General features: G+C 46.8%; 5 protein-coding genes and 2 long non-coding RNA genes across 10 annotated transcripts; 4 read left to right on the top strand and 3 right to left on the bottom strand.

The window, feature by feature from the left end:
* Positions 1-2,540: 2,540 nt before the first annotated feature.
* Positions 2,541-30,028, bottom strand: TMEM86A (transmembrane protein 86A). The gene is made up of 3 exons (XM_068148288.1): positions 29,956-30,028; positions 13,917-14,181; positions 2,541-9,284 (listed from the first exon to the last, which is right to left on the bottom strand). Exons 1-3 carry the CDS (start codon positions 29,974-29,976, stop codon positions 8,857-8,859), a joined length of 714 nt encoding a protein of 237 aa, XP_068004389.1. The 5' UTR covers positions 29,977-30,028; the 3' UTR covers positions 2,541-8,856.
* On the top strand, positions 8,810-15,136 carry LOC137446033 (uncharacterized). Its single transcript, XR_010988556.1, has 3 exons — positions 8,810-9,135; positions 10,830-10,920; positions 13,629-15,136. It is a non-coding gene; the product is annotated as an uncharacterized lncRNA (long non-coding RNA).
* Positions 30,029-63,888: 33,860 nt separating the features above from the next.
* On the top strand, positions 63,889-81,147 carry SPTY2D1 (SPT2 chromatin protein domain containing 1). Its single transcript, XM_068148285.1, has 6 exons — positions 63,889-64,030; positions 71,557-71,671; positions 72,843-74,408; positions 75,754-75,913; positions 76,534-76,611; positions 77,795-81,147. Exons 1-6 carry the CDS (start codon positions 63,971-63,973, stop codon positions 77,889-77,891), a joined length of 2,076 nt encoding a protein of 691 aa, XP_068004386.1. The 5' UTR covers positions 63,889-63,970; the 3' UTR covers positions 77,892-81,147.
* On the bottom strand, positions 81,020-86,116 carry LOC137446034 (uncharacterized). 2 transcript variants are annotated; one of them, XR_010988557.1, is made up of 2 exons: positions 86,060-86,116; positions 81,020-81,576 (listed from the first exon to the last, which is right to left on the bottom strand). It is a non-coding gene; the product is annotated as an uncharacterized lncRNA (long non-coding RNA). The 2 variants fall into 2 exon arrangements; XR_010988558.1 differs by having other exon boundaries at positions 81,020-82,232; positions 86,060-86,115.
* A 59-nt stretch (positions 86,117-86,175) lies between these two features.
* UEVLD (UEV and lactate/malate dehyrogenase domains) lies at positions 86,176-99,125 on the top strand. Of its 2 annotated transcripts, XM_068148286.1 has the most exons (12): positions 86,176-86,233; positions 88,140-88,224; positions 88,866-88,928; positions 89,657-89,820; positions 90,841-90,976; positions 92,354-92,478; positions 92,952-93,057; positions 93,870-94,040; positions 94,964-95,137; positions 95,729-95,813; positions 96,434-96,557; positions 97,160-99,125. In XM_068148286.1, the coding sequence occupies exons 1-12, from the start codon at positions 86,192-86,194 to the stop codon at positions 97,322-97,324; spliced, it is 1,440 nt and encodes a 479-aa protein (XP_068004387.1). In that variant the 5' UTR covers positions 86,176-86,191; the 3' UTR covers positions 97,325-99,125. The 2 variants fall into 2 exon arrangements, with proteins under 2 accessions (XP_068004387.1, XP_068004388.1); XM_068148287.1 differs by lacking the exons at positions 95,729-95,813; positions 96,434-96,557; positions 97,160-99,125 and adding an exon at positions 94,174-94,257 and having other exon boundaries at positions 94,964-95,050.
* Positions 99,126-99,377: 252 nt separating this feature from the next.
* TSG101 (tumor susceptibility 101) lies at positions 99,378-115,369 on the top strand. 2 transcript variants are annotated; one of them, XM_068148283.1, is made up of 10 exons: positions 99,378-99,519; positions 104,055-104,139; positions 105,950-106,015; positions 106,638-106,801; positions 107,255-107,381; positions 108,398-108,464; positions 111,120-111,214; positions 112,849-113,051; positions 113,702-113,941; positions 115,035-115,369. In XM_068148283.1, the coding sequence occupies exons 1-10, from the start codon at positions 99,478-99,480 to the stop codon at positions 115,122-115,124; spliced, it is 1,179 nt and encodes a 392-aa protein (XP_068004384.1). In that variant the 5' UTR covers positions 99,378-99,477; the 3' UTR covers positions 115,125-115,369. The 2 variants fall into 2 exon arrangements, with proteins under 2 accessions (XP_068004384.1, XP_068004385.1); XM_068148284.1 differs by having other exon boundaries at positions 99,380-99,519; positions 111,123-111,214.
* A 2,092-nt stretch (positions 115,370-117,461) lies between these two features.
* LOC137446028 (L-lactate dehydrogenase A chain) lies at positions 117,462-124,691 on the bottom strand. Its single transcript, XM_068148282.1, has 8 exons — positions 124,590-124,691; positions 122,772-122,907; positions 121,557-121,674; positions 120,670-120,843; positions 120,042-120,215; positions 118,963-119,080; positions 118,430-118,553; positions 117,462-118,246 (listed from the first exon to the last, which is right to left on the bottom strand). Exons 2-8 carry the CDS (start codon positions 122,895-122,897, stop codon positions 118,082-118,084), a joined length of 999 nt encoding a protein of 332 aa, XP_068004383.1. The 5' UTR covers positions 122,898-122,907; positions 124,590-124,691; the 3' UTR covers positions 117,462-118,081.
* Between the last annotated feature and the right edge of the window lie 518 nt (positions 124,692-125,209).

The raw sequence follows: 125,209 nt of genomic DNA, 5'->3' as shown, positions 1-125,209 counted from the left end.
AGCAGCCTGTTTACAAGCACAGCTGGCTGAGGAATAAGGCTTGCAAAAGCACTGTGTGGGTGAGATGCTAATTTATATTGAGATTCCTTTATAGGAACCTACTTCTGAGGCCTCCAAGGGCTCCTCCTTACCTTGGCCTGGAGAGTCTCTCTGCTTCTCAGGCTATGTGCAGCTAAGCAAGGTTGGGACCACCAGGAGTCAGAACTCCTTTAGGGCTCATGCTTCCCTTTGGCCTGCCCTCCTGTGGCCACCATGGCCTGCGGGGCAATCTCTGCTCTTGGAGCATCTCGTGTCCCTCTTTCTTCACTGACCTCACATACTCTCACTCCTCTCTCTGGCTGCAACTACAGTTACACAGATGTTTCTCTGCCTTAAGTTACTGTGGAGGCACTAGGCTGTTGCTGATGGACCTTAACCAGCAGCAGGTACATTTTGGCGCTGGCTGGCACTGACTCTTTCAGAAACAGGGGAAGCTTTTAGCAGCTTCTCACAGAAGCCCCCCCTGTAGCACCCCAGCTACCAAAACCTTGCCATACAAACCCAGTACATCTATGCTCTTCTGTCTCTCCTCTGTAAAGACTCTTCCTTGCTTTCTTCTACTTAGCCATGTTATCAGATTTAGTCTTTTTCTTGATATTTGCCAAAACAAACAGGGCATTGCTCCACCTCTGATAGGCAGCAGCAGCTCCTTCCTTAGGCTGGGAGGTGTCAGGCTGCAGAGAACATAGAGCCTGTTAAGACTCAAAGTGAATTCTTTGGAACAGCACTGAAGAAGGGGAAATGAGAATGAAAATGACAACTCCCTAAACCTGAACTTTTCACTTCTTATGAACACTGTGACCAGACAACCTTTTCCTTTATACAGTGGAAAGCTTTATGAAGCTTTTTAGCCAGAACTTTGTGAGACTTGCACCCAAACACAGGGCTGGTTGCAGTAACCAACATTTGGTCCTCTTTTGGTTTGGTTTGTGTTTTTCTTCAGAAAAAGGTGCTAAAAGCCTCGGGGACACAGTGACAGAAAGCTTGCAGAAGTCAAAACACAAATGTAACCAGTGGAAGTAGCTCTGCCTGGTCTGGCACACAGAGCAGCATTGCTGTGGTTGTGTGGCTCAAAATGCCACTTCCCTTGGCTCTGTAATGGTCAGTTAAACCAGGTGGTAGAGTGGGGCTTCTGCTTGGCAGGGATGCTTCTGATGTCTCTGGCTTCCTTCCCTCTAAGTGGTTTCAGACAGCAGGGTGCATGATAAAGATAGTATTTCTAATACCACCTGACAAAGTATCTTAATGGTAGTAAATGAAGCCAAAGAGTGCAGTTCCCTGAGTTTGCTCCTGCACTGGTCAATGAGAATCTTGCTTCTGAGGTCAAGAGGAGACTCAGGTGCTGTCTCCATGTCCCCAGATAGCCCAGCAGCACCTCCATGATGGTCTGGGCAGGAGATGGTGTATAAACACAGTCATAAACATGAAACACATCCGCGCAGTACCAAGAAAGCAAGTACAGTCTGTAGCTTTGCAGGGGGGGAGTCACTTCATGAAAGAACTGGGCCCCAGAGGGTAAAAGTTGAGAGCCAGGAGGGTCCAGGAATTTCAGTGCTGGTGGCCAAGACTACATAGGGAATTACAGAATCTCTGAAGCACTGAAGGATCAGCAGATTGACAGATAAATACACATATTGGCACTGGCTCCTTTAATGTAGAGTGAAGCCTTGCGGGAGCTGGTATGGAACGAAAGCACAGCAGGGGCCAGCCACAGACAGTCTGAGAATATTTTGTCACCTTTGTTCCATCTGGAGCTAGGTAGGTGTGAGGAAACAGGATGCTCCTCCCAGCAGGCCTCTAAGTTTTTGAAAGGAATTGGGAAAGACAAAATTAAAGAGGAAAAAAGCAGGAGTTTGTTCCTGTTGTTAACCCCTTTGGACTTATTTGAAAGGAATAACTAGCTGGTACTAATTCACCAGGGGTACAGCAGGAACTGCTTCAGCAGGGGAGTTTGAGGAGGTCTCTGTCAAGCTGGTGAGCAGCTCCATTTAATAAACTGGGAGCAGTTACACACTCCCACTTTCCATGCTATAAATCCTTGAAACCTGTTCTGCTGGTGACAGATGGCCCAGTTCAGGATTAATGAAACCAAATATCTGTCCCATGGCATCAAACAGCTGAAGAAACTGGCATCAGATCCTCAACCACAGAAAATTGTCCATGCTATCTTACTTTTTCCTCCTGGAAATGTTGCTGGGGTGGATGTGAAGGGAGACTTGGCCCTTTGTCTGGGATTTCTGGGCAGCAAGCAGCCTTCCTAGAGCTGGGGTGCTTGGGTCTGTGTTTCAGGGTTCCCCAGACAGGAACGGTGTAGCTGGCTGGGACAACATCAGTCAGATTCATTAGGGCGCTGGGTAGCTGCAGGGCAGAGCCACACCCAACTGGTGGACATAAAAGTGGCACACAACTGCCTGTTAGGTTCAGCTGGCTACACACTCCCTGCTGAAGCTGTCACAGAAAATGAGCAAGGAGACAGCATCTCTGCACAGTGAAAACACCTGGTAAATTAATATTTTTAATTGCTGTTACACACTGAAGAAATGAGAAAAAAAAATACATTCCAAACAAAGAATTAAAACAGTAAAATCAGCATAACCATGTTAAGGAAGGGTCCCAGCTCAAGTGGCCCTACTGCACGTGGTGACCTTTACAATCACAGTAAAGGAAGTAAGTGCTTGAGACTTTCAGCCATGGCAAAATGCTTGACCCCCCAGAGGGGAGAGCAGCTGCCTCAGTCACACCTTTCAGTGCACTCTCACTGGAATGGGTGGGAGAGGGGCTGGAGCGAGAGGCTTGCAGGGGTACAAGACAATGGAGATTAGTGTTCAGTACAGAGCAGTCAGGCTGCAGGCTCAGCCAGGCAGCACCACTGCTTTCCCAGTGGCATTTGCTTCTTCCTCCCTTGGTTCTGTTTGGTTTGTAGGATTTTGAGTTTTATTTAACCAAGTGTCAGGTCCTGCTGGCCTGACCCTGCCAGCACCATAGACTTGGAGCAAGCCTCCCCAGGTGAATAGAAGCAAGGCCTGGTCCAGCAGGAGCCTGCACAAGCAAGGTCAAGATCAGTGTGTTTGTCCTGATTCAGCACCATCGCCCAGTGGGCTGGCTTTGGCTTCTTGCTTGTTACCTGTCAGGAAAATGTTTCTCCCATTGCCTGATGCTTTCTCAGTCTTCTAACTGAGCTGAACTGGTCCAGATGTGTTCTCACTGTTGCTTGCCCCCTGCTTCCCTCTTGTATGAAACCAGCCTCACGCTTCAGCCTCACTGGTGAGCCGTCACACCCCTCCAGCAGAGCTCAGCCTGCAGCAGCAGCATAGTGTCACCACAGAAACAATACAAGCCACGGAAGTTTGGGCATTCCTGCCACCTTTTCTTCATTTGTAGTTTATCTACAGTTGTATATTTTTATCCTTTACAGTAAGAGCAAAAATAAAATAACATTAAGAACATTTCCTCCCAACTTAAAGAAAACCAAAACCCAACAAAGATTTTAAAGAAACCATAAAAATTTGCATTGTGTTTGCTTCTGAGTTCATATTAAGATAATAGTTTACTGCAGCTGCTTCAAAATTCTGGTCCATTTCACACGTGCACAGCTCCTGTTCCTCGGCGTGCAGTTCCTCCCCTGGTGTTTGAACAGCAGTTTGTGCTACCAGAACTAAGTAGTTGCTACCTGTGGTCCAGCTTTCAAATCGGTGAACAGTGGCATTTTGATCCTAGTTGGGAAGGTGGTGATGGTTTAGAGCTGTATGTCTAGATCAGCTTTTGTCCTGGGCCCTAGGACTGGTGATACAAGCACTTCCTTCGCTACAGAACCTGCTCTTTCTGTGATTCAGCTGAAAAGGAGTAATTCAAGGAGGATTGTGCTGGCCTTATTGATTCCATCCAGGCCTTCCCTCCCTGCTTATTTTAAAGATAGTAAAAATGACAGAAACTAAACATCCCTTTTGCAAGTTGTCCCATAAAACCCAGCCAACCTTCTGCAGAATGGAGGTTGAGCAGAATGACTTCATTTTCTGTCCCACTCTTTTCAACAGCCCCAGCAGACTGTGATGAGAGCACTGTGTTTTGGCTGGAATAGATTTACTCTGGCTACCAGGCAGTGATAAGACCAGACTGCAAAATGTGGATGCCAGGTTCATGTCTAAGGATTTGGTTAAGGATTCTAGAAGAGCTAAAAACCCTTTTCAAAACTGAAATTAGAGTTCAGATTTTTAAGCTAAACTCTCCTCAGAGTTCAAAGTGCAGCTGAGCCCACCCTGTTAACCAGTATGAATAGATAGTTTGCTTTTGCTTTCCATCTGGTACAAAATGAGAAGGCAGTCACACATTCCATGCTTTAAGGGAAGTCCTGCAGATCCCTAAAAGCATTTTGAACACTAAGGTAGGTTAATACTTGGGATTTATATAGCACTGTACATCTTTCAAGTGCCCTATGAGCACTAATCCTCACAGCATCCATGTCAGGTCAGTAAGTGCTAATATCCCCATCTGAGAAATGGGGTGAGGGCCTGGTCTCCTGCTGTTGTAACTTGGCTTAGCATTGGCCCTACCATAGCTGTGCCTTTTTCCACCTGATGAGCACCTGGCCCCAGAAAATTTGATTTACTCAAGGCCACAAAAGGAGCAAGCAGGGATGAAAGTCAGAAGTACCCAGGAGGACTTCTGTCATGAGAATTTAGCAACTCCCCATCCTTTTCCAAGAATAGTTCTGATGCCTCTGCTTGAAAGAGCCCCTGCCTACATCCACAAACCGAGCAAAGAGGCAGCTGCCACTCAGCTTTACAGTTGCTGTTTGCTTTGATCTGCTCATTCCAGAACAGCTTCCAAAATGACCACGCTAGCAAGCTGGAAACACCCAGGTCTGAGTGTCAAACTATGGGACTGGAAAGTTTGGAAAAGCCACTAAAAATCCTGCAGAGTTTGCCCTGGGAATTGTCTATCCTTGTGTAAAAATCTAGCGGTTCTCTTCACTGGTTACAGCATGAAACCTTCAGCAATCCACTTAAAAGCCATTAGAGTAATTCTTAAACCAATTAGTCTTACAGTTGCCTCCTTATGGACAGGTATTAAGCACAAATACAATTTTCCTGGTAGAGTAGGAGTAAAGCTGTTAAAATCCTCTGGCTTTGTTGTTCTCAACTTGCCATTTCCACAGCAGCTTCACCCTGCTGACACTGGTGTGACTGGCACAGCTCAGAAGCATTACTAGCACTTAAAACCCGTTGCAATTAGTATTGCTTCTTTGATTTGATTGGAAGTTGTGTGTGAGGAGGATCAATCTACAGAAAGAGATGCAAGGCTGATATAAATGTGCTTCATCTTTTAGATGTCCAAATAAGGAGCCAAAGGATCTCCAAAAGGGTGGCAGCTACAGAAAGGAGAGAAAGCAAAAGCGATCAGACCAGAGGTGTTTGAATAGAGCAATGTGACACGAAACCCTCTCTACTTGCAAGTAAAGGAGCTGGTGCTGGGGGGACCAGGCACTAGATGCTTCATTCTCTCTGTAACATCTTTGGGCCAAAGACTGGGTGCTTCTCAGAGACTGTACCCCTGAAAAGGGGAAGAATGGATGAAACCTCACTGTTTTACAGTGCAAAGAGACAACAGGAAGGTCCTCAAGGGCACGTTTGCTCCCTCTCAAAGTGAAGACTGACCTTGCTGGGGATGAGTGAACAGATTTAATCCCCATAAAAGGTATTTAACAGACTGTCAGCAACTGCTTAGTGTTTCTCAGGGTTTATGAGACTCAGACTTGTGTCAAATCAGTGTCCACAGCATCTGGTCTCTTCCCAGCAGGAGCGAGCCTCTGGGAAAATGGTCTCATTGGAGTAGTATGGATTAAAAGGACAAATACAGAGCAGGAGAGAGATTCTGAAGATTGAGAGCCTTCACTGGCAAACCTCTGAGGCAGCCAGGAATCTCCCTGACTTCATATGCTGAGAAGGCTGAAGCCATTGTAGCATTGGGAGGGAGGCAGCAGCGTGTCCCAGGATGTGTCCCAGCAGCACGCTCCAGGTGAAGGGACAAGAGCCTGCTTGGGCTGCAGACGCTTCTGCTGTCTCAGCTACCCACAGACATCTGCTGCCAGAAACTGCATCTCTATGGAGACAAAAGGGCAGACCTCCTAACAACACTTTGAGGATACTTTCCTCCAAGTAGCCCGTGGTTGGTGGTGGAGCAGGGTAACAAAGCAAGCCAAGATGGAAAAGTATGCAGAAAAGCAACTCAGGCATCTTGAGCAAACTGGAGACTACTCTTTCCAAGAGAGGAAGAAAGAGAGAACAAAAATTCTGACTTGTGAAGAGAGCTGGATTTATCACACACACAGCCCTCAAAGCAAAGGGAACCCCAGGGTGTAGGGGACTCTGCCTGCTAAGGACTGAGTGCTGGACTGTCCCATGACAAGGTACTGTAAATCAGAATGAAATGGCTCCTTCCTCACCCACTGGGGGGACAGTGGGGTTCACCCCAAATGCTTAGATTTCCTCTTGGCTGGGTAAATCTGTTGCAGGGAGAGACTTGCAGTCAAGCTGAGTAACAGCATGTGACATCCATGAAGAGCAGGGTTCAAGCTGTGGCCAGGAGATAAGCAATGCTGATGAATGAAGATGTTTTGTGGCTCTAAATCCCCTTAGCAGTTTACTCCAGGCAGGACCCAGTGCACCAGTGAAGGAATCCTGACAATATTACACAACAGCATTAGAAAGAAGAGATTACATGGGGCTGTGCTATTTACAATGCTTTCCCTCTCAGTACTGCAGCTGACCTCTCTGATCTCAGTCTGAGAAGCAGCAGATGACTCCAGGGGTCAGGATGGCTAACCCAGGTGTTTGTAATACTGGCTGCATTTGCACTAATGCAGGAGTTATGGGGATTTGATGTCTGTTCCCCACCCATTCCCAGCATGCAAGGGGGAGGAGCAGGAGCCCCCTCAGCTCCAAGGGAAAAGCTAACAGAGTGAGTGAGCAGGGTTTCCTCAGCTGCCCCTGACCCTGCTGCACTCCTCACAAAGAGATCCTGCTTTGCCAGCTGTGCCAGGGACTTGGTGCCAGGCTTTCACCTACAGCAATCTGGGCACACTACCTATGGAGAGTGTGGTGACTTTTAGCCCACAAGGCTGGTCTGGAGGACTGTCCTTCCTGATCCCTCTGCCCATGTGAGTGTGCAAAGGGCTGTTGGGGTGCATATGGATTTGAGCTGTAGATTTGCTCTGGTTGACTGCAAGGCTGAAGACATGCAAGAACCCTCAGTGAGCTTCCTTTGTGCACCTGAGTGTCTTAAAAACAAGCCATTGGGAAAGCCCCTGGGGGAGCATCTTGATTCATGGGGAGCAGCCCTAGGAGGAACAGAAGGGAAAAGCAGATTCAAGATAGTTCCAAACAGAAACAGAGATTGCTGTTAGATAGAAACAAGAAGGGGAAACATACAGCCAGTCACAAATGAGCATGGATTCAAAATTAGGGCAACCTCTGCTTAGATCTTTCTTAAGAGAGTCTGAAGTTGGAAGTAATCTTGCTTCAGCAGATGGGCAGAGAAACCAAAGGCAGAATACGATCAGAACTAACCAGGCTTTCCTAGCCCTGACGCGCGTTCTCACTGCGTCCACCTCAGCCTGAGAAGGAAGCAGCAGGCACTTAGGGTGCACAGGACAGTGCTTTTCAGGGAGCTCTGCTGAAAAGGGCTTTTCCAAAAAGAAGTGGTGCAGAGCCCATCATTTGCCACCAGATGGGAAAAAAAGAATGACCTACATCCAAAATCAGGGCCTTGAGCACAGGAGATGCTCACACAAAGATTCGAGAGAGACACTGCAAGCAGCAGCATCCCACAGCTTGAAGAGTGTATGGAACATTATTTGTTAGGATACCAGAGGAGAAAAGCTTTAAGGTCAGGCTCCTGCCTGCCATGCTAAGGACAATCAGGACATGCATTTGGGAGAGACAGATTCCTGAGTCCTGCTGTAAAAATCAAGGTTCTTCATGTGCCCCTTACATCCCAGCTCTCACTGGTGGCTGCAGACACCTTGTACCTCTCAGTGCACATGGTGGAGGAGAACACACTGCCCTGGCTACCTAGATACCTAAAATCCCACCAGACTCCACCACACATGGAAGCCCTGCACCTACAGACCTGCCCTGGAGCAGCATTCAGCCTCGATCAAAGCACGCAGCACTGCATGTCAGCACACCTCTTGCCCTGTGCTCTCTGCTCGGTGTTTTACTTTCATCCTGCTTCTGCTGGGGCCGCCCCACATGCTGCTGTTGACTCCAAAGCCTATCATCTGGACATGCTGGGTTTGCTCTACCTCCAGATTTCTTTCAGCAGAGGCAAGAGCTCCAGTTTGGGTACTGAGTTTGTAATGCAAAAAAAAAAGAGAGACAAACGTTGGTGAAATTGATTTTTACCAATGACTTCAGCAGAGATCTGTGCCTGCCTGCCTACTATTGAAAACAAGTCCTCTAGCACAGTGCATGGACAACCTCCTTTCTGTCAGCTCTTCTCTTCCTAGACATTCAGCATCAGTTTTGAGACTAACAAGTAAAATGCAGTAGTACAGCACTTCCAAGGAGGAAAAGTCGAATGAGTAACTACTGCAGGGACAGCCTAAGCTTCCTGATGTGGACTCCACACTGAAGTAAGCTGTATTCAGAGAAAGCCACTGGGGGGAGGGGAAAAAAAAAAGCCCCAAAGGTAATGCTTCAAAGAAGCAAAATCAACATCACCAATGTGCCTAGAGAAATGGAGATCTCTCTCAGGGGTGAATGCAGCTACAGCACCTGAGATATAACCCACATTGTTCACAGACTATTGGCACTCCACCTAGCTTCTCTTTCTGAAGTCCTCTTCATCTCTGCTCTCTACAGCTGACAGTGCAATAAGCATCTGGGCTGCATAGTAAGTAGCCATGATGATGAAGCGTGAGTAGGGCACAGGAAAGCAGAACTTGTTGAGTGCAATGGTCAGATCCGACACCATGAACAGCATCGCACCGATGCAGGCCGAGAGCTTGGTCCATGTCCAGAGGTCGTTGCACAGCTGCATGCCAGCAACTGCTCGCCAGCCCATGAAGCCAATCAAGGCGATGTAGACAGCTACCAGGTAGGTGAATGGGCCTGAGAGGTAGGAGTACAGGAAGGCATAACAGGAGCTGCACACAAGGCCCATCAACAAGCCGGCTTTGAGGTCCAAAGGCTTCATGCCGAAGGCTGAGGAGTACAGGATGTGTGTGATGGCGAACATCAGCAGACCTGCAAAGAGGCAGTGACAGAGCAAGTGACCTCCAATCAGTGACTGGCAGCTGGTAGCAGGAGAAAACATGTGGGGTTTAAATATGCTGCAAACAAACACAAGCTTAGATGTCCTTGCACATCCTTACCTGCCCTGAAGTGTTGCAACCCTTATCACTTTCAGTGGGAACCACACTGAACATTTGGGATTGTTTTAATGTAAACATCTGTGCATAGCAGCTCAGCCTTAGCACCATGCTCCCAGCCTAAGAAAAAGCCCCAGCACACCTACAGCTGCAGCCAAGGACAGCCCTGGTGTGATGTAAGCCTTCCTCCTGAGAGACCAGGTGAACTAAGCTGCTGCAGAAGGAACAAAGCTTGGTTTTCAGGTGGTTCCAGTCCCCTGCTTTGGAGAGAAGGATGGGGGCAACATCATCCCCTCTAACTATCCAAAGGGATTTGCTCATAGGAAGAGGAAGGCTGAAATCAGAGCAGTGCAGGAACAAATTGGGAAAAAAGCCACCAGTCCCTCCAAACCCAGACACAAAGCCTGACCGTATTTAGCCACAAACCCAAAGGCACTCAGGGACTAAATCTGGCCTCTACTCCATCTCTGCCCATAGCTAGGAGAAACCCAAGCTGGGAAGAAGCAGCTGGCATATTTCAGGGACTACACCAATGTGATCTGCCAACAATTTATGGCTATTTCCAAGATTCAGATGAACCTTAGCTGGAATCAATCAGGGAAAACAAAATGCTGGCTTGCCTTTGAAGCAAAACCCCTGAGAAATGCCAGATGGGGGTGGTGGAAGGTACTGCCCACATGTTACTCACTTGCCACAAAACATTGTCATCATGTCAGCTGTAGATAATGGGCCCCAAACTGAGTCCAGCTCCTCTGGCCCTCTGGTTCCTACACCCCACACGGTGCAGCTCCAGGCTATCCCACTTTAGCCTGGCAGGGTTATAGGAGTAGCTGGAAGTTCTCACACAGCTCTAAAGCATGAAAGGAGAAAAAGGACCTGGCAGCTGAGTCCTCCAGCAGGACACCTCTTTACACTTAAAGCATGATCTGTGGTGTAAAGGGCAGTCAGTAATACCTGCTGCTGGCAGGCATTTCTTCATCCCAAAACACTTGCGTTGAGGCAGCTCAAAGGAGGGGAAGTGTCTCCCCACTGTTGGGCAGGACCAGACAGGACATCCACTGAAAGCTCTGCTGTGGCAGGATGAGAGCAGCAGGGAGGGGGCTGGTGGGGACCTGGTCTGCAAGGTGAGACTAGTTAAAATGGACAGCCTGAAGGGGGAGGAAGAGAAATGCAAAGGAGAGCAAGGAGAAGATGATGTTTCACAGAGCTACTGCATACACATCATGGGTGCAGCACTGAGGAAACGAGGAGGGATTTAGGACAAGAGCTGTTTATGGTGTTGCAGTGTGGGAAAGGGCAGAGCCCTGGGGGCAGTAAGAAGCAGGTTACTTCACCCTAGCAGTGAAGAGTGCTTTGTCCCTCAGTGTCATTACAAGGAGAGTTCTGGGATGGGGAACTGAAGAATGTGTCTCCCATGCAGGCAGCTGGCAACAAGGAGGAAGAAGAAAAGAGGACAGGATGTGGTAGCCAAGCAGAAGGCCAGAAAGGCAGGAGCAGTTTTGTGATATGTGGTGAGTTGGGAGTCAGCTCCCAGGTTTGCTCATTAAACAGCCACAAATGAAGCCAGGAACTGGGAAGACCTGTGACAGCTGCACAGGGAGGGGAATTACAGAATCATAGATGAATTTCTCTTGCATTTCTCAACCTTTGGCATGGTCCTCACAACCACATAAGGTAGATCAGCCCTTCTCCTCTCTGTCTGCTTCCTTCCCCTGTGTTTCCTTTCCCCACTCTGCCCCTAGAGTTCCTCCTCAGGCCTTTTTGTTAGTCCTTGTCTTCTTCACCCAATGTATAAATTGTTTCTAAGTGCCCACTATCAATGGAGATGGACATTAACACAGTGAGAGACAAAACCCAGTGTGTCATTAGTTGACTGAAACAGCAAAAATGATTATAAAGTTCAGTGTGCCAGGAGCAGGTTCCCAGGCTCTCACTTCCCTGTAGTGAACAACTGCCCTTTTATAAACTCATTGTTTCAAAAGCTATTCAAACCAGTTCAGTTCCCAACCCTTTTCTTCAGCCCAAAAGCTGTAGAAATTGAACAAAAAGTACATTTTTATGTAGGATTTCCTCTTATTCTCCTACATTTTCAAATTCCTGTGAACAATGATGTCAAAAGGTTGAACGTTGTCAGCTGTCCACAACAGCAGCCTGCTGTTTTAAACAGGAGAAACCATGCTTGGCAGGAGAGGTGAGGGATAAAGCAGGGTGGTGTGCTTTATCTGCTAGCTGCTGAAACACAAACCTTAGCCCTTCACTGCAGAAGATGGCAGCTCAGATTAGCATGGACTGAGGCAGGCAGGAGACAGCCAGGATGAAGGCTGAGACTTTCCAAATGCTCCAAGAGTGCTTTTGCTCTCCTTAAGAATTAAAGTATGTCTAAACACAAAGCAACACCTTAGTTGCAAGACTGGGGTTGAAAAACCCAATTTATTTGCAGATTAGAACAAATTAACCAGATACTGAGTTGCTGGGACTGGTTGACCTCCTGTAGCACTAAACTGGAGAGGGAACTCAGAGATATCCCAGCTACATGGGAATGGAGAGGCTCAGAACAGTCCATGTACAAAAACGGCCACGGTAAGGATCAGGCCTTGAAAGTTTTCCAAGCCACAGCTCAGGGAACAACTGCAGGAGGCAAAACAGGAGCACAGGCAGTCAGGCTGAGGGGACCTGCACCAGCCAGACACCTCTGTTAAGAGGAAGGCCACCAGTGAGAATGACAACAGTCAGCACAGAGAGGTTGGCACCTCAGGATAAGCCTGGAGCTCCTCAGGATAAGCCTGGAGCTCCTCAGGACAGACTGAAGGAGTTGGGGCTGTTCAGTCTGCAGAAGAGAAGGCTCCCAGGTGACCTCATTGTGGCCTTCCAGTATCTGAAGGGGGCCTACAGGAAGGCTGGGGAAGGACTGCTCAGGATCTCAGGTAGTGATAGGACTAGGGGGAATGGAATGAAGCTGGAGGTGGGGAGATTCAGGCTGGATGTGAGGAGGAGGTTCTTCACCATGAGAGTGGTGAAACCCTGGAATGGGTTGTCCAGGGAGGTGGTCGAGGCCCTGTCCCTGGAGGTGTTTAAGCCCAGGCTGGATGAGGCTCTGGCCAGGCTGATCTAGTGTGGGGTGTCCCTGCCCATGGCAGGGGGGTTGGAACTAGATGATCCTTGTGGTCCCTTCCAACCCTGAATGATACTATGATAAGCCTGGAGCTCCTCAGGATAAGCCTGGAGCTCCTCAGCACCACGTCCAAGCTTCATCCAGATAGCTCCAGTGCTCAGGGGCTAATCTAAACCCCATCAAAAATCAGTAAAATATTTCACATGAGCCTTTAGTGAGATTGGGATGAGCTCTTGGGAAGCAGGATTAAAAACACATTCTGAGCACTTGGCCTTTTCTGTCTGGCATTGCACACACTTCCCTCTCATAAAGACTGAGCTTGTGGCAATCCCAGAATAAAACTAAACACTGACTTCATGAGAGGGGGAGAAAACAAGCCTTTGACTTTCAGAGCTGCCAACAGCACAAGTCAGAAAAGTTCCCTCATCACATTTTCCAGTGGGACAGTCACAGCAGCCAGTTAATGGTGGGTGTTACATGAGCTCCTGTGCTGGCTAAATTGACTTCAGAACCCCCACCAGTCAGTTCAGTGAAGTTTAGAACTGCTGCTGATTTCTTGTGACAGTCCAAGGCCAGGGAGTTGCAGGTTCAGCATGGCTTCAAATGATTAAATCATCATGTTCTGGTTTGCAACTAGTAACATAGAACAAGCTGGTTTGGCTCAGAGAGACGGAGAGGACAGGCCGTTGTGGTGAGGTTTGTCTTTGAATCCCCAGCATTTATAGAATTACAGAATCATTAAGCTTGAAAAAGACCTTTAAGATCAAGTCCAACCATAACCCAACTACCATGACCACATTAACAGGTCTGGCAAACAAGACACCTCTTGTACAACAAGCTGCATGATTCATCCTGATGAACCTGCAAGTAGGACAAGATTTCTGCTGCTTTGGTTTCTAACATCCACTTAAACACTTCCTCCAGGCTATAGGCTTGTTTTATCAAAACAAGACCCCTTCTCCACTGAGGACCTTTGCACCATGTGTCCTATTTATGATCCTTGTAGCAAGGGGCTGACAGATCTCCCTGCAGAGAGACAGGAGGTAGGTACTTCTGTAGCTTCATGGGAGCTGCCAAGTGCCATGAGCATTTCCTTCTCTTCCCCAGGAATTGTGGCCATGCTTCTTTCCCAGCTCCAGCCAACTAAGGTGCTGTGAGCATGTGCCAGGGAACCAAACCTGCCCCAGCTACCTCTCTAACCTGAAGAGAAAGACTCATCCATGGTGTGACTCCTCTAGCCATGGTGGATTTTAATCAAAGGATGAGCGCTTCCCACTGCCTGCGGCTTAAGCTGTACATGAATAAACAAAGCATGTGGCCCAGTAACTCATTACTAAATAAAGAGGGTAACAGCTGGCCTCTGTGGTATCCCTTTAGGACTGACACCACACTCACCATGAATGAAGTAGCCCTGCTCCTGCCAGATGAGAAAGGCATCTCCCACTGCGGAGAATATGAGTCCTGCTAGGATGCGGCTGGCGCTCCGGTGCGACACGAGGAAGTTAATTCCATGAGCCAGAAGGAAAACCCACAGGCAGAAGATGGGCAGACATTTGATGAGGGCACTGAACCAGGAGGGGCTGGAAGTTGGCAACCAGAGGACAAAATAGACACAAGTGGCTTTAAAGAAGGGCACTAGCTTGGGGCCTTCACTCTTCACCTGAAAGAAACAAACATTGCAAACAGATAAATTGACAGGGTCATGAGGAGCATCTATGGAACAAACTGCCTGAGGAGCTGTCTGCTTCCTGGGAAGCCTGCTCTTGCAGGTATGCTGCCAGCTAGCAGCATTTCTACCCTAGGAAAGGCTCACTGAACTTGACCACCATCCCCAGCTTAGACCTCTGTGATCTCTGCTGAAAACACTTCTTGACTGACAGGATGGGGTTTGTGTGGTGGAGATGCAGGAAGCTGTGGATACCTTTGCTCTTTATTCTGCTGAAAACACCTAGGCCATCACTCAAACTCCTCTGGTGGGCCTTGCCATCTCTCTTGTGTTTGGACTGACCCCTTCTGTATACCCTCCTGTCCTGTAGCTGTGAAAAGACTGCACTCCTCAGGAAGCCAATAAAAGTGCAGATCTTCCCTCACATTTGGTGAATCCTCTTGCTTAGACAGTTGCTATCTTCTCTCCTTCCCTATGGCCTCATGCCTGCAGGTTGCTGTTGGCATCAGCACGTGACTTCAAACCCCATCAGCCTCCCAGGGGAGTATATCACCTCCTCAGCTGACTAATAACAATATCCATCAGGTGTTGGTTTGCTCTAGCAATACACTAATAACATACTGCCCATACTGCAGGATGCCTTTTGACTCAGGGCTCTGCTGTGTAAATCCGGACACAGAAATGCAGCCTGACCACATGGCTGCTCGTAACAAAACCACAGCAGAGGCAGGGACCAGAGTGACAAACTCCACAAGTTTGGCCTGCTACCATATACCTAGCTGAGACCACTCTGGGCAGTGGTAAGATGCCTATGGTGTCCACCTGCCTCCCTCTGATACTTCTGCATTTTAGTGCAGGTGGGGAAAACCCTGCAGGAAAAACAAAGCTGTGGTTTTATTTTCTCCTGGAGTGCAAAACAAGACAGGAATAGACTGGGATTGCCTCAGATGCCTGCCTGAGCTGTGCCCTGGGGTCTTTCAGGAGGCCTATTTCCTCCTCCAGAAAAGGTAGTGTGACCTCCAGAACTCCCCTGCGAGTAAAGGTTGCTTCAATCTTCTCATTTCATTGGTCAATTAAGGTTTACTTGCTTAGCATCACAACAGCTTCCCACTATTCACAGCCAAAGCACACAGAGGCCTCATGCACTGGAGGAGGACATGGTGCAGAATTTAGAGGCAATGGCGCTGGGTTCACACGGTGAAGTCCATCATATCCAAACACCTGTGTGTCACACTCTGGGATGCTCATGCAAGGGGCCCATGCTCCAAAAACTTGCAAAAGAAGCAATGGTCTTTTTATTCCAAGTCACTTGGCCCCCTTTCTGCTTCCTGCATCCTGGGATATTGCTGTGACACAAACCCAGCTTCCACCTCCCTTTGATGCAGTGTGCCTTGGTGCAGATACTAAAGTAGCTGAAGACTGCACATTGAATATATCCCTGCTTACAGCATGCAGCTACGAAAGCCTAAACTCATCAAAATTTGGAAGCTGTTACAGACACAAGAGAGGAGAGCTGGAGAAGCTGGAAGACAGGGGCAGAGAGAGTGGAGGACACCTTTCCATGCAGTACCTGAAAAGGGAATGCACTCTCTGAAGAAACAAGACCGTAAATAAAGGGCATGCCAAGCAGACAGTGCTTTCAGAATTGTTCTCACATCTGATGGAATTTTCCCCAGCACACCAGCAGTTTCTTAGCAGGAAGGTATCTCATTATTCCTATATACATTATTCATAGGCTATTGCCAACACAATTTTTAACCACTCCATTAAACAAGCAGGCTACACAATTCCCTCACAAAGGGACAGCAGCAAGCCCTTAACTTGCTTGTATTACACGGGGAGCCTGCCGTGAGTCCTCTGCTTAGCTTGTCTAAATGAATCACCATTTACCACTTCTTCTCTGCATTCCTTGGGAGAATTCTGGCAACAAATAACAAATGAACTTGACATAAAAGTCATCAAAGCCTCACAGCACAGGGGGTGCCTGGGAACTATCAAATATCATACGGGAAAGAGTGGAGCCAAGCTTCCTCCTTCAGAGCCAGCACCTTGCCCTTCTGAAGTGATGCATCAGGCTTAGGCTATCCAAAGCCTGTGCCCAGCTCCAGCTCTGCCTCCTCCCTTTCTGACTCTTTTTCATTAAGAATGTAGTTGATCACATTCATCCTCTCTAGTTGCAGGCAACAGATGACAGCCCTTCTGGCAGGCTTTCCTCCTCTCCCCCACCATGCCATAATGAGCCCAAGAGCTTCTGCAAGGAAAACTAACAACCTCCAGAGCTACACAGTGTGAAAGCATTTTCAGCATCAGTAGTGCTCTAGGTCCCTCTAACAGTCCCAGAATAAGGCAGGTGGTTTTGTACCTCTGAAGACAAAAGTTTATGCTGCATGATATAGTTGAAGCTCAGCCTTGTCTGCAACACATCCCAAAGGCACCGGGAGAAGCATGCAGGAGAGTATTTGGGTTAATAAACACAGGAAGTTTTATTTAATACCTCATATTAAAAGGCAAACACCTGCTAGCAGCAGTCACCATTACAATCACAGCTTGCCCTCCCCTGTGTGCATGCATGATGAGACAGGTTTTAATTACACTTGTCATTTTCCCCAGGAGCCTGGCCTTACTGACTATAAGATATGCACTTGTGCTGAAAGATTACAGTTGCTTGCTAACCTTAAAATTACCATCTCCTACTATTTGAATATGAATTTTCCAAGCCCAGCCAGCATTATCTGAAAAGAATGGTCTGTAGTATTTCCATTCTAATAACAATTAAGGAATTTTTCAAGCATAAGGAGTTTCCAGTCTCAGTTACTCGCTCATAACCTTGGAATTTACAGTGTTACAGAGTCCTTGCATAAGAATAACCTCAAAGATCCACTCATTAATGCTTTACTCCTTGACACTTTTTTCTACAAGTACTCATCAAATGAGCTGTTTCCCAACCTGCCCTGGCCATTACTGAATGATCAGCTGCAGCTCAGTGGAGCCCTTGTGCTGACTCCGACCCAAATGATGGCCCCACGAGGGACTCCACTTACCCAGACAGAGGTGCCTGTGCAGCTGAGTGCTGGCCAGCCCATCCTGCTGGGATGGTGTGGCACTGGAAATACTCAGGAGAAGTCTCCCAAGAAAAACTGAGGAAACCAGAGGATGAAGCTGGAGGATTTCTTTCTGTTTGGGATACGTGGCCAAGGCCTGGGAAAAGGTGATGGGGCAACTTGCCACCTGGAGGACAAGTTAAGGCTGGCATAGGGAAACCATGTACCAGTGAGTGGAGGCTGGCTTGAGAAAAGCCAAGCACATCATTCATGACTGGACTTGCCTCTACCTCAGGGAAGGGAACATTATTTCTTGGCTGCATCAAAACACCCATCTCCTTTTGCAGCTCTGTCTCAAGACAGAATGTGAGATGGGGCTGTGCCACTAAGGCAGGTGACAAGCTCCTTTCTGCTAATCCATGTGATTTTCATGGCTTTAAGATGGGTTTTGCCATCTTGTTACAAATTCCATCACATTTTTCTTCCTACTCCTTTTCTTCTCCAGCTGCTTATTTCCTCTGGGCTGAAATGCAGCACAAAACCATCCTGACTGCAATGGCAAGTATTCCCAAGGTCTGACTTTCTAAACTGAGCATAATTTAAGGCATTTTCTCAACTGCTAGGACTACATTACTAAGTCTTTAGAAATCAGTTTACATGGTTGTAAAGCCACTACCTCTGTGGAATTCCAGTGAAAGTATCAGCTGTGAAATTATCTGTATCCAACCAAATCAAACTCTCCAAGATTTAGGCAGACTAGGAGGAAGTTCTGTCTTGGTTCTCACCAAGAGGTTTGAGACCAAATGATCTTCAGAGTTTCCTTCCAACCTCAACCATTCTGTGATCTTCAGACAGAAACCGGTACTGGCACATGCAGCTCTCCGGAGGCTCAGGGCTTGCATATCCACCTCCCTGCTAGGGATTCAAAGGTTTACAGTATCCCTGCTTGTTTTGTCTGTTCCCATTCTGCTCCAGTCTGAAATACTCCTCATTGCTGTTGTTCAGCAGGACAGATGATGCTATTACGTAAGTATTCCAATCATGCTGTGATGTGGTATTGGTGTAAGACATCATAAGAGGTTAGGCTAGCTGATGAAGAAACAGAGTTATAGAAGAAATGGCAGACCTGAAGAAGCAACCATGGGTAAGAAGGACTGACAGAAGTTCCCAATGTGCAAAACACAAGATGTAGCACACAAGGATGACCAAACCCTTCAGACACTAGCTTCTAAGCTATATCTGCAAATTAATTACTGGTGGCTTGCCAAGAGCCTAGGGGTCCCTGCTGGATGATCTCTTCTTGCACTTCCCTGCTATGCAGCACTGGGAGATGCTCAGGATTCACATCTGTGTAAACCAATATTCACTACAGGGTATGACCTGAGAACATCTGTGCTGCTCCTCTGCACCACAGTCAGCCTGCACTGACTGCTGCAGGCACGTAACAGAGCCAAAACACGCACAGCTAGCTCCTCTACCCCAGAATGAGCTGCATCCACAGGGGCATGGCTGTTTGTAAGTCAGTGCTCTGGCTCTCCTCAACATTTTGGAGTCAGTTGTCTTTAACTACATGGCAACTGGGATGAAGAAATTCCAGCTATCACAGGGAGGGAGACATCTTGAACCTGAGGTATCGAAGAATGTCGGAAGCTGATTGCTTTGAAGTGCTAAAGCTGGGCAAAGTTCGCTGCTCCCAGGAAGGAACACGGAGTACCAAAGCTCATTGGGCTCTAGAATGCTGCTTTCCAGGAAAAGTGCTTTAAATATAATGCCCCAGCTACTCCACTGAGCAACACTTGAGCATCATTGTGGGCACAGGCCAAAAAAAGAGGCTGGGCTGTTGTCCTCCACCCACTCCTCCCAGCAGCCTTGGCTGGCCAAGTACCATTTTGTGTATCCTGGGTTTTGGCACCCTGCACCCTGCCTTGCTTCGGCCTTGCACTGCCAACAGCTCTTACCCCAAGTTGTGCACCAATAAATATTTATGTGGCTTTGTTGCCAGGTATTATGCTGCCACTGCAATCCCCTGGCTTGTATTTCTCATTCCCCAGAATATGTGGCTCTTTGCAAGGCACTCTGGGTCCCCTGCACAGTCTGAGGCACAGAGGGAGAGCTACTTCAGCCTAGGGATGGAAAGCAGTTAGGACATTGCAAGTATGTGCCCCAGGCTCTCCTCTATAGAACTATGAGGAACCAACAGAATTCCCCATCAGGCAGAGCCCACAGAAAACCCATCTTTGTGCTTAGCAAAATGAGTGGGGCGGAACCCACTGCCTTTTGTCAAGGAAGGCACTGGTGGCCAAGCTGTTCCTGAGGTAAATTGTGAGAAAAGGTGCTTGGGTATGGAGGGTGATGAAGAGTTACTGAACCAGCCAATCAACCTGTCTGAAATACTGGGTTGGTGCAATGTATTTGTGCAATAAATCAGAAGGTTTGTGTGAGAGATGCAATGGGTCAGGCATCCAAGGCAGAGGGCTCCTGAGTAGACTCCACTTGCTGCAGGAAATTCAAGGTGACAGACAAACCCTCCTCCCCTCAAGCAGAGGCAAGTTCATAGAGGTTCCATCTACAGCAGACTTGTAAAATAATCATCCAGAAGGTGGTACATGATTTGCCTTTGGGAAAAGGTGTCTGCTGATCATCCTCTGTCTCCATCATGCAAGGAGTTTTGCCAAGCCTTGTAGTGCTTTACCGGAGCTACTGGCACTGGCCAGCACAACTCAGGGCCTCCAGTCCTCCTCCAAGGGTAATGCAGTGAAACTTGGCTCATGCTTGGCTGCCCAGCCAGACCCATTCACAAGTGGTCAGAAAATCATGGCTTTACCTGTCAGGAGAGCCTCCCATCATTCAGTGCAAGCCAGAACTAACAGGGCCGGGCCTGAACACTTCCCACCTGAACAAGGACCAACCTCCCAGCTCAGACATATGTGGCAAGAGCAGTGAGGTCCAAGGCAGCTCTTCTGCCCTCAGGGTCTCTTCAGCTCCTCCTGCAAATCAGTTCTGGTTTGTTGGCTTCTTTCATCTTACCCTCTACCCCAGCAGCCTGGATATGCTCTTCCTTCCCCCAGTTAGAGAAAATAAGCTCCAGCCACACTTCCCAGCTTTGTTCCACAATGGGCTGACAGAGGCTTGGGAGCTAGAAATACTCCATTTCTTTTCCTTAAAGCCAAGCTCTGGCTATTTGCCAGAAAAATACAATTTAAATGTTGGCACAGGCCCTCACAGGCCACACAGTGGTGAACTCAGCTGTACTGCTGCCCAAGTTCTTGGCATGAGAAAAGTCACCCTTTGGTAGAGGCACAGGAGAGCAGGCAGTGGGTGAGGATTAATCAGATTGGCACCTGGCAAGGGCCTCTGTGCAGGGCTGGGCTGCTCCACACACAGCTGCAAGCAGAAAAAAAAGAGAGAGAACCACAACAAAAATGTTCATTTTCAAGCCAAAGTCCTGCCCAGCTTGCAGTCACATCAACATTCAACCTAACCTACAGATTAACCCGGGGGGGTGAACACCTCTCAGCACCTTCTCAGCGACTTGCACCCAGATGCAGGAAGAAGGGAGGAAATTGGGAGCAGCGGTTTCCCCGCAGCCGCCCGGCAGCAGGGCACCGGCAGCAGGGCACCGGCCGCCCGCCCCAGCCTCTCCCAGGGGAAAGCGCAGCTCCGGTCCCTGCAGCACGCCCGGGCACAGCGGGGCACGGCGTGGCCACCCAGCCGAGCGGCGGCAGGCGAGGAGAGTCGAGAACAGGCGCTCGGTGCCAAGCCAGCTGGGCAGCGCGGGAGCCAGGCTCAGCAGACTGCAGGCGCGGCTCTTGCAGAGGTCTCTTGGCTGACGTTTGCTCTCCGAGTGTGATGTCTCCACCAGTCTGCTGTCTGTCCCCAGCCACAGAGGCGCTGCTCAAGAGAAGGCTGTGCTACATGATGCTTTGCCTTGGCCATGCTGTGATCTTCCACCTAACCTCTGTCCTCTGCTGTATGGGAGTCAGCTTCTGAAGGGGATTGTCTAGGATAGGTTTCAGGAGCAAACTGCACTGAACACACGAGGTACAAAGGATACTTAAATAAATGGCTCAGGAAGGTAAAAGACAGAAACATTAGACAAGCTTTGGGGCCTTCTCCAGAGGACACCGGAATACCTGCAAGTGGGAATCCCTGTGCAGTGGTCAGGGAGGGAGATAACAGCAAAGGGGGCCGGCAGCCTTCACTTCATCCCCTTTCAAGTTAAGGCAGGAGAACCACTGCTACTCACACAGCAAAGCCTATGGCATACAAATACAACAGCAGTCCTCTTGTCTTCAGGTGCTTAATGAAGCAATTAAAAAGCACTGGGTGCTGAGCAGTCACGCTGACTGCACTCATGGGGCTGCTGACAAGGCCAATTTGGCTGAGCAGCCAATGTGACCTGAGAGCTCTTGGACATTGCAACTCTCTGCTGCTATACTCACAAGCGAACAAAACAAATTATCTGCAAACACCTGGGATGTCTAACAGCAGAGGAAACTAGGAAACTGGAGCCCCACCTTCAAAACATTCCTGGCAGAAGGCCTTACAAATGTGAGGGAACAGTCCCATAACAGCCTGCAGCAGAGGCAGGTGGCTCTGGACCAAGGAGATAATTACCACCACATCAGGGTGGTAATGCCTGCTGCATGAGAAGCCCACTCCTGCCTCTTGTCTTTTAAACCATAACACTGCCCCAAGCTGTTCTGAGACACCAGACCACAATGTTCCCTCCAGCAATTCATAGAGTCACAGCATCCATGAAGGTATCTCCTGTTCTGGATAGAAGAAGAAATCATGCTAGCTTAGGTAATATGTGGTCAACAAGCTGTGGACACTTGCCTCTGGACTTTCCTCCATATGCAGGACCTGCTGCTCTCAAGACAAAGTGAGATACTGCTACACCAGCTAAAACCTTACAAAGTCACGGGGGCATCTCCCCTTGGCTTTCTGGGACTGCAGGGAAACCTTCAGGGTGGTGAAACCTTTCTTCAGCAGATGTTAGCTCATAAAATCAAATTACAGATGAACACATTTCACCCTGAACTGGACTCAGCTTTTGCTAGGTCTTGTTTTGTTTGGGTTTGCTCTTTTTCATTACCAAGCATCATCTGTCCTGCCTACTGGACCAGCACAGGACCACAAGCAGGGCTGCCTTAAAAACCTTTTCTTAACCTGCAGCAGTAATGACTGACACCACATGGGTAGCAATCCTATAGCTGTCTGCAGTTGCCTTCTGAGTACACTTAGCAATGCACCATTGCCAATGACCAACAATGTTAAACCAGTCAAGAACTCAAATGTCTGCAAGGCTGTAGGAGCTGCCACAGACTAATGCTTTCAGGGTAGACCACTGGCTCCCAGAAATGAAAGCAAAAAAATAGCATTTGCCTGACAGCATCTTGTGTCAGCAAAGATTGCTTTTCCCTCCTGGGATTCCAGCTCTTCCTTTGTGTGTGGCAGAAAGCAAGCCTCTCTGAACATTTCCTTTGCTGTAAACACTCACAGGAGAACCCCTTGCAGATGTTTTAAAACCTCAACCACAATGGATCTGTCTTTTCATTTTGCTTACCAGGCAGGCACCCTGAGAGCAGAGAGCAAGATCGGGGGGGGGCTGTGTCCCCTCATGCTGCCCAGGACCTCGGGAGGATGTTGTAAAGCCACAGGGAGCTTCAGGAGCCAGCCAGCAGCACCCTGAAGTGTACAGTCAGTGGCTGTCCCAGGCAATTGCTCTCAGCATGAGAAAGGACACTTATTTGTCTTGTCACACTAAAATCCAGATAAAAAAATTCCTACTTATGGGAAAGTCTCCACAACTCATCTTAGGGATGGTTTCCAGGCTGCAAACACACATTCTCAAGAGACATGTTATTTATGTCACATTCTTCTGTGAAAGAGAATGCAGATTTCTGTTACCTAGGAAAAAGAAGTGATAAGTTTTGTTGCTCTAAGCATTTCCTTCAATGGCCTGGACAAGCCCAAGGTGCTGGCTGTGGGGCACAAGGCCACAGCAGAAAGCAGCACCCTCTTGCAGGCCCATGGCTGCAGACAAGGGCAACAGGCTGACATCTGCCCCACAAGCTGTGTGGCAAGGCTGGGGCCTCTCTCCAGTCTGAGATGGGTGCAGACCCTAAACAAAATGCTTCAAGGAGAACTGTTACCTCTTGTCAGTCTCTAGGGTAACAGCAGTGAGGGATCTATCCACACACAGACTGTCCTTAGGGCTGAAATCCACCTTTTGCCTTCACTCTCCCGTCTTCAGCCTTATTTGCACCCCACAACATTTACGTACTTGGTGGAGTCCCCCAGCTGCCCATCGTGAGGCTGCACTGAGAGGATGTGTAGAACAGGCACTTGGCAAAGCTCTACCCTGCCACGTGCTGCTTTCCCAGAAAGGATTGGTATTTGGGAGGGAAGGGAAGCCCTTCCATCCAGAAACAACCCCAGCATAAGAGACCTCATTGTACACAAAGATATGCCAAGGATGCAACTGCCTCCAGCGCCCAAAAAGCACTTCTGCCGCTCACCTTTCTGGCTTACACAAGAGATCCGTGCATGCCTGGCAGGTGAGGCTTTTGCAATAGCAACAGGAAAGCAGAACTGGGACAGGAAGGGAAGGCAGATGCCAGGGGCTGGGAAAGTTTGCAGTTCTACAAGAAGACAACTGGCTTCTTGTCTTCAAAGCTGGTGAGAGATAAAAATTGAAACCTCACCACTGAAACTTGACAAAAGTCCATAGGCCAGTTCAGTAACATGGCTTGCCTCATCTCCCCTCACTCTTGGACAGCAAATGTTTTGCAGTAGTCTGCATGAATTAGGCTTGGGGATAAACTAGGCTGCTGGTAGAAACAAGGCATTTCCGTAAGCTCATAGGCAGGTGAATCAAAACAACCACCATCCTCATTAATAGGTAATTTGCAGCTCCCAGATCAGACTGCCACATGAAGTTAACACAAGAGGGGACAAGCGATGGCTTTTAAAGGTCCTTCCAACCCAAAACACTGCATGAATCTACGGCAAGTTATGCTTACCCAGAGAGACACTGCTTGTGCAAGTCTGGGTCAGAGATTGCAGTGTGAGCCCCAGGGCTGTCTGTGGGTGTCTGAAATCCTTCCCATCCCAGCATGCTTGAAGTCTTACAGGAAAGGTCTCACCCAGCCTATCTACTGCCTTTGAGCTCTGGTGGCATGTCATCTCCTAGACACAGTTTTCTGCTCCAGGTCACCTGGATACTTGTTCACGTTCACCATTCCCTGGAGGGAAGCTCTAGATTGAGATACTTGTCAGATAGGAACCTGTCATTAGCTTAAATGCTGTTTAGATTAGGGCAGTATGAGAAATGGATATAAGAAGGGCACAAGTGGGCTACTGGCAGCAACGCCCATCACCTTGGGCATGCTGCAGTTAAGCAGAACCTGTATCTGTGTTGTAATGACAATCTATTGAGCATTGTGTGACATGAAAGGCAGAAGAAAAGTTAAGTGCTAACATAATACCGCTTAGGCCTCGGGGAGGGAAAGGAGTTATATAACCAATAATCTTTTTGCTGTTCAAGAGTTTCCACACACCAGCAGATGACAAGTTCCAGATGCCATCTTTTTCTGAGCCTAATTTCACTGGAGTTATTATTTCCTCACTCTTACGCAGTTACCCACGGAGAAAGATAACTTTGGCTCTGCTGTCACGCTGGGTATTTTGGACAGCGATACTCGAAAAGAGGATGGAATAAATGCTTCTCTGTCCACACAGGGGAATTATGTGAAAGTAGAGGCTTCTGAACTGACCCATAATCTCAGTGTACAAAGCACACTTTGAACAGCAGACATGGGTGACTCCAGTGATAGACTTGAGTTAATGAAGCCTTTAATCTGCAGCACTGATCAGCACAAACTGCTCAACGCAGCCACACTGGGAGCGGGAAGCGCACGAGAGAAGCCGGCACTGCCCAGCCTCCAATTGCAGTTACCCATATCAGAGCCCACCCTCTCGTAGCAACAGCCACAGCAAAGAATTCAATGTCAGAGCAAGAATGTGCAAGTTCAGTCTGAAAAAATAACTTGACACTTGTAACACTATTCCTGGGCTCTGTCTGGCATAAATCAGCACAGCCTTTTCCTCAGTAGAACCAAAGCTTTTAGGCTTCTCCCAGAAAGTATGACAGACAAAAATGTTACTAAGCTCCTGCTAAGCTGACCTAGGTGAGGATTCCCTCTCTTACTTCATTGAGAGCAGAGGTTTAGAAATGCTTTCTGTAATTCATTCAGATTGGATTGGGTTTTTTTACACAAGTGCTGTATTTCCATAACAGTCTGTGTGCTATATAAATGTGGCTGTTTACAAGCCTCCTGCATAATAAAACCTCAATTTATGAGGTACATAAGTAATGAGGAAAAATGAGAAAGAACAGCAATTTTGCATGTGAACAAAGAGAAGAAGTAAAATTAACCATTCTGACTTCAATGGTTACTAACCCTTCATTCATTAATGCAGAAATAATACATCCTCTATTTAAGAAGCCAAGGCTGAAATAGTTCCAAGAGTGCTCTGGCTTTCTTGTTTTCAGCAGCAGTTTGAGGATTATGGACTAAAACTATGCTTAGACCCCCCACTGCTGCAGCTGCCCACAGTACAGAGTCTCTAAGCAACATTATTTACATCAGGTCTCTGTATTCATCTGAATCAGTATGGTTTGGCCCCTCTCCAGCTCAAATGATACCCACCCAATTCTTCAGCCCAATTTAGTATTTGCTGCAGGTGAATAACTTTTCAGATTGTACCTTTCAGAACTTTTGGCCAGGCCTTGTCAGTGACCTTCATATTCCCCCCACAGTGCTATCCTGCTTCTGTCCAAGAGGTTGTGAAGAGTTGTTCCCAGCAGCTTGCTGGCTGCTTCCAACCTAGGGAACTACGCTGAGAGCTCAACTTGCTTGGTCCAGTGAAAACAAATACTCTTCCCCAACCCAGCTACCTGTTTAAAAATGCAAATCAGAGGGCAAAGGGAAAGGGATGAGGAATGTTAAGATACAGATTCTGGGCAAAACTCTGTCCCAAACAGGGAGTTTCACCTCCCTCCCACACACAGGACTGTGCTAGGCCAGGTAAAAGCCAGGTGCAGAGGGAATGTGGTAGGGATGAGGACCCATAGTTCATCTTGCTCAAAAAAAGACACCCTGATATCATTTTAAGTGTCCCCCAAAAGACATCTATTCTCAGCCAGTTAGTGTCTTCCCATTTCACATGCCCTGTCTTCCTCAAGGTGCTGTGAAGCCCTCACTTTAGGGGAAAGAATAGAGTCCCTTCAAGCACAGAGCATTATGTAAATGCCAGAATGTTTGTGTATCTCCAGGCTCACCTCCTGCACATGTAGCCCCTGCAATCACGCTGCCTGCTGGGCAGGAAGATCCTTAGGGCAAGGGCTAATTCCCACAGGCTCATGCTAAAAACTGCTTAACCAACAGCAGGGGAAATAAAAACCAGGGCAGAAATCATTAAGGAGGCAGTCTCAGAGAGGTCTTTTATTAAGCTCACACCAGTGATGACTGAACAAGAAGGGAATTACACCTCACGTAGCCACAAAGGAAACACACCATTTATCAACACTGCTCTGCAACCACAGGCTCTCAGCCCATGCTGCTTTATGCAGGGAAAAGGAAAAAAGGCATCTCTTCATTGGAGCAGTATCAGAAACACTAATTTTTAAGTGGGGTGCTCCTGCTTGCCTAGCAGAGCTAGCAGCGACAGCTTCCCACCAAGGTGACTTCCCAACAGAGTGAGCATTGCTCACCAGCTGGAACAGAGCTGGCAGACAAATGCATCTTCTCTATCACAGCCCAGTGCCATGCCATGCAAGTCTAGACTCTGGTATCAGCAAGACCCTAGAGCTTTATTCCAGCTGAGAACCTGGCACAACATGTTAAAAGGTATTTTGGCCCCAGCCTTGTTTATTTGTAGGGTATGCTCCTCCCTCAGCACATCTGAGCTGTGCAGCAGCAAGCAGAACAGCTTGGCTCTGCACACTGCTGTGGTATCTCCTTGCACACTGGGCAGCCATGCCAACCCCCAGGCCATGATGCACACCTGGCAGCCAGCACAAACGAGCAGTCCTAGCTGCATCTCTCTGTATCTTCCTCCCTGTGGTCCCTGCCTCCTTGACTGCTTTCTTCCATTTGTCAGTTTACAGCAGGCCTACAGCTCAGGGTTTCTGACTCATGTTACAAGAGTGTCCTAAAGAAGATGGGGAGAGATGCAGGACAGCAGGTTGTGTGTGAGCAGCCAGGGCCATCTGCTGCAGTTATGTAGAGGCCATCGCTGTCAGAACAGGAAGCAAAATCCAGCATCCTCCTCACTGAGGCTGAGCTGCAGTGTACCGGGAGGGACATACTCTGTGGACAAATCAATTCCTCTGGCTAATTTGATTGTGCCTTCGGTGCTGCCCCTCCCAGACCATGTCCTCATCATGTGCCACAGCAGCAACAGCCATGTTGGCTCCAACTCCTGGTCAGTGTGACACCAAGGTAAGTCCAGGCCCCAAGGGTGGACAGGCCAACTGCCCACTGCTGTTCCCTTCAGCAGGTGACTTGCTGGAGGGAGCCAGCTGACTCGATAACCATACTGCCTCTCACCCTCTGCACAGCTCCAGCCAGCAGCTGTGCCAGGGCTGCACCGTGCTCCGGGCAGTGCCTGCTGACACTTCAGCCTGCCCTCCATGGGCCACAGCATGGTTGACACCAGAGCAGCATGGTATGCTCCTTGGGAAGAACAGCAAGGTGAAATCCTACTCAAGGCCATGTGCAAAGAACTGCTCCTTAGATAGCTCGCAGCTCTTTTTTCTGAGCTCTTCAGAGGATCAGACACCTTCCCCTCCCACCTCTAGAGCCATGGTAAACAGCTGCAGCTCCTATGGCAGTTCCTGTCTCGCTGTCCCTCCAGATGTCCACAGTTTGACACCTGTATTAGTTGTCTTCAGTGGAAGAGTCAGTCTGCCAGGGACGAAGCCAGAGCAGAAGGGTCAAAAGGGCACAGTAAGAAAGCCTGAGGTTTTTTTTATCTTCTGTCCCAAGTTACCTTCCCAAAGTGCAATTACTGGTGAAGGTAAAGCCTTCCACTTGGAACTATGAACACCCTTCCCTATACACACGTCTGTTCGTTGCCTCCCCTCAAAGCTCATTCAGGCATACTCTGCACAACCACCCTGATTCACCAGCCTCACCACCAAACACTGCCACCTTTGGATTCTGAAACCAATCCTGACAAGCTTCAAGCCATTCCAGTATTGTCCCAGCATAAGATTTCTCTTCCCAGGGTACACGTGCTTGATTCACTGTAAGCAAAGGCATTGCTTAAGGGTGAATTCAGCTTATGGCACAGAAGCACAAAGTCTGTAGTTATTTTTGAAGAGAAAAAAAAACGGTTTGGCACCACACTGCTATAATTTACAAGCTACTTCCCTCTGTCTCTTGAGATAAAAGTCAGCCCCAGGCAGCTGATGAACTTACCAGGTACACGTTAATAACTGGGAGAAAATGCATCTGAAGCAGCAGACAATGTGAGCTGCTGCATGGAACTGGCAAAGCCATTTACAAGTGGTGAGCTAAGCAGGGGGAAAGGCCGGGATTTCTACCTGCGAGGCACAGCGCAGCAGAACGCCCATCCACTGAGACATTTCAGAACGGGATGATAACGGAGCTGCAGCAATTTGCCTCAGCACGGCAGCGAAGCCCGGACAACTTTCCCACCACCAGGTCGCAGCTGTTGCAACGCTCAGCAGCCTGCTGGTGTGCTCGGACAAACCCTGGCTTTCCAGAACGAGGAGCACACAAAGCCGCCTGTCCCACAGCGCTGCTTCTCCGCTGAGCTGGCTGGGAGCGCTTTGTCCTCTTTCAGCACTGAATCACCTCCCCTACCCCTCCACCTGCAGGGCCAGGACCTGGTACGGCCAGCCTAAGCCACTCCAGTTACCAGCTGTGCTCCATCAGTCCAGATGTGCTGCTACGTCACCTACGGACAGGCCAGCAGACGGTCGCTACGTTATCGCTGGTTATGGTAACTGGGCATCCTGACTGCCCCACGACACAGGCAAGTGACAGCATCCCCGTCTAGCGGCATTAGGTACTGGAAGCGCCAGAAGCTCAGGGGCGACGAAGCCTCGGTGGGAGGTCGTGCAGCCTACGGAAAGGTCTGCTGGGCGCGCTGGCCCTGGCCCAAGCGGTCACCTGGCCAGCAAAGCCACCTCCGGCTGCTGATGCCAGGGCAGCAAGATGCTCCGGGCGCTGCCGCGGCGTCAGCCCCGGCCATAGGACTCGGAGACGCTCCGGCAGATGCGGTCAGTGCCCCGCAGATGTGCCGCAGATGTTATTAAGCACAGAGATGGCAGCGGCGGAGAGCCGCGCGGGAGCCGCACCGCTGGAGCAACAGCTGCCGGGGGGGGGGGGGGGGGCTCCGGCGCGGGAGGCGCCAGGCGCGCGGCGGGGTTCCGCCAACGGCCGCTGCCTCGCGCCCTGGGGGCGCGCGGGGAGAGGCGGGAGCGGAGCGGAGCTGGGCACGGAGCGGAGCTGGGCACGGAGCGGAGCTGGGCACGGAGCGGAGCTGGGCACCCACCGCGCTCGGGCACCGGGTAGGGGGCACCGGGTAGGGAGCACCGGCTGGGAAGGAAGGGAGGGAGGGGAGGTACCGCTCGGGGAGGGGGCGCGGGTCTCGGTCCCTCCCTGCCCACCGCGCGGCCCGCACTCACCACAGTGACAGGGGACACCATGTCGGCGGCGGGACGCGACCTGCTCCGGCGGCTACCTGACCGCTGCCCTCCCTGCCTGCCGGGCCGCTTTTTTAGGCAGCGGTGACGTCACCGGAGAGGGGTCCCCGCGGCGAATGCGCTGCGGGGAGAGGCAGGGGGGCGGCCCCGGCCCCGCCCCGGGGCGGGCAGCGCTGTGCGCAGTTCGGCCGGCCCCGGCCGCGACGGCGTCAGCGGAGTCGTCTGGCCCCGCGCCCGCCAGGCAGCCGGCAGCGGCCGGGTCCTGTGCCGCCTTCTCTCCCCGTGCCGCTGTTTCTCGGAGGCGGCCGCAGCGGGGACGCGGCCTGCGCGCTCCTTGCGCGGGGTCGCGCCGATCCTTGCGAGCGCGGTCCTGGGCCCTCCCGCCAGCGGCCTCCTCACGCCCTGTGCCGAGGCAGGGCGCGCTGCCCTCCGCGCTGCAGCCCCAGCCAGGGCTCTCTGCTCTGGCCGCTCTCTCGGAGGCTGGAGGGACAGGCTCCCCGGGCCGGGCAGGCCGTCGCCCTGGCATCGCCCTGGGCTGCGGTGCCGGCGGTACCAGGCACGGGTAGCACACACACCACCCGCAGCGCTCCCGCGGCACTTCGGCACCTGCCTGGGCCCTTCTCCCCAGCCTCCCTGCGGCTTCCTCTCCATGCTCCTCTTCCTTGCCATAAAATGCTGGTTCTTGCACCTTTCCACCCTGTCTGATCTACCTTGACTCCTGGCCATCCTCTGTTTCCCCTTTTTTCCCTTTCCAGGGGCTTATCCCTCTAGCAACTGCTGCTGTAACTCCCCCTCACTGCCATCTATCTCAAGCCAGGCAGGTGCCCTGCAGCCCTTCTCCTTGCAGAGCTAGCCATGTTTTCCTGTCCCTGCTCCTGTGCCCCCCAGGAGCGTGTCCCTCCCACCTCACCTCCCCGTCCCCAGCCTCCTGCCAAGGTCATCCAGAGGCTGTACAAATGTTAGTGCTGGCACGGACGCGGGGCAAGGAACGTGTTCTGTGGGATACCAGAGACGGGACGCAGCAGCTCGGGCTCATTAAGGTGACCGTGGGACTACGTTCAGTCTGCTTGCACTTGAGGATTAATACTGAAGGATGCAGGAAGCTCCTATGCATGTAACACGAGCCTCTTCAAAAGTTTCACTTCATAGCAAAACCAGTACTTAAACAGTAGGTGATTAAGTAACCTGCTATTTACAGCCTGAGCAAAAGGCATGCTATTTATCACACCAAGAGGAATGGTGGGTTTTTTTACTTTATACAATGCAATACTTCTGCAGTCTTTGTGCAATAGATTGGTACCCTGTTTCTGAGGATAAAATGTATCTCAGCAGCCCTGAGATCCCACACAGGCAACCCCATTTATATCATCAGAGATGTGTGTGTAAATAGGGGGCAGCTCCTGGCCCATCAGCATCCGATGGGACTGAGATGGATGCTGCACTCTTTGTGTCATTTTCCATTCTGAAGGGGATTTCTGCATGAATGTAAGGAGCTGCAAATCTGCACTATCAGATCAGAGAGGCGTTGCAGCGCAATCTGTGGCAAGTAAGCCTCAATCAGGTCAAAGCAAACTGTTCTCTGTACAGCAAAAGCCCATGTGGCCACTGCCAGGGGCCTGAGTGCTGTTCTTAATGTTTTCAGTTAGAATACTTCACAGGGCAGTAACATTCTCATGAAGGAAGAAGAGAAGGACAAGCTTTCCCCTTTTCACAGTATCACAGTATCACTAAGGTTGGAAGAGACCTCAAAGATCATCGAGTCCAACCTGTCACCACAGACCTCATGACTAGACCATGGCACCAAGTGCCACGTCCAATCCCCTCTTGAACACCTCCAGTGATGGTGACTCCACCACCTCCCTGGGCAGCACATTCCAGTGACTAACGCCTCTCTCGGTGAAGAACTTTCTCCTCACCTCGAGTCTAAACCTCCCCTGGCGCAGCTCGAGACTGTGTCCCCTTGTTCTGAAGGGCAGCCAGGTGAACAAGACTGGGAAGAAACTTCACAGCTTTTCCCAAGCTGCAGATTTTTCCTGCTGCAATCGAGGAGGACCATCCCTAGCAGAACTAGCCCAAGGAAACAGAGGTATTTAGATGTCCCAGGATGCAGTTAATTTGATAGCGTAGAGGATTTCCAGAAGGACTTTCAGGACTTCAGTTCCTAATTACTTTTGAAAATCCTTCTGGGAGTTTGATTATGTCTTGGCATTTAAATACCTTAAAAAAAAGCCCTGAAGTAAAATCTCCTTGGTCCCTAGCCAAACTCCTTGCTTTCCTTGGCCTTTACGTAAGTGATGAGCCAGGCAGCGCAGTAGTTAGGGGCACATCTGCATTTGGGTATTGTTTCTGCTGCTCCAAAAGTGGAGATGATATTGGAGTGGATGCAGCTTTGCCTCCATTCTCTTTTTTTCTAGTGCAGTGTCTGTCTTCACTGTTTACCAGCTGAAGCTTGGCCTGGTCTCACAATCGAGGGATTTCTCTGTCACTGGGCTGTCTACGACTACCTGAAGGGGGGTCGTAGCCAGGAGGGAGTTGGTCTCTTCTCTCAAGCAACCAGCAGTAGAACAAGAGGACACAGTCTCAAGCTGCGCCAGGGGAAGTTTAGGCTGGAGGTGAGGAGAAAGTTCTTCACTGAGAGAGTGGTTGGCCATTGGAATGTGCTGCCCAGGGAGGTGGTGGAGTCACGATCCCTGGAGGCGTTCAAGAGGGGACTGGACGTGGCACTTGGTGCCATGGTCTAGTCATGAGGTCTGTGGTGACAGGTTGGGCTTGATGATCTTTGAAGTCTCTTCCAACCTTGGTGATTCTGTGATACTGATACAAGCATTCAAAGTCCTTTAACGCTTCAGGGTGAATTTTCATGCTCAAAGAAACCTCTCAGAAGTGAAGGGGGATCTGTGTGCACCTCCTGCCTTTCCCATCTGAAAGAGGCACTGGGGAGCTCAATCTCATTAGTTTTGCTTGAGAGGGGGTTGACCTTTTGTGATTGCCAGGCGGTTTGTTCCACAAGCCTTTAGAAACAGAGATTCTGAAGCCCTAACAGCAGATATGCTATTTCAGTGGATTAAAGAGATGCTCCTGTGACAAAGGGTTTACAACTTGAATAGGAGGTGACAATTTTTTGTTGTTATTTAATAGCAGATTAATTTCACCTGGGGCACAAGATTATTCATGGGATGATGTCCATTTTGCCACAATCACAGTAAGTGCTACATCCACAATAAGCAATCCCCTGTAAGTGAGAGACACCCTGCAGTATAAATGAGGGATGTGGGGAGAACAGAAACAGTTTACATAACAGAAATATTTTACATTGAATCTAAGCTAGGGCCAGAATTTGGATAGAGCAGAAATCTTGTACATTTTCCCTAAATGCAAGCTCTGATAGAACAGGGCCTGGCACAAATCCATTCCCCACTGTAGAAACAAGCAACAGATGAAGCAAACAGAAGGAACAGAGGATCGATGGCTTTGTAACAGGGTCAGATCTGTCTTGCTCTGGGCACACCATGAGTTTGGTGGGGTTCCCTTGCTGGTGGTGCTGTAGTCTCCTCTCCTGACCAGTACCATAGTATCATAGTATCACAGTATCAGTCAGGGTTGGAAGGGACCACAAGGATCATCTAGTTCCAACCCCCCTGCCATGGGCAGGGACACCCCACACTAGATCAGGCTGCCCAGAGCCTCATCCAGCCTGGGCTTAAACACCTCCAGGGACGGGACCTCAACCACCTCCCTGGACAACCCATTCCAAGGCTTCACCACTCTCATGGGGAAGAACTTCCTCCTCACATCTAGCCTGAATCTCCCCACCTCCAGCTTCATCCCATTCCCCCTAGTCCTATCACTACCTGAGATCCTGAGCAGTCCCTCCCCAGCCTTCCTGTAGGCCCCCTTCAGATACTGGAAGGCCACAATGAGGTCACCTCGGAGCCTTCTCTTCTGCAGACTGAACAGCCCCAACTCCTTCAGTCTGTCCTCACAGCAGAGCAGCTCCAGCCCTCTGATCATCCTCGTGGCCCTTCTCTGACACCTTCCAGCACCTCCACATCCCTCTTGGAATAGGGGCTCCAGAACTGGAGGCAGTACTCCAGGTGGGGTCTCCCCAGAGCTGAGCAGAGGGGGAGGATCACCTCCCTTGCCCTGCTGGCCACACTTCTCCTGATGCAGCCCAGGATCTGATTGGCTTTGCGGGCTGCAAGTGCACACTGAGAGCTCCTGTTGAGCTTCTTATCCACCAGCACCCCCAAGGCTCTCTCCTCAGGACTGCTTTCCAGCCAGTCACTGCCCAGCCTGGATTTCTGCCTGGGATTGCACAAGTACAGGCAAGAAAGATCTCCTGTGGCTCATCACAACATCTTGTTCTCTATCAAATGCAGGGATTTAACAAAAAATAGACTATATTTCTAATTTGGGGGGTGTGAGGTATTTTTAGCTCCCTATCAGTAGGCAAACAGAGAGCAGTAATTACAAGAGCATAAATTCATGGGGGTTGGGTGCAGCAAAACAGAGCATCAAGTACTTCTGTGCATGTTTGTGTTTGTAAGTGCTTCTGCTGGGCCCTGTTTCTGGTGTTTGGAGGGAAGAAACAGCAAGCGAGAGAAGCTCTATCTTCAGCCAGGCTGCTACAGAGCCATTCATCTTCTGGAGGACGCTGGCTTGTTCACTCTGCCGCACTTAACCCTGTGGCTCTGTGTGTGTGCAGTAGCTCTGTGGCTCGTGCTGGTGTAGTATTTCTTTTTTAAATGAACCACTTTACATTTCAATAATAGCTTGACCTTGTAACTTCCCCTCTCTGTATTTTTTCCCCACTGGTTTATTCTCCTGTAGGAGAAATGTCAGTCCGTGGGCTCCACCAGTCCCTCCCTTCCCAAAGCCCGGTGCTGGTGAGAGGCCTTGAGCACAGCCCTGTGAGGAGAGGCTGAGGAAGCTGGGATTGTTTAGCCTGGAGAAGAGGAGGCTCAGGGGTGACCTCATTGCTCTCTACAACTACCTTAAAGGTGGTTGTAGCCAGGAAAGGGTTGGTCTCTTCACCCAGGCAACCAGCACCAAAACAAGGGGACACAGTCTCAAGCTGTGCCAGGGGAAGTTTAGGCTTGAGGTGAAGAGAAAGTTCTTCACAGAGTCATTGGTCATTGGAATGTGCTGCCCAGGGAGGTGGTGGAGTCACCATCCCTGGAGGTGTTCAAGAGGGGATTGGATATGGCACTTGGTGCCATGGTCTAGTCATGAGGTCTGTGGTGACAGGTTGGACTCGATGATCTTTGAGGTCTCTTCCAACCTTAGTGATACTGTGAGACTGTGATACGTGAGGAGCACTCAGAACTCTACCGTGTTAAACAGTTCAACCACATCCAGAAAAGGCAGGCTTCTCCCAAACCTGATTGCCTTTGCAGTGCAAGGGTGTGTGGATATTGACATGACTTGGAATATATGGGTGTTTATAGGAAAATCTTGGGACAACCATCAAGCTCTGCTTTTTCAGCTCTTCCTTACAGGAGCTTATGCTCCTGAGTCATCTCCTTGCTTGCTGTCCCAAGCACAATGCACCCAGATCCTGGGACAGCAGTGTTCCTGTCCTCTGCAGGACACATCCAGAGTGCCTTTCTGTGTGGCCATGTCCAGCTCTCTTTAGGCCTGTCTGTGGTTGGCACACTGGGCATCTAACTAGTTCCTGACACTTTTCGTGGCAAGCACTCCGGTGTTTCCCCCTGCACGTGAGGACATGCTGCTCTGTTTACTTTCTGTACAGATTGATTTCCTGATGCCTAGAGAAACTCAAAGAGTGCTTTGGCTTCCTGCATGATTGCAATTCCTATAATGATAATAAAGTATTAAATGTAGACTGCAGGATTGACATCTCAGTGAAATAAAGGGGAGGACACTGCAAACTCACCCCTCCGGAGAGCACTTTTCCAGGCTATTTACTGAGCCAGAAAGGCAACTCATCATCTGGTTAGAGGCTTTGAATTTAGAAGTTTTCTTCCCAGGCATCAAATCAATTTGCTGTTTGGGATTAATAAATGCTGCATGTGTGCATGTCTGTGCATGTGCAGGGAAGGGTTACTGTGTGTAGAGCTGAGCAGGATCCAGAGGGCAGGTCCTCTGTGGGACTTCACTTCTTTGTGATTGGTTCCTAACAAGGCACTAAAGCAAACAGAATGGAATGGAATGGAATGGAATGGAATAGAATAGAATAGACCAGGTTGGAAGAGACCTTCAAGATCATCACGTCCAACACCTCAACCAATCCAACCCACCTAAACAACTAACCCATGGCACCAAGCACCCCATCAAGTCTCCTCCTGAACACCTCCAATGATGGTGACTGCACCACCTCCCCAGGCAGCCCATTCCAATGGGCAATCACTCTCTCTGTGTAGAACTTCTTCCTAACATCCAGCCTAAACCTCCCCTGGCGCAGCCTGAGACTGTGTCCTCTTGTTCTGGTGCTGGCTGCCTGGGAGAAGAGACCATCATCCGCCTGTCTACAACTTCCCTTCAGGTAGTTGTAGAGAGTAATAAGGTCACCCCTGAGCCTCCTCTTCTCCAGGCTAAGCAGCCCCAGCTCCCTCAGCCTCACCACATAGGGCTTGTGTTCCAAACCCCTCACCAACTTTGTTGCCCTTCTCTGGACTCATTCCAGCAAGTCAACCTCCTTCCTAAACTGAGGGTCCCAGAGTTGGACATAGGTTAAAATGCTGGAAAAGTATTAACAGGGAAGGAACAAATACTTTCCTTTTTCTGAAATTCTCTGCCCCACAGTATGGAAGCAAATCACAAAATCTAAAATGTTTGCAGCTTATAGAAAGCTCCTACAGTGAGCAGGGGGCATCTTCAACTAGCTCAGGTGACTCTAAGCCCTGTCCATCTTGCCTTTGAACACTTCTGATCATGGGACAACCACAGCTTCTCCAGACAACCTGTTTGTAACCACCTGCATCATTAAAAAGTGTCTTCCATATAGCCAGTCTAAGTCCTTCCTCTTCAGCTTAAAACAAACTCTTTAACCTCACTTTTCAGCCCAACATACCTGTAGAAGACCTTCTTAGTCTTCTTTGCATCCCTTGCCCCATTCATCTCCAGCTGAGCCTTAGCTTTGCTCATTCCATCCCTGTACATCCAGGCGGCATCTTTTATTCTCCCCAGGATACATGTCACAGGTCCCATTGCCTGTGCATTGACTTCCTAAACTTCAGTTTGACCTAGAGCTCCTTACTCTGCTGTGCTGGTCCCCTGCCTTCCTTTCCTGCTTCCACATGGAAATCAACAGGTCTTGTGCTCTAAGATGAATCTTCTTAAAGAGCTGCCAGCTCTGTTCAGCTCTGTCATCCCTGAGGGCTGTTCCTTACAGATCCCATTCACTAATGCAGTTTGTTCTCCTAAAACTCAGGGTCCTGTCTCTGCTCTTCATTAGCCCATATCCCTCCAGACTCTGAATTCCACCAGGGCACGACCACTGCAGCCTAGGCTGCAGCCAGCCTTGTCCTCTCTGATTAGCTCATCTGTGTTGGTAAGCAGCAGGTCTCGTAATGCTTCTCTTCTGGTTGGATTGTCCGTCACCTGCATTGCGAAATCATTCTCCACACACTCCAAGAGTCTTCTGGATTGCTTACAGCTTGCTGTGCTGCTTTTCCAGGAGGTATCAGTGGGGTTGGAGTGTCCCAGCAGGATCAGAGCACGCAAGCACAATCAACAGGTTCCCCTCGCTCAGGTGGCCTGCAGTGAACACCAACCACAACGTTTCCTTTGTTGGCTTGGCCCTCATTAATTACTCACAAACTCTCAACCTGTTCACCACTGCTTTTCAAAGACAGTTCTGTGCAGGGGCTCCCCTGCCCCTCTGTCCTTACCTGTCCCTTCTGAACACTTGGCTGCAGAGCTCCAGTTGTGTGATTGATGCCACCACATTTCAGTGATAACAGCCAGATTGTAGCTGCACACTGGCTTCAAACTCCTCCCATTTGACACCCAGCAGTTCTGATGCAGTTCCAATTTCTGTTCTTCACGTGGCTGCCCCAGTTCCCAAGTTAGAAACCCACCAAGAAGAGCTCTCATTTATCCAAGTGATCAATTCACTAGTCATTTAATTATATATTTCTCTACAACCAGGAGGTGTAAATAGCTGGGGTGTTGCAACATGCATGAAGAGAGGTGAAGCATCAGCAATGATTTGTAGGGACAGAACATGACACAATGAAATAGTTAGATTACAAAAGAGAAGTTAAGTAGAGGAAATGCTTTGTCTATTTTCATGAAAGCAATCTAGCTGAGTTGTTTGTCATTGGAATGGGCTGCCCAGGGAGGTGGTGGAGTCACCGTCCCTGGAGGTGTTCAGGAGGGGATTGGATGTGGCACTTGGTGCCATGGTCTAGTCATGGGGTCTGTGTTGATAGGTTGGACTCGATGATCCTCGAGGTCTCTTCCAACCTTAGTGATACTGTGAGACTGTGATACTGTGAGCACCTGGCAGAAGAATTGCACTCATGATGAGTGATAACTTTTAAAGAGGAGAGTATCCCAGCCCTCCCCTTGGTGACTGGTTGATGAGACCAACTTTAAGCGGCATTTCAGGTTTTGGTGGGCTTGAGCCCATCATGAATGCATGGCAGCACACAGGATGAGGGCCAGGCAGAAGCTAGGAGGGCAGCAAGGAGCTAGCCTGGGAAAGGTGACTGGTGGTCAGTAGAGCTGTAGTCAGCTGGTGGTGTTTGTCTGAAGTTTTCAGGCATTACCAGTGGCTTGCAGTGGATGATCTCAGTACCTGTTTTCCACAGAGCATTTCCAGAAGTTCTGCTCTGGTCTGTGACACTCTCCAGTGGCCCACCCTATATTGCAGCATCCAAAGTCACTGACCACCTCAAAGCCTTGTCTGTGGGCAGTCTGACTTACTGCAAAAGCAGCCTGAGTCACTCACGAGTTCAGATGAAGTTTTTTTACCACTATGTTTATTTAAAGCCAGTCACTGTTACACTTCCCAGAGGACAGCACTGCCAGCACTGTCAGCAAGCAATACATTGATTTTAAATCAGCAAGACTGCCATTGATCTTAGCAGCTATTTATTGCACATGTTCCCAGCAGCCACTTTCTAATGGAATTTTAGCAATTCAGTAGGGTCACTTGAAGGTCTCGAGGAAGCGAGGGAGAATGTTGTCTCTTGCAGGAAGTACCTCCCTAAGACAATGCCTTCACTCACCAGCATCAGACAGGGCTGCACTCCTTCAGTTTTGGTGGATCCTAATGATGAATTTTCAAGACATACATAGATCTTGCTTTACTCAGCATGTCCTGGCAGTATGCACACAGCTTCACCTCCATCTTATTAACTCCCTGAGCTGCTGGTTGCTGGAGGCTGGGAATATACCAAGCAAATATATCCAACCTCTTCTGGAACTCTGCAGTAGTTAGCTGCTGTCAGCCTTAGGACCAACCCTTGGCTTGGTGCAGTACAACCAGCACCAGAACAAGATGACACAGTCTCAAGCTGCACCAGAGGAGGTTTAAGCTGAATGTTAGGAAGAAGTTCTTCACAGAAGGAGAGATTGGCCACTGGAATGTGCTGCCCAGGGAGGTGGTGGAGTCACCATCACTGGAGGTGTTTAGGAAGAGCTTGGATGAGGCACTTGGTGCCATGGTTTAGTTGATTAGATGGTGTTGGGTGATAGGTTGGACTCAATGATCTCAAAGGTCTTTTCCAACCTGGATTCTCCTCTCCTCTCCTCTCCTCTCCTCTCCTCTCCTCTCCTCTCCTCTCCTCTCCTCTCCTCTCCTCTCCTCTCCTCTCCTCTCCTCTCCTCTCCTCTCCTCTCCTCTCCTCTCCTCTCCTCTCCTCTCCTCTCCTCTCCTCTCCTCTCCTCTCCTCTCCTCTCCTCTCCTCGAGTCTCCTCGAGTCTCCTCTCCTCTCCTCGAGTCTCCTCGAGTCTCCTCTCCTCTCCTCGAGTCTCCTCTCCTCTCCTCGAGTCTCCTCTCCCCTCCCCTCCCCTCCCCTCTCCTCTCCTCTTCTCTCTTCTCTTCATTCCATTCCATTCCATTCCATTCCATTCCATTCCATTCCATTCCATTCCATTCCATTCCATTCCATTCCATCTACCCTTACACTAGAAACAGTGTTATAGGAACTGCTCTAGATCTGCCTCTCTGCTTTCCTTCCTTCAGAGCATGCCTTTTCTCAGTTGAGTTAAAATCTTGCACCAGAAGAGGACACTTTTTGGTTTGGTTGGTTATGCCATTTCCAATGGTTTACCAGGAAGCAACATGACAAAAACTCCATTTGTTAGCAGTCTGACTGTTTTCTTGCTCGTGGTCTCAGCCCCAAAAGCATCGCATGGATATGTGGGCAAAAAACAGGAGCAGGAAGGGAATCAGGATTGTAGAACAGCTAAGAAAAATGTTGGTTTATCATAAAACTGAGAGAGGCAGAGCTTGGTTTGGGGCTGAAGGAGGTGGCTGGTGGCTTGCCTTAGGAGCCAGAAGAGCTTTGGCCAGCTCCATGGCGCAGCTCCTTTCTGTTTGGAAATCACTGCATGCACAGCAGTACCTGCTGGGGCCCTTGCGTCCTGTGCCCCCGGGCAGGCGTCCTTGTCCCCGGCTGGCTGGCTGGGGCTGCTGAAAAGCACTATTCACCCTGAATGTCACCACAGGCAACAGAGACCCTCATTGATGTCCACGGCCTCATGTAGTCCTGAGGAAAGGCATAAGTGCCAGCCCTACTGAAAGAGTTCCTGAGATCAGTACAAAGAGCACCACTGCTCTTTTCTCCACCTCTCCCACAAGCGTAGTTCACATTACCTAACAGCTACCAGCAGCACAAGCACGGGGCAGGTACCTGTAATTTTAGCTGAGGCTCGACTTGTAAGAGTGCTGGGGTTGTGTTTCTCTGCATACTACAGAGTGCAACCCGACCCAGCAGGTAAGGAGGGATGAGGGCAGTGTGAATGAGCGGCGGCACCCCTCGCTTGCAAACCTCCGCCGCCTGGCACCGAGCCGGACCTGGCGGCCGCTCTGAGCCCCCCTGGCACGCTGCTGCTGCTGTGTTACAGCAAGGACCAGGAGAATGACATGACTGTGTGAGGCTTCTCTGGTCCTTCTGGGATGTCCTAGATATGCAGATGGGTGGAGGTGCCCAGTATGACAGGTAACAGGAGGGAAGGTGGGAGGCAGCGTGCTTGGTAAATAAGAACTAAATGGGAGCTGCCTGGGCTTTCAGCTGGGCTTCTCCTCTGCTGACTGGCCAGGGGAGCATGAGCACCTTGCCTGTTTTACACACCACTCTGCAGCAGGAGATAATGGTTGGAGGCTATCTGCAAATCTGGCCTTTCTCTTTGTGGCAAAGTAAGCTTGGATACAGCTAAGCCCAGCCACACCGTATTTGGGGACACGACATTTTACCTGCCATTAAGCAAAGCTGAAGTGCTCTGGGGCAGCACAGCCCACAGGCAGCTGACAGCCTGGCTGGTGGGCAGGGACACGTTTGAAGCAGAGCCCCACTGTGACGGCAGCAGGGGCTGCGGGCAGGCTGCTCTGGAGCTGGCCACACTGCTGATATTTCTGGCTAGTACTCAGCCAGGGCTTTTTGGACCTTCACAATGGTGCCACAGTTCCCCATCACTATGGAAACTGGTTCCTGAAAAGGCAGCATTTCCAAAAAGTGAATTGAAGCTGAAATTTGTACTTTGCCTTCATCCCTGGCTCTGGAGTTCCCCTGGGAACAGAGAAGGCTCCTGGAGGCTGGCTTGCCTCCTCAAAACCTAAACTCAGGTTCCCCTTCCTGAGAGAGCCACAGCTGAATCAGCACCCAATTTTTCCACAGATAATGGACAGAAACCATGAGAGCTGTTAAGTCAGCAGTGGAGACCCCCAAAATAGCTTGAGAGGAACAAAACCCAGTGTGAAAGTAGCACTGTGGTCTGTCCCTCCTGCTGGTATGTGGCCCGCTGGGGACAGCCCCAGGGTATGCAATAAAACTGTGTGCAGCTCAGGTTAATCTGTGCTGTGAAGCAGCTTCAGCAGACATTTCTTCAGGTGGCTTTGTTCTCTACAGTCTTGTCCAAGCTTAGATATGGGAGAATCAGCTACTATGCAGTTCTTGAAGGAGCAGGGTAACAGTATGGGGGGGCTTTCCCCCCTGAGTGTGCTCATCATACCTGACTGCCAGGCTGTTCACAGTCAAATTCAAACCCAGAAGAGATGAAGAGAGCCAAAAGAGTTTTTCTTTCCATGTGTGGGCTATAAAAAGGTCCTTCCTGAAAATGGTTTTGTCTTGGAGCCTACAGTTCAGACTCAGTTGTGTTCATTACACTCTGGATAGGTCATGCTTGGCTGCAGTGAGCCAGTCATAAGAAAGAAACCTAAAGCTGGCATTTTAGGCCTCTCACTCACTGCAAAAATGACACAAGGGACCTCCATGTGAATGCTGATCCCAGACAAGACATGGAGGCACAGCCCTCACTTTAATGGTCAGTATTTATGCAGTAGAGAATCACACCTGGCTCTTGACACTATCACTGCCACCTGGGAACAGCAAAGCACTTGCAACCTGTGTTTTCAGCCCCAGAGACATCCCTGGAACCTAAAAACCCTTTGCAGAGGCTCAGTGAGGACAGGCACTTCCTTCCCTGCCATCCTTGCTCCTTTTTTTGATCTCATCATTGTGCTCATGGAAGTCTCTGTGGGGCTCTGCTGAATTAAAAAGGGGAAACTGAGGGCTGGAGAAGTCCAGGAGAGGGTCAATGAGCAGCCTGAGGAGGAGAAGGGAGGGAGGTTTTTGAGCAAACTTCAGCACTAAAGGAAATCCTCACTTAACTGCCTGTCTGGGATGAGTTCAGGGTGCCCTAGGTAGAAGATACCCCACTTGCCTTACAGACACCTCATTAGCACATGCCAGGGTTCAGGATGTGAATCAGTGTGATTAGTTTCCTTATATAATTGGCAGAAGGAAGCACAATCTCCCCCAGGGAAGATTCAGAAAGCCAAATAATTATAAAGAGCTGGAAAGACAAGACACTGTTTCCTTCTCTCCCTGACATTTCAGAACCCAAACCCCACTCCCTCATCACATCCTGCAACAATACATTCATGTTTAGGAGAAAGAAAGGGAGGAACAGAGAAGTTACAGCCCCATGCAGTACAGATGCAGCCAAGGCATTGGAAGAAAGCAGCTGGGCTTGCTTTTTCAAGCATTAATGCTGCTCTGTTATCATGTGGCCACGCTGATTGCTTTGACCTCTCCAGCCTTTCCACCACTCCTTCCCACTTGCTGTGTCAGGATCTTGCCATGAAGCCCACGGCTCTGTGAAGAACCTGAGAGAAGCCTGGGGAGCTCCGTGAGTGATCCATGTGGGAGGGTGCTGCTGCAGCGAGGCACCTGCTCACCTGGAGAGTTTTGGTGGAGACCTGGCTCTGCAGCACAGGGGCAATTCCCAGCCCAAACCTCAGAGGCCACCCTTTGTCCAAGGCCAACACACCGCCTACAGGGCAGGTGGGAACCCGTATGATGTGATTGGGGCTGGCAGAGAAGACAGAGTCAGTGTTGGAAGGGGCTTTCTGAGTCTCAGGTACCCCCAGGAACCCTTGGACCAAAGGGGTGAGCCAGCCCATGTAAGGAGCCTTTGCAGGCACCTTCTGCTCACATTTATTTTTGGTGTGTTTTGCTTTCTTTCCCTTAGGGTTTTCTCTTTCCCTGGGCATGCTGTCAGGCCCTGGGCTCCCTTCCAGCAGTGCAGTTCAGCATTGCTGGTCACGCCGTGGCCCAGCCTGGGAACTTCTGCTCCCAGCGTGGTTGCTCTGGTCTCCTCCAGCCAGAACTGGAGCAGAGCATGGTGGCAGTTTCAACAGGCAAGTGCAGACAGACATGGAGCCATGCAGCCATCTGGAGAGCAGCTTGGGCTAGCTACCAGCATTGCCCTCTTACCTGGAGTAGCACTTTTTTGTCTGTGCTGCAGCACACAAACCCAGGAGCAGCTCCTTTCTCAGTCACACTGCCCCTGTGCTTCACCTGACTTAAGCTGCTAAACCAGAGGGCATAGCCTTGAATTTGGGCCAGCATTTCATTACCATAAAGATCTGAGATGGCATCCTCAGAGACAATGAGTTTCCCCTGCCACTCTTAGTGGGTTTTTAACATCTCAGTTGGTCTGCCAAGCCATTGGACTTCGAAGTACTTCAGTGTTTGTGGTTCTGAGAGGGGCACAGAAAGGAGAAATGCTGCAAATAAAGGGCATGAGTCTTCTCAGGGGAAGGGGAGGTGCTGGTGCCAGTCCTTTCCACCTGGTGCACCAAGGCTTTACCACAGCTGCCAAGAGCAGAGAGTGAAAGTAAGAGGACATTTTGGGTTAAGCAGCAGTGTGGTAGCACCAGGCTGGCACAAGGCTGCTGGCTGCCTCCTGACCCACCTCATGCTCCCTGGGCATCAGCAAGCTCATGCATGCCCCTGTTAAAGCTCTGTCCCAGGAACAGGGGGATCTGAGGTAATCCAGTCTTTAGTTTTCATTCTTGCAAGTATGGAATATTTTAAGCTCATTTGGGACTTCTTTTATTTCCAGCTCCTCCAGAGGTGTACCTCAAAAGTGTCCAACCCTCAGGCATTTGCCTGTGGGTCAGACACAGAGGGACATTAGAAATCCGATCAGAAATAGGCAGCGCTGGTGTTAGCTGATGCCTTTGGAAAACAACCTGAGGCCCTGACAGACATAAAGACCTGCTTAGCAGTGGTTCCATTCTTGAGGTGGCTGGCTGATTGCCTGAGAAGAAGGCAGCTTTTTGACAAGCACTTTTTATTTTGTCAAAGAATACAGCAGTTGTACCTTGCTCACTGGGCCGCAGCCAACCTCTCTGATGTCACTTGACCTTTTGTTTGTCCTGTGTGTCACCTTCTGCCAGACTGAGATGGTTAAACTATTAATTTGTCTTTAGGCTATTGCAGATTTCTAGCTACAGAGAAATTGTTTCACAGAGGAAGATCCAGATGGTGCCTACAAATCCCTGCTCCTGTTACTAACCAGCTGTAGGAGGCAAGTCATTTGAAAATGCAGTTGAGAGCTGGGCAGCCTTTAGGGGCTGAAGTCTAAGACAGTTGTTCAGAAAGCACATTAGCCTGCACTCCAAAGTCACTCTTATTGATCAGGTAAATAATGTGCCCTTGCAGCTATCATCCTCTGTAGTCCTGCTAAGCACAGAGCTAAGCTGCCTTTCTCCTAATCTTTCTTCCATAGGGCAGAAAGAAATGCAAATAGAAGATAATGAAGCTTAGCATGCCCTCCAGGAGGAGTCCAAAGTGCTCCTTTGCACCATTAACAGCATCGTCCTATCAGATAAAGAGTTTTGATTTTTTCCTGTTTGGCACAGAGGAAGCTCTGTTTGTCACCAGAGTTCTTGTAGCCTCTAAGACAGGGTCAGCAAGTGGCCAAAGCATAATGGGCAATTAATCCAGCAGAAATAACTGCATCTGGACTTAGATCAAGAGGTGAATTACAAATGTTTGAGAAGCTTAAGGAAGAGATTTGAAACTTATCTTCAGTGCTAAAATTGGGTTTTAGCATTCTTTTACAGCTTTGGTAGTTCTTAATACTCCTGGATTCAAACAGGAAAGATGGAGAGGGAATCTTTGTCAGGGAATGTGGTGATAGGACAAAGGGCAACAGTCTCAAACTGAAAGAGGGTAGATTTAGGTTGGATACTAGGCAGAAATTCTTTACTGTGAGGGTGGTGAGACACCGGAACAGATTGCCCAAGAAGTTGTGGGTGCCCCATCCCTGGAGGTGTTCAAGGCTGGGTGAGGCCTTGAGCAAGCTGGTCTAGTGGAAGGTGTTCCTGCTAATGGCAGGGGTGTTGGAACTAGATGGTCTTGAAGGGCCTTCAAACCCAAATCATTCTATGAGTCTATGACTCTAAGGATGGTTAACATTCATTTGGTTTCCTGTGGTGGGAACAGTCAGAAGACAACTGTGTAGTTACGCTGTGGAGTAAATGTGCTGAGATCAGCATGTCTGTCCAGACCTGCTGACTTGACAGTCCACTGTTAGTGCCTGCTTTTCATCTCATGATAACTCATGTGTGTTCATGCTGCTCCTGTGAAAGACTACAGCTCTTTTAGCAGTTAAGGCTAACTTTGTATTTACATGAGAGCATGGTATAGCTGCCAGCAGGGGTGGTGGTGTGTTCTGCTCTGAGTAATTAATGGGAACAAGGATGTACTTCACCTTGAGCAGGAATTTGTGTGGTTTTACTGCACTCCCTCATGCATGGCTGCTTTCTAGCAGGGCAATATAAACTGGGCATCAAAAGTCCCTTCAGCTCAAGCCTCTCCTCTAAGTCTGGATATGGCAGCACATCTGATAAGGCTGAAAAGTGGAATGGCAAAAGGCTTAGGAAACTTTGAGCCCTGTGAGACACTTGCACATGATCTCTGTGAAGAGTCTCCTTATGAGGGAAACACTGGAAAGACTTACTCATTGCTGTCAGTGGGAGAGTCCATAAGTGCTGCTGTGCAAGCTAAGAGCACTGGGGTTGACAGAACAACCCAAGGGTCAGCCCTCCCTTTTGGATTAGTGTTTTGCCTCCTCTAACGTTATCAGCCAAGAGAGTGATTAGAGGGTATTGCACTTGTGCAGGTACATGTGCTGTTGCACCTCAGCAGAATGGGAGGCACAGCTGGGAGTGGGGATGGGGACAGACACTACACTTGCACTTCCATGACCTGAAGTCTCAGTTCTGCCACAAACTGCCTCTTTGTCTCTCTGTGTCTGTCTCTTGCAGGGTGCATGAGTGAGGCACACAGCACCCTGTGCTGTGGTTGGCATTTCTAAGTACTGTGCTAATAAATGTGGCACAGGCTTTTCCTCCCCAGTGCTGTGCCTGCCAGAGTTTGCATTTCTCCATCAATACCATTGGTCTGATGGAGCTAGCTGAAATAACAGCAAAAGCACAGGGTAAAACAGGTGGTCTTCATTTCAACTCCTTGACTTGTGCCTATTAAAGCATTTACAGGAAGCCTGCTCTGCAGCCTGTTCAAGCTAATGAAAGTCTATGCATCCACCTCATGGGCTTCTGACAGAGCCCAGTGAGACTAATTACAGAAGCTATTTGCAGGAAAGAAACAGTAAAAAGAAAAGCCTAGTTCTGGAGGATGCAAAAGAGAGTAGCAGCAGCAAAGCTTAATCACTCTGAACTGCTTAAAGGAGTTTTTAAGTTAAACAATCAAAAGGGTTGATTAATTATTGTGACTATGATGCCAGGAAAATGAGTGTGTGTGTGTGTGTGTTAAAATTATTAGGTTAGATTAGGTGTCTATACACTGACTTTTGAATAGCTGTAGATAACTGCCTTCATAGCAATGAACTGACCAACCTGTTGATAAGAATAAGGCTGTAAGCAAAGATGTAAAGATGGGATAGCCTTGCTAAGATACAGACTACTGGTGCTGATGTGGCTGCTCTGGTCTAAGGCAGTGGATTCAGAAGATACAATATTGGGCAGCAATATCAGCAATAATTTCCTTCGCTGCTCCTGGGCTGCTGCATTTCCTCCTTGCTCCTTCCTGCCCTTGTGCCAGTACAGAGCTTGGTACAGACTTTCCATGAGTCACAAAGGGAAAGCAAGCATCCTTCCAAACAAGCATGCAAGAAAACATATTTTGCTGGGTTATTTTTTAACCACATCTCCCCCACCCTGATCTGGCTTTTGAGCTCTGGCATTGACATCAGCACCAAGAGAACCCTAGGTGAGGAGAGGCAGGATTCACAGATTGCCTTGGGTTGGAAGGGACCCTCAAGGAACATCTTGTCCAACTCCTCTGCAGTGGGCAGGGACACCTCCAACTGGAACAGGCTGCCAAGGGCCATATCGAGTCTGATCTTGAATGTCTCCCTGGATGGAGACTCAACTACATCCCTGGGCAACGTGTTCCGGAGTGGCTGGGACAGGCAGGGGGCAGGGGCTGGTGGGGCAGCAAGGAGAGCTGTCACCTGATCTGAAGGTTCTTGGGTTTCCATTTGTTTGTTTGTTTCAAATGGTCAGTGGTCAAATGCAGTCCAATGGTGTCTTTGTGGTAACCACTTGCTTACAAAATTGTTTAACCTTAGAGGAATGGATGGAGTGTTGATTACTCATTCACTGAAGTTCAGCAGTCTGAATACAAACTCTCCTGTACTCCCATTCCTGGCATGTCACCATTCCCATTAGGAGAGTGCTTAAGATTTAAAGAATCTCCCATTCAGCTCCATGTATGAGAAAATGCATTCACTGGGGACAATAATGCAATTGTGCCTCCCCTCTGAGATGGCAAAGGAGGGTGGTTGGGGCCCTTTGGAGAAACAGTCAAGGAAAAGCAAAGGCAGTCAGACAGACTGGCTGTGAGAAAACCTAAAATCAAAGAGCAGACACGTGGAAAAGCCCCTCTGCCTTCACAGCCAGCAAAGAACAAAGCTAAGAGCAACCTGCTGAGAGGAGACACCACCTTGCTCCACCAGCTAGGGAATTCTTTGGATTTGGGTTGACTGTCAGACTGGCCAAGGAAGCTGCCCATAGTATCATAGTATCATAGTATCAGTCAGGGCTGGAAGGGACCACAAGGATCATCCAGTTCCAACCCCCCTGCCATGGGCAGGGACACCCCACACTAGATCAGCCTGGCCAGAGCCTCATCCAGCCTGGGCTTAAACACCTCCAGGGACAGAGCCTCAACCACCTCCCTGGACAACCCATTCCAGGGCTTCACCACTCTCATGGTGAAGAACTTCCTCCTCACATCCAGCCTGAATCTCCCTGCCTCCAGCTTCATTCCATTCCCCCTAGTCCTATCAGTACCTGAGATCCTGAGCAGTCCCTCCCCAGCCTTCCTGGAGCCCCCTTCAGATACTGGAAGGCCACAATGAGGTCACCTGGGAGCCTTCTCTTCTGCAGACTGAACAGCCCCAACTCCTTCAGTCTGTCCTCGTAGGAGAGGTGCTCCAGCCCTCTGCTCATCCTCCTGGCCCTTCTCTGGACACTTTCCAGCACCTCCACATCCCTCTTGCAATAGGGGCTCCAGAACTGGAGGCAGTACTCCAGGTGGGGTCTCACCAGGGCTGAGCAGAGGGGGAGGATCACCTCCCTTGCCCTGCTGGCCACACTTCTCCTGATGCAGCCCAGGATCTGATTGGCTTTGTGGGCTGCAAGTGCACACTGAGAGCTCATGTTGAGCTTTTTGTCCATCAGCACCCCCAAGTCTCTCTCCTCAGGGCTGCTTTCCAGCCAGTCACTGCCCAGCCTGGATTTGTGCCTGGGATTGCCTCGACCCAGCTGCAGGACCCTGCACTTGCTCTTATTGAACTTCATGAGGTTGGCTTGTGCCCACCTCTCCAGCCTGTCAAGGTCCCTCTGGATGGCCTCCCTTCCCTCCAGCGTGTCTGCTGCACCACACAGCTTGGTGTCATCAGCAAACTTGCTGATGAGCAGACTGATGCTGCTCTGACTGCCACCACTGCAAATCAGGAGCAGCTCATTTCAGCACAGGTACACTGAAGTGACAAAAGGCTCATGCCCACAAGAATGGCTGCAAAGCCTGGCAGCCAGCTCTTGCACTTTGCAATAGCCACAACAGTTTGGTGGCACTGACCTAAAAAAAAAGCCCCAAACAACTCCCAGCACCAATTATTCCCAGCAGAGATGCTGGGACATTTACTGCACAGCCCAAAGAGCAGCAGCAGAGGAGGTTTATGTTTAACCAAAGAGAACAAAAAGACATTTTTACAGTTGTTTATGTTTATTTGTTCTATAAATATTGAGGCAGCATTCCTTTTGGGCCAGTCTGGGGATCCAATTAATTTGTTTTTCAGTTTCATTTTTGCAACTATCAGTTCAGAGGTGACTTAGGGTTGCAACCACAGCTGCTGAAAATAGACTCCAGTAGTGTAATGCATGCACCAGCGTTGAAGGAGCACATCTCCCTGTAGCTCAGCTTTTCTGAGGTCCTTGCACTCAGGCTGATCTCTGTGTGTGGAGGTTTGTAAAGGTGCTGTGGTTGTGAATTGCCATGTGCAGAGTAGCATGGGGAAGGAGGCAAGATGAAAGCAGCATGTCCAACAGGCATCCGGAGCTGCTGGACAGACACACGGCTGAGCACTGCCCAGTCCCATAGGGATGGGTGGGGAAATGTTTTCCCTTGGGAAAGCTGGAATTTCAGCCTTTCCAGTGTTGCATGGCATTGATTTCAACTGCAAACAGTTGTTAAAACAGGGGCCTGTGAAATCAAGGCAGGAAAGAAAGAAAAGGATGTGACAGGAATCCTAAGGAGGTGATTTTGACTGATTTTTCCTGCAAAGTCACAAGCCTAGAATTTAATCTTACACAGGGAAGTAACAATTCTCCCCTTCCCAAGAGTGGACAGTGGCCACTTGCATCCTTAAACTTTTCAGAACCTCAGGTATAAAACAGTTCTGAAGATGTGCTGTTAACTCAGTTAACCTAAGCTCTTGGACCTGAGGCTGTTACACAGGGTTTGGGCTTTGCTGAGCCAGGGGAGCTCCAAGTGAGGTTTGCAATGGACACTGAGCTGAGAGCAGTGCATCAGAGGCTTGGGAACAGCTCAGCAAGCAGACTGGGACCATTCCAGCTCGGTTGGCAGTGGTAGAGCCAATGCTTTGCTCACTTCCCTGCTGCTGTCCTCTGGGTAACTGAGCTAAAGAGGTGGCCTGGCTGGGGCAGGAGAGCAACCATGAAGCCAAGCTGTTGGTCCAGGAGGGACAGGACAGCAACAAGAGGTGGGAATAAGGCTGGGGGAAGTAAAGGGAAGACTAAAACAGTGGGGGTGGAGGTGTTTAATCTTGTATATGTCAAACTAGACACAGAAGAGGCCAAAGTGGGGGCAAAATAATGAGCTGTGCTGCCTCAGAAATTCCCTTATGGTATTGCAAATACAAGCAGGTTCACAGCTGCAAGCAAAGGCCTAGGTGACATTATCCCACCCAGTGACACAATTTGTGGCATTCTGCTTGGCCTGTTCTCTTTCTCAGACCAGGAAAAGAAGAGGCTTTTGTAGGAAAAGCATACAGGGTTCGGATTTGTGCAAGGAAAGGCAACATTTATAGGCAGGATGCCAGGCAGTAGGGTAGGGATGCAATGGAGAACCCTACAATTGATGGCCTTCCCTCAGTCTTTTCAAGTGGTGCCTACCTGAAGTTACTTGTCCAAGTAACTACAGCAGTATAAACAGCAGCAGTGCAGAAGGTAGCCTGTGTTTCTCTGCTCTCAAACAGTCCTCATCTTCCTCATCACTAGAGGAGTGGCAGAGATTTCTTGGCTGATGGAGCAGAGCAACAGGACAGCACTGTCTGACAGCCCAACAGCATGGCAGGACAAATATCACAAGAAGAGCCAGGCTGTGCAACTCAAGAAGTAAGCAGAGCAGTGTCTCATGGCAGGGCTTTTGGGTTTTAGCTGCCTGTATTTAGGGCCTTTAATTTAGTGCTTTTGGCACAAGTTTGGCTGAAGTCCTCTCATCAGCCCCTCTTTCCTGGCACTTTCCTCATCTCTTTCTTCATCCCAACTCCATCCCTGGCTCTGCCAGCACTCCAGTGATCCCACAGGATCTCATAGCAGCTGCTGATAGGTGGATGGAAATCCCTCACACATGGGGAGGATGTTGCCTTACCTAGATGGGACATATCTGACCTAATATCCCATTGCTCTTAGACAGCCCTTTGTCACCATCTGTGTCACCTAAGCCATTCCTGCCATATCACTTCCTGCACACAGGGGTATTTGTGTGAGCTGTGTTTGTAAGCCCACATTGTGTGATGTGTTTGTGCTCTGGATTAGCTTGATGGGACTGCACTATAACCTGCAAGACAGTTTCCCAGCTGGTAAATCATGTTTAAACAGTGAAAAAAAGCAAATACACTTTCTTATGGCCCCAGTCTATTTTACATCTGGTTGCTTAGCATTGTCCCTATCTCGTGTCCACTTTGCAGTGCTTCAGCAAGATTGCCAAACAAACTGCCCCAAAAATCAATTTCACAGAGATCAGGGGAAAAAAAACAACCCCAAACAAATGAGATGTAACAGCCCCTGATGGGACACAGAGACTTGTCAAGCTCCTCAGAGCCATCAGTTGTGCTCATTGAATGTCACAGTTGTGAATTTGCCCCAGCCATTTATCAGCAAAGGCTTAAAGGTGGCCCAGCTCAGCTGAAAGAGATTTGCTCCCCTGGATTTCAGATAAATAGGTAAACAAGATGAGATGTCAGTAGCAATTCCACACCCCAGTTTTATCTCCAGAACCAGCTTTCTGTGGCACAAGGCAGGTTGTAAACTTTCCCTTTTAGTCCAAATAGAGAGAAGTCTTTTCCCTAAGTATTTACAGGCACTCCTCAAGGAGAAGCTCCCAAGCCATACACAATGGAATTTACAGGCCAGAAAAACTGGCACCAAGTTTTTATGTGATGATGTTCATGCACACAGCAATGTAAGCATTTCCATGGGTACATTTGCCTTTTACCCTACACTGCACAAGTGAGAGGGGGCTTCTACGTGGGGGTTGGTGAGGGGGTTTTAATTGGAAGAGTCAAGAAGGAGCCAAGTTTCTGTAAACACTCAGACTTGGCAGGAAAGATGCTGCCCTCAGTGGGTTTTGTTTGCATTAGTGTCACAGCAGCTGATGTATTATATGACAGCTGCCAGAGGTGAGATAAAACTGAAGACAGCCAGAGTGAGGTAAAGAAAATGGAATACTTCTAGAGAAAAAGAAGCAGCAGTGCAGGAGCAGGGCATAGCCAGCACCAGAGAGCTCACTCTGCTCTGCACATCAGGAGGTTCTCACCACTTTGGGTTCAAAAAGCATAAATTGGAAGATCCAATGGCTTGCTCTTTTGTGTGGACTTTGGGGGAAATTGGGATGAAAGCAGACATCAGGAAGATCTTCTTTTTCCCACCTGACAGAGGCCTGGACGACAACAGGGTTTAAAGCACTCAGTTAACTACAGAAGTCAGTGAGATCTCCCACTGACAGAGCAGTTACCCAATGTGGTCTAGGTTGTGAAACAGACACTTGGCTAAGAGCTTAGGATTTGACCTTTAATTTTCACTGTGTGACTGTATAAACAAACCATCACAATTTGCACTGCGCTCCTCACACAAAGCACACGCACACAGGCCCTGGAGGTAAGGAGCAGGCAGAGGCTGTTCTCCTAACACCCAAGCCTGCTGATTTCTCAGAGGGCACGAGACCTCCTTACCTTGCTACACAGCTGGACAGCTGCCCAGCTTTACAGCCAGCACCCTGAGCACTCTGCAAGTCCCTCCACAGGACAGCCTGCACCTGGGACCTTCATGAATATCTGGGCTCTTGGAAAAATGGTCAAGAGTGGAGTGTTCTCCTGCTCAAGAAAGGGACACCACTGCTTCTGGAGTGCAGTGTTACTGCTGCATAACGTAGGAGTCACCATCAGTGCTCTGAGTAGTGCTGGCTGCTTACATCAAGTTTCAAAACATGCAAACAAATCTGTGGCCTTTGCTCCCAGCAGAAGTGTTGTGTGGATCCAAATGGACACCAGAGGACTGGTTGGCAGGAGAGGACCTGCACAGCAGCTGAACCATGTGCTGCTGAACAAGTAGATGAAGAAGCTTCTTAGTTTATGTCAGACATTTCATTTCTCTAGCATTAGGCCCAACAGGAATCAGTAGCCTCCTTCCCCTGCTCACACACAGCAGCACCTTCAGGAAGTGGCATTTATTAACCAAATGCTGGGTAGCATTTGCAATGTAGATGAGACAGTTGTTATTCCTCAGAAAGAAGGGTATCAATTCTCCACCTCTAGCATGCTAATTCTCAGGAAAGAGTTAACATTTTAACTGCAGCCTCAAAACCTGCAGCTGTTTGTACACTGTGGTTGGGTCAGCAGTTTGCCTGATAAAGGAGCCCTGACCTCCCCACCTGGAGAGAAAAGTCCAAAGTTATCTTCAGAAGCTTTCAGGGTTGTTTACCATGAAAGCAGAAATGCAGAAACCCAGGTATGGAGGCAGCCTGGGAAGAGAGGCCCAAAAATGTGTAGCATAGTAAAGGACTCCAGCTCCCAAGAAGTGAGGACAAGTCTCAATTCATAACTTGCAGTGCCTCTCAACCAACCAACCAAAGAATGTCTCCTTTGAGTGACATGAACTGAATCTTGCCGAATCTGGGATTCAGTGCCATAGCTGCACTGCTTCCTGCGATCCCTCTGATGCTGGAGAGAATGACTTGCCTATTATCTTTACTGTTAAAGCCTGGATTTCCTGTGCAGGGGAAGTCCTCATGTGAAAAAGCAGAGAAAATGCTTTCAAGAAGGGGGAGAATGTGCCTAGATTGCGAAGCAGCTGATCTTAAGGCAGCGAGACCCTTAGGGAACCCTGGGCCACAATAGTTGACATTTGAGGCAGGAAATGATGGTTTATTTAACTAACTGAACTGAAAACTGCCAGGGAATTTATACAAAGGAAGCAGAATTAGTAAGAGCAGCATTTAGCAAAGACAGGCATGAAGACTAAAACTCCTGTGATCGTGGGAAATACTGAGGGACATCTGACATCTGCAAGTGGAAGTGGCCTCTGCTTTCTGATTCATCTAAAAGACAGACCCAGGTGGGCAAGGGATGCCCAGAGGGTGTTCCTGCTTGCTCATCAACACAGCTCCTTGCCGTGTCTGACGCTTCTCTGTAGTCTCCCTTCCAGCCACAGACCTCCTTGAAGATTCTGAGATACCACAGCACAGTTCTGCAGCTAGGCTATTCTGCTTCTAATATGCTTGGGTTTTCCAATGCTTCAGTAAAAATACCTGGGAAGACATTTGCTGGTTAAAAGAAGGACCTTTCTGTTCAAATAATGATACTTTTTCAGAAGCCTTCACTCCTCTTAGCTGCATGCAGTAAGCATTGGGACTTCTCACATTCATACCCAGGAGTCTGACTTTGCTAGGGGGTCTGGCTACAGACACCAAGCTGAGGGGAGAAAAACCTCTCTAAGTCAGACAACTTTAGTAACAGCAAAGGAAGTGAAGAGAATGGTACAGCAGAAAAGCATTCATTATTCATCAATTGAAACCTAGGGAGGGGGGAAATTGCTGAGCAATTTTTGTGTTTCACAAACCAAATCTGACTTTGTCAGAGCCTGCCTGGTCTCAAGGAGGAGATCCTTGATAGATCAAGTGCCTGATCTATGATCTCCTCCATCTTTGCCCAGCAGGGACATTCCCCATGGCCCAGGCTTCCCTCCTCCATTGTCACTGCCTCTCCTCCTTCCAGCCCTGCTGAGGGGCAAGGAGTCACTGTTTTGGGACTGGAATCCATTGTCCCAGCTCCACTGGAGCCCACCTAAGAGGGAAAATGGCAGGTAGCCATCCTTCTGCAGAGCAGTGACCTTAACCTTCTTCTCCAGCACACTGGGAGAGCAGAGTTCAATGAACAACAGTCTGGCTGCAGTGCTGAAAGTAGTGGCCTTAGGGGAACTAACTTGTTGTTGTTGTTAGGTTTGCTTCCAGCTGAATGGTTCCTGGTTGGCTTCATTGTGCAATTGTACAGATCCTGATGCCAGCACAAATAAGGGGTGATGGAAAAGCCAGCAATGCAGGCAGAGCAGAGGTTTCTTCTCTCAGCGGCTGTGCTGGCTTAGACCATCCACAAATGTTTGTGGGAAGCCTGCTCCAAGAAAAGCATGATGTAACCCTGCTGAATGTAAAACCCTGGCAGATGATCATTCAGCCTCTCCTGCAATTCTGTGCAGATCCTAGCACGGGCTCACTCCTCCCCGTGCTGCACTCTGCTCAATTTCTGTGTGCTGCAGGCTGGTAAATATTCACACAACGCTATCTGAAGGAGAGTGCTTCAAAGGGGAATGAGCCTCTGACACCAAATCATCTCCTGCTGAGCACCACCAAATCATCACAACCTCGGGCAATCGATCAGCTCATTTTGTGTTATTTATGTTGCCCTTAAAGGCTGCATTTCAAAACCTGAAATGTAGGCATTGGAAAAGCTGACAACAATTCATTCTGCTCAAGCTGTTTAATAACAATGCACAGCCCTTGTCTGAAAATCTTACACTGAAGAGAGGGAACTTAACCAACTTCCAGACTAACTTCCTCCTGAGGTATGGCAACCAAAGCAGTCTTCAAAGTATTTACAATCTGATTTAAGCTTAAGTCAAGGAAATAAGTGTTAAAACTCAGACTCCTGCTTGACACCCTATTTGTAGTTCATCCAGTGGTAATGAGCCAGATTCTTGCCTGGGATAAATGGGCATAAATCCACTTGAGCCATGCAGGAATGTTGATTTATGCTTGCTGCAAATCTGACCTTTACTGCGGTGTTTCACGGTGAGCTCCAATCCGCTTTGTGCTGCTCGTTTATTGGAATGGAATTAGGTGTGCCCAAGGTATGCTCTGACAAAATGGATTGCTTTTCCTTTAAATTTTTGCACCAGGGGTAAAACTGGTGGCCTGCTTCAGTGGGCAACTCTTCATAAGGTGGCTTTGTGGGAGGGGAGTCGGGAGTGATTGCATCGTTCCTGGCAATGACCCACGCGGTTCTTCTCTCAAAGTTCATGGAATCACAGAATTGTTTGTGTTGGAAAGGACCTTTAGGTCATCTGGCCCAGCCCCCCTGCAGTCATCAGGGACATCCTTAACTAGATCAGGTTGTTCAGAGCCCCATCAAGCCTGACCTTGAATGTCTCCAGGGATGGGGCTTACACCACCTCCCTGGGCAACCTATCCCAGTCTCCCACCACCCTCAGAGTAAAGAACTTCCTCCTAATGTCCAGCCTGAATCTCCCCTGCCCTAGTTTAAAACCATTGCCCCTTGTCCTGTCACCACCTGCCCTTGTAAACAGTCCCTCTCCAGCCTTCCTGTAGACACACCTTCAGGTACTGGAAGGCTGCTACAGTCCACCATCCCTGCCCCGAGGCTCAGCAGACTGCACAAAGCCAGATTTACCAGGAGATGATAATCAAGAATTCATTGTATTAGCTTTAAATATAACACTCTTGATTTTTGACTGTGCTAACTGCATGGTAAATACAGCTTATCACTGCAGAGAGCCATGCTGAGAAAATTGTGTGTGAGATTACACTACTGTGAAGTGCTCAATATGGGGGCTACACTCAAAAGACAGAGCTCATGTAGGAGGCAGCAGCCTGTTTGCTCAATTCTGTTTCAGAGGTAACATCTTGCACTGCTTGTTTCAGTCTGCACTAGCTTTTGATGAGCTTCCTGATGATGACTGAGGCATTGGTTTGCACTGAGTTGTTTTGAACCTGGCCACCAGAGAAAGACAGTGGTGGTACAGCCTCTCCCCTGCCTGTACACCCACAGGGGTTTGACATAGGAACATTAAGGTTGGCAGGGATGAGGTATGAATGCCAGGATGCAAGTGTGAAAAACAAGAAGGGGCAAGAGAATGGCATGTGCAGCTTCTGAAGGCACCTTCAAAACCAAGGGCTGCCTCCTGGGTGCATCTCAGACCTGTGTTGGAGGCGGTTTTTCTACAGTCCTCATTCCTGGATGTGTAGTGGAGCAAACTTGTTTCTAGATGCATCTGCTTGGTGGACCTTGGACCTACACTGCAGCCTTGGTTTAAGCCTTGTCCCTGGTCCCATCTCCTGCTACTCTTGGATGGCTCCTGGACCTAATTCATTAACTTTGCCTTGTTTGGGACTGTTGATGGATCCTGTTATTAGTAGCCAGTTCTGTGTGCCATGTTTAGGGTCTACACACTGACAGTGAAGGCACTGTCTGTGCTGGGTCACCATCAGCTCCTAGCTTGCAGCACAGAGCTTGGGCACACCACATCTCCATCCTCATGCACATGAAAGGAGGAGTGAGAACAGTCTGTGAGAGAAAGTAGGTGTGAAATCAGTTTAAAGTAAACCAAACTTGCCTTTCTGTGTGGTTTTACATTGACCTTTGCTGCATTAGCTGAACACCAGTGAAGGAAACACTCAGGATAACACTGATCTGACAGAGAGGTGCAGGAGTTTGTGTCTTTGAGTCTGAATCTTGTTCCCTGATAATACACTGAAGAAATTGGATTTGTTATTCTTGGAGAGTGGGAGGTACTTGGTAATCTGGGCATGAGTTTCTTCAAGGCAGGGAGAGGACAAGATGAAGAAGTGCAACAGGTAGAGGATCATAGAATCATAGATCATAGAATCGACCAGGCTGGAAAAGACCTCAGAGATCATCAAGTCCAACCTATCACCCACCACCTCCTGACAACTAACCCATGGCTCCGAGTGCCACATCCAATCCTTTTTTGAACACCTCTAGGGGCAGTGACTCCACCACCTCCCTGGGCAGCACATCCCAATGGCCAATTACTCTTTCTGGGAAGAACTTTCTCCTCACCTCCAGCCTAAAGCTCCCCTGGCACAGCTTGAGACTGTGTCCTCTTGTTCTGGTGCTGCTTGCCTGCTTGTTTTCATTTGGCAGCTTATTCTGCTGGCTTTCTGTTCCTGTGCAATACAGCTGAGATCCGTACAAGCAGCTAGAAGGCTAGCTCTCAGAAATGCCAGAGCCCAAAACTGAGGTAGAGCTTCAAATCAGGCTCACAGCACTGTTTGGGAATTAATTCCAAATATTTCCCTAAGTGTTCGAAACGAAAATGCTTTGGCTCCAGAGGGAGATGTGAAAATGCACAACTCATGTGATCTGCTTCAGATGCCACAACCATCTGCAACTGCATGTGGCAGCACACATTTCCCAGCTTATGAAGGGCTTCCAATACTTTCAGGAAAATAGATAAATCTTTGGTATGCTCTATTTCTTTGTTTACTTCTCTCTCAGCAGCATTCTGTGGAATTACCTCCTCCTGGAAAGCTGAGGGTGGGGTGGGAGACTTTGCTGAGCCTCCCAGAACAGAAGACATTGTGTACAAAAGTGCCTGAGAAGCGGCCAACGTGAACAACAACGGCTGGCACCAGGAAAGGGTCACAGATGCTTGTCTGAACATGCTGTTGTGCGGCGTTTCCACACGCGTAGGCTTCAGCTGCTGCTCTGCTAAAGACACCACCGCCATCTGCTGTCATAAACGCAACCCGAACCAGGGAGCCCGGAGAACTACAGAGACACGAAGCACTGAGTTGGAAGGGATCTCAGGAACTGTCTGGTCCAGCCCTTGTTGGGAAAAGTATGGTCTAGATTAGATGGCCCAGCATCCTGTCCAGCTGAATCTTAAGACTGCCCCATGCTGGGGACTCCACCACTTCCCTGGGGAAGTTGTTCCAATGGCTGCTTGATCTTGGGAAAATTTTTCCTCATGTCTAATCAGAATCTCCCCAGGAACTTGTACCCCTTACCTCTCATCTTTTCTGTGTGATTCCTTGTCAGAAGGGAGGCTCCATCTTCTTTGTAGCCACCCTTTAAGTACTGGAACGTGGTGATAAGGTGTCCCCAAGCCTTGTTTTCCCAATACTCTACAAACCCATTTCTCTCAGCTGTTCCTCACATAGCAGCTTCCCAGTCCTTGGATCACCTTTGTGGCCACTCTCTCTTTTTAGCATGGTGGGGACCAAAACTGAACACAGTGCTCCAGGTGTAGCCTGACAAGCATTGAGTAGAGTGGGATAATGACTTCCTTGTCTCTGCTGGTGATACCCTTGTTAAATGGCCTAAGGAGTAGAAGTCCATGGGACTCCCATCTGCCCCTGCCCACCAGTGACTGTCATGGGCTAGTGCCTTCATTTCTCAACTCAGACATTCTCAGTGTTGCTTTCAATGCTTACCTCTTGCTTCTCTCTTTGCTCCTAGGCAGAAAGGACAGTCTCCTGTTGACCACATGAGCTGGCTTGCTGAAGAGCAGCTGGCAGTGACACTGCACTACATCCTTCTGGGGATGTGCGAGATGGGGACGGAGAGGGACACCTGGTCAGACTACAGAGCTGGCAGCAGGCAGGTATCTCTGTATCTACCTCTGTGTGCTCACAGCTGCTCACTGTGGCCTTCCATGCACCTGAGATGCCATTTTCTCAGAGTTTATATTCCATGCAAGTACTTGGTCTCATAGTTGGGAGCTCAGACGAAATGCAGACAGAGGCTTCTTATGGGGCACCAGAACTGGATGCAGTACTCCAGGCAGGGTCTTACCAGAGCAGAGTAGAGGGGGGAAATCACCTCCCTTGCCCTGCTGGTCACACTGCTTTGGATGCAGCCTGGGGTTTATTTACATATCAACTGTGGATGGTAATTTCTGCCAAATTTGGCTGGAGTCACACCAGCACCATGGGAAGAGGGGAGCTTTGCTCCAGTTACCCCTTGTCTGGCACATTGTTATCTGTCTCCTTTGAGTCCAGACACACCCATTCCCATCCCCACTGGTGGTTATCACTTGGGCAGGGTTACAGGAAATAAAGGGCAGGCTGGGGGCAGGGATTGCACACCACCACAGCTGGGCCCCTAAATATGTGCCCTCTGTTTCTAAGGCAGAGGGTGATAAACTCATCTCATCTGCTGAAGTCTGGGGGAGATGTTAGAAAGTGCCTTCTCATAAACAGCAGGAGAGATTACAGCAGCCTTGAGTTTTGAGTAAATCAAGTGCAGATTGGACCAGTGTCTGCCAGAAATTACCCAAAGAGAAACAATCCTGCTTTTGGGGTGGAAGGAGACCATTCCCATCCCTGGTTTTCTGGTACTCCTCTCTGGAGCCAAAGGTCATAATTTAAACATCCAAGTTAGATATCTAAATTACACATTGTCAATAGCAGCTAATTATCATCCTGAGACTCTTGCTTTCAATTTCTGTTCAATAGATCATTTGGGGGGGGGAATAATCATAGTAGTTAGTAATTCAAAACAGAAGCAGCTATAGACTGGCACCACCTTCTACAAACCTGATCTGTTCAAATCTGCGTTTTCCAAGTCCTAGGCTTCTTTTGAGCACAGGCTGCCAGCCCTGCCAGAGGCTGATGATCCAGAGAGTCAATACAAGGCCATAGTAGGGCACCCACTGAACCTGCTGCAGAAAGGATGCAGGATGAAAAGGGGAAAGGAAAACTCACACAATTGCTACTCGTTCAGAAAATGCTAAAACTCAGGCTCTGAACAGCCTTTGATATTTGACCTCTGCAGACAGCCTGTAATTAAGAATTTAATCCTTTAAACACACTTCACTTAATAGGATTTGTCACATGCCTGAAGTGTGCATGGCTGAGGTGAAAAACTGTTGCTGAATACAGCTGATAAACAAACTTGCCATGAAGCCACTTTCTGGTGGAACACTGCCTTTTATTTTCCTGAGGTTTTTTTTCTGACCAGCTCTAGTCCCACATTAGGAAGATAATAAAACCCAAAAGTTAACCAAATTCTTGCTTAAAAAAAAACCCCACTATACACAAACCCAATAAATCAGTCTGGACTCTTCCAGAGCCAGAAATTGCAGGGCCTTGGGAGATCTGAGAGGAGTTTGGTTTTCTGGAAGAGGTATGATTAAATTCACTGACTTTAACAATTCTTCCAAAGGAAGTTTGAGATGAAATATGCCCAGACTCAGAGTTACAAAAGGAGGAAGAAGAATTTTCCATCTTGGTTTTCATTTAGCAGAAATATCAGTTTGCTTAAAGGCACAAAAGTTGTTTCTCCTCTTGCTGCTGACAGCCCAGCTGTATTGGGAGTCCTGGCAAGCCTTGTCAGCATCAGTCCCTCACACCATAAGCATATGCAAAGGCTATGAAGAGCAGATACCAATGAAGAAGTGATTTAAGCTTGAGGCAGGACAGAGCTGTAGGCATACAGGGCACCGAGTTTCCCATTTGTTGTTGCACATCTGCCAGAGACAGGCTGGACCACATCAAAGCATTGTGCTGGCATTTTAACACATGCTAGATGTGGGCTGAAGTGCCACGAGTGCAAGTGAGAATCCTGACACAACTCAGTGTCACTTGCCCTACAAATTGCCAGCAGCATACATTTACACAGCGCTGTCATCACTCCCATTGCCCCAGCATAGATGTCGATCTCCTTGGCTGAAGGCCATCTGCTATCACAGTATTGTCATACACAGGACAAGGTAATGGCTGTGGTTAAAGGTTTCCAAAATGTGCTGTGCAACAAACAACTGCAATGCCATCCCCTGGCCTGGTCCTAACTCTCCTTTTGGAGGCAGGGAGAGATTTTCTCCACTCATCTTCAGGGCTGCAGTCAGCCAAATAAAGGCTGCATTTAGCTAAGTGTTCCTGCCAGCTCTAACACCGACCAAAGTAAGCAAACATAAAAGCCAAAGAGCAACAATCATCACTCTGTCAATGCTGGTGTTGTTATACAGGAATCTGAGTCACGCTAAAAGGCCTCTCAAGGAAGGGCAGCAGTGGAGATACAAGAAATTCAAGACAGAGCAGGGAAATTCCAATCAAAGAAACACCACAGCAGTGATGGGGTGGCAGATAATGGCATCATGGCCTTCTTCATGGTACCACAGGGAGTAACAGAATGCTAAAAGTGAGAGGAAAAAGTGGTGAACTGCCAGTGAGAGAGACTGACTGGGAAGTCCTAGAATGAAAAAAATCATTAAACCAAAAATTCAAAGCAGTAACATCAAGAGGGTGGAAACTGGAAGAGGGGATCAAGGTCTGAGTCAGAAAGTCAGTGCAGTGGTTTATGGAGGATGAGAATCATAAGGAGAAGAGAAAGATTAAACTTTGAGAGGACAAGGGGTTAAGACAGGAGTGTGGACCAGTAGAAAGCAGTGGGAGATCAGGAGGAGCACAGAGCAGAGATACCACAGCGAGTGTTACAGAAACAACTGTCACATCTCCCGTGGTTCAAGGGCTACAAAAGCCCTGCGAGTTAACCCGTGCAGTGCCTCACTCAAACGTCTTGTTCCTGCCCTCGGCTAGGACCACACTGGGTGTCTTTACACCAGGCTGCCACGTGGCTTAGAGCTGGACCTAGAAATGAATTTCAGCTATAGAAAAATGATGGAGAGGGCAGTGAAAAGGCAAAAGGAGACTGGAAAAGGAAGAATCTCAAAGTTCTGAAAGCTAGAGGTCAAGTAATAGCACTGTTAAAGAAGAATTTATGTTAAAGATGGATAAATTGGAAGAAAAAAGCTTCCTTTCCATGCCCAGGTTGCTATGAATAGCACTGTAGAGTTCAGATTTTGTCGAATGGATCTCAGATAGGAAGAGAGCTGACGGCCGATGCAAGAGAAGAGTCTTCAATCACCCAGTGTTCTTGCAGAGTTTTCCGGGATGTCAGAGGCTTGGGAAAATATTTGGATACACGCAGAACGTTTGGTTTGGCCGCTCCAAAGGAGCCCTGTTTACCCACGCGGCCAGGAGCACACCGCTGCTGTGGCTGTGACACCATCCCTGGGAGCCAAGCACCGCTTGTCAAGCCTCGCTGAAGATCGCTGCAGAGCCCGAGTCCCCGAGCACCCGACCCTTGCTGCAGGCGTTCAGCCTGAGCAGGCGGTGGAAGGTGGCCGGGAACGCGAGAGGGACGGGAGCAGGTGTCAGGGAGAGCTTCCAAAGGCTTTCCCCCTCACATCCCCACAGACCTCCTTGACACCCGAACATTGAGAGCTTAGATAGATAGATAGAGAATCAAACGAATAAGCGGAGCCACGTGCGTTGGTTTGCTGACACGTCTGCATGAGGCCGGGGGGCTGACAAGGCGTTTCTCTGGGAACGAACCCCAGCCCCAACGCCACAGCAGTGACAGATGCCGACCGAGGGTGGTCCCGGAAACCCTTATTTAGGCCAGCCCCGCCGCAGAGCCGGGCCCCGCCAGTGCTGCGGGGCTGTCGGAGGCGCGCTGCCGGCGAAGCACCATCGAGCTGCCCCGGCGGACATGCTTCCTGCGGCCGCGCGCTCGTCACACAGGAAGTGACGCGCGGACGCTGTGACGCCAGCGCGCGGCGAGGTGATATAAAGGATAGGCGACGGGGGCCGGAAGTGAGGGGAGTCGAGCGGCGCGGCGGAGGTGGGCGGGTGGTGGGGCTGCTGGGGCCGAAGAAGAGCGGGGAGGTGCGGGACGACTGCCTCACCCTCTCCCGCAGCCAGCCATGGATTTCCGCAATATTCTCGTGATGGCCTCGGAGCAGCAGGGGCTGAACTCGGTGCCGGTGAGCTGAGGGAGCTGTGGGGGGGTCTAATGGTGCGGTGAGGCCGGGGCACGGCGACCGTTACAACCGTCAGAGCGGCGGCGTCCGGGCTGCCCGCACTCAACGGTGGTCTTCGGGACGGCAGTTACCGGCGGCTTAGGGCCGCGCCGGACTGAACGGGGGCAGGCGGGCCCGGCTGCGCCGCGTTCCCCTCACGGGACATCGATGGGCTTGCTTGGGTTTGCCTCCCGATCTGGGCACCCGCCCGGGGAAAGTGGGTTGCGAGCCCGAGAGACACTTGCGGAGCCTGCTCATCCGGGCCGGGCCGGGCGTCTCGCCGCGCCGGCCGGAGATAGGCAGTTTTGGGGGCTGGAGAAGCGTCTGTGTGCCGGGGGGCGAAGCGGGGCTCCTGCTGTCAACAGGTCCCCGCACCCTGGGAGGGGAAGCGGGGTTTGCGCCTTCTGATCGCCGAAAATAGCGAGATCCCGAGCGCTAACCTGGTGCTGCAGGGGAAGGCAGCGGTTGTGGCTGAAAGTCGGGTAAGTCCTTTTGTTTGCTCTGAAAACAGAAGTCTGCCACGTCTCAAATGCGGGTCGGAGACAAAGAGTGACAAGTTTTTTGGGGTGAATGAGCCGCATTGTCCAACACCTTCCTATCCATATCGCTAAGGATACTTCGTTGCCTGTGACAACTACGTGGAATTGATTGGTGGAAGGCATTTGGGTTATTCTGAATGTTGTTCTGCAGTCTGTGTTTCAGCAGTTAGTGTTTTAACTTAAGCTATCAGGTTTGTTAATTCAATGTGAAATAAGCCTTTTGCCTGGTTGAATGAAGGCTGGCAGTAGGGAGGGTGTGTGGCCTTTTGGTACATTAATGCCCTGGGTTTCATTCCTTTGGCAGGACCCAAATTATAAGTTGTGTGTACTTATTTGAATAAAAAAAATATTTCCTCCCTGGTAGCCACCAGCTAGAGACAGCAGCTGTCTGTTCTTTAACTGAGTGCTGGAGTTGTGTGTTTCCATGATTAGCTTGCTTAAACCACTGTAAATGAGAGGAGCAGCAGGTTTCTAACATAAAATACGGGGGGGGAGGGGGGGAACCCCAAATCACTACACTCTTTAGGGCTGATACTGCTGAAATGGAGACACTCAAGAATTAAGAGTATCCACAGTTTCTTCATATCACCAATAAAATTCTGGCAATGTCCACAAATGTTGTGACCAGTTGGTAATATGGACCAGCCATATGGTAGGTAGGTGTAAGCTTGTCAGATTCCATCATGTTTTGGAAACCTTATAAAATGTAGTCTTTGATGTTTAGCCTGATCTAGCTTGTCTCTGACACAACATGGTTTGTGACATAAATAATGGAAGTATCAAACACATAAATAATTTAAGATATTAAAATGCCTGCTTGGTGGCTGCAGTGTTGCACAGAGTTGTCATTTGGGTGGTTGTAGTTCTTTAGGTGCTTCAAATGTATTTTCCCCTTGGCTTTCTCATGCAGTTTTAATGTACTCTGCCACACTGTCACCAGTAGTTATAAACTGTGATGATGAATTGATGATGTATCTGTCGTGTGAGAACACATCTGTGTTCTCTGTTGCAGATGTGATGGTGGAGGGAGGCAATCCTGCTAGTTGTGCAATGGGTGAGGGTGCCCTTACTCCTTTATGAAAAGGCAGGATTAGGCTTTGCTTACCTGATTAACTCATGGAGCAAGAGTGCAATTGAATCCATAGCTGATGCAGTTTGGTTTCTTAGTGTTGTAGCACATCAGTGCAGCTTTTAACTGTGAAGTTGGCTTTAGTCTCTGAGCAAAAGTGGAGCTGTGCTTGTCACTGCTTGGGGTTATCTGCAGCTGTCAGGCTTCAAAAGAAGGGTCCATGGAGGCTGTCTGATCAATAGACATCAAAGTGACTCCATTAGATTAAAGCTACTACATAAAGTGAGTTCTTACAGGAAGAATGTAATCATTTCCATTAAAGCACCCTACAGACTAACTCCAAAATTCACTGGTGTGTAAAGTTACCAGGTGTCTAGAAATTATCACTCCTGCATTAATCAACATAATCCCTTCAACTTCTCTTTGAGAAGTTTAAATTTCAGTGTGCTAAACTAAATATTCCACATCTGTTTTAACAACAAACAGAGTAACATCTATACAAGTAGCATATATGCCTCAAAAGTGGAAAGCATAGAGAAACTCCATTGAAGAAATGATAGGGTCTTGTATCATGAGACCTGCATAGAATGAGTGTTGCATCATGTCCCTGTGAAAAGGGATCTGCTTGTTCATCTCCCTATGGAAATCCAGATTCAAAAGGGACCTTGCTGAAATCAGCCTTTCAGTTCCCTATTAGCTGCATCAGGTTTTGTTTCTAAATACAACAGCACATCTGTGAACTAGGGTATAAGCTGTTAATGATGTGTTGCTAATAATCTTCACAGCAGCTGCTGAGGAGAGCCTTGGTTTCTCTCACCGTGTTCCACAGGGGCTGTGGGACTCTGTGTGTATCTTGTTACACGTGGCCCTGTTAGCAGGTCGTCAGATTTCCAATGTCATCTCGCTTTCCTTAGGCATGATGCTAGTTGTGAGATTTAATCTTGATTTCAGTAAGGTATGAAAAGTTTCTGTCACCCTTTTGGGGTGAAATTGGCCTACTCTGTTACACTGTGAGTTTTATGTGACATGATGGATGTGGTGAAGCACTGTAAGATGTTTCTATGGAAAAATACTCTCCCAGGGATGAAATTCTGTTGCAGTTTCTTCAAAACCCCTGAGCATAGTTGGAACCAAGTCATTCTTTTATTTCACCTGATATCTCTTGCATAAATGATTTATTATAAATGGCTTCATTTAGCTCCCTACTCCTTTTAAGTGAGGAGGAATCTTTGGTGTACAGAGCTTACCAAAAAAGCTGATACTGAATAGCATTTAACCACAATGAGGTGACCCAAAACTGAAAGATTTTGTCATCCACGTCAGTACTTGCTGAAGTCCCACTGTAAGTTAGTGTGATACAGTGAGTCTGCTTCCTTACAAAGCAGCCTCCAGTGAAGCTGAAGTACTTGGAGTTACCAAAGTGTTTGTGAAGTAAAACAGTAGCAAAATCCCAGAGTTTGTTCAGAGGAGCTTGCTCATAGCATTGTGATCTACAAACCATGGGGCACTTGCCCCTGGGCAAGAGAAGCCTAGCAAGAGAAACTGGGAGAGTGGCAGTGAAGCACAGATTGCAGTCCAGGACTCCTATATGGTGTGCATTTATGTGGTTAAAACTTGTCTCAAAACAAGGCCTGGGAATGTTTTGTATTTTGTCAGCATCCACAGGAGAACTGAGATGTAAATAGGTGGCAAGGGCTGAGGAGGGCTTTACTCTTGACCCAGCTTGATAGCGAAGTTCCAGGAGTAAAACGTGTACAGAAAGGAAAGCACAAAGTATGCTTTCAATGTTTTACTGTGTAAAGCAACACTTAAGAGGAGAACATTCTGCAGTCTTTCCAGCTGGGTGTTGTGACAGCAATTGTGAAATCTTAACATTGTTTTTGCAGTTTTTGGAGTAAAATGATATGAGCCTGTTAACTTGGTTAGGGGGGGTGACAACAGTATGAGCTGGTAGTTAAGATCCTCTTTTCAGTAGTGCTTTTTCTCTTGGTAGGGGTTGCTAGAACCTGAAGAGTCTGAAACAAATTCAAGCATGCTTGGTAACTGTTTAAAATAAGTTTCATTACCTTGGGTTTCCTGTAGCACAGTCTCAGGCTTTAAATCTTACAACAATAACTTGTTAGAGGATACAGAAAGGAAAAGCAAAACAGAACAAAACAACACCCCCCCAAAAAAAATACATCCCACAACCCACCTTGACTGGGTGCATCCAGAGAGGGAGCCTGAACAAAGAAATCTCTAGGCTTAGTCTAAGCTCCTCTCCCATCATGTGACTCTTTACTCAAATAGGGACATTTGGGTCTGAGGCCTTCTTGGGCTGTTCCTCTTCTTATCTCAAGGCTACAACCTCTGCTGGTGAATGTGGCTATCTTTTTTGGCAGGATGCAGCTTTTGTTAACAGTTGTTACTCTCTTTTTCATGGGATGCTCTGGTCTCAAGGTTTCTTTCAGATAACCATGTGGAAGTTCAACTTAAGTTTGGTGCCTGTGGCCCAAGGCTTTAGCAAATCTTTGTTTGTGCTATACGATAGATTCCATTTGAGCTACTGCAACTGCCAGTGACTTGGCTATAATTAGACAGTGATAATGGTAGTGGGGAAAGCATTATGTGCATGCATTCTAAAAAGGTCTTAATGGCAAAGTGAGCTGCTGGTAACCCCAGCATGATGTCTGCAGAGGGGACAGTGATAAGACATGCAGCAGAAGCCTGAAAGTACCAGCACAGGGTAACAGCTGAGGTCCCTGTGCAGTTAACACAAATGGCTACTTGCAATTTGGAAAGCTGCCTGTTGAGGAACTAGTATTAGAGCACTGAGAGCAGTGAGGCAAACAATGTGTGTGTGGGTTCAGTGGGTAAATGAACCATAGGTGATGTTATCAGAAAGTTATACCCTGAAGGACATTAAAAGGGGAAACAGGGATTCCCCATTGAATAAGGCTTCATGCCTTGGTAGAATGGTAAGGAAGAACAGGAAGAGTGTTGCAACAAACAGGGGTCACATCTGACTAGTGAAAAGCAGACAACCCCCCACCCCACCCTGTGAGACCTCTGCAAGTTGTCCCCACTGGACAGCACAAGTCTTTACATGGTATGTGCAAACCCCTAGCAAAAATGAGTTGCACAAGTGCTTGACTGAGAACCAGGTTTGGCAGAATTGATCACTCAGATCTTGCATTGCTAGCTGTGTGAATATTGAGTGTGCTACAGAGTACCTCAGATTGTTTTTAAGGTACTAGTTCCCTTCAACCTGCTTCTGAAGGGATAATGTATGGAGTGCTTTGCTTCTGCCTGTTCTGATTTAGATAGAGCATGCCAGATGAGCTTGGGCCACTGAGTCATGGGCCACACGTGAGCAAACAGTGAGAGACAGTGTTGCATTGTGGTTTGGGTTTCCTAAACAGTTTGGTCTTGGAATACTTTTGGTGTAAGCAGCACAAGTTGGGGAGGGAAGGACCTGAGCTTCCCAGGAGAGAGGGGCTTGGCTTCAGCTATCTTGTCCTTTAAATAGCCCTAGCTATGACGTTCAAATCTAGTGATTTCAATTGTAAATACCAAAAAGTGTTCTGGGTTGGAAATTGAGTGAGGAGGATTTACAAAATCAGATCTCAGGTTGTGGTAGACTCCTGTGCAGAAGTGAAGCTTGGTAAGTGAGCTTAAGTGTAGTAGGACTTGAATGTGATGACCCAACAAGTCAGGTTTTACTACTGCAGTGCATCATTTTGGTGTAGTAATTTGAGTTGTAATTACTTGCAGAACATTTAGCTGTAGTAGCTTTACCAGGTATTTGTGTAATTTTTGATGTAGGTTTCCAAAGGCTAAATGAGGGTATGAAGGCATTTGTAGGAACACTGACTTGTGTGGCTTTTATTACTGTCTTAATCTGGGACTCTATTTCACAGCTCTTTCATTTGGTAAAGATTGTAGCTTTCCATGTGTTAAATCTTGATTTTTAGGTTATAATCTGTTCATTTACTGCTAAAATAAACACATAACCCTCACCTAGAGCAGGGCTTTTTCTAAAGGTATTCTGCATTCTATGTGCTTCTGGGTTTAACTGGCTTCTATTGTACTCGTCTTTGCAATGATCTCTGTTCTTCTCATTGCTTTAGCTTCTCTATCCTGTCTGTAGGAAGAAGATCAAAAAGCCTTTGTTTCTTTCCATTTATCATTCTAAATCCCAGTCTGATAATTGGTACATTAGGAAAGGCAATGTCTGAACAGGTGCAGCACTCTAGTGCAAGTGTTCATTATAGATTCCAGTAGGAAAGGCCCTGGGACTCCTAACACTGAAATAACAGTTACTGGAGATAACAGGGTAAGGAAAAAAGGGGATAGCACAGATGACATCTGCTTAGCTGCTGGAACCTAAGAGGGTCAACACTGGTCAGACATCTAAGCATGGCACACTGTAAATGCTGTCTGTGGTAAGGATCACCAGCACTGTAGCCTTTAGAGGTTTTATAAGATGTTCTTAAAGAAGCTGTTTCCTCTGCCAAGCAAAAGGGTCTTCCATGAAAGCATGCTGCTTCACTTCAGATGCTGTGTATTCTTTCACCATTAGTCTGAGCTCATCCAGTGATCTCAAGTAAGTACACCAGGGTGCCAGCCTGTACCTGGTCAAGTCCACTGCTACTTGGATCACTAAATTCTTGACGTATAATAGTCTTCTGTTTAAGATCACTGTAGCAGGAGCTGCAGTCATCATCACTGGCTTCAGATCAACCTATTAATTATGTTGTTGAAGTCAGTTACCAATTACTTTTGGAGTAATTCCATTTTTTGAGTTTATTTGTTTTCACTGAGTAAGATAACCTGAAACTGAAAGGAGCATTCAGACAAAAGCTGAAAGCCATCATGGATCTGTAAACCTGCAGGCTCTGGCAGCTTGGGCTGTAGTCTGCTTTTGTGTCCTGCTTGGTCAAAGACTAAGGCTGAGCTGAAATTCTTACACTGGGTTTACTGAAAGTTTAAGTTTTAACTGTGATTTGTCAAGGTTCAACAGGTGTGGTGACAGGAGTCACCTTATTAACTACTGCATAGGAAAAAACATACAAATGAAAGTAGTTTGAATCCAGTTAGAATGATTTACATGGAGTCTGGAGATGCAGAGAGTAATGAGGACCCTGCTGTTTTGTCAGAAGGTCAAGCCTGTCTGTCCCACTCCAGCTTTTTTAACTCCTTTTGGAGCCTAGGAGTGGCTAGATCTAATCATAGCCTTAGACTTGGTCAATGGTTTATGTAATGGAATTATCCCTACAATGCTTGAGTAATATTGAGTAGCTATATGGATTAGTAGTATCTGAGAACATTCAGTGTGCTGTCAGTCACTTTCCAAGTGACTGTTGTGGTTAGTAAGATCTCTCTATGTTGGACAAGGAGGGATTGATCTCTTTTTCTGAGGCAAGGAATCTGACCTTGAGAGGTATCCTTGCTGAAGGAAAGGGTCACCTGGTATGCAGTCCAGCTGCAGTTCCAGGAGAGCACAAACAGGGCCCATCCTGGTGGTAATATTTGCAGGGTGAAGTAGCTGGCTGCTGGGCAGCAGTGTAGGCAAGAGAGGGCTGTGCTTTCATCTTCTGCTTCTGGGTTTCCAAGCCACATTTCAAAATATTTTTTCAAGACACTGTCACTCCCTTGTACTTGATCCAGGGCCTTTCTGGTTGGCAACTTCACCCCAAGGACATGAGACCTGTTGCTCCTCAGCATGAAACAAAGTCGGGCTGAGTCAAGTGTCTGTCACAACTCTCTCAGCTGAACTCATGGTTTCTTCTGGACCATCTCTAGGCTTCAAGTCAAGTGCATGCCTGTTACCAACTTGTCAGCCTTCAAAGCTTTCAGGCTTACATTTTTTAACTTGTCTGACATTTCTTTGTTCTTTACAGAAAAGGTACAGTCTGGCTGTTGGCCCTCCCAAAAAGGTTCCAAAAGTCAAGGGTGTGGAGTCTGCAGCAGTGCAAGCGTTCCTCAGGCGGCAGGAAGAAGAAAAAAGGAAAAAAGGTAACAGCCCAAAAGATTTCCTGTGGGAGACCTTCACTGGCTTTTAGGAGGCTTTGTCACCTTATTTGAAGCTCTTGCAGATAGAGCTATATATCTGTTTCTGATAACTGATGCTGAGGGAAAGGCAGGACTGAGTAAGGACTAGGAATAGCTGCATGCTTTCCTAAGGAGTTAAATATTAATCTGCTACACTAGCACTTGCAGTTGGAGATCAAGTAGTAGTTAAGGTCAAGAGATTCTGGCCTTTGGGAGACTTCCATTTGAAAAGCTTGATTGGTGTGCAAAGAGCCCTTATTGTGTCTTAACACAGTGTATCAGTAGTCTCTTAAATTTGTATGGCAGAGGCTTTGAGCCACAGTTTTTCCACTACATTATGTCCTTTAAGGAGTCTGTAGAATAAATCCAATCCATTTTCAGGGAATTGATGCTTTTCCTAAGACTTTCTGGTATTTGGCCACTGCTTTCTTGGTCTCTCCAGTATCTGGCATTCAGACCTCTCATCCTATTCACCAGCTAGTTCAGCCTAAATTTTGTTAGCAGAGCACACAGTGACTCAAGTTACAGAATGGATTTAAGCAGAAAATAGCTAAAACCAGTTCAGTGAGCACACTGGACAGACTGGAGGCACAAGATTCTCTCAGACAAATGTAGTGACCAGCAGCTTCTGGTGGTTGGCTGCTTCTGTCTCTCCCATGCACCCCTCTATGCACACACTCAGCCTGTTTTCCAATTATTTTCTCCCCACTACCCCCCCAATAATCTGTGATTCTCTCCCTTTCCTCCTCTTCTCTTAAATATGTGATAGTAAATTCTGTGTAGTCCCAAAATTCCCTTGCTCAGTCTCAGAACTCCTTCCATCCACCCCTAAGTCCTGTACCTCCTGACACAGTAATTCTCCTTCGTTTTCACAGCATTCTGAGAGCTGCTGTGATTCAGTCACCTCTGAGTTTTGCAATAGCAGCATTTGGATTAATTGTTTGCCTTTGTCAGAGTAGCTGATTCAGATGGGTTAGTTTGCCCTGCTGGCAGAGCTCCGATCGCTTTCTGATTTGTGTTGAATAGCTGTCAGCCAGAGATGCTTACATTCTGTCCTAAATGGTTTATCAGTTTGGAAGAAATTGGAATAAAAAGTATGCAAAAGCACTAACTTTCTCCTGGGTTTCTATTATAGCACTGGAAGAAAGAAGGAAGAAAGAAGAGCTCTTGGCTAGACGAATTGAACTGAAACATGACAGAAAGGCAAGGGCCATGGCCTCACGAACAAAGGATAATTTTTATGGCTATAATGGCATTCCTGTTGAAGAGAAGCCTAAAAAGAGGAGGACTTGTGAGAATGTTGCTCAGGCCTCAGAGGCTGAGCATGTAACAGAAGATGAAACTGAGCAACTTGAATACAGTCAGACTGAGTCTGATTACGAGCAAGAAGAATATGAAGAGAAGCCATCGAAAGCTGCAGTGAAACCAAAGGCTCCTCCCAAAAGGGCACCAGCACCTCTGAATTTTGAAGAGCTCTTAAGGCTTGCTGAGAAAAAACAGCATGAACCAGTGGAAATAAAAGTAGTGAAAAAGGTAGAGGAGAGACCCAGAACAGCAGAAGAATTGAGAGAGAGGGAGTTTTTGGTACGCAAAAACAAGAAAGTAGAAATGCATAAAAAAAGTGAGAAGGAGGTAAAGAACACAGGGATATCCAGTTCTTCAAAAAAGGTGACTGTTCAGAAAGAAGCTGGGAGTGCAAAACTTAACAAAAGCTCTCTAGACAAACATTCCACACCAAAAGGCAGCCTGTCATCCTCTCTCAGTGGTACTGATAAGAAATCCAAAGCACCAGCAATGACTGAAAAACATTCAAGGTCATCTTCCTCCCAAAATGGCTCCTTAAAAAGCTCCACTGGTAGCAGCCATAGTAAGTTACCTGTCAATGGTGTTGGAAAGTCTGTCTCAAGCTCTCATGTGCCACCCTCAAAACCAGCAGCCAATGGGGCTCAGAAGCTGCCATCTGCGAAAGAATCTGGCCTGAAAAAGCCTACCCATACAAAATCAGCAACTGCTGCGGCCCTGCAGCACGGAGTCAACTCCAATGCAAAGCGATCAGGCAGCAGCTTAGGGAAAGGAGGGCCTGGACATCCAGGTGGCAGCTCGAGTGTAGGACCTGGGCGATCAAGCAGCAGTTCTGGTATGGGACCTGGAAGGCCAGGCAGCAGCTCGAACCCAGGACCTGGGCGACTGGGCAGTGGCTCAGGTGTGGGACCTGGAAGGCCAGCTGGCAGCTCAAGCACAGGACCTGGGCGACCAGGCAGCAGCTCAAGCGTGGGACAGGGGCGACCAGGCAGCAGCTCGGCCAGCGGACCAGGAAGGCCAGCCAGCAGCACAAATGCAGGACCTGGGCGACCAGGCAGCAGCACGGGTACAGGACCAGGAAGGCCAGGAGCCGGTCAAAGCACAGGACCTGGGCGACCAGGTAGCAGCTTGGGAACAGGACCTGGAAGGCCAGGAATCAATCCAAGCACAGGAGCCAAGCGACCAGGCAGCAGCTTGGGAACGGGTCCAGGAAGGCCAGGTGTTGGCCCAAGCGCTGGACCTGGGCGGCCAGGCAGCGGCGTGGGTGCAGCTGTGAAACCCAAGTGTACTGTTGTATCAGAAACTATTTCCTCTAAAAACCTTGTCACAAGGCCTAGCAATGGACAGATAAATGGAATGAGACCTCTCCAAGGGCATAGACCTGTGCTTCATCCACAAGGTATTGAGAGTCAACGATTTTTCTTCTCTTCATTGTTTGGTTTGTAATTTTGTACATCTGAGGTTGAGGTCTTTGACAATTTCAGATGCAGTTAGGAAGACTTGGACAAGACACTGTATTTGCCTTTTAAAGAGTGCATTTAACAGTAGAATGCCTTTTTTTGCTCCCTGCCTCATCACACTTAAAATTATTTTTGCTTGTGCCCTTATTCCTTGCAATCCAGACCTGGGTAGTGAAGAACTGCAGGAAAGAAGCTGCCTGTGATGGATGTTGGTATGCAAGAGCTGTTAGAAGGGAAAATACTGCTTTGCTTAGTCTTCAAAGATTTGTTGTGTCTTAAATAACTGATGGTGGAAGTGATATATGAAAATTACAATCACACCACAAACTCATGACTGACATTTAAATGTTTTGGCAAACTGACCTCAGCAGTAACCAAGCAGTTCTAGAAGTTCATTCCTGAACAGGAACAAACAGCATGGACTGTATTAGGAGTGTGGTTAGTAGGCTGAGAGATGTTCTCCTCTCCCTCTGGTCTGCCCTGCTGAGGCCACATTTGGAATGTTGTGTCCAGTTCTGGGCCCTTCAGTTCAAGAAGGACCTTAGAGAACTGCTTGAGAGAGTCCAGTGCAGAGCCTTAAAGATGCTGAAGGGAATGGAACCTCTCCCTTCTGAGGAAAGGCTGAGGGACTAGGTTTCTTTAGCTTGGGGAAGAGGAGGCTAAGGGCTGGCCTCATTCATGTTTATAGACAGGTGAGTGTCAGGAGGATGGAACCAGGCTCTGCTCAGTGATGTCCAATCACAGGACAAGGGGCAGTGGGTGCAAGCTGGAGCAGAGGAGGTTCCACATGAACATAAGTAAAACATTTTTTCCCTGTGAGGGTGACAGAGCCCTGGAGCAGGCTGCCCAGGAAGGTTGTGGAGTCTCCTTCTCTGGAGACATTTAAAACCTGCCTGGATGGTTTCCTGTGTGACCTGCCCTAGATGGTCCTGCTCTGGCAGGGGCATTGGACTGGATGATTTTTTTTCAGGTCCCTTCCAACCCCTAACATTCTGTGATTCTGTGTGAAATAGGTGCCTAGAAAACCTTCAACAAGAACATAGATTTCTGCCTGGTTCTTTCCTCAGGAAGCCTTAGGTTATACTTAGGTAATCTTCTACAGCACAGCTTAGAGGAAGTATTTCCTTTGAGTAAGTTTCTGAGAATTGGTAGCTGACTCAGTGCAGGAGTTTTCCACCTTGAAGCCCAGAGCTGTGAAATGGCTGTGCCCAAGGTATAGCAGGGAAAACCACCGTTCAGTTAAGGTTATTAATTGATTATTTTCTTCCCTCCTCTGTCATTTAGGTCTTGGAAGACCACCTATTGGTTACAAGAGACAAATAGAAGACGATGATGATGATGATGAATATGACTCTGAAATGGATGACTTCATTGAAGATGAAGGGGAACCCCAAGAAGAAATATCAAAGCATATTCGGGAAATATTTGGCTATGACCGGAAAAGGCAAGAAAAATGCCAGTTCTGAGATGCTGCTGAACAAGCAGCAGAATTAGCAGAGTCCAACAAATCAGAGTGGCTTAGAAATAGGGGAAGAGATGGTATCCAGAAATGGTTTTACACTGCAGAAGTTTAACAAGCATCAGAGCTGCTTCTGTGCAGAAGGGACCTTGACTTTCATGCAGCCTGCTGTGCTCTTCTGGGGAACAATAACATTTGGTAGAGTAGGACACAGCTGGGGGAAAAAACACAGCTTCAAGGTCTCACCTGTACAGTTCAGAGCAACTCTTTCCTATTATTGGCTGTTCAAATACTTTCTAGCCATCTGCAGTATTCCCAGAATTCATCAGATGTGGCTGCCTGAATATGAACTGCTAAATGCAGTAGTGTTAGCTGCTCAGTGAGAGGATCTAGCTTGGTGTGACTAGGGACTGCTGGAAAATGTAGGGTCTGGGCTTGTTTAAATAGTTTTGTCTTGCCTGACAATAAGATATAAGAAAGTATTTTAAAGGCTTGTAGCACAGAATTGGTATGTGGCACAGTAATTGTTCTAAGAAGGGATGTGAATTCGTAACTACATTATCATGGGTTTTTGAGTGTGCTGAAAGCCAACATTTAATTTGCAGATACAAAGATGAAAGTGATTATGCCTTACGTTATATGGAGAGCAGCTGGAGAGAGCAACAGAAAGAAGAAGCTAGGAGGTAAGCATGGATTTTAAACTCGGATAGGAAGTGGGGAGTTGGTTTATTGCTCAAGGCATGGAGCTAAGTTAGAGTGGGTATCTGCTGCTTTGTAAAGCAGAGGTAAGGAAGCCTTACCATTTTTAATAAGAAGGCTAAGGGAGAGAAAACTCAGCCAGCCAGTGGTGAGTACAGTAGATAAATCTTGTATGTTCGTACTCATGGATCACTAACTTTGCCTGCAGAAGCCCCCCAACAAACCAAATGTATGGCCAAACATCTGTTTCAGTGCCCTCACTGTGAAGAAGTATAAACAGTTAGGCTTAATTGTTGGTTTAGGAGCCTGCAGTGGAACAGTTTAGCCCAGAACAGTTGAATTCTCATGGTGATGTGGTCAAACATTTTGCACTGAGGTGTGTGCTGCTCTGCCTGATGTTGTTTCATAAGGAACCATGGATGTACAAATGCACTCGCTCAGTGGGGCTACAAATGAGGCCGTAACTTTGTCACACCCATCCCTAGTATCAGAGCAGCCCTTACTTAATGATGAGATCAGTCATTGCAGGTATTGTTAAGTATCACTTTCAACACACTGACTTCTTGGAAGCTGAAGAAACCATGCAGGGATGTAGCTAAAACATGCCATGTTAGCAGAGTCTCTTCCATGGGCCTGTTCACCAGAGCCATGGCAGTTAGGTGGACTGAGGGAGGAGCTGTGTTGGGCTTGTAGCTACCTGAATGGTGCCTCAAGCTAGAAAGCTGCAATCTTTTCCTTCTGTTTGACACATCATTCCTTCCCTCACCAATATCAGTGGTTTAGGTGGCTCTGAGAGAACTGAGTCAGCCCTGCTGTGACTTGTATGTAGGAGTTACACCAGCAAGAACTGATGGATGGGCTTCAGAAACTACTTTTCAGAATAAACATGATCTTCTATATTACAGTTTTTCCAATCTTGATTTGTTTAACAAATTTTGGATAGTTTTTGCCTGAAAACATTTGATTGTAATGTAATGATTAGACTCTTGATTTCTTAAAGCTGTCTTCTTCTTGATGTAATTAAAGAAAACTTATGATAGTTGAACTGAGCTAAAACTTTAGCTCATATGAGCTGTCATGCTTGTAGGATTGCTTTTCCAGGGGGAGGGGTACAAGTCAACATTCCTGTTTGTAGCAGCGTGTAAAAGATTTAATCTTCTTTGGCAGCTTGAGACTTGGTGTTCAGGAGGACTTAGAAGAATTGAGACGGGAAGAAGAAGAGTTAAAACGCAAGAGACAGTCGAAGAAGCTGAGGACACGTTAATGACTTACGGTGTTGACTTTGTTCATGTTTCTGCTACCCTCTGCCTCCATACATCTCTTATTCTACTTCAGTTTCCATTTGCTTATTAGAGGGCAAAAGAGTATTTAAAGGGATGAAAGTACTGAAAAGCAAGGGTTTAGTTTGACCTAAATGAGATATTTATTTTTAATACTTACCAAGGTTGGTTTTTTATGAAGAAATTACTGCACTAATGCATATTAAGTGGAATGAAATTAATAATGTTTCCATTGACTAAACCAGTTCAAGATGCCAGCAGAAATATTGACTAGCTATGCACTGACTCAGAACTGTTGGGCCCCTATACCAGTCAATCAATTTTGCATTCACTTGAAAGGAATAACATTCTTGTTCCCTGATACTTCTTGAGACTTACAGAAATTGCTTTATTACCCTACTCTGTCTCCCAGCCTGAGCCTCAAAGTATTGAAATGTCCTTTTCTGTAGAGAAGCAGTTTGGGTGTAAATTCAGCCATTGCCACAGATGCTCAAAGCAATAAAGTGCTGCATAGTTCCTGATTTGAGGACCCATGAAAATAATCTGAACCTCTTTATTTCTGAATGGAAAAAGTGCATGCCATGTGCAAATTGTACAGTCACAGGTATGGCCAAAAGTCTGTTGGCTTGTGCTGTGCCTGGCATTGCAATCCCAACCCAATTCGGTATGATAAATACACCCCCTGAAAACAGGAATCCCTAGTGTGTGTGTGTGTGTAGCCTGTGCTTTTGGGCTCAAGCCTATGCTTGGGAATCCTCCTCCTGCCCTCTGAATCTTCACATTCACTTAACAGCTTCTGCAGCTTTCACAAATGGTGTACAGTGCACTTGTTTGTTCTTGCATTAAACATCAGATGAGTTCAATGAGTCTCAAATGCGAAGCAGTCCTTTATCTAATTAGGTTTTGCTATTTAGAGAGCACATCAGGATGAAGGTGTATTAGAATGTATTTGCAGCTCTTCAATATTAACAACTTCCTGTTAAGTAGTTAATACCTGTGATTAATTTCATCAAACCAAATCTAAACTGGTCCATCCAGCAGGAGAGTTAGTTCAGTTACCTTAATGCCCATATTTGCACATTATTTCTAACTATGCACTTAAAGACTGTTTCTTTCTGTAACTGAATTTGTTTACAATCAGCACAGGGTTCACAGAAGTCTATGGGAGTTGTGCTAAGAGCCTGAAGCTCGAATCTGATGTTGCATCTACCTAGACTTCCTGAGGTTGCCCTTCAAAGCTCACCAGTGTCACTACTTAGCTTTGCCTCAAGCTCCAGGGCTCCATCGGTAGTACCTCTGTCTTCAGCTGCTGAGGCTGTTATGTTTTAATGCTAGAAGTACTTGGCAAAGTACAAAAAGGGCTTTGGGTGTTCAGGGAGTTAAAGGAATAAAAAGGAAAAATTGCCCTGTAGAAAAAATGACAAAGGAACCTTTCCTAGCAGGGGACTACTCTTAACAGTGCTGCTTCTGGGAAGGAGTTCAGATGGCAACCTGCAGAAAGCAACCTTGGAAGCTGCTGAAATTTAAACATCTGACTCTTAATGTAAGAAAAACCAGACATGTCTTTTTAAGACATTTTCTGTCAATGGTGTAGCATTTCACTGCCTCAGTAAAACACTGATAGGGGAAGCTATTGGGATAGGTTCTATAAACTAATTCAGTGTTAGTTGACAGGGAGCCCAGATGAAGACACCATCATTGCTCCTCTATTTTTAGCTTGCTTTATTAACCAATAAAAACTGTTTCTCAGTGTGCTTGAAGCCATGCAAGATAGTGCAACCTCTCTGCTTGTCTAGAAGTGTTATATTTCTTCTGCTTCATTGAGACCATCTAAAGTTTTCTGTTATGGTTCTAGAATTATCCATTCAAGAAAGTGAATACTGGGACCACGAGCAAGTTACTGGGTGGTTTTACTTTTTAACTCATCTTAGCTGGAGAAAAGTTCTGGATCTGTCAACCCAGACAGCTATGTCAGCTATGAGCAGCTGCCTGCCTGGCTGGGGGAAAAAAAAAGTCTCTTGTGAAGCAAAAGAAATATTAATTCAAACTTGGTTCAGCTGGGAACTAAATCTGCATTTCAGATAAAGGAAGATTAAATCAAATCTGACTATTTCACCCCTTTCTGATTATTGAAACATGCAAGATGGTTACATTTCCTAATCTGTAAAGCACTTTGTCATTTGTCTTTTAGGTGGTGACTGGAATGTACTCTGCTAGCCTCCCTAAGACACTGTGTAACTGTTTCCTCACAGAGTGATCCTTGCTTAGACTTTTATCTATTTCATATGAAAAATTCTTCAAGGACACGTTTGTAATTTTCCAGTCGAGTACTTTCTCACAATTGGGTTGCAAATTTTGTATGAAATGTTTTGAGTTTTGAAGTGCTTGCACTTGCTGCATATTTGTAAACTGGCTAGGAAGGAGCTAAATTTGGGGGGGTTAATTCCTGACCTTGTATCCAAAACCATTTACTCTTTGCCAGATGAATAGTGTTAATCTAATGGGAGTACTTTGGTAATTGCCCAAAGTGCGTCTGAATTTGTGAAGAAGCAAAACTGGAAGACTGCTTCCATTGGTTTCTGAGGATCCAATGTTAAGCCAAGGACTTAATTGTGTGTAATTCTGGTTTGGGATTCAGATTTTTTTTTTTTTAATTCACTGTTTGACCATGTGCCTTTCTCACTAAATTGTGTCAAAAAAATACCCCAACGATGAATGTAGGAGCAGAAAAGGTTTGGTGGGTCTCTGCTGCCTCAGATTCTATACCCCTTGGTCATGTGAAATGACATGCTTCTCATAAACCCCTTCCAGGTCTGGCTTTGATTGCACAATTCCAGTAGCTACTTCTTTACTGCTCATGCTCAATCAGATGAAGGGCACTTTCTTACTCTTGGTGACTACTTTTTGAACATGTCTTGTACTTACACTTGAGCTGTACTTCACTTGACAGCCACGTCTTTTGGAGGCCAGGGTTTCGCATATCACAGGAAGCCTTAGCGTGCAACTCTGTGCTGTGCTTTAAAATAAAGACCTTTCAAGAAATATATGAGATCTCTATGGAAATCTGGATTTATTTTTGTGTAAAGTCCAAAATATTATCCAGGAAGACGAATTTTCTATTTTTTTTGCCTTTTGTAACCTAATCTAGTAGCTGAGACCTATTTCTAGATATAGCCTATTTCTGGAGACCAAAACATGTCAGAAAATAAATATATGGAGAGACTGGTGTTTAAATTGTGATGAATGTACTTCTATTTATTTTGGTGAGTGGGTGTGATGCAATATTGAAGTGTTAGTGTGTAAATAAGGGTGCTTCTAGTTTTAGGCAATGATTTCTTGGGTTGTGGGTTGGTTTTTTTTCTCCTTTGGGGGGGATATCATTTGTGCACAATGTCTTTTTACACAATGTGATCAATCAGGTTCAACTCCTACATAGCTTAACTGTATCCTGGTGCTGTCAAGAAAGTGTATACTTTGCACACCCCAAATGCATTTACATTTTGCAGAGTATGTATACAATAAATGACAGGCATTAAACATTTTCCTGCTATTTCTCATTGGTTTACTTCTGTGGAAGACTTTCCAGAATTCTTTGCTGCTGGTTTCCTCTGAGCTGTCACATGCAGCAGGATTAGGCTGAGTGTTCTCCCAAGAATTGTTCTCAAGCAGCTAGCAAGAACATAGGAAAAATTAATGGAGGCACTTAAGCATTCAGAAAAGTTCTGAAAATGGTTGGTGTGTCCTGCAGCTTAGGCTTATGGCATGCACGTATTTGGAGGTCCATGTATTTTAGAGTGCTTCTGTATACAAAGGCAGCAGTTGCCTTTCCTCTCCTCCATTTAGGGTGTGTGTTTCACAGACAGCATCTTTCTCAGATGCTTATTCCCATGTAAAGACTCTGAACCTCTTCAGTTGCTGTCTCTTGTGGAGCCATTTACTGCTTTGACAGGTGAAGGTCAGTCCTAGTGACTGCTCTGAGCAGCCAGTGTTGCCACCCACTTCCAGACAGATAGTTACACCTCAGCGAGCACAGCCGCCTTCCCTTTGAAACAGCAGAGCTTGCACACTCCAGTGCTTGAAATGATTATTTAATCATACTGCAAATGAGCATTTCATCAGTGCCCTGTGAGTACCTTGTTTTGAAGGCATGAAATCTTACTTGGTCTGTGTCTCTTTTTGATTATTCTTTTTAATGTATCTTAATAGCTGTAATTGTTCATTATTTCAAAGCAAATGTTGAGTTGGGGGGCAAGTCTGCTTTGAGCTCTCTTAATCCAGCCAGTAAAGCAGTACTTCTCCAGAAGCAATCAGCATTTCACTCAGGCCTGGAGAAAAGGATATTTACTCTTTTTTTCCTTGAGGGAAGTTTTTGGTTGTAGAACTGAAGTGTTCTTTCAAATTACAAAGATCTACAGTTTAGTCACTAACTTCTTTGACCAAAACTGATGAATTGTTTTGTTTTCCCAAACTATGTGGTCCTTAATTTGCTTTGGGGATTTTTCTCTGCAGCTCCTCATGGGAGTCATGAGGTTTTACCAATATCCTCTTCCCTGCATCAGCAAATTCATACTTGGGTTGTTTTTCCTGTATGCTGGATGCAACTTCTGCCCAGTTTCTCAACATCTCTCAGCTAAGGCATGTACCCTGATGCCATCTCCTATCATGCTATATGTGTGGAAGTTGATAACCATGGGCCATTTAGAGAGAATCAAGGGATTCAATGAGGTTTGTTTTTGTCTTGTTAAGGGAATGGTCTTGATTCTGACTTGAAAAGTACAAGTGTAGCATTCCAGACTTGAAATAGCAATGAGAACATACTTAAGCACAGTGAGTGTAACAGGATGAGTTTGAGTACCTTGTACTTCTCAATGTATTTAACCTCTTTTTGTGAACTCCATGAGTGGTAGCTAAGTTCCTTGATTGACTAAAAATATATTGCTTGTTATGGGCCTGATCTCTATCACAGTAATTCTCCCCTCACCTCAGCTCTTGCATTGCATAAATACTTTGTGGTCCCTCAGCACATCCAGTATGTTATGAAATTTGCCAAAGTGATATCTGTTAGAGCACTACACCTGTTGCTCTGCACTTGCTAAAGGACTTGTTATCTTGGCACAAAAGGGGCACTAACGTGAATCCATACACACTTTCTTGATTGCTGTGGAATGTGCAGGAGGTCTGGCTTCAGCCTCTTGCAGCAGTGGCAACCATGGCTGTAAATGACATGTAGGGTGGCAGCTCAGTCACATGAGGTGAATCTGCAGAGTGCCACGTTGTTGTTTGGCTCTTCCCCCAGCCAATGTGAGTGAACAGCAAACCCTTTATTAGTCTGCCTTGTGTTTGCTGGCTGCGTGTACAAAGGCAGCGCGGTGATGGCAGCCGTAGTGTGCGATGTGGCCCAGGGCTATGGGGAGCCTCTATGTGAGCAGGGTGAGAGATGCTGAAACTTGCAGGAAAAATTAACTCCTTTGTGAGAGACTATTTGCTGCCATCTGCAGTTGGCAGCGAGGCCTGATGTATATCAGAACTGCTGATTTAAATCCAGCCCTGCATGGATGGTGCTTTTAAACTGATAGTTATGAAATTCTCAGGGTGTAGTTCACACACACAGGCGACATACTGGCTAGTCACATCAAAGGCGAGCACTGAGATAAATAAGGCTCTTATGATACTTCCAGAGCTGAAACCACTTTGGTTTTGTGAGGAAACTCGCTCTTGCCACTTGTGTTGCATTTTGTCTTCGTTTATTCCCCAAACTCCAGTATAAGACAATCAGTTGAGCATGTTTCAGAAGTGGGAATTTTGCCCATTTGACTGAAGTTCAACTTGGAACTTCCGTTTCATTACTTAATTTGGACAACTCATTACTTAATTTGGACACCTCATGGTTTTCTCCACTGCAGAAAGTTCTTTGAAATACTTCCTGAATTGTAGTTTTGTGTTACTGAGAAGCCTTTCCCATGGTTCTGCTTAGCTGGCATACCCAGAGATAGAAGATGCCCCCAGGAAGGCAGAAGAATGAGAGCAGTATTTCAGAGATGAAAGTGAGTAAAAATGATGCCACTTTCCTCTCTGTGGAGCTTATTACAATTCCAAAGCCACAAGCTGTAGAACTAGCTCCACAGTCCATGAAGTTGTCCCTTTGCCCTCTCCCTTAGCATCTGAGAAACCAGAACACATCTTTGCTCTTATTATTAACCATCTTAACTTTTCTACCAAATCTCAGAGGCAACATTTCAGTCAGTAAGAGGACCTGTATCACATAGGGTGAGCTTTTCTGGAGAAAGGAGTTGCCATGAAAAAAGAGTTGGATGTATTGCCAGTTTGGGGAATTTGTGTGGCTCATTTGATGAGAATATATGCCAAATGCTACAACCTCCTTCAGACAGGCACAGTGTCATCGGTCCCACTGGCTTCACCAGACTCTTTTCCACGTGCTTTTCCAGAGCAAAGACCATGTTTGATAATAGATTACTTGATCCTGAAACTTGGGTTTCATATTTTTACCTCCAGAAAATATATACACTTCGAACAGACACTACATCAAAGAGATGTTAGTCAAAACTCTGGCCAACAGACAGTCAAATAGAGGAGACAAGCTAGCTTCAGAAACTGAAAGACAGAAGGGAGCTTTGGTAATGAAAGATAGATGATGGGGGGAGAGGAACTACCAGAGGACTTGTACAGGGCAGTATGAGAGGGTAGCAAAGCTGTGTTCTGTGTGGGCAGAATGTTACCCTGCCAGCAAGACACTACCTAGAGATTACTTGGCATTAGGATCTCTTCATTGAACGTGAAGTTATTCATTGCAGATGACGTTTAGAGCAGGGTTTGAGTCAGAGAGCAGAGGTACAGCTCTGAATTTCAAGAGTTTGAACAGTGAGTGCTAAGAAACTTGGATTTGTAGTTTGGGTGTTGGTTTAAGTCAAGTTGGTGTCGGTTAAGCCTTGCACAGAAATGGTATTACCACTGGGCAAGCTGGTCTACTTGAGGATGTCCCTGCTGACTGCAGGGAGGTTGGGCTAGATGACCTTTGGAGGTCCCTTCCAGCCTGGACTGTTCTCTGATTCTATTCTTCAGATGACAGCAGTGTGTCACCACCAAGGGTAGGTTGTTACTCATCCAGTTTCTATTATTAATTTTTCTATGCACACAGATTTTTACAAGTGGCTCCAGGAGCACCTAACATATTAATAACTGTAAATATTATCAGACTTTCCTGGGTTTTACTGTGAAATAGGGAGAAATTAAACATTTAAATGCTTAAGATTAACATTTTACAAGGGCTGCTTCTCAAACATCAGGCTGTGCTAGGACCTTTGTGGAACCAAATGATTTTCAAACTGTTTTCTTAAAGGGCTTAGATAAATTCCATGCAGCTCATCCTGCAATGGCTTGTGACAAGGCTATGTTTTCACCCTCAGAAAAAACAACCATGCAGCCACAGGGTCTGTAGGAGGCTGGGCTGAAGGCAGCTGGCATTGCATGTGCCCCCAGACCAGAGCTCTCAGGCTCCCAGTAAAGCTTTCCTTTCCTATTCCTCCTGCCACAAACCCCAGGGTGCCCAGAGTACTTAGTCCAGTTTACAGAGGGTCTCTCCCGTAGTGCCCACCACCTGGGAGAACACAGCAGGCAAGGTTGTGCTGGTGGGAGTCCCCAGGAAAAGCTCCCTCCCTCCCTCCCTTCTCTGGGGCAGGGGCCTCTCTGGGCTGGTGGGGCTGGGGACAAAGCACCTAGGAGGATGCTGGCCTTGCAGGCTGAGTGGAGGAGGTCTGGGTGGTCAGTGGTGATGTGCCAGCTTGCTGCTCCTGCTCACAACTCTTGCCCTGCGAACAGTATCTCGGAGATCAGCAGCGCCTGCACAAACAGGGGCTGCAGGGCAGGACCGAGCACAAACAGACCCCCAGGAAGGAAGGCAATGCTCACCAGGTTTTCTGTGCACAGCCAGCCCAGGGCAAGTTCGGTATCTTACCCTGTCTCACCCCTTTGGGGTCCCGCTCACCCTGGGTTTCGCAATGCCCAGGCTGTCACTTGCCAGGGGCTGCATCCTGAAACTTGGTCACATTACCATCAGCACAGAAGGGGAAATGGCACCCAGCCGAGAGCTCTTTGCCTTCAGCCTTCCCAGCAAAGTACTGAAGTGATTATTTACCTCCCGCTCACAGGTCCATTAGAAGGAAAGCTGCGATAGGCCTTCTGCTCACGGCTGAGGGCAGCCGGAGGCAGCGGGACAGCGCTCTGAGGGCGCGGCGCAAGGGCTGCCGGGAGGCGGTCCCGCCCCGCCATGGCGTTCTCGGAGCCGGCGCTGCGGAAGCAGCTGGGCAAGGTGCGCGCGGGGCTGAGGGGGCGCGCGGCTGGGCGGGAAGGGGGAGCGCTGAGGGAAATGGCAGCTGCGCAGGCAGGGCTGGCGGGAGGGGACGGGGCCGCTCCCCTGCACCAGCTGTGCCGGGCGGCCCCCTGGCCCGCCAAGTTCCTGCGAGTCACCGACCGCGGTGCTGGGCGCGAAGGGCAGCGCTGAGAGAGCCAAGCAGCCCCGGGGGAGGGCAGGCGAACCCGGTCCCTGCGCCCTCGGCGGCGCGGGGCCGTCTGTAATGTCGCGGTCACCGCTTGTCAAAGACTTCTGGCCGGCGCGCAGGATTTACGTCCCCTTACTGCCGCTGAGCTCAAACTTGTGCCCGGCACAACTTCATCCTTGTGGCTCAGGACACGGGAACGCGTGTGACACGCTGCGTGCGGGCGAAACCTCACCCCGCACGAGGAGTTAGTGATCTCCTTGCGGGGCAGGCTGTGACAGCCCTTTCATTAGGCTCTCCGTGCCTCAGAAGCACAGATTTATCTCTCTAGCGTCCCTCTGAGGTAATGGGAGTTCTCATTTCCATAGGATGGATGTGTATTTAAACTTTGGGGCACGCCAAGTAATCTTAGGTGCCAAATGAGAAAGGGCTGCAGCTGACTCACCTCTTACATCGTGTCATGTTTAGAGAAGAACAAACCGTCTTAATGGGAATGCCTCATTTGGGGTTATGAGTAAGACGGGGGGTCAGCTAGGGAAAGATGGCTTTGATGTCATAACCAGAGGTAGCCAGACTTCTGAAAACGTGTTAAATAGAAGAGTGGAGACATTCGTCCTTTGGGTACTCCTGGTTATTCTTCTTGTACTGCTTGGCTTTGCAGTGAGACTGCAAGGCAGGCGTGAGACTGAATGGGGCGAAGCCAACTAAAAGGTGTTTGTTTCCAGCAGCTTTGTGTTTTCTTGTGCAAAGGGGAAAACAAGTGTGCCATCCACATAGCTGTAGTGCTGCTGCTGTTTCTGTCTTACTGAAGAGATGGTAGATTTTAGCTCTGCCTTTGTGGGATGTACTCCAGCGCAGCAGGCAGCTCTTCGAGCCCCCTTCAGGCTGCACTTGTGTTTGCTTAGGCAAGGTTTCCAGGACGGCTTCAGACTTCCTAAAATGAAGAGCAGATGCTCTAGTCTAGGAAGTGGAAAATATTCTTTGTAACTTCCAGGTGTTGAGGGATGGAAAACTCTTGGAAGTTAAGGTATTAGAGTGACTGGGGACTGTCTAAATAAAGCAGCAGTGATCCATTCTTGCTGACTCTTCCAGCTCACATTTTGAGCATCAGTACTTCTTAATCTGTGGACAGGTTTTCTGAAGGTGGGAAAGAGGGATGCATTATTGTCTTTGGATTTTCTTAGCTCTGAAGGACAGCTTAAATATGGAACAACGTTTCCAGAGGCTAGTTACATGCTCTCTTAATATGTTTGTGGAAATCAACATCTTAGGAAAACTCTTCTAAGTGTATCCAGGTGGGTCTGACTTTTTCACAGCAATTGTGCCAGCGATAAGGCAGCTTCCTTTTTTTTCTAAGAGGTTTATATTGTGTTGAATTATTATGTCTAGAGAAGACTAAGTTTTACTAAGCCTCTGCTCCTACAGCTGTAAAGGAGAAGAAATGGTATAGAAGGAGTGATATTCAGAGTACAAGTTCCAATGTAGCAACAGCAGACTTGGGAGACTTTTGGAATGTTTGGTTGGGGTTTTTTTTAATCCATTTTTTGGAGAACTTATTTCACACCAAAGCTATTTGTAATACTACAAGTAATTATTACCTTGCCATTTTTATGTTACTACCTTCTCTTAGTTCCTTTTCCCTGTCTCTGGTAATTAAGAAGAAGCTTTTGAAGTGAAACTTTCTTTTTTATCTCTCTTTTTTTTCTTCCCCCTTTCCAGTATAAGTTCAGAGACCTGACCATAGAAGAACTAAGGAATGTTAACAAGACCTACCCAAACTTCACATTCTCCATGAACACATACAGTAAGAAATTATATAGTTACTTTGAACTAACTTTTGGGCTTCTTGCTTGCTACAGATTGAGGCTGTGTATAATAGAGTTTAAACTGTGTGAACATCTTCCAGTTGTGTTCCTGTCTTTACTTCAACCTGCAATGAAATTTCTCTTGCCGTGTGATGGCTCTTGAAAGCTCTTCCAAGAATCCACACATACAAAACCCTAATCAGCTCACTGAACTTCATTTTGTTTTGTCAGTCATTGTAGATGATTGATGGTATTTTACATTCTTCATATGTAACAGCATTTTTGCATGTCCCATGATTGTACTGAAAGCACTTTCCTCTCTTTGGCTTAACAAGTGTCACTTCCAAAATCTCTCAGCCTAACTGAAAGTTCTTGCCACACCAGAATTACCCAGGACAAGGAATTTGCAGACCAATGATAGGTTTAGTTGTACCAATGCCATTTTCATTCAGATTCCATTAAGGAATTATCTTAGAGGGGGAGGGAGGACCTTTGTAACAGGCCTCAGTTCTTTGAGGAGCAGTGAAGTGGATTTCTAATAAAGAAATAGTGTTGCAGGTAGGTAGTTGTGGTTAAGGTTGCCATGCCAGATCTCAAAGGATTTATTACTGCTCTCTAAAATCAGATCTTTTAATTTCAGCCTTCAAGGATGGATCCCAGAAGGACCTCCTGAATTTTAGTGGTACTGTTCCAGTAAAGTATGGTAAGACAAATGAAATATCATTTCCTAACCAGTAATGAAGCTAATTGTTAAATGTATTGGGTTGTGCCACTTAACAGTGCACTGTGCACAAGAAGGCTGTAAAGGATTTTGCCTGAACTGGCAAAAGCCACTCCTACTGCATAAACAAGTGCCTTCATGTAGACAGATTCTGAAATAAGGTGATATTAGTTAGGTAAGTCAATTAACTATTTGAAAAATGACACAGTTTGAGACAGTGTAGGCAAAATCTTTGCCTGCATGAACTCTACAAGGCCTATGCTTGTATGGGCAGTGTCCAAAAATAGCTAGTAGGTAATTTTTGGTTTTAACATAAAGGCCTTGATGTCTGAGGCAAAGCTCTTCATACATGCATCTTTGATTCAGTTGTTGAGTCCTGAAATAAGTATGAAATGGGTAGCTTTAAGAGAGTTCTGTGCCTGGAAAAGGGGACCCATTGGCTGATAGAATATCCTGAGAGGGGGGGGAAAAAAACACACACAGATCTTTATATGAAGAAAGATGCAGTCAGTAGCATTTCAAGTTGATCCAGACTCAGCTGGTTTTATTAACTAGCCCAAGTAACATAAATACTTTCCAGCATGAAGCTAGAAAGTGATCTGTCAGGCTTTATTTCTTTGTTAGTTTGAAGTGTGACTCACACATGCCTGGCTTTTAGTGCCTCTTCTCAATGCTGAAGGTAGTAACAGCTTTTCTCTTGTGTTGAACAGGTAGTTCCTATAACATGCCAATTCGTCTGTGGATTCTGGATTCTCATCCCTTTGCTCCCCCCATTTGCTTCTTGAAGCCAACTGCAAACATGGGCATTTCAGTGGGAAAGCATGTGGATGCTCAAGGCAGGATTTATTTGCCCTACCTGCAGAACTGGAGCCATGTAAGAGGTGGAGTGGCTGGCAGGGGAGGGAAGTCTTTGGGAATAAAGCATAGTATCACATGGAGATCCATGGAGAGGAGTGGGTAGGGTTCTGGGCTTTTCATTTTCTGCATTTTCTCATTACAATGATTATGCAGGGGAAGCAAAACGTTATGTCTTTTGAAATGACAGCTTTGTAAAGGAAGTTATAAGCAATTGTAAGGAGAATTATTCCAAACTGAAGAAAAAAAGGGACTGGTTTTGTTACAAAGCAAAGCAAGCCTCATGATACTTTGTGGCTGTGAATAGTAGAGTATCCCTCAAAGAGGTTCAGTGGAAGTTTCTGTCCCTATGAAAGAGTATGTCTCTTTCAGCCTCATGATACTCTTGTTGCTGTGAATAGTGGAGTATCCTTCAAAGAAATTCAGTAGAAGTTTCTGCCTGTGGAGTATGTCTCTTTCAGCAGAACTCTGAAGCGTTAGCATTGAGATGCAAAAGCCACCGCTCTTTCTGAATGATCTTGTGCACTGTACTAAATAACTTGCATAACCATGACTGCCAGAGCAGTAAAAATGATGTAATGAAGAGCTATATTTTGCATTATTGATATAGGCCATTCCCATGGGAACTTTTACTCATTCACTGTGGTTTACCCAAAGGAGGACTGAGTTGCCAAAACTCTGGACAGTTAAGCTTGTCTGAGAAGAGTGAACTGTCTTCCCTTGAGCTGTGATTTGTCCCACTTTCAATACTGGATGTGGCTATAGCAAAGGCTTCCATATATTCATTGCTGCCTTCAAAAACTGGCTGCACTCATCATGTTAACTTTATCATTCTGTATTGTTGAATTCCTTTTAATCCATACTACTGTTTGGAAAGTATCTTCTCAAAAAGTGATGCTTTAAAGGGGGTCTGTACTTATAGTTTGTTTAAACCTTGTACAGCCATGGCTCTTTACAAACTACTGCAGCTTACAGCTGACAGCACTACATGAAACAGAAAGTCAACTGTTTGGGTGTCTTCTCTCTTGCTGTGTTCCAGCCTAAATCAACTATCATTGGATTAATCAAGGAAATGATTGCAAAATTTGAGGAAGAGCTCCCTTTGTATTCACTGTCATCTTCTGATGCAGCCAGGCAATCAGAACTCCTCTCCTACATTGCAAAGATTACTGAAGGTGTGGATGTTTTCACGTATTTGTTTGCAATGCTCTCATATGTTTTATTACTTGATATCACAAAGATGCCTACACAATTTTAATATGCAGTGCTTGCACATCCACAGTGTTTGGTGCTTCTTCTGTAATCAAAAGTGCCTCTTTTTGAACAGAGAGCTCATACTCTCTTTGAGGAAGCAGCTAATTTTGGACGTTCATATTTAAGCCCACTGAGAAGTGCTGTAGGCTTGGCATTACTCATTTGTTGGAAACAACTGCAGCAAAGCCCAGTGGGAGATCTTGTGGAAAGGAAATGTGAATTTATTATAAGCAAGTTAATTTTACCCAGTCACAGTCACACATTCTCTCAGATCTCACTTACTCACACTCTCACATCTACAGTCTCAAGCCCGAGACCTGACTGACCACAGTCACTGGTGTGCAACACTGAAGACAGGAGTGCTGGCTGCTGAGTCCACATCATGTCTCTTGGGTCCTTCTTGCTCTGTGGTGACAAGCTAATTTTGGCCATGTCTTTTATCCCCTTCAGGAGTGGAGCTATCTGGCATTTTTGCCTCATTACTTTATCCCACCTGTTGTAAGTCTTGGGCAAAGTTCCTGAATTTGACAGTTCTTGTGTTTATCTAACCTGGGTATTTTTTGGCTCTGGTTCTGTTTTGCATCTTGACATATTTTCTTCGGGTCAGTCTTCCTTCACTGGTGAAATCATGGATGGTGATCTGATGGTTACACTCAATCATCTTAAAGGTCTTTTCCAACCAAAACAATTCTATGATTTGATGATCTGTGGCAACTGGTGCAAACCTTTCCTTTTAACCTTTTCCTGATACTCCTCCTGGTAATTGCATGCACACACACACACACACTTGTGAGCACACACATGTGTACACAGTTCACATTTCTAGGCAATCAATGTTTCTGCTAGAAATCTCTCTGTGTTACACTTGGAATGAGAATCATTATGTTCCCAGTACCACTGGCTAAACAACATCAGATTGCTGCATTTTAATCCAAATCCATTTTTCTTGTCTCTTCAGAGTATGAAATCTCTTACAACTGTTACACATTCATCTCTGTAACAGTAGCAAAAGGAGTATTGGTTGTATGGTCTCAGTGTTCTGTGATTCTGTGTCTAGCTTCTTGCTGTTGTTATTTCTACTTGGTGAAAAAAAATTCCTCTCCAGAGAGGAGTGTTTGTGTTTCACACCTTGCAAGTTGTGATGAATTGTCAGTGGTCCAGCTTGACCTCTCTTTTGAAGAGGTTCAAGCAATTTGGTTTAACTCTGGCACAACCATGATCCTTTCTGCAGCAGCAATACTTGTATTGATACAGTGTAGACCAGCACATAACTTTGTGGTGTTTTTTTTTAACTGTAGGAGAAACTGACATGAAAGCAAAGAGTAAGAATGGTGGAGGCAAAACCGAAGGGTGTTTTAACAAGGTTACTGTTGTTGGAGCTGGAGATCTTGGCACTGCCTGTGTGCTTGCAGTTGCAGCAAAGGTACATCATTATGTCTAATAGCAATAGACTCAGTTCAGAGAGGCTTCCAATCTAGTTCTTAGCACCTGATGTGTAGAAATAACTCAGCAGTTTTATTAGCCATGTCACTGCTTATCTCATTCACCTCTTCAGCTCACGTGTGGCCACACAGAAGTGTTAGTTTCTGTCCTGTTTTCTCAGTCAGCTTTTTAAATGCAAAGAGTATTGAATGTTGAAATCATGTATTTTGAAGCCACTTAGTTAAAGGATTCTTGCCTGAGTGGTAGCTTCTTCCAATTGGGATCTCCTGGTCCCATGGAAAAGGATAGTCTATAGACAGTCTGTGCTTTATATGCTCAGAGGCAACAGCAACATCAACATTTATAACTTCTCAGAGATGGTAGTGTGAGTTTTTTGGGTTTGTAATGTGATACTTCCTCATTGAACTCACTAAATTATTTTACTGTTGATCTGCACTGTTTTTACTCATACAGGGTGCTGCAGACAAGGTGGTTCTTTTGGATCTTTCTGAAGGTGCAGCAAAAGGAGGGATCATGGACTTGGAGATTTTTGCTCTGCCAAATGTAGAGATCAGCAAAGGTATTAGATGTTCTTTCTGGCACAGGGGCAAGTTCTGTACTGCAAGTGCTCATGCTGATGAGAGTGGGACACCTGGGAAGATAGAGAAGCTCTGGCATGTAGGCCATCGATTTTAAAACGCTGTTATCTTTTTATAGCTCCTTGCTTTTGGTCATCTTTTCAGAGTAAAACTGGGAAGGTTCAGCAAAGCTAGCATTGGTTTTATTTCAGCCTCTTTTTTCATTCTGTGTATAGAGGTAGAAGGGTATGAGTATACTGCCAGGTTTAGAGGCTAGTGCTGAAACTGGACTCACATAGAAATCCAGGAGGTGAAAGCACATAGCTTGCAGCCTAAGGCTTCAGTTATTTAGCTACTAATGCTAAGCAAGTTACACTGAGTGTTAATATTTTTTTTATGGTCTCCTACATGTCTTTGAGCTATAATATCAAAATTATAGAAGCCTCAGATAAAGGAGTCAAAGTCCTTCCTCCTCTTTAAAATTGGAATAAAAATGTTTTCTTCTCTCTAGCCATGAAATCTTAGCAAAGTTTATCTGTTAACCCATCTGGATACGTTCTGATCTCTGCTCTCTGCTCTTGAGCCCTTGCAGTCTGCCTTCTATGTTTCCCACCTACAAAATGGGAGAGTATTCTATGGGAGATCTGTGGTGCTATGGAAGCATCCCAAATTCCACACTGGGAGATACCGGGGTTGAAGTATCCCAAATTAAGCTGGATGCTGTAGTTTTGCCTTTAGGACAGCTCTTTGTTGTCCATCCAAAACAGAATAGAATTACACAAATACTTAAATCATGTTTTCTTTGTATTTCCAGACTTTTCTGCTTCAGCTGATTCAAAAGTTGTGGTACTCACAGTTAATTCTCTGGGTAATGCTCAGACTTACCTTGATGTCATACAGAGCAACGTGGATTTGTTCAGAGGAATTATCCCTACAGTATCCCACTACAGTCAGAACTCTGTTCTCCTTGTTGCTTCTCACCCAGGTATGGTGGTCTGGGGCCTAATGCTCTGTGCCCCAGCTGGCTTTCTCTTTGGCCTGTTTGAAAATACATTACTACCAAATGCACCCACTCAGTCAAAAATTCTTGCTAGTCTGAAAGATGTTTTCCTTTTCAGCTTTGAGCAGGCCACTGTCTTTGAGGGTTTTTTCTTTACTGTTACCAAGATAAAAGAAAATAGTGTACTTTGTTTTGTATGAAGGTATGTATTCCTGTGTGTTTCTGTATCTAGTTGCAACCTGGCTCTAGCTCCAAGATTAGCATTCATTGGCTGTTGTCTTGTCAGTTGTGTCCTGTATACATTTCTCCTGTGCAGTAGAGATAGATACACGTGTGTTGTGCCTCTCATGATCCCTAATACACATAACATAGTCTTGATAGTAAATATTGCAGCAATATTTTGGTGGAAAGGTTAAACCTGTTGGGTCAGTGATACTGTGAACCTAAGACAAAACAAAAACATTACTGAAAAGGGAAAGAAGTAAATGCTAGCCTCTCTGTCCTGGAAATATACTGAAGACAACCCTTTCCTGTTTTTCAAGTGCTTCTTGCCTGTCCTATTCTTTAGGGCTGTGGAGAGGGAGAAAGAGACTGCTTGCCAAATGAAAGGAAATTAAACATTGGCTGACTTAAATTTAGGAGCATGTGAGATTTTTGGTGTGGTGACTCATTTGGAAATTTCACTTGGCTTCTCTTAAAACTTTATGTGGGCTGTGAATTTTCTTCACCTCCTCCCCACCTGACTTGGTGTTTTGGGTTGAAATAAACCAATGATCTTACATGCTGAAAACTATTTTTAAGGTGAAGAAGTTGATCCTGGGGTTTTTGTAATCACAGCTCTTAGGTTTGCAACTGTGCTGAACTTTGAGTGGTCCTTCATTGTCAATGCCTTTTTCTTTCACATGTAGTTGAAGTAATGACATATGTGTCATGGAAGCTGAGTGCATTTCCCAAAAGCAGAGTAATTGGAGTAGGTACCAACCTGGATACAGAGAGATTTCAGTATATACTGGCAAACCTCTTGAAAGCACAGGTCCCTGCAAAAGATGCTTGGATTATTGGTGAACAAGGGGAAGACAAAGGTAAAGTTACACTTTATTATGACTGTGAGTTTATAGTATCCTGGAAGTGCTGAAGTAATTGAGTTATGAGAGGATAATTAAGAAAAGGAATGGAGATAGTCATAAGCTGGGCACTAGATTCTCATCATAATGGTTCTAAATAACACAGTCTGTGCTCAAGACTGTAGAACTGGAGTGGCAGCAAAAGTATTTGATGTTTGTCACAGTAAAAAAACAAAACCTAAAAACTAGCAGAAAATACAACTTCAAATGCTTTTTATTTGGTATAAGAGTATAGACTAGAGGTACTGGAGGAGGAAAGAAATGTGGTATAATATATAGGAGGTTACTGCTATAGTAACAATTACTACATATTACTTCCTTGTTAAGCAAATGTTCTGGCCAGGTGCTACTATAGAGTTACTGTAGCATGTTAGGGAACCTTAGAGGGCCATCAACTACATTTGGGTGGCTGTGGGGGAAGAAAGATTTGGACCACTTGAGTATTCATTTGCTGTTTGGTTTGGGTTTGGGGTTTCTCACCTTATCTGGTACTTGGTTTAGTCACTGTTTAGATGTGCATTTAAATGTTGGTTGGTTGTTTCTATTTAGTGCCTTCGTGGACCAGTTGTAACTTAGCTGCAAACCAGACAGAAGCAGTGGCTGCTCGTAACTCCAGGGAAACAGTGGCTAACAGGTGATGCCATTGCAGTCTGTTTTGTCTTCATGTTGACACACTTGATGATTGCAGAGTTGTTGTTTTTTTCCTTCAGCTCTCTATGAAGAGGACAAAGTTCGCTCTATAATGTTCACACACTGAGTGTACAGGAAATTGTAGGTCTGGCTGTCATTCCCCTCGAAACATGTAGTAGCCCCACTGGTTTTTATGAAGTTTGGAATAATAATGTTGTGCCTGTGATGATCTAAGACAAGCTTTGTAGAATACACACTGGAATATTACAGGTGCCAGTTTGTGTGTTTAAAAACAACAAAAAAGTAGACAAGAGTTTGTGTGGAAGCAGTTTACTTCAAAGCAAGGCACGTGTTTGGATCAATTTACCTGATTTAGCCTCCTACCAGTTACACCTCTTGACAGAAAAGAGAATTGTTACTAGTGTGGGTAAAATACACATCAACTCTGAAGTAATTCTTAATTCTTTTCTGTTGTTTTCCCAAACAGAACCATATCTTTCCAGTACACTTTTTTAACCTCATATGGTCCCCTTAACCTGTCTTTTTGTCTTTTACATGTAAACCAAAATAGAAATAATCAACATCTAAACCTCATGTTTTTTCTCCTTTTCCTGGTTTATATAGAGCTATGGAAGTTTTAAAGGGAAAGGGTCAGAGGTCTTGGTCTGTTGGACTCTCTGTTGCTGATTTGGCTGACAGCATACTGAAAGATAAAAGAAAGGTTCATTCTGTATCCACTCTGGCAAAGGTAAGTGTGTTATTAATAGCTTTTGGTTGGCACCATGATTATATTCTTTATCCTGGGTATGACCATTAATTTTGGCAGCACAAACAGCTCATTTAAAGTAACTGTTCAAGAAGCACTACTTCTGTTAGATTCTTCCAACAACAGCTTCCAGTGCTAGCCCAAAAATGAGCAAAAATCAATTTTTATGTTAATTTGAGACCAATATTAAAAGTGGATTATGCTCCCAAAAGTGGTAGAGTCCAGAGGGAAAATGCATTCATGGTTTCTGACCAGCTCCCCTGGAGCAGCTGGATTTAGCAAATGAAGAGCTGTTTTGTAGTATGAGCTTTGTCTGCATGCTAGAGGTTTGGTGTATCTGTTTTGGGAAACTCCTCTAAGTATGGCATGGTTCACTATTTGTTTTCTCTGTACTGTACTGTTGTACAGTTTCTATACAGTAATTCATTGCACAGGATCTAAACCAAATGGCATTTGACCTATACAAAGCATGCCCTGTGATGGAACATCCTTGCTTAGTTCATGTAATCAAGTTATGTTGTGTAGTGCTATGCTTCAGAGCAGAAGTAAGTAACTGTGACAATCATCTTTGCATTTTGTTTCAGGGATGTTGCAGTATCAACAGTGAAGTATTTTTAAGTCTACCCTGTGTTCTTGGAGCCAGTGGAGTGATTGAAATGGTCAAACTAGAAGAAGATTCGCTAGTGCAGGAGAAACTGCAGAGCAGTGCAGGATCAATCCATGACCTCCAGCAGCAGCTGAAACTGTGAGCAAGCACTAGCTTAGCCACGGGGTCTGCTCACTGCACCTGGGGATCTGCTAGGCAGAAAGGCTTGCTTGGTACACGTGGATTTACACATCAAACAAGAAAGTGTTTTATTTTGCTTCCAAAAAGTGCTTCCTCCATTTGGGTTTCAATGATTCAGTGCTGCACTGCACAGTAATTTCTTGTTTGAAAGGTGTACTTTTGGTAGCCAAAATGAGCAGGGTAACATGCAAGAATGTTTTGCTTAAATCCAGGTGACTTTTGCCTGTAGTTTTTTGTTACTACTTGTAGCCTGATTCTTGGGGTTTTGTTAGCTCTTTGCAGCTCATTAGGGGACAGTGTAGGAGAGCAGCTTGTCCAGCTCTGCAGAAGCTCCAGCTGAACTCTTCTGGGTTTTACCTGCTGCATTAGAGGCTTGTCCAGAATATGGTCACACTCAGCTCCTCAGGGCATGGGGGATGCAATTCTATAGTTTGATCTGTCATGCTTATCACAGGTGCTCTTTTGTCAATGGACTGTTGCTTATTACCAAGTGCTAAAAGCATGACATTAGCAGTATCCAGACCTGAAGTATGGGTATGAATTTTTGGTGCATCTCTGATGATGTTTGAGACTTTCTGGTCATGATTGTTTGCTCTTATCCTGTAAGGATGTTCAGAGTGCTCAAGCATCTGCAGTTCTCACTACACACATGCAACTCTCTTACCCTGTGCAGCATTGGAACAGATGCTCTTCCTGAAAGGGAGAAGATGGGGTGGGCCTCAAATGAAGAGTGAAATCCCACAGTTACCTCATGCACAAATACCTGTGTGTTCAGGCCTTGATCCAGTTGGTGTTCATGAGCTCTCCATCAGCCTGAGGAGAATATAGTTACTTGAGAAAGCAACCTGTAACCCTCCTTGCAGTAGGCAAGGTGGAAAAGCAAGGCAAAGCAGCTGTTTTTTAAGATAAGGCCTTTGGGGAGGTTATAACTCCTTGATTCACTGTGCTTGTAAAAGACTGCACTCATCTTGGTTGTACCTCAGCATCACAATGCAGGCAGAGATGTGGACTCCACTCCTGCTGTGTGAGTTTAGAAATGTCATTCCATGGTTGTTTTGAGGTGTAACTGGGTAAATACTGATGGAGTAGGATCTGTGTTGGAGCAGATCTATTCCTTTGTGCCTTCCAGTTGTATCTTTCAGAGCCAGCCTAACAAGGAATTCTGAGTTTATATTATCTCAGAACTAAGAAAAAATAGAAAGGGAAAAAACTTCAGTAATTCAGATTTATGTGTGTTTTTTAATTTATTTACATGAAATACTCAATTTTCCTTCTTTGTGGTCAGTGATGGGACAAGATCATTCATGGCACAAGATCATTGATGGCTGCAGGTGACCAACTTTGCTGCTGTTTTAGAAAATGCAACCAACATGACTAGACTTGGGGGTTTGAATTTTTTTTTTCCTCTTACTCTGTAACAAGCAGAATGGAATCATGGCTTGGCTTGGTGATTTTTCAAGGTGTGTATGATCTGTTGAGCATATTCTGAAGTGACTAGTCAAGCTGTTTTTCAGTGTAAGGGTTATTTTTAATGCATAGTTTAAACCATATAAAGCTGCAAACTCTTCGAGGGCTCTTTTTTAGCTTGTTGTTGATGCTGTAAAGGGACTAAATGTGGCTTACTGCTCCCGTTTGTGTCATATTCTTTGAAAGCCAACCAAAGGACTGAGCTCATTCACTGCGGTGGGAAACGGCACTTTAGGTTCTCTCGCGAAATTAACGCCCGGCAATACTTTTTAACAATAAACTGCACTGCACAGAGACTTTCAGACGTTGCATGAAGTGTTTCGGGGAAGCTGGGTCGCTGCGGGCAGGGCGGAACGCGGCTGCCAGCCGCTGGGCTCCGCCGAGCGGGATAGGGTCCAGCAGCGCGGGCCCCATAGGCAGGCGGCGCTGGGCTCCCCGCACACGGCCCAGCCCGGGCCCGCCCCACTACCTGCCCCGCCCCACTACCTGCCCCTTCCCGGAAGCGCCGTCACGGCCGGGCGGCAGCGGCTGTCGCTGCCGGAAGCGGGCACAAAGCCGCTTCCTGTTTTTATGTAGGGGCGGGGAGAAGCGGCCGGGCCGGGCTGGTGTGTGGCAGCGGCACCGGGAGCGGAGGAGCGGCCGGCTGCCATGGCGGTCTCCGAGAGCCAGCTCAAGAAGATGCTCACCAAGGTAGCGGCGCGGTCGGGGACCCCGAGAGCCCCTTCTCCCCGCTGGCCTGGCTTGGGTGGCTGCGGGCCGCCTCTGTTCTCCGTCTTGCCTGGCGCATCGGGCGCGCCGCCCCCTCCGGCGGCCGCTGGGCCGAGGCGGTGGTAGTCTGAGCTGGGGGGGGGCAGCGGGGTCCTGCCCATGGCTTGGGGCCGAAGCGCCTGGCGTGGGCCAGGGACGGAGCGCGGCCCTGTGCCTCCTTCAGCCGAGGCGCTGGTCCCCGGGAGCGGTCGGCTCCCTTTCCCTCCTCTCAGGCGGTCATGGACATTCGCCGGCCTGCGGCTTTCTTCGGGACCGGCAGCTTACGGAGAGCTCAAGGGGTTAGGGATGGCGGCCAGGCAAAGCAGGGGTAGAAAGACTGTGTCCGGTCACCTGGAGAGTGTAAATTGAGTTAGTTTGTAAGGGGAAGTATGCTTTGTAAAGGGCTGTTCAGTGCCTCAGAGCCTAAAATACGTCAGTCTCTGTACCGCTACGAAAGTTTAGCTGTGGGTTAGGATATTGCCAAGGAAAAGCTGAATAGAAACCATTTGCTTAGCTGAGGTGGTCGTGCGTCGAAGTGAATCAGAGCTGCAGTGTGGATTGTTGGCTTGTATAGCGTCACTTGCATTTAAATGAAGGTGGAGGGCGGGTTCAACTTCGTTGACTAGGACGAGGGTGGGATTTTCATGACCCTTCTTTAAGGAAACAAGAACATCTCTTTAAAGGTAAATCATTAATCACTGAATCATACAGAGCCATGCGTAGCTGTGCCGCTCTTAAGCTGAAAACTGGGCTTTGTCCAGCGCCTTGAAACGAAAACCCCTGAGGCCGAACACTTAGGGGGAGTTAGGGCTTAAGGTGTGGTGGTGGTGGTGTTACTTTTAGTAACACAGTCATTGCATTTGCACAATTCTAAAATGAAATGTGATAGGCAAGGATCTGATCAAAACTGAAGGAGTCTTACTAAAGGGTCTTTAACCTGCATGGAATCCTAAGCAAATTGTTTTAGCAGCTTGAAAATGAGGGCTGACACACTGATTGTGTGTACATCTGTTTTCCTTAAATGATTCATTGCCGTGCTACAGAAGAAGCAGAATTTAAGGTAGTCCTGTCTCCTCTTTCCCCACACTGTCCCATTTTATACTGCTGTCTGACTTTGTGTAGGTAAGTTCCAATTGTGTAGGCAGTGTACTTAGGGGCTGATGAGTATGAAATTGCCTTTTCACTACTGTGTTTATCTTTTTTCTTTCAAAAATAGTTCCACTTTCTGGTCTACAAAGGGAAGCTTTGCTGCTGCTTCCCATCTTGAATAGTTCAGTATGTGAAATAATAAGAGTTAAGCCCTAGTTGGAATGAACATAAGGCACTTCGTTTAACTTGTATACCTGCTGACTGATCTTGAAAAGCTTCATCTCCCTGTGATCTGTTTCCTGATATGTAAAATGAGGAGGATGCATGTGCCAGCTGAGAATGGAGGAGGAGAAAACAGTTCAGAAACTAAGAATTCAGTTGAATCAGCTTCACCTTTGTAGAGATGACTAGGATCTTGTCTTTTTCTTGTCTTGACCTTATTGCTCTCTACAGCTACCTGAAGAGAGGTTGTAGACAGGTGAATGTTGGTCTCTTCTCCCAGGCAGCCAGCACCAGAACAAGAGGACACAGTCTCAGGCTGCACCAGGGGAAGTTTAGGTTGGATGTTAGGAAGAAGTTCTATACAGAGGGAGTGATTTCCCATTGGAATGGGCTGCCTGGGGAGGTGGTGGAGTGACCATCATTGGAGGTGTTCAGGAGGAGACTTGATGGGGTGCTTGGTGCCATGGGTTAGTTGTTTAGGTGGGTTGGATTGGTTGATGGGTTGGACACGATGATCTTGAAGGTCTCTTCCAACCTGGTCTGGTCTATTCTATTCTATTCTTTCTAGGAGATGCTTTCTCTTGGAAATGCTCAGCTACTTGCTGTGTGAATACAAGAAAAGATTACCCTGTTATATGCTGGTATTCCTGAGAGTGAAAAAGAGGAATAAGCACAAGAGAGTACACTCTGTGCTTTTTCAATGAAACAATCTAGAAAAGCCATCATTCTCACTGGGAGAAACTGCTTTGTACTTCACTTTAATATACAGAACTTTGGTGTTGTGTACTTAATTGGGTATGATAACTGATAGAATACAATGGAATTAAGCAGGTTGGAAAAGACCTTCGAGATCATCAAGTCCAACCTATCATCCAACACCATCTTATCAACTAAACCATGGCACCAAGTACCTCATCCAATCCCCTCTTAAACATCTCCAGTGATGGTGACTCCACCACCTCCCCGGCACAGCTTGAGACTGTGTCCTCTTGTTCTGGTGCTGGTTGCCTGGGAGGAGAGACCAACCCCCACCTGGCTACAACCTCCCTTCAGGTAGTTGTAGAGAGCAAGAAGGTCTCCCCTGAGCCTCCCCTTCTCCAGGCTAAGCAACCCCAGCTCCCTCAGCCTCTCTGATGCAGCACTTCATTTTGTTGTAGCAGTAGCTGGAATGTTACAGTAGGTAACTATGCACCCCTGGGTGTAAAAAGTGATTGCAGCAGTACTCCTTTTCTTAGTTTCAAGAGACATAGGAATTTATTTACTTTTTACAAAGAATTTCATCTGGGCCTAATTTCTAAAAGCCCCCTGGATAATCAAATCTGGATTTTAGCAGCCCTGTGTACCAGGCTTGCAGGATGTCTGCTGGGCAGGCCAGCCTTGTTTTACCTATTTCTTGACTAAACTGCCTTGAGACTGTCATGCCAAAAGTGGACTTAAATCCTGACCCTGAAGCCATGTGCCTGTTAGGAGCTTCTGTTGTGGAAGCCATTCCTGGTTCTGATAGTATTATGCCAGTCTCCCTGAGCCTCTAGCCTGCACCATAAGGTGCACTCCTATAAAAAGACCCCGCTTTGTTCAAAGCAGCTGGTGACATGCTCTCACTTGTACTGTAGTAACACATTTGGTGGTGTGGGTATGTGCTGCCAGTCTGTGGCTGGCCTAACCAAAGCTTCTCAGACCTCTGTCTCCCTGCTCTAGCAGTGCCTGCCACGTTTCTCGTCTCTGCTAGGTGTTGTGGAAGAAGGGAGGAATGTACTCAAATGTTAGCAAAGTTCTCTCTCCTCTGTGGTGTCCCCCTGCATGCTCCCAGTCTTGCACTCACTTTCCAGAAGGGGCTGAGATGTTCTGCTGCAGCCTCCCATCACAGTAGCATCCTAGTGCTGCCCTGGCCCACTCACTGATGAACCTCTACATGGGTGCCTCCCTGCACATCCATCCCTGCTACAGGGCTTGTTGGCTTTCCCGCAGAGCAGTGTTTTGCACTCTGGCTGTATGGCTGCTTTACCTTGGTCATTTCAGGAAGATAAGTCACAGCATCCCCCAAAGCACAAGTGCTTTTGTGTAGACTAAGGTGGTGTTTTGGGAAGGGGCATCACATAATCACCTCTGCTCATTAACTGAGAGTTATCATGCTCAGGAGTAGCATCCATATCAATCTCTATAGAGAAGAGGAAGAAGAGTTAGTTTCTAAACCTCACAACTCATGAGTGTTTGTCTTAGTAAAAGTGACCTTTAGCTGTGGCGCCACACTTTGCTCTTGGGTAATGCCTGGTTTAATTTGTCTAGATGATGTTGGGCATCAGACATTTCATTGTGTTGGGCCCTTTGTCTTCCTGCCATGGTTGAACAAGAGGATGCTCCCTGTGTTCCCTGAGAGATCTGAAGATTGTAAATGGCTTTTACATTCTGTGATAATAAAAGCATTGCAAAGGGCCAACATTGTTAGCTTTTCTTTTCAGTGGTAGTTACCAGGAAGAGTGGCCACAAGGCTAAAGAGTTTCACCATATGGTAAACCAGCTTAGTGTGGCCCAGGAACATCTCCTTTGTTGCCTGTGAACTGTAATTCTGAGACTGTTAAATTCTGTAGTGCTGTATCTGTAGTTTATAGGTTTGTGCTATGAGTTACTCCCTGCCCCTGGTAAAGGGAAGGGGATGAAACCAATGTTATCCCTGATAGAATATTCTCCCTTGTAATGTCTGCTTTTGGTTGCTTAATTACATGAAAACACTCCTCAGTGATTGACAAATACTGTGATACTTTGGAAGGTGCTGTGAAAGATGTCTGTGAGGTTCAGATCCTAGACAGCTGTGTTATCAGGCATGGTCAGAATTTCACTGATGCTTGTTTGGAGATGTGGGGAGGTCCACATACATCTCTCAGATGCTATTGGTTGTGGTAGAACATGAATGAAAATGCAATAGCTTTCCCCAGATCACTTCATATAGGGACCCTCAAAGCACCTTAACAGCTTATTAAAGTCTGGTAAGTTTTATATAGGCAGTGTTCAGTTAAGAAAGAAATTCTTACTCCAAAATAACAGTGGAGAAGAAGGCTCATACCTCAGTGTAAACTCTCATGAATGCAATCTGTTGGGTAAAAGCAAACAAAATCAAATTACAGTGGCAATTTAGTGTCTCAAGTAACTGTTTCTCTTTTCTTTTCCAGTACAAGTATAGAGACCTAACTGTACAGGAGACAACCAGTGTTATCACTCAGTACAAGGACCTCAAACCTGTCATGGATTCATATGGTTAGTCTGTGCATGAGAAAGTCTGTTGCTGAATTGCTGATAGTTTAGATGTATTTAGTAGGTTTTGGGGGGCAAAGGGTGAATAAAACTAGAAGACAATTTGAGCCTCTCTTCTTGCTCTTTAACACTAATACTTCCTTAGGAACACAGTTGCTTTCTAAAGTAACCTTTCTATGCTACTGAGTGATGTGCTGAAAAAAACATTGTGCCTTTTGCAGCTTAACTTCTAGTTTGTTGCTCAGGGATGTCATGTGAGCTGGTGTGCTGAGACTGCTGGTGTCTTACAGGTTCAGCTTTGCTGTCATGCAAAGGTTTTTCTGGTTTAGAGTTCTCTTTGGAAAGAACTGTAAATCATTGAACAAGTCATTTAATTGTGGCAGTCCTTAAGAGTGTGGAGGAAACAGGTGTGTATAAAAGTGGGATGAGGGGATTCATAATGTAGATGAGTCATGACAGGCACTGTTAGCTGTTTTAAAGACTCTGAGTAAATGTGAGTGCTTTAAACAAAGATGATACCTAGGGTCAGCTCCAGGGCCTGAGGGCATGGTTTCACAAGATGCACTGAGCCAGCATAGCTGCTAAGGTCATCCTCCTGACCACCTCTTTTAACCTGTGGGATTCACCTGTGAGCTAATTTAACTTGCTAATACATCATCAGAGGTTTTATAGTCTTCTGCTTTCTAGGTCTGGATTGAGAAGCATTAAGAAGGTACACAAACAGGTAGAAAAGTTAGTTTTAATTTAATAGCTGCAAGTCAGAAGCTGTCACAGAGCTAAAAATGGATGCAGTGACTGGAGAAATCAAAAAGAATAGCAAAAGGACTGTGACTGGAGTAGTGTGTACACAAACCTGTGCAATGACAGGGATCAGAATATCCCAGATAGCTCTGAGCTGCAGCCAGAAGCCTATTTTGTGTGTTACCTAACTCTTACTAAGCTGCTGTGGAAAGGCTGAGCATAGAACCACTTACAGATAGTTGATGTTATCTGGAGCAGTAAAAGGAGCAACAAGGAAATGGCTACATTGCTGCTGAGATGGTTTTCAGGTTTATATTAATAATGAAATATAGACCCCCATTTAAGTCCCAGCATGTTCTACCTGCCTTTGCAGACCAAAAAGAACTGTACCTGATAAGCTACCTTTGAAGCATGGCTAGCAACTTTCAGGTGAAGTCAGGAAAATGAAAGCCTTGTTAGCAGAGGTGGATTTACTCAGCCAAGGATAATAATCTGTTGGATTGAAAGTATGAGGAAACTGAATTCAGCACCTCAGTAAACTGAGGATAGGGTTCCTGTGCAGTTTGTGAACTAAGACTGAGATCTGGCACTTCTTCCTCTTCAGTCTGGTGCTGTGTGGTTAAGCTACCTTTAGTGATGCTGTCAGAGATTCCTGTGGCCCAGTAATTTTCAGTATTCTCACTGACAGATTTGTTTGAAGCAAGCATAGGGAATTCTTTGTAATCCTGAAGTGACAGTTGTGTTTTAAATGAGCTTGAGTTACCTTTGCAGCCATTTGTGTGGTGTGCAGTTTCTGTGATTCCACCATGGTTTGTTTTGTCCCTGAGTGAGGAAACAATTTTATTTGCAGTGAAGGTGGTTTAGCACTAATTAGTCATTCATTACTCATAAGCAGTTCCCTGCCTGTGGACAGTCATTTGCTAGTCCATAACTGTACTAGAGCAGAACCTTTCAAGCTCAGTTTGTCTCTGTCACTTCTGCAAACTTACACTAATGCATAGGTGGGGAATGACCTGAGCAGAGATCAATGTGGCAGATGTTTGCTTTAAAGATGCTGTTTGTTCCCTTCCAGTGTTTAATGATGGCTCATCTAGGGAGCTGATGAGCCTCAGTGGAACCATTCCTGTGCCTTACAGAGGTATGCAATTATTATTGTTACCACCACCACCATTATTGTCCCAAATTATATGAAAGCCTCTTTAGATTTGCCCTAGCTCAACTTCACTGCTTCTGTGATCACTGTTTTCCTGAAACCCTGCACTTGGCCAAAGTATAATGTTTTAAAGACATTCTTTGCTGTTTTGCTGCTGGATAAAAGTTTATTGTTGAGTTTTGCTGCTTCAGTGTTGTACAGCTCTGCACAATGGTGATTATGGATCCAAGTGAAATTGTTCTGAGGAATGTTGAGTTCATGGCCAGAGTGGTGAGACACTGGAACAGGTTGCCCAGGGAGGTGGTGGAAGCCACATCCCTGGAGGTTTTTAAGGCCAGGCTGGATGGAGCTCTGGGCAACCTGATCTAGAGTGAGGGGTCCCTGCCCATGGTAGGGGGGTTGGAGCTAGATGATCCTTGAGGTCCCTTCCAATCCTAACAATTCTGTGATTCTGTAATTATGAGCACTTTAGGTATTGCTAGTAGATTTTTGGCTTCAGCTTCTAACTCTGTGCAGTTGAATTTATTTGGTTTGTGAGTTTCTTATAAACCTGTATGCAAGAGGACAGTAGAATAACTCTTAAAATCTTTGCAAATGTCTTTTCTAGGTAACACATACAACATCCCAATCTGCTTGTGGCTGCTGGACACCTACCCTTTCAACCCCCCAATCTGTTTTGTGAAACCCACGAGCTCTATGACCATAAAGACTGGGAAGCATGTTGATGCAAATGGAAAGATCTATCTTCCTTATCTGCATGAGTGGAAATATGTAAGTATAGGGACCTTGAAATTCTCAGAGTGCTGAAGCTTTATGCTGTATGAACTTTAAATGTCTGAAAACCTAATGACCTGTACTTCTTTCCTGTTGGAGAGTGGCTTTAAGGATTTTAAACACTACTGTAATTCATCATTGCACAGTCACCTTCAGTCATTTATTGCCCTACACTTGATACAGATCCATGTGCTGCCCAATTTATTCTGAGTGTCAATGCTGCTGCAGCTGTATTTTGCTCTACTGTTTTGAATACCAGCTGGCTGCCTTTGGTATGTGTAAAGAAACCCAGAAAGCAAGTTCAATATACACGTTTGTTTGTTTGTTTAAACCTCAGAAATAAAAGGCTGGGGTTTGAGAGCTGGTGGAATGGCATCATTTTGTTATTACAGCCTGTGAAACTGTTCTGTGGCAAAATCACCATCTTTCCATTTTTGCTTACCCTCACAGCCCCAGTCAGACTTGCTGGAATTGATCCAGGTGATGATTGTTGTGTTTGCTGAGGAGCCTCCAGTCTTTTCTCGGCCCACTGCTTCATCAGGCTACTCACCATACCAGGCTACAGGTCCACCAACTAGTAAGTGGTCATGGCTACTAATTTCTACAGTTGCTCATAATAATATCCTGAAGTGATTGTTGCTTCATGTAGTTTGTCAGCAAATGATGCATTCTACTCTAGAATGACTTCTTAGATTGCTGGCTCATGAATCCACCTGTGCTGTACTTCATCTTTGTGAACTCTTGGTAGAAGACCGTGGGGTTTTGGCTTCTGGGAGGGAGGGGAAAAATTACATTTGTATTTCAAAACAAAACAGGCAGCTTTCCCCAGGTCCCTCAGAACAACCAGTGGCTTATTAGAGCTATCCTGGAAAAAAGATGATTATTCAGATAACTGTATTTCAAAACAAAACAAAGCACACAAACAGCTTTCCCCAGGTCCTTCAGAACAGCCAGTGACTTTTCAGAGCTCTCCTGAAAAATAAAGATGATGGTTATTCAGACGACTGTTTGTTTATTTCTTTAATTCTCAAGACTTCTAAAGTATTTTATTTATTTAGACCTCCGGAGGCATTCTTTTTTTAAAGACAGGAATAGGTGGGGGGAGGGAAAAAGGGGAAGTGAGAAACAGAAAATCCTAGGAATACAATGCTGGGGTTTATTGCAAGGCAGCTTTCATCAGATCAGAGTGTTCCATCTGAGAAGGTGGAGTACTGTTCATTAGTTAAACATGGTTTCTGCTGGAAATGATGAAGTCTTGGTTTCTTAACACATGAGAAACAGGATAGAAAACATAAATGGGGCCATTAGGGATAGCTGGCTGAAGGTAAACATTTGGGACTTTTTAGCCTACCTGTAAGAGCACGAGGTGATCTGCTTTCCTGATGTTCCAAGAACAGTGGGTGTCAGTACAGGTATAGTTTTAGTGGAGACCATGGCCTGTGTTGTATATTTTGGTATAGAATAGAATAGACCAGACCAGGTTGGAAGAGACCTTTTAAAAAGCATCTTAATGCAGTTTACTATATATGTGATCTTAATAGATATATGAAACTTCTGGAAAGTAAAAACAGGCAAGATGATTCTTTTCTTTAGGTTCCTATGTGCCAGGCATTGCAGGTGGAATACCAGCCTATCCAGCAGGAAGCACTCCAAACCCAAGGTAAGAACCCCTCTAAACCATCCTCATGTATAGAAGGGAGTTTCAGTGAAGAGTATCCAGTCTTAGTCACGTTTTCTCATGGTAGATTTGTTGTGTAATTGCTGTGTCAGCAGGGGTTCTTGTGAATAGAATAGAACAGAATAGAATAGACCAGACCAGGTTGGAAGAGACCTTCAAGATCATCGTGTCCAACCTATCAACCAATCCAACCCACCTAATCAACTAAACCATGGCACCAAGCACCCCATCAAGTCTCCTCCTGAACACCTCCAATGATGGTGACTCCACCACCTCCCCAGGCAGCCCATTCCAATGGGCAATCACTCTCTCTGTATAGAACTTCTTCCTAACATCCAACCTAAACCTCCCTTGGCACAGCTTGAGACTGTGTCCTCTTGTTCTGGTGCTGCTTGTCTGGGAGAAGAGACCAACATCCGCCTGGCTACAACTTCTCTTCAGGTAGTTGTAGAGAGCAATAAGGTCACCCCTGAGTCTCCTCCTCTCCAGGCTAAGCAGCCCCAGCTCCCTCAGCCTCTCCCCATAGGGCTTGTGTTCTAAAGCCCTCACCAACTTCGTTGCTTTGAACAGCCAAAGAGAATCAGGGAAAGGTTTAGCTCAGTGTTGCTTGCTTCACATACAATATACTTGGGTGATAAACATGCTTTGCAAACTGTTGCCCCACTGCCAGATGTTACCTTCCTGCACACACTTGGGTTTATAAGGTTCATATGTTTACATGGTGTAGAAAGAAATGTACCCTGACAATTAAGGGGGGGTTTATTAGTGCTGTTTGGGGTAATTAGCAACTCAGAGCACTGAATTGCTGGATTAATACAACCCTTGACTCCAGCATAAATGTGGACTTAATTCAGAGCACCCTAAGAGAATTTAAAGGGCACCAAATGGTTTCCAAAGCTTTTCATTAATACAAACCAAGACTTGTTCTTTAAGTATATCATGTAATAGTTGAGAATAAAGCTATGCCAGAAGACGTGTAGTTCTGTTTTAGCAAACAGTGAGATGCTGATTGCTGCCTCCTAGTGGATACCTACATTTTTTCACATCATAATAAATCACTTTTTGTTGTGAATATACTTATGTCCTGATTTTGTGGGGAGCATATGAGGAGTTGCTGTAATATAGAACATTTTTAATTAACTAATAATAATCATTATCATCATCATCCACATTTTGAACCCCTGTAAGCATTAGGAAGGCAGAATGTTACGTTTTAGGAAGGCAACAGATACAAACTAGAACATGGAAGGTTCCACCTTAAGAGGAGGAAAAAATTCTTTACAACGAGGGTGATGGAGCACTGGAGCAGGCTGCCCAGAGAGGCTGTGGAGTCTCTTTCCCTGGAGATTTTCAAGACCCCTCTGGACACATTCCTGTGTGACCTGCCCTAGATGATCCTGCTGTGGCAGGGAGGTTGGACTCAGTGATCTTCAGAGGTCCCTTCCAACCCCTGCCACTCTATGATTCTCAGTGACAAATGGGGGGTTGAGAAGTTCTTAGGGCATTTCTTTTTTCTTCCTAAATATCTTTATTTCAAGTGCTCTTAATGCTTGTACAATAATAACCAGCAAAAGAACTTTTTATGCAACCATTTATGAATGAGAAGAAAGGTTTTAAGAACTACTAAGTCTGCAGTTCTCTGGAGAGTCACTGATTGTACTTCTTTGGTATTTTGCATGTTCTCCTGGACCGTTTCAGAGTTTCATTCAGGGTTGGAAGGGACCACAAGGATCATCTAGTTCCAACCCCCCTGCCATGGGCAGGGACACCCCACACTAGATCAGGCTGGCCAGAGCCCCATCCAGCCTGCTCTTAAACACCCCCAGGGACGGGGCCTCGACCACCTTCCTGGACAACCCATTCTAGGGTTTCACCACTTTCATGGTGAAGAACCTCCTCCTCACATCTAGCCTGAATCTCCCCACCTCCAGCTTCATTCCATTCCCCCTAGTCCTATCACTACCTGAGATCCTGAGAAGTCCTTCCCCAGCCTTCCTGTAGGCCCCCTTCAGATACTGGAAGGCCACAATGAGGTCACCTGGGAGCCTTCTCTTCTGCAGACTGAACAGCCCCAACTCCTTCAGTCTGTCCTCATAGGAGAGGTGCTCCAGCCCTCTGATCATCCTTGTGGCCCTTCTCTGGACACCTTCCAGCACCTCCACATCCCTCTTGTAATAGGGGCTCCAGAACTGGACACAGTACTCCAGGTGGGGTCTCACCAGGGCTGAGCAGAGGGGGAGGATCACCTCCCTCGACCTGCTGGCCACACTTCTGATGCAGCCCAGGATCTGATTGGCTTTGTGGGCTGTTTGCTTATAGCCATAATTAATACTTAGCTGCATGCAGATACTTGTAAATCATAGCAAATGTATTTTAGAGAGGTATTGCAGACTGTCCTGTCATGTTGTCTCACAGTAGTTCCAAGTTAGCAGTTTTGCTTTCCTTCATCCTTCAGAGCAGGGCTAAGAATTTCTGAAGGAATGTCATCTTGCAGCCCTATTTTGGCACATTTTTAGGCTTACCTAAAGCAGTTCAGCAGTCATCCTGTTAACTGTTGTTATCTTCTCAAAGTTAGTGTACATGGATGGTGTTTTACAAGCAGTTACATAACGTTGGTGTATCTCTTCCTTGTCAAAGCAGCTTCCCAAACTATCCTTACCCGGGTGGTGTTCCATTTCCAGCAACAACCAGCGTTCAGTACTACCCTTCTCAGCCCCCTGTGACTACTGTTGGTGAGTAGCAAAGCAGCCTAAGTTTTAAACAACAGCTGGTTTTTCAAACAGTCCTTTTTCTGTTCTGTCACCTGCCATTAATTACCTTTCTGATGCAGCTACCAGTTTGATGATTCTGTAAGGTCACTTCTGAAACCAGACTCTGCCTAGTAAAGGTTAAGGGTTTCAGTGCTCTGTGTATTTAATCACTATGTGCCATAAAATCTTCCCCAAGCTGGGCTAATTATAGAAGTGGCAGAAAATGCTAGGGGTTCATGCTCTGTAAGAAGATACATTAAAGCTGTCTGAGCTGTGTTTATATGTGCCTTGCTGTCTGTTGGCATGTCTGTGTGAACTTGCATTGTTAGGTGTACTCTGATTTGATTTGATTTGATTTTTCTCAGTCCTACTTTGCAATTAAAATGATCCTTGCATCAAACCTCCCAGAGTGAGGGATATTGGGGTGGGAGAAATGCAGAACTGATGGCTGATTCTGGCTTTTTGTTAGGGAATAGTTCATTTTGTAAAGTAAGCAATGACTGAAATCATGACAATGCTGTTCTTGAAGTGAAATCAGACCTCTTCAGCTCTGATTTGGAACAGGTGTATTTACAATTGTTTGCCTTAAACAGGATGTCCTAACCAGTGAATAAAATGCTTGTCCCTTGTTGTCTCTTCACTGCTGCTGAAAACTATGATGGGGAACAATCTATTTTACCATCTCACAGTATGACAGTATAACTAAGGTTGGAAGAGACCTCGAGGATCATTGAGTCCAACCTATAAACACAGACCCCATGACTAGACCATGGCACCAAGTGCCACTTCCAGTCCCCTCTTGAACGCCTCCAGGGACGGTGACTCCACCACCTCCCCAGGCAGCACATTCCAATGACGAATGACTCGCTCGGTGAAGAACTTTCTCCTCACCTCAAGTCTAAACCTCCCCTGGTGCAGCTTGAGACTGTGTCCCCTTGTTCTGGTGCTGGTTGCCTGGGAGAAGAGACCAACCCCTTCCTGGCCTCAACCACCTTTCAGGTAGTTGTGGAGGGCAATGAGGTCTCCCCTGAGCCTTCTCTTCTTCAGGCTAAACAATCCCAGCTCCCTCAGCCTCTCCTCACAGGGCTGTGCTCAAGGCCTCTTCCCAGCCTTGTTGCCCTTCTCTGGACACCTTCAAGTGTTTCGATGTCCTTCCTAAACTGAGGGGCCCAGAACTGGACACAGTACTCAAGGTGTGGCCTAACCAAAGCAGAGTACAGGGGCACAATGACCTCCCTGCTCCTGCTGGCCACACTATTCCTAATGCAGGCCAGGACGCCATTGGCCCTCTTGGCCACCTGGGCACACTGCTGGCTCATATTCAGGCGGCTGTCGATCAGCACCCCCAGGTCCCTCTCTGTTTGGCAGCTCTCAGCCACTCCGACCCCAGCCTGTAGCTCTGCATGGGATTACCGTAGCCAAAGTGCAGCACTCGGCACTTGGACTTGTTAAATGCCATCCCATTGGCCTCCACCCATCTGTCCAGTCTATCGAGGTCCCTCTGCAGAGCCCTTCTACCCTCGTATTGCTGAAGTGCGCTTTGGTCTCAGGCTGGCTTTACACTGACGCCAGTGCAGGAGAGTCTTCATTTTCTGCTTGTGAATTTTCTTGTGCAGGGCCCAGCAGAGATGGAACTATCAGTGAGGATACCATTCGAGCCTCTCTTATCTCAGCAGTCAGTGATAAGCTGAGATGGAGGATGAAAGAAGAAATGGATCGTGCCCAAGCTGAGCTCAACGCCTTGAAGCGGACAGAAGAGGACCTGAAGAAAGGGCACCAGAAACTGGAAGAGATGGTAACTCGCTTGGACCAAGAAGTGGTAAGCTGAGATGAAACACTGCGCTGGATCTGAATATTCCTAGTAGTGAACAGAAGCATGCAAGTAATTATGAATCATAATGGGAATGCTAAAGAGGAGGCTCAGGGGAGACCTTATTGTTCTCTACAACTCCCTGAAGGGAAGTTGTAGCCAGGAGGGGGTTGGTCTCTTCTCCCAGGCAGCCAGCACCAGAACGAGGACACAGTCTCAAGCTGTGCCAGGGGAAGTTTAGGCTCAAGGTGAGGAGAAAGTTCTTCACAAAGAGAGTTGTTAGCCATTGGAATGTGCTGCCCAGGGAGGTGGTGGAGTCATTGTCCCTGGAGGTGTTCAAGAGGGGATTGGATGTGGCACTTGGAGCCATGGTTTAGTAGTCAGGAGGTGTTGGCTGACAGGTTGGACTTGATGATCTTTGAGGTCTTTTCCAACCTTATTGATTCCATGATTCTATGAAATATATATATACATATATTCTCTTTCCCAGTTGAGGTACATGTGTTAAGACACAGCAGTGACCATAAGATGCATTGTGCTGCATGTGTCTTACAGATGTCATTGCTAGTAGTAGAGGAACAGTAATCCACTGTTGCCCCATCCTCCTTATGAAAGATGTCACTGGTGACCTTAGAAATAAACATCTTCATTGTTTTTAGGCTGAAGTTGACAAGAACATTGAACTTCTCAAGAAGAAGGATGAGGAGCTCAGTTCTGCCTTAGAGAAAATGGAAAACCAGTCAGAAAATAATGACATAGATGAAGTTATTATTCCTACAGCACCACTTTACAAGCAGATCCTGAACTTATATGCAGAGGAAAATGCAATTGAAGACACCATCTTCTATCTTGGAGAAGCACTGAGACGTGGAGTGATAGATCTAGATGTCTTTTTGAAGGTAGGTTTCTTGGGATAGTTATACTTTGTGCATTTTAAATGTGTTCAGAGGCTTTGAACTCTTTTGTTCAGCTTATTAATGTTAGTGATCAGCTCACTGAAGAGGATCCTGTAAGAACATGAATAGTTATGATGAATGTAAGTTTCAGAAAAGGAATTTCAGGATTGAGATAAAAGACCAATTGGAAAAGCATTATGGAGACAAAGTCATTTATCATTAGCTTCCCATTGGGCTTGCATGCTGATTCAGGAGAGACTAACTGTAAGGGTGATTGGAATATTGATCCAGCCTGTGGAAGCCTCTGCTGAGGCAGCCAGTGGAGTGGTAGAATCATAAGGGGGTAGCAGGGCAAACCATCTGGTTTGGGGTCTCTAGCAGAGACCTTAGATAATTTGTTCCCTTTCTTTGCTGTCCTTCATGCCTGAAAGTTTTCATGTCTGATCTAATCCCCTTCCATTTGGACTTCTGTGCATGGTGATGGCACAGGAAATAAAAGACAGATTTAAAACAAAGTTACTTGGGAAAGATTAAAAACCTTTTTTGATGTGGAACAAAAGTATTCATTTGCATGTCAGGGTAATGTTGTCACTGTGCTGAAGTGTTCATAGTCTGTACTACAGCCACTGGGTAACGAGGGTTACCAGCCCTTCCTTTTTCTGACAGTTGAGCTTTTGCCCAAGTTACCACCTAAGCTTTGCTTTAAACATCCAGAGTACAGCACACTACAGAGAAACCTTTTACTTCCTTCTTGCATAGCCTGCTAGTTCTGTTTATCTACTGTTACAAGCATTGTTCTGTGTCTGATGGGAAGTGCCTCAGTCTGGCTTCACCTTACAGTGCATGCTCCTTCTTTGAGAGTATGTGCAGAGTTAATACCTAGAATCACCCAAAAAATACACCATAGTCATTGCATCTGCAAGTCATTTTAAGCCAAGAAATGATCATTTAGCAGCCTAATGTGTTTAGTGTTTCCAGAAAACATCCTGTTTGGGTCATGGAAGGTGGTGTGCTTTGAGAATGTGTATTGCAATGTAGTTACAATGGTGTCAAACCCTTGCCAAGAGCCTGCTCTTCTTATTCTTTCCTCCTGCAGCACGTACGTCTTCTGTCTCGCAAGCAGTTCCAGCTGAGGGCGTTAATGCAGAAAGCCAGGAAGACTGCTGGACTCAGTGATCTCTACTAAATTCTCAGACTTCAGTGGGGAAGTTTAGATTTCCTTGTGAAGCAGCCATTCTCTTGGTATTTCTCTTAATCAGTAGGTGCCCAGAATAAGTTATTACATCATTCAAGTGTAAGATATTTTGAATCAATAATATATTTTCTTTTTGGTAAAGACTAGCTTTTATTAATGCACTTTCTAACTCCTGTAATCTTTGTGCTGGTGGACTTATGCTGAATAAAACTTGTTGCATATTTTCTTCCTCTACAGACCTGTGTTACATTGTGCTTTCTTTGCAAGCAGGCCTGGTTTATGCAGTGTCAGCTTAACCACACCTGGTTGCACAACCTGCCAGGCAGCAAACCTTCACACCAGAATGCCAGAGGAAGGATGGGTTCTGGCTCTGTTAGCTAGGACAGAGCTGTAGTGACAGGACCTGGTTAAACATTCTGCCTGCAAAAGAGGGTATGTTGTACAGGGCACCTCCCAGCTTGGAGTGTTGCAGGGATTCTTGGTGCTGCTCATGTTGCCTCTCAGCAGCATGCTGCTATCTTCCTCTATTTACAGGCTGCCTCAGCAAAGCTAGCTTGAAAACTGAAGTTTCATGGTCAGTGCAGTATTCAGCTTGGCTCAAAAATGAGTGCTTGTCCTATGGCTTTTCCTGTTAGCATTGGAGCTGGAGAGGTTGGAATTCATATTAAGCTGGGTGAGACTTCATGTAGTAAAAAGTGCAAGTCCTGTGAATCATTTGGAAAGCTTAGAAAATTACTTCATACCTTCAAACATGACTACTCAGTCACTATTGCTATGTGCTCTTTCCAGGTGCTATTTTGGTCTCATGGATGCAAGAGAAAGCAGTAGAGTATCACAGTATCACTAAGGTTGGAAGAGACCTTAAAGATCATCGAGTCCAAGCTGTCACCACAGACCTCATGACTAGACCATGGCACCAAGTGTTACGTCCAATTCCCCCCTTGAACACCTCCAGGGATGGTGACTCCACCACCTCCCTGGGCAGCACATTCTGATGACTAATGACTCTCTCAGTGAAGAACTTTCTCCTCACCTTGAGCCTAAACCTCCCCTGGTGCAGCTTGAGACTGTGTCCCCTTCTTCTGGTGCTGGTTGCTAGAGAAGAGACCAACCCCTTTCTGGCTACAACCACCTTTCAGGTGGTTGTAGAGAGCAATAAGGTCTCCTCTGAGCCTCCCCCAGGCTAAACAATCCCAGCTCCCACTAGCTACACCCTTTCCTTTGTTACTGATGTTTCTTCCTGAGCATTTTAAGCTTACAGTATCACACTATCACCAAAGTTGGAAGAGACCTCAAAGATGTCTAAAATGCTTTATTTTGAGAAGTATCACCAGCTGCAGTCCCTACTGAGTATCTACCCTGGTCTTAATCAGGTGCTGTGTTTCCAGTCTGAAGCTGCATGCTCTGTCCTAATGCTAGGAAAAGCTAAGAATAAGGCCTTTCCCTCTTCATTGTAATGAGGTGTAGTGTTTTGAACTATTAATGGCACAATTAATTCTTCCTAATCACAGAATGTTTGGGGTTGGAAAGGACCTCAAAAGATCTAGTCCAACCCCCCTGCTAATTTTACTATTGGCTTTGAGGAGTGACTTTTGTCATTGTTTCTCTGTAGAGCTGCTCTTCCAGGGAAGATGCTTTTTTGTGACCTTTTATAGATGCCCAGTAGTTTGTGTGGACACATTTCTTCCTTGGTGAGTTTGTGGACAGGTAAAGATGCTGCTTCCTTTGTTGCACTGTTTCTCCACTCCCCTAACACAGGCACTTGAGCCTGTTTCTTGGCATTAAGATGGCAATCACGTTTAAGTTCTTAGTATCACAGTATCACTAAGGTTGGAAGAGACCTCAAAGATCACAGAGTCCAACCTGTCACCACAGACCTTATGACTAGACCATGGCACCAAGTGCCATGTCCACTCCCCTCTTGAATACCTCCAGGGATGGTGACTCCACCACCTCCCTGAGCAGCCCATACCAATGGCAAACAACTCTCTCTGTGAAGAACTTGCTCCTCACCTCGAGCCTAAACTTCCCCTGGTGCAGCTTGAGACTGTGTCCCCTTGTTCTGTCACTGGTTACTAGAGAGAAGAGACCAACCACTTCCTGGCTACAACCACCCTTCCTGTAGTTTTAGATACCTCTGTTACTGTTTTTCCATTCCATTCCTATTTGGAGACTCCTGAAGTTCACTATATAAACAGGAGGAGCTTATAACAGCTTATTACCCAGGGGAGGTTTGAGTAAGTGAAGAAAGAGAGTTGCTTGATTTATGTGCCAGTGGAGCTGTGTTTTGTTTACAGAGGCTTACAAAGAAAAACAAGGAGACAAAAATAAGTTTGTGGTTTATTTGGTGTTGGTACTACAGTTGGACAGCCACTGTTTTATAGACATGCTCAGGAGACACTTGCCACTAGGCTGATACAGTACACAAAAATAAGGTTCTCTAAAAAAAAAGTATACACAAAAATTCCAAAGCAGTGTTAGGAAAATACATTTGGACCTACCAACAGTGAAATATATTTAAGCTGTTCAGCTGGCAGAGAAAGTTGGTCAATTGGCTTGACAATCCTTTAACTGCAAGAAATAGTCTTTGGTTTCACATTGTGTGATAGTTAACTGTTCTGAACCAACATGAGACAAGATGAGGAAAAGGCAAAGGGTTTCCTAGGCAGTGCTGCTTGGAGTGCTGGATTTGTCATACCACTTCACTGGACAAGACTGGCTAGGTTTTATCTAGCTCTAAGAACTTGGGTGTCTGAAGAGGGAGAACCTTAGAATAGTTTCCTAATGCTATCTTCAGGAAACCCATTTGTTCAGATTTGAGCTTTTTTGTGTGTGTCTGTGTTCTAGTTGAGATAAGTACATTGAAAGATTTGACCTACTTGGAAAGTGCAACGTAAGACAAACCACTAAACCCGTTAAGCTGCAAAGACCAAACTGCTGGGGCAGGTTTAAAACTGTAGTTCCTTCTGGATTCCCCAGAGGGTATCTGCACTCTTCCTTAATTTGTCCTCTTCCTCAGGTTTTAGGATCATTTTCACTACATCAGTGATGCCAGTATTGCCCAGTACACAAGGAACACTTAGGAAGACATCATCTTTTATTCCATGCAAGCCCTGAAAAGTAGGGAAGGACAGAGTTAGGCTAGAACTTGTGCCTGTCTGTGTATTGTATCCTACAAGCAAAACTCAACTAAATCTAGTTGAAATTAAACTAGAAGGTTATCACTGTTCTCCAGAATTCCCAAGATTTTTAGTTCTTAGTAAGACAAGACTTAGCTGAAGGCCCCTTCAGCTTACCTTCACAATTGTAGAGACTGGGTGCACTCTTCTCAAGTTCTTCATGATTGTTTCAGCTAGATCTGCCACAGAGAGGCCAATAGCCCATGATGTGTACCCCTTCAGTTTGATGACCTCATAGGCACTGCAGAGACAAACAAACAGGTACCATCAACTGAAATAGTTTGTAAGAAGGGCTTTGGAGGTGCCTTAATCCATTTGGGAACATCTTGACTGATTTGCTGACAGGACTGAAATCAACTCAGCAGTGAAGAACTCTATGTGCATTTCAGCCTGCTCCTCACTGGAGTATTTGAAAGTGGACACTTGGAGGGTACAGCACTTCCCTAACCATGGTAAGTTAACTCTGCCAAATCTACATTTGTACTTAACATTTCTTTTTCCAGTTGTTATGTCTACATCTTGATCTTTTTGGGCTACTATGGTCTTTATGAAACCAGGTATGGATACTGCAGTTCAGAGGTACTATAGCTCTTCATCATTTGCTCTCATGTTGGGAAAAAACCCCAAACCAACCAGCAATCAATATTTACCTGTCCACCACCTGCTTATGGACCTCCTTCCAGTGTTCCTTGTCTGCATCAGTTCCCATGTCTGGATGAAGAGCCTTCAGGGAGACGCCAGCAACATTCACTCCACTCCAGACAGGTACTAAGGGTTGCACATAGATTAGTTATCTCCCAGGAAAACTCAGTTTTGTCCTCTTCAAATTAACACTTGACTTAAGATCTAGTTAATCTGCAACACATCACTGTGATTTTGATATGACTTTAAATATGGTATGTCCTTTAAGGCCTAAAGTGCAACCTGAAAACCTAGGAGCATTTAAGCATCTTTATATGTGATGACAAAAGATTTGAATATAGCTTTATCAAAGCAGAAACACCTAGGCAACATGAAATGAGATGACAGTAACTGTTTTGCAGAGGTGTCTCAAAGTAAGAATCAATTCCAAATGAGTGCTCCTGAGTCAGGAAGCACAGTACTGCTCTGGAGCTGCTACAGGAACAACAGACTAAGAAAGTAAGAGCAACTTTCCCCTTTCTCCTGTCCTCTAGAGTTGCCTCTGCACTTCCATTCCCATATATGGTTCTTGAAGTCATCAAGAGATACCACTAAAGACAACTGAGTAACTCCCAGGACAAGGGAAGATCTCTGGGAGTCCCTTGCAGCGACCTTTACTGTTGCTGCATCAGTTTGGGTTTTTTTTTGGGAGTTACGGGAATAACTTAGCCTGGACATTTTTAGCCTCCTTAGGTTACAGTAGGGACCTTTTCCCAGCACAGCAGCTCGGGTCAAATACAGATCATCTAGGGTTACTCTGTGCAGCAGAAGACTTGCATTCATAGGGTGCTGCAGTGCAAAGGGGTTTGAGTAATGTTTGCTTTTGCTGTTCTTGCAAACAAAGTATCATAGAATAGTTTCAGTTGCAAAAGACCTTTAAGATCATTGAGTCAAACCATTCTCTAACTCTACCAAGGCTGGTACTAAACCATGTCCCTCAGCACCACATCTCTGTGTCTTATAAACGCTTCCAGAGGTGGTGATTCAACCACCTCCCCAGGGAGCCTGGTCCAGTCTTTGGTAACAGCCAGTTGTGTTTCATCCTTACCACTGGAATCTCCATGCTCTCCAACAATCCAGCCATGGCAGCTCAGAGGATGGATGCCCAGTCTTTCTCCCATGAGATGGCGGAACCGGGCAGAGTCCAGATTACAGCCGCTACCAATGACACGGTGTTTAGGGAAGCCACTGATCTTCCAGGCCACATAGGTCAAAATATCCACTGTAAGTAGAACAGAGAGGAATACAAGTGCCACTCTGAGCAGTTTGATAACTTAGAATGGTATCTTCAGTTCATCTGTAAGGATTATCTGGACACTAGTTACATGGAACAGAGCATAATGTAACAGCCACCCCCAGGCCCTGCCATGGGCTAACAATGACTGGTTTAAAGGCTCTTTATGCTACACATACAATTATCAGTGCCTTTTACTGTTCTAAGCCAATGGTCACTTAAAAGGCAACTGAAGACCCAAGTTGGAGGCAGCTTGGATTATTCCCCAGAGGGCCAGCCTGCTGAGTGTGGAAAGGGAAGAGAACACTTCTTCCCATGTGGTTTTGTGGCATAAGTACTGTAAAAGCCCATGTTTGCTCATATTAGCACACTTAATGCCACCTTGCTGAAGAAAACTAGTCTCTTAAGACAAATCCTCTTGTTAAAGCCACACAAGACAAACCTGGATTGGAGACAATAAGCAGCTTGCAGTCAGGACTGTACTTAACAACGTTGGGAATGATGAATTTAAAGATGTTCACGTTGCGCTGGACCAAGTTAAGGCGGCTCTCTCCTTCTTGCTGACGGGCACCAGCAGTCACAATGACCAGCTTGGAGTGTGCAGTCACACTGTAATCTGCAGACAAAAGGCTGTGTCAAACCTGGCCTCCTTCTACACATGGTTCAGAGCAGGAGTTCTCAGTTCCTTTTACTATTGGCATCTCAACTTATCAGGTTGGGGGGTGTGGAAATTCAGCTAATCGCTATCCTAGACCTTGCTTTTATAGACAGTTAACATTTTAAGACTGTGGCTCATTTGGCACAAGTGGCAACTATAAGGATGTGGGCACTGGTATTCTGTACTTCTCAGGCATAGATGGGTGTGGGGTAGCTGTTGGGATGGCATCCAGTGCAAGTGCTGTGTAGAAGAGGAATAAAGCTCTGCCCTCACACCCCCCATGGCCACTGCAGTTGCACATTAAGTGAGGTATGAGACTACTAGTACTTGCCACTAAACTTGGGCTATCAGACACTTAACAAGCCAGGATATCAGCAATGCATTCAAGGGCTAACTGGCTGGGAAATATACTTCTTAGAGGTGTAGGAGTACTTAAAATAACCTCTGTACTGACTGGTAATCTCTTGAAGATGATTCCTAGTTGGACTGGTCTTAACACGGTATGTAAAACAGTTCAGCTGAGTAGTATTTCTGTAGGAACAGAAATGAAATTGGCTTTCCTCCCAACAGTTCAGGTGGCAGGTGAAGTCCTAGACTTGGGTGGCCAGTTTGAGATCTGAAGTGGCTATCTCCATTTGGAAATAACAAGCATATTAGATCCAACAACTTGCCTTTGCCAGAGACAATCTTTGGTGTCCTAAGGAAGAGGCTGCCATGCTGCAGATCTAGCATCTCTCCTCTGAGCTTGTCCTCCACAACATCAACCAGAGCAAGTTCATCAGCTAAATCCTACAAAAGACCAAGAATCAATAGTAAGTTTACTGCCCCTTTGAGCAAAGCACACACTCTGTGAACTGTGAAGCTACAGTTATTTTTAAAAGCAGTAAACTACTGAAGCAACCTTACCCCTCTGTATCACTTTACTTGTCCCCAGAGTACTTTAATTACTCTCCTGGGATAGCAGCTTTGAGGTAAATGTTGTACTTTCCTATATCCACGTTGTGTAGAATGTTTGTGCAATGTAGCAGGACAATGAAGAATAATTTAATAGCTGTTCCTAAACAACCTGTCACAGCATTTTCACTGTAACAATGCAATGCAGAGCAGAAGTTACTCAGTGATAGGATCACTTCCCAGTCCACACTGCAAACAATTATTCCACAGCACACTGTTGCTGAGAAAGTGGCTCCTCAGCTCTTAAATCTTTTGGTATGTCAGAGGACTCCTACTTAGGAGTCTGGAAGTCATTCAAAATTAAATGTAGCTGTTAGGTCATGCTGAAACACATCTTAGAATAGAATAGACCAGACCAGGTTGGAAGAGACCTTCAAGATCATCACGTCCAACCTATCATCCAACACCACCTAATCAACTAACCTTCTGTCTGATACTGAGATAAATTTGGTTTACAAAAACTACAGATACTTGTTCTTTGTCAATAACTTGAGGACAGCTGCTTCACTTCAGGCCCAAACAAAGGAATAGGTGACAGGGGACAAGGGGCAATGGCTTCAAACTAGAGAAGAGCAGATTTAGATTGGATGTCAGGAACAGGTTCTTTACTATGAGGGCAATGGAACACTGGAATAGGTTGGCCAGGGAGGTGGTTGGGGCCTATCCCTGGAGATACTCAGTGAGGCTTGACAGGGCCCTGGGCAACCTGATCTAGTTGAGGATGCCCCTGCTGCCTGTAGGGGGGGTTGGACTAGAATGACCTTCAGAGGTCCCTTCCAACCCACTCTATTCTGTGATTCTACAAGCACACAACTAAAAGTTCATTTTGTGTGCTGGTCCAATTAGAGTAATAAGGAAGATTACTTTTTGCTCCTTTTTTTAGGCCCCAGGTAGTCACAACTGTGCTGCTTCTTCCCCAGTTTGACACCTACCTTCATCAGGATGCTGATAGCACAGGCCATTCCAACAGCACCCACACCAACCACGCTGATCTTATTGTGGGCATGACTCTGGTCCTCTTTGTGGACACACTGGATGAGCTGATCCTTGAGAGACATGATGTACTTGCTGCAAGGAAAGCAACAGATTATTTCTCTAGGTCTTGGAGCTCTTAACTGACACCAGAATATTTATAATCATGCAAAATGGACTTCATTCTGAGTTGGTAAGAAAATGTGTATGAATTGCATGCCAAAACCACCCAGCAGTGCTGCCCACGAGCAGCCAAATGATTGAAAAGCTGAATTATTTACTGCAGTGTACAATTTCAGCTTGCTGGAGCTTTCCCCCAGACAGCCTGAGAACCATTGACTGCATAGCTGGGTGGCACTCCAGCAGCATTAATGAGTGCAGGAAGCCATTTTAATACTTCTAGGCATAGCCTAGCCTGGCAATCTCCATTCTGCTGCCCTGAAAAACTGGTGCTCTGTGCCCTGATGCATTTCCTTTCCCCAGCTGAAGTTGTGCAACACTTAGGCAATCCTTTCTTATGCACGGTTTGATCCTCCCAAGTCAGACGCGAACCTTATGCGTTTGTTTTAAAGTGAAAGTAGATAGTTTTGAATTCAGATGTCTACTTTGGTGTTTTCATCTCTCCCACTCTCCATTCTTTTGGCTCTCAGCTGTACAGCTGCCTGGTTATATGGGCTCTGATCCGACAGCCAGAGATGTGCTGCAATGGCACGATGATGATGGAGTCCCGTGCTTTCACCCCAGCGTCCCTGCAGGAGCTGACGCCATGCCCGTCTGTGATGCTGCACAACTCCTGCCTTGCCTGAATAGCCCAAGGCAGGGGCGGCCTCTCAGATGGATGCAAGTAGAGGCACAACACGATCCCAAAATTCGTGCCGAACAGGCAGCAACTTGCTCAGAGCAGGATCGGCCAGGTAGACTGAGACTGGCGGGGGGTGGGGGGGGGGAGGGCAGGAAGCCAGCAGTGCCCATATTTAGTTAACGTTAACCAAGATAAGTCACTCTTTTGGATCTCTTGAAGCATGGCCCAGCGTAGTGCACCTATGTGCCAAGTTCTCCCTTTGCACTATAAGTACTTTACTACAGGGCTGGTGAGAAGCACCCATTTAGTACTCAACATTTTCGGGTTTAGAGTGCGACTCCCTTGAAAGAAGCAGGTTAGGGGAAAGCCAGCGGCGAAGGCAGTATATCCTGAGCCCGTGTTCCCAGCCCTTGGCGGCTTGATCTCCAGCATCCTTCCCAACAGGTCTCTGGGGCCACCCCCACCTTCACTGTCGATTAGGGGAAGCATGTTAATCCCCGCAGGCTACGGGGGAGGATGATGATGGCGGAGCACAGCAGCCCCAAGATGGAAGGGTGCGGGGGGGAAGGAAAGGCGCGGGGGGAGCGGGGTGGATATTAAAATCACGCCGGCTGCACAAGGCCGCCGATCAGGGCACGGTGCCGGGCTGAAGTCCAGGGCTGTGCCCGCCAGCTCCTCGCCCGAGGGTGCTCGGCGGAGTCGGGCTGAAGTCCAGGGCTGTGCCCGCCAGCTCCTCGCCCGAGGGTGCTCGGCGGAGTCGGGCTGAAGTCCAGGGCTGTGCCCGCCAGCTCCTCGCCCGAGGGTGCTCGGCGGAGTCGGGCTGAAGTCCAGGGCTGTGCCCGAGAAGCCGGGGGAAGTGCTCGGTGGGGCACGCGGTGCACCGCCTGCTCCACCGAATCCATTCCCCCGAAGGGGGCTGGTGGCTAAGCGCTCCCCGCATCCCCCCTTCCCAACCCACAAAGGCGCTCGTACATACCGAGAGTCCTCCCACGAACACGGCTAGAGATGGAGTGGCGGGGCGGGGGAGGCGGCCGCCGCCTTAAGTAGGGGCCGGGCGGCTGACGCGAGGCGGGCGGGTCGCGATGGTGGAGACGTGCCCGCCGACACGTCGGGGTGGAGAGGAAAGAAAAGGAGGGGGAAGCGGTACTGGGGACCTGGGAGGGGTAAAGTGAGGCAAGGCGGGAACGCTGGGCCCCGTTAATGGTTGCTCTGGAAAGTTCGGCACCGTGAGGGTAGCTGAGGAAGTACTCATCCCCCGGCTCTGCCCCTCAGCCCCTCTGGGGTTGCCTGAGGGCAGAGGCAAGCTGCGGCGCCGGCCTCGCTGCGTGGCGAACGGGTGCCGTCGAGGAAGATTTCCCGTTATTAACCGCACCCGAGGGCACGGAAGTGTGCGCCGCCACGACACGGGACCGGCAGCCGGACCGGTTCTGGAGAGTTAAGGGGAGTTCAAGGCGTCCCTGCTCCGTCTGCCGGCCGCATTGTCGCTGTCCGCGCAGCGGCCGCAGTTCCGAATGGAGACTTTTGTCTGGCGGCTAGGAACTTGTTTCTAGTTTCCATCTAAATCTATAGGTGTTTAGGACCTTTACATGCATCCTA

Source organism: Melanerpes formicivorus, unplaced genomic scaffold (assembly GCF_026170545.1).
Source record: "Melanerpes formicivorus ecotype bairdi unplaced genomic scaffold, bMelFor1.0.p_v2 SCAF_16, whole genome shotgun sequence".
Classification (NCBI taxonomy): domain Eukaryota; kingdom Metazoa; phylum Chordata; class Aves; order Piciformes; family Picidae; genus Melanerpes; species Melanerpes formicivorus.
The sequence above is the reverse complement of the archived record's forward strand: the minus strand, read 5'-3'. Positions and strand labels throughout refer to the sequence as shown.

Excerpts from the sequence above, each read along its gene's own strand:
- TMEM86A (XM_068148288.1), bottom strand. The coding sequence starts at position 29,976 with ATGGTGTCCCCTGTCACTGTG. Across the intron at positions 14,182-29,955 it reads TGGTGTCCCCTGTCACTGTG|GTGAAGAGTGAAGGCCCCAA; the intron begins GTGAGTGCGGGC and ends TGTTTCTTTCAG. Across the intron at positions 9,285-13,916 it reads GCAGGGCTACTTCATTCATG|GTCTGCTGATGTTCGCCATC; the intron begins GTGAGTGTGGTG and ends GCCTCTTTGCAG.
- SPTY2D1 (XM_068148285.1), top strand. The coding sequence starts at position 63,971 with ATGGATTTCCGCAATATTCTCGTGATGGCCTCGGAGCAGCAGGGGCTG. Across the intron at positions 64,031-71,556 it reads AGGGGCTGAACTCGGTGCCG|AAAAGGTACAGTCTGGCTGT; the intron begins GTGAGCTGAGGG and ends TGTTCTTTACAG. Across the intron at positions 74,409-75,753 it reads ACCTGTGCTTCATCCACAAG|GTCTTGGAAGACCACCTATT; the intron begins GTATTGAGAGTC and ends TCTGTCATTTAG.
- UEVLD (XM_068148286.1), top strand. The coding sequence starts at position 86,192 with ATGGCGTTCTCGGAGCCGGCGCTGCGGAAGCAGCTGGGCAAG. Across the intron at positions 86,234-88,139 it reads TGCGGAAGCAGCTGGGCAAG|TATAAGTTCAGAGACCTGAC; the intron begins GTGCGCGCGGGG and ends CCCCCTTTCCAG. Across the intron at positions 89,821-90,840 it reads ACCTGCAGAACTGGAGCCAT|CCTAAATCAACTATCATTGG; the intron begins GTAAGAGGTGGA and ends GCTGTGTTCCAG.
- TSG101 (XM_068148283.1), top strand. The coding sequence starts at position 99,478 with ATGGCGGTCTCCGAGAGCCAGCTCAAGAAGATGCTCACCAAG. Across the intron at positions 99,520-104,054 it reads TCAAGAAGATGCTCACCAAG|TACAAGTATAGAGACCTAAC; the intron begins GTAGCGGCGCGG and ends TTTCTTTTCCAG. Across the intron at positions 113,052-113,701 it reads CTCGCTTGGACCAAGAAGTG|GCTGAAGTTGACAAGAACAT; the intron begins GTAAGCTGAGAT and ends CATTGTTTTTAG.
- LOC137446028 (XM_068148282.1), bottom strand. The coding sequence starts at position 122,897 with ATGTCTCTCAAGGATCAGCTCATCCAGTGTGTCCACAAAGAGGACCAG. Across the intron at positions 119,081-120,041 it reads AGAGCATGGAGATTCCAGTG|TACCTGTCTGGAGTGGAGTG; the intron begins GTAAGGATGAAA and ends TGCAACCCTTAG. Across the intron at positions 118,554-118,962 it reads CATAAGCAGGTGGTGGACAG|TGCCTATGAGGTCATCAAAC; the intron begins GTAAATATTGAT and ends TTGTCTCTGCAG.